The 119,551-nt window shown below is 41.8% G+C and overlaps 1 protein-coding gene and 1 pseudogene across 4 annotated transcripts; one reads left to right on the top strand and one right to left on the bottom strand.

The window, feature by feature from the left end:
• Positions 1-36,621: 36,621 nt before the first annotated feature.
• Positions 36,622-37,231, bottom strand: LOC105477010 (large ribosomal subunit protein uL5-like; annotated as a pseudogene).
• A 14,262-nt stretch (positions 37,232-51,493) lies between these two features.
• LOC105477009 (zinc finger CCHC-type containing 2) lies at positions 51,494-117,912 on the top strand. Of its 4 annotated transcripts, XR_011616837.1 has the most exons (15): positions 51,494-52,829; positions 69,566-69,677; positions 72,371-72,447; positions 74,596-74,667; positions 79,879-79,991; positions 87,870-87,964; positions 90,674-90,757; positions 92,824-92,881; positions 95,226-95,361; positions 96,778-96,842; positions 97,207-97,301; positions 102,628-102,756; positions 106,528-108,021; positions 109,001-109,141; positions 115,621-117,912. XR_011616837.1 is itself a non-coding variant. In XM_011733307.2 (14 exons), exons 1-14 carry the CDS (start codon positions 51,894-51,896, stop codon positions 109,066-109,068), a joined length of 3,534 nt encoding a protein of 1,177 aa, XP_011731609.2. In that variant the 5' UTR covers positions 51,494-51,893; the 3' UTR covers positions 109,069-113,746. The 4 variants fall into 4 exon arrangements, 3 of the variants coding, with proteins under 3 accessions (XP_011731609.2, XP_070941326.1, XP_070941325.1); XM_011733307.2 differs by lacking the exon at positions 115,621-117,912 and having other exon boundaries at positions 109,001-113,746; XM_071085224.1 differs by lacking the exon at positions 109,001-109,141 and having other exon boundaries at positions 51,784-52,829; positions 115,621-115,799.
• Positions 117,913-119,551: the final 1,639 nt, after the last annotated feature.

Raw genomic sequence — 119,551 nt, 5'->3', positions numbered from 1 at the left:
TTGATTGAAGAGTTTATCCCATTGCATTCACTATATCCTTGACATTGAAAAACAATTAATACAAGTTAGCATATCAAAAGAATAAAGAAGAAAAATCATTTGCAATAGATCTCTGGGTCTTGCTTGTTAATCCATACATATCCTTTATGTTTGAAGGACATTTTGGTTAGATACACTATTCTAGGGTAAAGTTTTGTTTTTGTTTTTTTCCTTCAGCACTTTAAATAATGTCATGCCACTCTCTCCTGGCCTGTAAAGTTTCCACTGAAAAGTCTGCTGACAGATGTATTGAAGCTCCATTGTATGTTATTTGTTTCTTTTCTCTTGGTGCTTTTAGGATCCTTTCTTTACTCTTGACCTTTGGGAGTTTGATTATTAAATGCCTTAATGTAGTCATCTTTGGGTTAAATCCGTTTGGTGTTCTATAACCTTCTTGTACTTGAATGTTGATATCTTTCTTTAGGTTTGGGAATTTCTCTATTATCCCTTTGAATAAAGTTTTTACCATTATCTTTTTCTCTACCTCCCCTATAAGGCCAATAACTCTGTGATTTGACCTTTTGAGGATATTTTCTAGGTCTTGTGGGCATGTGCCATTCTTTTTTATTCTCTTCTTTTGTCTCCTCCGACTGTGTATTTTCAAATAGCCTATCTTCAAGTTCACTAATTCTTTCTTCTACTTGATCAATTCTGTTAAGAGACTCATGCATTCTTTATGATGTCAGTTGCATTTTTCAGCTCTGGAAATTCTGCTTGATTCTTTTTAATTATTTCAATCTATTTGTTAAATTTATCTGATAGAACTCTGAATTTCTTCTCTGTGTTATCTTTAATTTCTTTGAGTTTCCTCAGAACACCTATTTTGAATTCTCTGTCTGAAGGGTCACATATCTCTATTTCTCCACAATTGGTCCCTGGTGCCCAATTTAGTTCATTTGGTAAGGTCATGTTTTTCTGGATGGTCTTGATGCTTGTGAATGTTCTTCAGTGTCTGGGTTAGGTGTTTTTTTGTAGTCTTTGAAGTCTGGGCTTGTTTGTGCCCCTCTTTCTTGGGAAGACTTTAAGCATTCAAAGGGATTGGGCCCCAAGTGCAATAATTGTGGTTCTTGCTAACTTGTAGAGGTACCACTTTGGTGGTCTTGAATAAGATCAGGAAAAAGATCCCTTGATTATGAGGCAGAGATGCTTGTTCTCTTTCCTTACTTTCTCCCACACAAATGGAGTCTCTTTCTCTCTGTGATGAGCTGCCTGAAGCTGGGAGTGGGATGGTGCAAGCACTCCTGTGGCCACCACCACTAGGACTGTGCTACATTAGACTTGAAGCCAGCACAGCACTAGGTCTTGCCCAGGGCCCACCGTAACCACTACCTGGCTATCACCTATATTCACTCAAGGTCCTAGGGTTCTGCAACCAGCAGGTGGAGAAGCCAGCCAGGTTTGTGTCCTTCCCTTCAGGGTGGCGAGATCCACCAGGCTCTAGGCAGGTTCAAAGATGTTATCTGGGAGCCAGGAATTATAGTCAAAAAATATTAAAAGTCTACCTGGTATTCTATTGTACTGCAGCTAAGCTGGTCCTCAGATCACAAGACAAAGTCCTTCCAGCTCTTCCCTCCTCTTTACACAGGCAGATGAGCCTCTCCCAGTGGCCACCACCACCACTAGCCCACAGGGAGTTCTGCCAGGTCACCACCAATGTTCACTTAAAGCCCAAGGTCTCTTCAGTCAGCTTGTGGTGAATGCTGCCCAGCTTGACACTCACCTTTCAGGATAATGGGCTCCCCTCTGGCCCAGGGCAGGTCCAGAAGTGCTGTCCAAGAGCCTATACCTGGATTCAGTAACCTCAAGAGTCTACTTGGTGCTCTGCCCCACTGTGGCCAAGCTGGTTGGTACCTAGGGTGCAAGACAAAATCCCCTTTACTTTTCCCTCTGCTTTTCTCAAGCAGAAGGAGTCTTTCACCATAGCATCACAGCTTGTAATGTCCTGGGTCTCACCTGAAGTCAGCACAGCTCAGAGCCCAAGGCCCACAGTGTACAATCTGGGTATTGCTACTGGTTATTCAGGGCCCAAGGGCTCTTTAGTTAGCAGGTAATCCTTCCATTCCTGGGTTCTTTCCTTCAAGGCAACAGGTTCCCTTCTGGCCCAGGGCATGTCTAGAAATGTCATTTGGGAGCTAAGGCCTGGGAAGGGGGCTTCACAACTCTGCCCACTGCCCTATTTTTTTTGAGACAGTCTCACTCTGTCACCCAGGCTGGAGTGCAGTGGCATGATCTCAGCTCACTGCAACCTATGCTTCCCAGGTTCAAGCGATTCTCCTGCTTCAGTTTCCTGAGTAGCTGGGACTACAGGCACAGCCACCACACCCAGCTAATTTTTTTTTTAATTTTTAGTAGAGATGGGGTTTCACTGTGTTGGCCAGGCTGGTCTCAAACTCCTGAATTCAACTGATTCATGTGCCTTGGCCTCCCAAAGTGCTGGGATTACAGGTATGAGCCACCACGCCCAGCCCCAGTGCCCTATTCTATTGTGGCTAAGCTGGTATCCAAGATGCAAGACAAAGTCCTTTTTACTCTTTGCTTTCTCTCCTCAAGCAGAAGGAAAGAGTCACTTTCTTTGCTGCAAGCTGTGCTGCCTGGGGTTGGGGAAGGGGTGGCACGAGAAATCCTTTAGCCATTCCAGCTGGTGTCTCACTAGGTCACATGCCACCCTAGTTCACTGGCTTTAACCCCCACCCAGCACTAGGACTCTCCTAGAAATTGCAGTCCTTGTGTCCTAGACTGCCTTTCAAGTTTACCTCAGAGCACGTTAGTCTGCAGTGGTGAGTCTGGCCAAGAAACTCAAGTTCCAACTGCTGGGATGGGCAATTCCCCTCTGGCTAAGGTGTCAATGCTCTGTCCATGGGTAGGTGCTGGCTGAACCAGCATGGCTTTGCTGTCTGCTGTGACAGGAAAGCATGGAGTTCAATGCCAAGTCTTCTAGTCACGGTGCTCTCCCTCCCTCAGATGCACAGATTCTCTCTTAGAGATCTAGGCAAGAGATGCTAGGACAAGAGGGAGGGTGATGTAGATGATTCAAGCCTGTTTTTCCTACCCTCTTCAGTGCCTCTTTCAGCAATAAAAATGGCAAAACCAGGTACTGTGATTTCTCACCTGATTTTTAGTTCTTATAATGGTGTTTTCTTGTGTGTGTAGTTGTTAAAATTTGGTGTTCTTGCAAGGCGGATGATCGGTGGAGGCTTTTATTCAGCCATGTTGCTCCATCAACTCTTTTTTTTTCTAAATGCCATCACATTCACAGCTCTGGGAGTTATGATTTGGACATATCCTTTGGGGAGCCACAATTCAATCCACTATATTATCTTTAAGAAAACTGCCTTCCATTCCTAGTTTGCTAAGAAGTTTTAAATAAATGGGAGCTGCATCTTATCAATTTTTTTCTCTCCATTTATCAGTCATCCATCATATGATTTTCTCTTCTTTATTCTGTTGATGTGCTGAATTATATTAATTGGTTTTCAAATGTCAAGTCAATATTGCATTCCTAGAATAAGCCCAACTTGGTTATGATGTATTATACTTTATATGTGGGATTTAATTCCCTATTTTTAAAGGATTTTTGCATTTATGTTTTTGAAAAAGATTAATCTGTAATATTCCTTTCTTATGCTCCCTTTGTTGGTATCAAGATTATGCTGTCTTCATAAAATAAGTTGGGAAATGCTTCTTCTTTTTTCCATTTTTGGGAATAATTTGTGTAAGATTGGTATTATTTTTTCTTAGAGATATGGAAGACTTCATCAGTAGGGCCGTCCCCACTAGGATTTCTAGTAGTGGAATCCTAGAGTTTTTTTTTGAATGAAAGTCATAAATTCAGTTTCCTTAATAGATATTCAATTTAGATGAAATTCATTTCTCACAGTTCTGGAGACTGGGAAGTCCAAGCTCAAGTTGTCAATAGGTTGCGTGTCTGGAGAGGGCTGCTCTCTGCTTCCAAGGTAGTGCCTTGTTGCTGCAGCCTCTGGAGGGGAGGAATGCTGTGTCCTCACATGGCTGGAGAGCAGAAGGTAACGAACCACCCTCTCAAGGACCCTTTTATAAGGGTCCTATTTCATCTTGCATCAGTTTTCATAAGTTGTGTTTATATAGAAATTTGTTCATTTAATCTAAATGTTCAAATTTATTGGTGCAGAGGTACTGATGACATCCTTGTTATTACCTTTTTCAAGTCTTAGATCTTTAGCAATGTCCCTTTATAGTCCTGATATTAGCAGCTTGTGCCTCTTTTTTTCTTTTTCAGTCTTGCTAAGGATTTATTTGATTATTAGTCTTATCAAAGAACAAACTTTTGGCTTTATTGTCTCTCTCTGTTTTACATTTTTGTGCTTTATTAATTAATTCATAAATGATCTTTTCTTTTTTCCTTCTGTCTTAGGATTTAATTTGCTCTTCTTTTTGAACTTCTGAAGATGGTTAGTTAGGTTAGCAAATTTTCATTGTTTCTTCCTCTCCAATATATTTACGGCTACAATTATTTTCTAAGCACATCTTTAACTACATCTCATAAGTTTTGAGTTGCCATGTTTTTGTTTTCTCTCAATTCAATGTTTTTGTTTGTTGGTTTGTTTGTTTTGCTTCTGCTGTGGTCTGAATATGTCCCCCCAATCATATGTTGAAACAATCACCAAAGTGATAGTATTAAGAGGTGAGGCCTTGAAGATGTGATTAAATCATGAGGAGGAGCCATAAGGAATGGGGTCGGACCCTTACAGAAGGGCTTGGAAAGGTGAGTTCATTCCCTTCTGCTCTTCAGTCATGTGAGGACAGAGCATTCCTTCCTTCCAGAGGCTGCAGCAACAAGGCACTATCTTGGAAGCAGAGGGCAGCCTCTCCAGATATGCAACCTATTGGCACCTTCATCTTGGACTTTCCAGCCTCCAGAACTGTGAGAAATGAATTTCAATTGTTTATAAATAACCCAGTCCATGGTATTTTGTTATAGCGGCACAAACAAACTAAGACATCTTCCATTAAGATTCCTTTTTCCTTCTATAATTCTCAAAAATTTTATCTGTACTGGAGAATAAATTGCTAGCGGTGTAGGTAAAGTAGGCTTGACCATAAGTTGATAATTTTTTAAGCTGCAATAGTGGGAATATGGAAATCTGGAGTAAACATATTTCATGGCAAATGCTCTGGTCTCATTCTCTATCAAAATCCATTTATGCCTAGTGTTCTATTATTGGAACACAAATATGTGGGAGTTATTTATATCCTACTGCTCAGTTATCACCAAGGTCTGATTGCAAAAATTCAAAAAATTGTATCCTCAGGCATAAATGGGTTAACTTGAACCAAAGTAAGTTTTTCTGCTAAATATTCTCTTTGAGGATACTATTAGCTGATTAAACTTATTAGCCCAGCTTATAATTTGTTCTCTATGTAAATCTTAGCTTTGAATTTTTCCTGACTAAAAACAGAGTAAACATTTTAGTTAAAATAAATCAAACTAAAATTAATTGCTTTGATAATAAATTATTTAATCTCAGAAAGCTTTGCTTAAGAAGTAGAAAAAGGATATTTTCCCAGAGATAATACAAAGATAAGTAAGGTTGTCTTTATATCTTAAAACACATTGCTCTATACAAGATGATTATTTTTCAAATGCTAAATAGACAGACAAAAGTAATATAGGTAATTTGGACATACTAAATTCAGCATTTAATTTTAGAAAAAGTTTATTGTTACAAAAAGTTTTTGCCTTTTAAAGTTTTTCAAGCCTTTGCTTTTTTGGAAGAATTTATTAAGTTTGATGCTTAGTGAAATAACTTTAGTACCCAAGTTATTGAAGTTAATCAACACAGCATATCAAGGATTTTAGTTAATCAATATAGCACATTAATACTTGAAGTTCATCAATATAGTATATCAAAGATCTACTAGGTGCTGTAGAAATAAGTCTCTCAGTTACTATTTTTCAAAAGTATTTTTATGGAAAATATCAAACATATTAAACAACATAATATAAAATCCCTCCACATTCATCACTCAGCTCCAACAATTTTGAGCACATGTCCAGTCTTGTTTAATCTCTACTGTCCTACTGTCTCCAATGGAGTATTTGGTATCAAATCCCAGATACCATATTATTTCATCCATAAACACTTTGCTATGTAACTCTAAAATATAAGGACTTATTTTTTAAAGTTAACCAAAATACCATTATCACAGCTAAAAAGTTAATTTTTAAGATAATCAAATATCCAGTCATTGTTAAAATGTCCTCACCTGCCCCATAATGATTTAAATTGAGATAAAAACTAAGGTGTCTATATTGCATTTGGTTGTTGTATCTCTTAAATTGCTTTTAGTCTATGAGTTCCCCTATTCCTCCCCATGCCCACCCATTTTCCTTTCCTTGCCATTTATTTGCTGGAGGAACTGAACTGTTTGTCCCGTAGCATTTCTCATACTCCAGAATTTGCTGATTGTATCCTTGTGGTATCACTTAATATGCTCCTGTGTTCCTTTATATAATGCAATAGGAAATGCACAATGCACAATCCCACTTGTGAAGCATTCTAGTCAAAAATTTAAATAGGCGCTTAAATAGATTTGATTTAAACACTTGATAAGAATGCTTCACAAGTAGGATTGTGCACTGTGTATTTCTTATTGCATCATATGAAGAAGAAAATGTCTGAGATCTATAAGTCTGTGACATTTAGTCACTGAGGTTCTCTAGAGGCACACCTAATGAAACTCCAGTCTCAGGTTTGTAAGTTGCATCTTTATGACACTTTCTTTTTAGTATCTATGGGCTCCTTGGCCACCCCTCACACATTCTTACATTAGATGCCTTCACCTTGGTGTCTGGCTAGAAATATTGCAGAAGACATAATGCAAAGCTAGATAACACTTCTCATTTCCTCTTTTAGATTATAAAATGTTTCAAATATAAAAGAATGTATGACAGAGTGATGTCAGCAAAAATGGGAGGGTAAGGAATTCCAAGGGCCCATCCCTCCAAAGAAACATCAAATAAACAAGCAAAAACTGTCACAATCAACTTTGTCAGAAGTCTGGAAAATAGTCAACAGCATTAGTCTACAGTGCTGGTCTCCAAAAACCAAGTGAACGTTGAATGAAGAAAAAGATGACATAAACATGGTAGAATAGCTTTGTGGTGTTTTAACTTAGCTTTGTCCTACTCCTCTCCCTGTCCTAGCACGCTAGCAGTTTTAAGATGCCACCCGTATTCCTGATGCGGGTGCCTAGTGTCAGAGGGAGCAGAGCAGACCTAATTCCTAAGGAATTGTGTTTGTCTGGGGATTCCTTGAAGGACTGACACAGGGTGCTTGCTTTGGTTTTATCTAACTTAAAACTCAGTGCAGAAAAGTTGCTAAGCAGAGGGGTTCCTTGAAAACACTGATAGGCAAATGAAAGAGCTGTTGCTGCCTCGGGTAAAAGATTACAGTTGGGTCAAACAATAAACATGCTACAACCTTGGAGAAAAAGCCAGAGAAAAAGTTACTCTGGGGAATAGGGATTTGGTAATCTCCTGCACATAACAGGAAATCTAGAAGTCAAGTGCATGCCCAGGGCAGGGTGCATACCCAGAAAAGACCTGAAAAGACCCTTAGCTCTCACTTCTGGCTGACTTTTAGGCTCAGTGTGAGCAGGAAGTGAAGGCTAAGGCAGAGCTGTAAATGGCCTGGCTAAGTGTGGAAGGAGTATCTCTAACACAGAGCCAATCTGCAAAGACCAGGAGACTATTATTTTTTTTTCTTTTAAGAAAATATCTGTGAAACCACTAGCTGACCAAAAGCTAAAGAAACAACAAAATTCAGAGACCACCCACAGCAAACAACAACAACAAACCTTGAGGAAGGTGAAGAATCTTATATCCAGAGTTACCACATTTAAAAATATAACATGCCCAGTTTTTAACGAAAAAATCATGTGGTACACAAAGATACAAGAAAGTATGGTCCATTTGCAGGAAAAAAAAAAGCCAAATGAACACAAATTATCCCTGAGGAAGCACAGACATTGTCTTACTAGGCAAAGCTTTAAATCAACTGCCTTAAATATGCTCAAATAGATAAAGGCAATCATGGACAAAGAATTAAAAGAAACCAGACAAATAATGCCACAAAAATATCAATAAGGAGATTGAATTATATGAAGGAAGCAAATAGGAATTCTGGAGCTGAAAAATACAATAACTGAAATGAAAATTTTACTAGAGCTTCAACAGCAGATTTATGCAGGCAGAAGAAAGAATCAGTCAACTTGATGAGCTCATTGAAATTATCCAGTTTGAGGAACAGAAAGAAAAAAAAATGAAGACATGTGAACAGAGCATAAAGAACTGTGGGATAATTTGGGGTATACTAACATATGCATTATGAAAGTCCCAGAGAAAGAAAGGGATGGAAATAATATTTGAAGAAAGAGTAGCCTCAAACTCCCCAAATTTGATTTTAAAGAAGCTCTAAGAACTCCAGACACATAATCAAACTGTCAAAAGACAAAGATGAAGAAAATCTTGAAAGCAGGAAGAAAAAAAATCTTAAAAGCAGGAACAGAGAAGAGACATTCCTAGATAAACAAAAAAGTTGAGGGAGTTTTCTGCCTATAGACCTGCCCTACAAGAAAAGCTCAAGAGTCCTTCAAACTATAACGAAAGTCATTTCAGTACCTAGACAGTACCTCAAAGCTATATGAAAAAATAAAGAGCAATAATAATAAAAAGAAAGAACAATGGTAAAGATAACTATGTAGGTATTATTTTAGTGTATGAATGTATTTTTGATTTGTTATACTTCATTATTTTTGTTTAAGGGTAGACACACAGACTAATAAAACAGAATGAATAGTACAAACCCATACATCTGTGGTCAACTGATTTTTTACTAGGATGCCAAGACCACTTGGTAGGAAAAGAATAGTCTTCAACAAATGGTGCGGGGACAACTAGATAGTCACACACAAAATAATATTAATAAAATTGGATTCTACCTCACATCATAGACAAAAATTACTTAACATTGATCAGAAATCTAAATGTAAGAGCTAAAACTATAACACACTTAGAAGAAAACATATAGGTAAATCTTCATGACCTTACATTTGTCCATGAATTCTTAGAAATGGCACCCAAGCCACAAACAACAATTAGGCTTCATCAAAATTTAAAACTTCTGTGCTCTAAAGAATACTATCAAGAAAGTGAAAATATAATCCATAGAATAAGAGACAGTATTTGTAAATTATATGTTTGAAAGGGTCTAGCATTCAGAATATATAAAGAACTCTCACAACTTAGCAACTAAAAGACAACTCAATTTTAAAATGGGCAAAAGACTTGAATAGACATTTCTCCAAAGAAAATACACAAATTGTCAACAAGCACATGAAAAGATGTTCAACATCATTAGTCATTATGGAAATGCAAATCAAAACCATAATGAGATAACACTTCATGCCCACTAGAATGGCTATTTTTAAAAATGGAAAATAACAAGTATTGGTGAGGATGTGGAGAAATTGGAACCCTTGTACAATGCTGGTGGAAAGGAACAAAAACTAGTGCAGCCCTGTGGAAAACAGTTTGGCAGTTCATCAAAAAGATAAACTTAGAATTACCATATGATCCAGCCAGTCCACTCCTAGGTATATACATAAAACAATTGAAAACAGGTATTCAAACAAATATTTATACACAAATATTCATTGCAGTACTATTTATAGTAGTTGGAAACAATTGGAGGTTCCTCAAGAGCTAAACATAGAATTACAATCTGACTTCTGGTTATAGACTTAAAATAATTGAAAACAAGGACTCAAACAGAAATGTGTGTGCCATTGTTCATTATAGCACTATTCACTGTAGCCAAAAGGTAGAAAAAACACAAGTGTCCATGAACACATGAAATAATCAACAAAATGTGACATCCATACAATGGAATATTATTCAGCCATTAAAAGAGTTATGGTTGCACAACTCTATGAATGTAATAGAAACATTTGTATGCCTAAAAACCTTATACTCAGGACCAAAATTGAAGCTCATTCATTAACCCCTGAATGACCAATATACAGCTTTCTTTGACTATTATCTCTGGGGGAGTGCTAATGAAAAAAAATGGTATATAGGGAAGGTGCCTTCTCACAAGAAGTAGACTTAAGGTACTGAAGTTCTGGGTAAATTTCTAGCATCAGCCCATGGATCTGATGTGAGACTGGGGTCTCCTGGAATAGCTCTGGTTGCTCCTGAAGGGAAGGTTCGTGGGCTTTGTTTAAAGCCATTCTAATTTGCTTTCAAACCTGTTTGAATTCAGCTAGGAAAGTGTTGCAGTTAACAATCCTGATTGTGACATTTATAAGCCCGAATATGGCATTTACTCATGGTGGTAGTGTTGGGACTAGCTCAGGGCAACACTGCAACATAAGGATGGTGAGAAATGTAATACCTATAAGGCTGTTCTCTTCTCACTCTCAACTGTTCCTTCCATGTTTTAAATTAAATATTTTCCCCTTTTCTATTCTTCCCTTCCTTCCATTCCACAGCTTCTCTCCTTGGCGCTGTTTCCCATCTACCAGCTCAAGATCATTCCAGTGTATCTGATGAGATCTCAGACTTTCAGAAAAGCGATTCTTGGAATGCCATCTGGCTAACCATTAGATATGTCCAGACAGACACTTTGTGGATTATCTTCAGGAAGGAAGAAAAATAGAAGGGAGTCTCAGAACTATTTATACAATTATCCTGCAGGCTTTGGCCTGGAAAACAAGAAACTAGGACTTTCAGGTTTTTGATTGCGTTTCTTCTTTCCTGTATTTCATAAAGTTTAAATTATAACCATCTGTTTCAGAAGATATAAAAATCCTGATTCCATCTTATTCCACGTTAACAGAATACTAACCCTGTATAAGGTTCTGATATAACAGAACCTTGTATCAGTGGAGGCACTCAATGATGACTATAGTAAAATCACAGGGAAAAACAAGCACCAAGCTGCAGTTCATTGCCTGCCCTGCCTACCTCATTGACCTCCTGCACCTGCTGATAAAAGGGGCATCTCTCTCTAGAAGGCATCTCATCAAGCGAATGTTTCCCTGTGTAGATGTGTTGACACTGACACTATGATTTCTGCTTATTTGATGATGGTGTTGAGGGGGAAGAGGATGGCAATGATGGTAAAAGCTCTTTTCTTCCAACTCTCATTAGACCATTATTCTTTTGCTCATCTTTAATTCTCACAATATCCCCAAATCATTCCTGGTGAATTCATAGGCATTTCACACTTGGTGATTAATTTAATTTGCTTGCAGTCTTACAGCCTATAGGACAGCGTGGGTGTGAAAAACACCACTCTAGAATTCACCATCTGCAATGAGTCTTACCCTATTCCCCACTCCGTCACTTCTCCCCTCTCAATTCTGTATGTAATCCTCGGTATCTTTCCAATAAGCTCGAGGCAAGACATGACATTAGGGCCACATAAAATCGCCTTTTCTTGTGGTCCAGGGAAGCTTTGTGCTGTTTTTGGTTAACGTGTTAGACTCCAATCTTCTCTCTCAATAGGCTTTCTCTCTTCTCTAGGAAACAGTTTATTTTTCTTTTCTTACCATTAAAAACCTTTATTGAGCACCAACACAGCAACACAGTTGAGCCCCAAACCAGCAACACGGTTTTCAAAGCACTGTGCTGGATACTGGAGATTTGGAGGCAAAAAAACTCGGTTTTTATCCTACAGCAACCAAAACCCAAAGGAGAACAAATCACGTAAAGAAATACCTAAAATACAATGAAACAAGAGTTCACAAGTGAAGAGTTCGGTGGTGTGGAGGAGGAATGATTCACAAACTATAGCATCTTTATTTTTTCTTCTCTCACATATGATTTTCTAGTATTTGATGGTGAATTTTTTCTTATTTTACTATTTCATATTCCTTTAAATTCTCTATGTTTTTAAGGTGTGTGTTTTTCATTTTTTGTAACACTCTATCTATATTTGGGGGTCTCACAGGTAAATATAACCTTTATTCTGTCTGTTGGATCTGTGTGGGATATAGAAATCAGGTAAAAAGAAAGATTTGCAGCGAGTAGAAACGCAGCCTCTTGCTGGCTTACAAAACCTTGCAGGTGCCGCCAAGTGCTGGGATAAAATATGCAGTTGAGTCACACACCATGGTCCAGGCAGATATGCTGCAGGCTCTTAGCAGGAAGAGACAACAAAATGAGTCAGAATGAATGAGAGGAAAACCTCCCCCTCCAGCCAGAAAGAGAAAGCCTGGAAGACTAGACAAGTTTTATTAACACATCTTTCAAGAGAATAGCAGAGGCACGCTCTGACGTTGTTCAAAGTCAGCCTCACTGTCAAGGTGAAGCGTGTTTAAGAAAACATGCTTTTGGAAACAAGTCGGATCCACTCCAAACATCGTCCCCTCCTATTAGGACCCTAAGACCATCAGGGGGCTAACACAAATGTCTTAGAACAAAAAGCAAACATTTTGAAGAGGTTTGCTGAGGGCTGGGGGATGGAGAGGAGCGAGGAAATAGAGAAGTATATTACCTGAGAAAGATCAGAGAACATAAAATCTCTTTTTATCTTGAAAAAGGAAGCATGTGTTTTATAAGAGGCGTAATTAACTGCTTATTAATGAACTGAATGAAAACAATATTAGAAAGAATGTTCTGGAAAACATTTAAGGCCTTGGCTGAACTAACAAAATGACCCACCCCTGGGGGTCACCCCTTGACTGAACTAACAAGATGAACCACCCACCACACCTGAGGGGGGTGCGTCTTGAGAAGGATTCCTTGCACTGACTGGGTATTTCAGGCGGACTAGCAACTCACCTCTGGGAAAAGAGCCAAGAAGCTTAACTGCTTTTTTAAAGGTAGTGTCAGAGGCAAAGGTGAGTCAACACAGCAAGCGCTCTGTCCCTTGGGGCCAACGTACATAATGCTATTGTAGTAACTGAAGTGAAACCCCAGCCTATAATTCCACCACTTTGGGAGGCCAAGGCAAGAGGATTGCTTGAGGTCAGGAGTTTGAGATCAGCCTGGGCAACATAGCAAGAACTTGTCTCTAAAATAAGTAAAAATTCAAAAATTAGCTGGACACGGTAGTGCATGCCTGTAGTCCCACCTACTAGGAAGGCTGAGATGGGAGGATCCCTTAAGCTCAGGAGGCTGCAGTGAGCCATAATGGCACCACTGCATTCCATCCTGGATGACAGAGCGAAACCCTATCTTAAAAAAACAAAACAAAAAAAGATTCTGCTGTGTTCCTCCCACTTTTCCTCCCAAAGATACTCTTTGTTCCCCAGGGAAATTTGTGATTTTGTGAATCAACGGTAATATTTTCACTTTTTGTCTTTTATAAATTCATTTATTAATGTTATAGATATTCTCTGTGTTAAAAACAATTTTAGTTCCTAGGGATATAGCAATGAACTAACCAAAATGGTGTCATCATGGAACTTACTGTCTAGTGAATGAATTGTGACTTCTCAAACTACTTTGGTATAAAATTCAAGGGTATATCTTTTGTCTCTTGATTATGTGTTCTGAAATTCTCTTCTTGAATCTTTAGCAGTAAGCTTGTTATTGGCAAAGATAACATTTTGGTACCATGTTAAGTAGATGCCAAGGACTTACCTTTATGCCCAGGTAATTTTTAATTTTTTTTTGAGACAGGGTCTTGCTTTGCTGCCCAGGCTGGAATGCAGTGGCACTGTCATGGTTCCTGACCTCTTGGGCTCAAGTAATCCTCCTGCTTCAGCTTCCTGAGTGGCTGGGACTGCAAGCATGCAGCACCACACCTGGCTAATTTTTGTAATTTTTATAGAGACTAAGGCTCACTATGTTGCCCAGGCTGGTCTTGAATTCCTGGCCTCAAGCAATCCTCCCACCTCAGGCTCCCAAAGTACTGGGATTACAGGTGTGAGCCACCACACCTGCCCATAATTTTTTTTAAGAAAGAATAAAACTGAAGTCTTAATGGGAAATGAAGTTTTTAGTTTTCTTTCAAACAACACCCAAGGCAAGTGTAACTGTGACTCAATATTTGATATATACTTTAGGAGGGTTAATGTACTTTTATAATGTGATAATGTTTTAAGTTGTTAAAACAGCATCCAAACTAATATTACATAGCAAGCTGTGGCCACGGGCCAGGAGGTCCTGGACACAAATCTATCAGAGCAGAGTGTGCTTTGCCTCAGAGCTGCCGAACACAAGGAAAGGATAGATGGCAACCGCTATGCCACACAAATTTATCCACACATTTAACATCCACGCATTTATCCATGCACTGAGCCTTGCATTGGGCACTGAGGACATGAAGAGGCAAATGAATTGGTCCTCAAATTCAAAAATTTCACAGCTAAGCAAAGAAGCAGGTTGGTGTGTAGATAAATGCCTGGGCTAGAGCCATAATGAAAAGGTGGAACAAAGGCAAAATCAGCACCACACAGGGCTGGCTGGCTCTGTCTGAGGGAGGGTGGGACGCAGGTACACCAGTGTTGGAGCTGATCTGCCAGGTAGAGGAGAGGAAATGTCTATTCAAGACAATAGGTGCAGAGGCCATCTGGCATGGGGGGTAGGTATGAGAAAGACTATATTCATTTACCAGGGCTGCCATAACAAAATAGCACAGGTCAGCTTAAACAGCACGCTTGTTTTCTCACAATGCTGGAGGCTGGAAGTCCACGATCACGGTGCTGGCAGGGTAGTTTCCCTTAAGCCTCTCTCCTTGGGTCCCAGCTGGCCTCCCTCTTGCAGCCTCTGCCCATGGTCCTTCCTCTGTGCACAGGCATCCCTAGTGCCTCTCTTGGTGTCCTAATCTCTTTTCCTTATAAGGACACCAGTCAAATTGGACTGGTGCCTGCCCTAATGGCCTCATTTTAATTTAATCAGCTCTTTAAAGGACCTACCTCCAACCACAGTCATGTTCTGGGTATTATTGAAGGCTAGAGCTTCAAGATATAAATTTAGGGGGGACATAATTCAGCCCCTAACAGATTCTAAAGCAGTAGTTCTCAAAGTGTGATGCTGTGGACCCCTGGGGGTCTCCAAGGCCCTTTCAGAGGGTCTGCAAAGTCAAGATTATGATCACAAAAATACTAAGATGTTATTTGCCTTTTTCGCTGTTGCCATTTGTACTGATGTTTCCATAGCAATGGGGGATACAACTGCAGCTGCCTTAGCTTGAATCGGGACAGCAGTGTCCGATGGTTACCAGTAGTCATGGTATTCTTCGCTGCCATCCATGATGGGTTTTGTCCTAAGCAAGTTTTACATTAAAATGTCCTTGGTAAAGAAATATAAGCTTTTTTTTTGGAGAGGGAGTCTTGCTCTGTTGCCCAGGCTGGAGTGCAGTGGCACGATCTGGGCTCACTGAAAGCTCTGCCTCCCGGGTTCACGCCATTCTTCTGCCTCAGCCTCCCGAGTAGCTGGGACTACAGGCGCCCACCACCACACCAGGCTAATTTTTTGTATTTTTAGTAGAGATGGGGTTTCACTGTGTTAGCCAGGATGGTCTTGATCTCCTGACCTTGTGATCCACCGGCCTCAGCATCCCAAAGTGCTGGGATTACAAGCATGAGCCACTGCGCCCAGCCTTTTTTTTTTTTTTTTTTTTTTTTTTTTGAGATGGAGTCTTGCTCTGCTGCCCAGACTGCAGTGCAGTGGAGCGATCTCAACTCACTACAGCCTCTGCCTCCTGGGTTCAAGCAATTTTCCTGTCTCAGTTTCCCAGGTACCTAGGATTACAGGCATACACCACCACAACCAGCTAATTTTTGTATTTTTAATAGAGACAGGGTTTTGCCATGTTCGTCAGGCTGGTCTCAAACTCCTGACCTCAGGTGATCCACCCTCCTCAGCCTCCCAAAGTGCTGGGATTACAGGTATGAGCCACTGCGCCTGGCCAAGCTATTAATTTTATTAAGTCTTGACCTTTCAGCACATGTCCTTGAGTGTTCTGTGTGATTAAACAGGAAGCACACATACAGTACTTCATCTGGGTATCCAACTACCATGGTTAATCTCAAGGAAAAGCACTCGTAGTTTGACTTGCAAGGTGAACTACTGCTTTCTATAGGGAACACTCTTTTTACTTGAAAAATGACTGGCAACTAGGGTTATTCAGACTTGGCTGTTTGGTAGACATTTTCTGGAAATGAGCCAAGTAAGTTTGTCACTCTAAGGAAAAACAACTGATAGGATTTGCTTCTTTTAAGATTTTAAGCAAAAATTAGATTTTTGAAAGTTTTGTATCAGGTATCACGAGTTTCAGAGCTTCCCAATACTTGAAGATTTTGCAGATGAGATCAGTGGTGATATGAATGAATGTGGTTTGATATTGTATAATAAAATGAATTGATATTTAGAAGATCTCCACAACTCAGTGAATGAATATTTTCCAAACAGTCCATGCATGATGTTATAAAATAATGCATGAACATGGATAAAAGAACCTTTCAAATTGCAAAATACATGGATTAACGTAACTAATTGGGGAAATTTCACTCATACAGTTTTAGATTCCACATTGCAACTAAACTTAAGAAACTACTACTAGTCTACTTTTGGTGAGGTTTCAAAGAATATCTACAACTATAAGAAAGGCTATGACAATTCTCCCCTCGTTTCCAAACTCATGTCTTTACAAGGTCAGATTTGTTTTTCACATACTTGAAAAACATAATTCAATTTTATTATGAATTATGTTTTTCATAATACAAAACATAATTAAAACCCAGCTACTCGGGAGGCTGAGGTAGGAGAATTGCTTGAACCTGGGAGGCAGAGGTTACGACTGAGCCAAGATCACACCACTGCACTCCAGCCTGAGTGATAGAGTGAGACTCTGTCTCCATTAAAAAAAAAAAAAAAAATTAAAACAACATATGATAACAAATCCAACACAGAATATGTGAGAATCCAGCTGTCAAATAGATGCTAAGCCTCATATTAAAGAGACCTATAAAAATGTAAAATAATGCCAGTTTTCTCACCAAATGTGTTTTGTTTTGGAAAGCAGAACAAGAAATGAAAAAGCCATTTTTCATAAAAATATGTAATTTACGTTAACATATATAAATGGATGGGTCTTTTACTCATGTTCACGCATGATTTAGCATTGCTTTGAAATGATTTAATCAACACTTTCAAAAGTTTTGGATAGGGTAACTCTACAGCTATAATTCATACAAACCAAACCTCTTTGGATTTCCAATAATAATTTTTAAGAGTATTACAGAGAGGTCCTGAGGCCAAAAAGTATGAGAACTACTGTTGTAAAGATACAATTTCCACTGATAAGGCACACTATAGCATGTGGAGAAATAACAGCAAATGATTAACTGAAATTACAAAAAAATTTTAATTCACTAAAGGCATCTGCCAGGCTGCCAGCAGGACACGGCTGCCCACTGCAGTGGACCTCCATCACTGGGGACCTTGTGCATGGGCCTGTTCAGAGGCATCCACACAGCTTTACAATAGCAGCACGGCATATAGATTCTAAAGACATTGCATAACCTGGGAACAATATAAACAATATACATTTACATTATACATTACATTTCTGGCCTCAAAAGGACAGGAAAAAGTGACCCTGAATGTGGGCTTCAGATGGGCAGGAGAGGTGGTGTGTCTTGTTCACAAATGTCCCCTTATGCCTATGACAATGCCTGGCTCATAATTGGTTTTCAATAGACTTTTATTGTGTAAAAAAATGAATGTCATGCTAGCTTTTATACATAATGTGATGGTTAATATTAGGTGTCAATTTGAGTGGATTGAGGGATGCCTAGATGGCTAGTATTGTTTCTGGCTATGTCTGTGAGAGTGTTGCCAGAGGAGATTGACATTACGGTGGATGGACTAGGAGAGGAGGGCCCACCCTCAAAGAGGGTGGATGCCATCCAATTAGCTGCCAGCACAGCTAGAACAAAGCAGGGGGAGGAAGCGGGGGATACATTTGCTTGCTGCATCTTCTGGCTCTCTCTTTCTTTCTGTACCAGACCCTTGCTTCCACTCCTCCTGCCCTTGGACATTAGACTCAAGGTTCTTCCGCCTTTGGATTCTGGTACTTGCACTAGTGGCATCCCAGGGGCTCTCGGGCCTTCAGCCACAGACTGAAGGCTGCACTGTTGACTTCCCTGGTTCTTAAACTTTCAAACTTGGATTGAGCCACTACCAGCTTCTCTCTTTCCCCAGCTTGCAGATGGCCTGTTGTGGGACTTTGCCTTGTAATCATGTGAGCCAATTCTCCCTAATAAACTCCCTCTGGAGAACCCTGACTAGTACACACTGTAATTAACAATCAGCCATCAAGTATTCATTGGGCAGCTCTTCCCAGTAATAAAAATTGGGCTAGAAACTGTAAAACCATATGGCCAAATCGTAAAATATGGTATCTGTTATCAAGGTGTTTACTGTAAGTTGGGAACAAAGACAATTACACAGGGAGAATCACCATGAGCAGGAGTGGCCAAGGAGCTGTGATCTCAGCTAGGATGAGAAAAGGAAGCAAAGACAGGTCTGAAAATCTATATACTGAGGAGAAATGGGAGATACTTCTGATTAGAGAGAACAGGATGAAACAATTAAAGACCTTAAAAATTAGGTCATTGCCCTGAAAATAATTTTAAAATCAAAGCTGGAAGAGAACTTAAAAAACAATTCAGTCTCATCTCATATTTTAGAGATGAGGAAACTGAGGCCTGGGAAGCAGGTGACTTGCCTCAGTGAACAGGTCAGTTTGCAGTACACCCTTGATTCACAAGAAAGACAACCTTCCATTTGTTCTGACCTCACAGTGTGCAGATCAAACTGGGGCATGTTGCAATGAGCAATGGAAGCCATGATGGTCCCTGGGCCAGAAGGGTGACTTGCACTCCACATCTGCTTATTGTGGAGCGAATGAGCAAAGCGTTGTTTCAGGAACATTCCCCTGTAGCAGAAATGCTGGCAGATCTTTGAGCTTCCAACACAATATCTATAATCCAAAATCAAAGTCCTCGACTCTGGAGGTAGCAGTGAGATTGGAGATGAAGAATTAAACCCGAAATACAGGAATTAGTGACAGTTTGCAAACTGAAATAAAACATCCAAAATGCTCAGAGGTGACCTCCGAGGCATTCAGATTCCCAGAAGGGAGATCTGACAACACACATTTGAAGGTAGTGATGGGAAAATAGCCAAACCGTTTCCTGATCTCACTTTTCTTTTTTTCTTTTCTTTCTTTCTTTCTTTCTTTTCTTTCTTTCTTTCTTTCTTTCTTTCTTTCTTTCTTTCTTTCTTTCTTTCTTTCTTTCTTTCTTTCTCTTTTTCTTTCTCTCTCTTTTTCTTTCTTTCTTCTTTCTTTTTCTCTTTCTTTTCCTTTCTTTCTTCTTTTCTTTTCTTTCTCTTTCTCTTTCTTTGAGACAGGGTCTCACTCTCTCACCCAAGCTGGAGTTCAGTGGCCTGATCATGGCTCACTGCAGCCTTGACCTCCCCAGGTCCCGCCTCAGCCTCCCAAGTAGATAGGACTGCAGGCCCGTGCCACCACCCCCGGCTATGATTGCACCTTTCTAACAACAGGTTATAGTTCTTTATTTATTTATTTATTTATTTATTTATTTATTTATTTATTTATTGAGCTGATGATCTGTTTAATCTCAAGTTGGCAACATTACCCCCACCCCATGCCCCAGCACCTGGATCACACTCTTCCAACAGAATACAGGGAAAACATGTGAGAAACAAGAAGGTAAACGGATGAAGGCGAATAGCGTCAGAGATCACACAAGGGGATGGAGAAGCAGGTGGTGGTGATATTTGATGGACAGTGTTTTGTGTCATCTGTGCCCCAGCTTCCTGTTCGTTTGTGTGAAAAGTCAAGCACCATTCACACACTCTCCGTGTTAACTGGGCACTTGTCCGTGTGTATCACTGTGTTCCCGGCGTCCAGAGCAGGGAGTAGGGCATTGTGACCTTAGGGCACATCCCCGTCACCCAAGGTGGGGCGTTTGAGACATTTATGAACTGTGGTGACAGTGGGCCAGAGACTCAGAGATCCTGGCCCTTCCGGGAACAGCAGAAGAGCCTCCTCCTACATCAGCCCCCATGGGTGCCTCCATGCAGCACGCCCTGGAGACAGCACGTCTGTAGGTGCCCACCCACTGGGTGCACGGCTGTGCTCTGTCCCCACCAGCACTGGGAGTTCCTTCTTTGGCCGGCCTGCTGTTCTTGGAAGTGATTTTGGTCTCCCCGCCCCCACCTCATCGTTATAATGCTTAATACATTTAAAAACAAAAATATATTCATTTTAACTGCATTTGCCTCCATTTTTGCCTTTCTCCTTAATTGCAGTGTGTTCTTTCACCTGTGGCAGTATCTAAGTCACTACAAATGGCATAGGACAGTTATACGGTATTCCACGCTTACCTGTGGTTTCACTTTCTGAGGTCGTCCTTATCCCCAGTCAGCCGCAATCTGAAAATATTCCATTTTCAGACAAACACTTCATGAGTTTTAAATTGTACACCGTTCTGAGTAGCAGGATGAAATCTCATCCTACTCCGTCCCGCCCAGGACATGAATTGCTCCTGCCGGTGTATCTGCACTATCTTTGCTACCTGCCGGTTCGCTGGCTAGTCATCAGCACTACTGTCTGCTCCTGCCTGGATGTCGTGACTGAACACCACCCATATTGTCATGGCTGCATGATCCAGGATCACCCAATGCAGATGATCCTGCTGAAGTGTCGTCCGCAGGTCAATGGTAGTCTAACCCTAGGTCACAATGCCTGTGCCATTCACCTCAGTTCATCTCATTACATAGGCATTTTCTCATCTCCCATCATTCCAAAAAGAAGCATGAGGACTGGTACAGTAAAATACTTAGAGAGAGAAACCACATTCACGTAACCTTTATTACAGTGTGTTGTTATACTCGTTCTATTATTGGTTATTGTTAATCTCTCACTGTGCCTAATTTGTAAATTAAATTTTATCATAAGTATGTAGGCATAGGAAAAAACATATCTAGGATTTGATACTAGCTATGGTTTCAGGCATCCACTGGGGGTTTTGGAACGTATCACCCAAGGGTAAGGGGGGGATTACTGTACATCAATAAGATGAAGAATTAAGATAAATCCTCAGTTAATTTCAAGGAGAACACATTACATGTTTATACAGTTATTTATATTTTATTTTATTTTTACTTATTTATTTTTGAGACAGGGTCTCATTCTGTTGTCCAGACTGGAGTGCAGTGGCATAAATGCAGCTCACTGCAGCCTTGACCCCCACGGTCAAGAAATCCTCCTACCTCAGTCCCCCATGTGGTTGGGATCACAGGTGCGTGCCACCATGCTCAGTTAAGTTTTGGAGTTTTTGTAGAGATGGGGTCTCACTTTGTTGCCCGTGCTGGTCTCAAACTCCTGGCTCAAGTGATCCTCCTGCCTTGGCCTCTTAAATTGCTGATAGGCATGAGCCACCATGCCCAGCCTCTGAAGGTTTTTGAAGAAGGTAGCAGGGTGGCTCTTCTGAATGGTTGGCTTAGTTTTGCATTCACTTAATTCCTCAATGCTGTTATCTGCTTTAGAGATAACAACATCAAGGTGATGTTTAAGCAAAAACAAACAAAAACTTTTATTTACAACTAACATTATAAGGGCAGTATTGTACAATAGTCAACTAATAAAAAGGGCACCCTAGAATAACAATAATACTTTTCATGCAAATTGCACTTTTCATTCTGATGCTGACAGCATGCACTACAGATAATTACTTTGGATTTGCAACTTTTATAAACCTTATTTTTGGATACAAATAAGTCTGTGGAATGTCGAGAGTTTAGCAGGACTACTGGAGATTAGGAAGGCTGTGTGGTAAAGAAATTGTTTTAATCTATGACATCACTCTGCTGCCATGCATCCGAAGCATATAAAAGTCTTGGACTTATTTCCATCTCTTTCTCTCAGTACAAGATTCAGTCTAGATTGTACCCATGGTTTCATGCTTACATACAGTATCTTGGTAAGCATATGCTATCTACCTTTTCATATAAACCAAGAGAAGTTTGATCTAAAACTGCACGGATACAGTAGCCACTAGCTGCATATTCAAGTTTAAATTTAAATTAATTAAAATTAAATAAAATATAGAAACCAGCTCCTCATTCTCACCAGCCACATTTCAGCTGCTCAGTAGCCTCATGTGGCTAATGGCTATCATATCAGACAGTGCAGATATAGAATATTTCTATTGTTAGAGAAAGCGCTGTTGACCGGTGGTTATCTAGAACACAATGCGGAGTTCTCATTTTTAAACTGTATGGCCATACAAACATCATACTTGACTTTTAAAGAATGTTAATAATTTGAAAAAATTAATTACATGACAAAATGAGTTTTAGTTTTGGAATTCTGTTTCCAAACTCATGTTTTTGAAGTAATTAGCATGAACACAGCAAAAGCATTTATTTGCATAGCAGCTGTCTTCCAAGTTGCTTATTTTACTCTGCCAACATTAATTTATTCATTCAAAAAATATTTATTGAGTGCCTGCTGTGTGCCAACCACTCTTCTGGGATCTAGAACAAAAGAAGCAAAAATGCCTGGCTGTGGGGAGCTCACGTTGTGCCCAGTGGGGTGAGAGGCAAATATTTCAGTTTGTAAGGCCAGGGAACAGCATGAGGACATTCCAATTCCTACGTTATTCCTCACTAAGAAGTCATAGAAAGAAGCCAATATTAAGAACCTAGTTTCCAATTTTTAAAGACATTCTCAGGCCAGGCACACGTGTGATCCCAGCACTTTGAGAGGTCGAGGTGGGAGGATTGTATAAGACCAGGAGTTCAAGACCAGCCTGGGCAACACAGCAAGACCCTCATCTCTATAAAAAATAAAAAAGTTAGCCAGGCATGGTGGCAGCTGTTGTTCCATCTACTCGGAAGGCTGAGATGGAAGGATCACTTGAGCCCAGGAGGAGGCTCAAGGCTACAGTGAACTAAGAACATGTTGCTGCACTCCAGCCTGGGATTCAGAGCGAGACCCTGTCTCAGAAAATTATAATATAAAAGACATCTTTATCAACAACAAAAAAGCCTTGCAAATAATTACCCTATCTGCCAGACAAACTGTGTGAGGATCTGCGGCACATTTTCCAGTGTCACCTTCTTCCTTCATGGATCATAGCATCTATAGTTGGAAGTGGCTTTAAATTCCTCTCTTCAAACTTTCCTCTACAACATCCAACCAAGTAACCATCTGGCCCCTGGCTGAGCACTTTGGGTAGAAGAAAGCTCACCATTTCAGTGGGGCACATATTCATCAGTCCTAATTCTTTATGAGGATGATGATGATTATTACATAATGTATTATTATTATATCACATATCTATAGTTGAAAATTTAGAAATAATGGATACAAATTAAAAATGTGAAATCTGTTGTATTCCCAACACCCAGAAAGATAATCACCAATAACAATAGCATTTTGATATATAAGCTTCAAGACTTTCTCTATGTCTGTCTCTCCGTCTCTCTCCCTCTATCTCCGTGTGTGTGTATAAAATGGAACCATTTATATCCTACTTGTTTCTATTTCCCCAGAGTACAAATATATTGTCATTCAAATAAACATAGTTCCAAATCACCATTTTAACAGTGTATGGCATTCCATTCAATGAATATATCATGATTTATTTAAGCCATTCTTGTCAGTTTACATGGCTCTGCTGGTTATACTGTCATAACCAGTACTGTGTTGAACATCCTTGTACATATATCTTCGTGCAGCTGATCAAACTTCTTTTTTTTTTTTTTTTTTTTTTTGAGACGGAGTCTTGCTCTGTCCCCCAGGCTGGAGCGCAGTGGCCGGATCTCAGCTCACTGCAAGCTCCGCCTCCCGGGTTCACGCCATTCTCCTGCCTCAGCCTCCGGAGTAGCTGGGACTACAGGCGCCCGCCACCGCGCCCGGCTAGTTTTTTGTATTTTTTAGTAGAGACGGGGTTTCACGGTGTTAGCCAGGGTGGTCTCGATCTCCTGACCTCGTGATCCGCCCATCTCGGCCTCCCAAAGTGCTGGGATTACAGGCTTGAGCCACCGCGCCCGGCCTGATCAAACTTCTATAACCAAAATCTAGAAGTGGAATTCCTGGGTCAAAATTTCTGCATATATTTAAGGGTTTTTGTACATATTGCCAAATTCCATTCCAGAAAAATAGAACAGAATTTTTATTTTTGTGGAACCAAATTTGGCAATATATTGCATTTTCGATCATGAGAATGCCCCTTACCCCAAGCCCTCACCCATGATATTGTTCTTGGGAGAACTGTATCTTTTCTGTATTTTTCACCCATTGGTTCTTAGCTTGCCCCTGGGACAAGCTTTCAAGTGTTTGAAAAAACTGTCATGTCCCTCCAAAGACTTCTTCCTTTTTAGACTTAACATACCTCCAATATGGATTAATAAATTATTGTCAGCCTGGCACCTGGAGGATCAATAGTTCCGTCCTTGATCTTTTATTGCTCAACATTCTAACAGATGACTTGGAGGAAGCTATAAAAAGCATGCTTGTAAATTATGCTCAACGTTTATTCAGCACCTACCAGATGTGAGGCATGATGAGTTGGTCTAAGGACATAAATACAAATGGGCTGTCTGTCCTGCCCTCAAGGAGCTCATGGGAAGGTCCAGAGTGAGAACTGGAGATGGGGCTGGAGATGCACGTGGTGATTTCCAACACAGCTTGCACAGCAAATAATATTTGTCTCAGAAGCCAGCACCCTGCCAGAGGACAGCAGCCACTCCTAGCCTGTCACAGGCCTGAGGCACACTGCTCAGGAGATTCGGCTCTACTTCTCAAGAATCTCTGTGTGGCAGGCCCCGTTCTCCAAAACGATCCCTTATAAATGACTTTTTAAATGTTTCGAAAATTAGCCGGCGTAGTGGTGCACACCTCTTGTAGTCCCAGCTACTTGGGAGGTGGAGGTAGGATTGCTTGAGCCTGGGAGGTCAAGGCTGAAGTGAGCTGAGATCACACCACTGTACTCCAGCCTGGGTGACAGAGTGACACCCTGTCTCAAATTAAAAAAAAAATATATATATATATATATAAAATATAATACTATATTATGCAATATATAATATATATAATTATATATAATAATATATAATAAAATATAAATATATATATTTAAAGTGTTTGCCCTTTCCCCCAGCACAGCTACCAGCAGAAATATGTTTTCAGGGCACACAAACACAAGAGCCCTAGTGTGGCTATGCCTCGCTCTGCTCAGTTATTTATTTCTCCGACAATTTCCCAAGAGAAATTTTGGCTAACTAGTATAAAACCAAATGCATTTGGAAGAGTTTTAGGGACCAAAGACATTAACCTTAGAGAGAGAAGCTGCTTCAAATCCTTCTGGGAGCGTAACTAGGCAGCGCCTAAAGAAATACCTAAGATGGTAATTCCAAAAGTTTGCTGTGACATAGAAATTAGACTGGAATAGAAAAAGAAATGCTCAAAACTTGAAAATATTCAACACTTGGTGATTGATAAGTGATTCCATTACTAATATTAAACATCCAGAAATGTCTTCTAAATGGCACCCTAAGGCCAGCTACCTGCTATATCCTATTTCCTCCTGTCCCATAACAGCTCAGGTCTCGATTCACTTTATCCTCAGAGAATGGGGTTGTTGCTCACACCAGGACACCCCCATACCTGACGGCACTTGAAACAAGAAGCAGTTTCTCTCCCCTGTGGCCTCCTGGTCAGATATCCTGTACTTTGAACTGTTGGGTGGTGGCTGCCAAAATCAATGGCCTTTCTTTGCAGAGAGGGACAAAGAGCTCATGGTTTAAAGAGTGAAATAATGAAGCATATCTTGCTTTGTTTCAGATTCATACAATTTAATCTTTGGAATGGCATCTGACGTTTTGTTTGATGTCACAATTGCATGCAGTTAATTGGAGCAGAGCGATTGATCTTTGCCTCTAATGTATTTCATGAGCCATGCCCCAATCGCTAGAGTTCAGGGACTGTACCGGGGGTGGCTCTGCCTTCCTCTGGCTCTCTTTTCCAGAACCCTATGGCTAAAAGAAATAGAAGCAGTGTTCCTCTCCTCCTTCCCCAATGGGATCACTGCCATGCAGGGTTACCGACATTCTAGGTAACCAGATCAAGTTCTGTTCATGATCCCGACAAACAGCTACCTGCTGGCCTTCTTGGTTCCAGAGGTGCACCCACCGGCACTGCAGCAAGACCCACTCGGGAGTTGGACACAAGAAGAAGGTCTTCGCAGGCCCTAGAAGTGTGCTGGAGGCCATTTCGGCAAGACTGTGGACTAAGCGAGTGCTTGGCAAAAGCCGCTGGCCTGTGGGCTCCTTGCTGTGTGAGGAGGGGCTGGGCTGAGGGGGACCCGGCCAGGCTCTCAAACGAAGAGCCCATCGGGCACAGTGACTTTGGGTCTATAGGTCACACTGCACAGCTACTCTCTCTCTCTCTTTCTCACTCTCTCTGTCTCGCCCTCCCCCTTCCCCCTTCTACCCTCCTCTTAATTTAAACTTTCACTGGGATAATTGTAGATTCACATGCAGTTGCAAGAAATAATATAAAACCCAGCCCTGGTGGCTGGAGGGTCTGCACACAAAGGCAGAAAGGCAAGAAAGGTGGGGGGCAGGGGGCAGGCTGCAGGTGGGACAGGGAACTCTCAGTTGGAACCTGCTCTCTGTGTCAGGATGAAGTTGTATTTAGCAAGGACATGCTATTTAATGGTTTGTTAGCTTGATGTATAACTTTTAAATATTTAGACAGATGGTATCTGGGCATCCCTTTGTACTTTTGCCCCAAGTCCCTGCAAAGGTTAGGGTAAGCCTGGGGCTGGCAGTGCTTGTTTTCATCAGTGATTACCCCTAGAGAAAGTCTGAAGGTTCTGGAACCTAACTACAATAGCCCATTAGGTCCCTGCAAAGGTGTTATCCCTCCCTTGCAGAGCCTCCTAAGAGTCAGCAGCCAAAGAAAGGAGTGTTCCAGGAGCGTTGACAGCAGTGTGTGGAAGACTGAGGCTTAGGGAATGGTTTTCGTGGTAGTACTGAAATGAGGAACTCTTGTTCCTTTGGCATAAATCATCTGTACTCGGTAAACTTACCTATTTCTCGGCTCTGGTGTTTTCTTCTTTTGTGATTTCCTTTAGCATCCTAGTAAAATTTCATATGAAAAGCTCCTGAATGTCTTGGCTGAACTGGGAGGCTAAGGGGAATGTAGGTTTGTGGGCTTGGCCAGCTGGGGAGTCCAGAGCCCAGGGACTCAGGACAGAGCCAACAGAACCATGGCAGGTGGAGCCACAGGGATATTTTGTAACCTCTGCTACCTAGCCCTTATACAAGGTCGATGAAGGACCCAGCAGCTTCAGGAAGGCAGAAACTGTATCTGTCATTACCCTAGTGCCCAGGACATGTGTGTGGCAGACAGAGGACATGTGTTATAATTACCTAAATAATAAATGCATACATAAATATATAATTATGGATAATTAATAATTAATGGTTAATTTAAAATATTACATTATTAAACAATTTTATTGAATTTACTTGCACTAAATTTACTCCAAGAAAGTTTGGCCACATTGTCTAAAGAGAGATCAAAGCAAATTGTTTGCTGGGTGCACTGGCTCATGCCTGTAATCTCAGCACTTTGGGAAGCTGAGGTGGGTGGATCACTTGAGCTTAGGAGTTTGAGACCAGCCTGGCCAACATGATGAAACCACATCTCTACTAAAAATAAAAAAATTAGCCAGGCGTGGTGGCATGCATCTGTAATCCCAGCTACTTGAGAAGCTGAGGCGGGAGAATCACTTGAACCTGGGAGGTGGAGGTTGCAGTAAGCTGAGATCGTGCCACCACACTTCAGCCTGGGTGACAGAGAGAGACTCCATCTTAAAAAAAAAAAAAAAAGCAAATTGTTATATTGCAAAAATTGAAAACAGAAAGATGATTTGAAATGGCTTCAAGCAAGTGCATTCTAATTTCTTCCTGGTTTTAGCATATGGAGCACCATGTTCTGAACTGTTTACAGTGTACTTGGCGGATCTGCCCTTCCTCAAAATGTTTAACTTGTATTTGTAGAAGGAATTCATCCACCAAGATAATACAAATCATTGCTGCTAGGACAGGTCTGGCAAGTAAGGTTGCATAGGCTGTCTCTCTTTATGTATTTATTTTGAGTTCCTAAAAATGTCTCTGGACTGTTGTCTCAGTATATATAATATGTTTGCAGTTTTTGTGCTTAACGTTCACAGCTCCACTCTTCTTATCAAATTTATCAAACCCTATGTATCTGACCTTTGGCCAGAATATACTGACATGCTACTTACCATGCCTCTGTGCAAGGTAGACTACAGCCCATCGTGACACATTCCTATCCACACTGATTCAAAAATCATAAGATATATAGATTAATGGAATAGAATTTGGAGCCCAGAAATAAACCCATACACCTATAGCTAGTTGACAAGGGTACCCAGACAATAAAATAAGGAAAAATAGTCATTCAACAATTGTGCTGGGAAAACTGGATATTCGCATGCAAAAGAATGAAGGTGGACCCCTATTTTACAGCTTACACAAAAATTAACTCAGAATGGATCAAAGACCTATATTTAGAAGCTAAAACTATACAACTCTTGTAAGAAAACATAGGGGTAAATCTTCATGACCTTGGATTTGGCAATGAATTATTAGAAATAACACAAAGGTACAAGTGACAAAAGAAAAAATAAATGGGACTCATAAAAATTTAAAACAGCATCAAAGGATATTGTCAACAAAAGATGACCTAAAACAATGGGAGAAAATACTTGCAAATCATATATCTGATAAGGGACTTGTAACCAGAATATATAAAGAACTCTTAGAACTCAATGATAAAGGCCGGGTGTGGTGGCTCACACCTGTATGTAATCCCAGCACTTTGGGAGGTCGAGGCAGGCAGATCACCTGAGGTCAGGAGTTTGATGACCAGCCTGACCAACATAGAGAACCCCGTCTCTACTAAAAATACAAAATTAGCTGGGCGTGGTGGTGCATGCCTGTAATTCCAACTACTCAGGAGGCTGAGGCAGGAGAATCACTTGAAACTGGGAGGCGGAGGTTGCAGTGAGCCAAGATCGTGCCATTGCACTACTCCAGCCTGGGCAACAAGAGTGAAACTCCATCTAAGAAAAAAAAAAACAACTCAATGATAAAAAAACACAAACAATCAAATTCAAAACTAAGCAAAGGACTTGAATGGACATTTCTCCAAAGGAGATATATAAATGACCAACAAGCACATGAAAAGATACAACACCATTATCCATTAGGGAAACGCAAACAAAACCACAATAAAATACACTTCATACACAGGAGGAGGATGGATGGCTACAGTTGGGGGAGGGGGGAGGGGAAAGCCGGGCGCGGTGGCTCACGCCTGTAATCCCAGAACTTTGGGAGGCCAAGGCAGGTGGATCACGAGGTCAGGAGATTGAAACCATCCTGGCTAAAATGGTGAAACCCCGTCTCTACTAAAAATACAAAAAATTAGCCGGGTGTGGTGGCGGCGTCTGTTGTCCCAGCTATTCCGGAGGCTGAGGCAGGAGAATGGCGTGAACCCGGGAGGTGGAGCTTGCAGTGAGCCAAGATCGCGCCATTGCACTCCAGTCTGGGCGACAGAGCGAGACTCTGTTTCAAGCCAAAAAAAAAAAAAAAAAAAAAAAAAAGAAGGAAGAAGGAAGAAGAGGAAAGAAGAACGAAGAAGAAGTACAAGCCACAAAAGACTTTGTGCTCCCGGGGAAGGAGTTTGATCTTCAACATCCAGTGAACACATTTGTCCTACTTGAGAGAGGGTCAGAAACTCACTCAGGGTCACAAAACTACTCAGTGTCAGGGACGCGATTCTTTTTTTCGAGACGGAGTTTCGCTTTTTCGCCCAGGCTGGAGTGCAGTCAGTGGCGGCATCTCGGCTCACTGCAAGCTCCGCCTCCCGGGTTCACTCCATTTTCCTGCCTCAGCCTCCGGAGTAGCTGGGATTACAGGCGCCGCCACCTCGCCCGGCTAATTTTTGTATTTTTAGAGAGACGGGGTTTCACCATGTTGGCCAGGATGGTCTCGATCTCCTGACCTTGTGATTCGCCCGCCTCGGCCTCCCAAAGTGCTCGGATTACAGGAGTGAGCCACCACATATGGCCCTTAAAAAAAAGAAAAATTATAAAGAAAAGAGATTTATTTGGCTCACAGTTCTGTAGTGTATACAAGAAGCCCGGTGCCCTGCTTCTGATGAGGACCTCAGGAAGCTTATGATCATGGCGCAAGGGGAAGGAGATAAGGCATCACTTGGCTAGAGTGGGAGGAGGAGGGAGGGAAAGAGGTGTCAGGCTCTTTTTAACAGTCAAATGTTGCAAGAGGCCAGGCGTGGTGGCTCACGCCTATAATCCCAGCACTTTGGGAGGCTGAGGCAGGCGGATCACGAGGTCAGGAGTTCAAGACCAGCTTGGCAAACATGGTGAAACCCCGTCTCTACTAAAAATACAAAAATTAGCCGGGCGTGGTGGCGGGGGCCTGTAATCCCAGCTACTCGGGAGGCTGAGGCAGGAGAATCGCCTGAAACCGGAAGTCGGAGGTTGCAGTGAGCTGAGATTGCCCCCGGCATTCCAGCCTGGGCCACAAGAGTGGAACTCTGTCTCCTTGCAGAAACCTGTAGAAAAGGAACTCAGTCATTACTGTGAGGACAAGGACAGCACCAAGCCATTCATGAGGGACCCACCTCCCCGACCCAAATACTTCTCACCAGGCCCCACCTCCACCCAAACGCCTCTCACCAGGCCCTGCCTCCAACACAGGATCAAATTTCTTTCTTTTTTTTTTTTATTATAATTATTTTTTTGAGACGAGTCTCACTCTGTTCCCAGGCTGGAGTGCTGCAACCTCCGCCTCCCAGGTTCAAGCAATTCTCCTGCCTCAGCCTCCTGAGTAGCTGGGATTACAGGAGCATGCCACCATGCCCAGCTAATTTTTGTATTTTTAGTAGAGACGAGGTTTCACCATGTTGGTCAGGCTGGTCTCGAACTCCTGACCTCGTGATCCGCCCGCCTCGGCTTCCCAAAGTGCTAGGATTACAGGCATGAGTGACTGTGCCCGGCCAATTTCAACATGAGGTTTGGAAAGGACAAATATCCAAACTACATCAACTGTGTTACAGAAGATTCTGTCCATCTGTAGACTAATGTAGATGTCCTTAGGATGGTTTAAGGCTAAGCTCTGGTACTTGGTAGGTTAGGTGTATTAAATGCATTTTCGACTCATGATCAAAATCTGAAACTTTTGGAATGCTGACATGATGCCACAAGTGGTAAATTCCACACAAAAATACTTAGCAAAAACTGTGTCATGCACAAAACTATTAAAAATATTGTACAAAGCTACCTTCGGGTTTTAGTTAATTTTATGTTGAGTAAACTTTACATCAATAAAATAGAATAAATTTTAAAATGACAACAATAACCACTTTTGACCCTCTCCCAGGTACCACGCTTGAGCCCAGGAACTCTGTGGAGCTGCCTCCATGGGAATCAACCACAGTCCCCAAAAACATCCAAGTTAGTCCTTCAGGGCTAAGCCAGTCCTGAGGGGCCAGGAAGCAGTCTATTCCCATTCTACCATTTATTGAGGCTTGTGAAGTGTCACACATCCCAGGGCAGTTCCTGATCACCCTGTGTCACGACCCCTCTCTTCCCCTCCCTCCAGCCCTGTGTTTAGCAGATCTTGGATGTTGTACCCTGCACTGGCTACATAATTTGCAGAGCCTGTATGAAATGAAATTGTGGGGATCTCCCTTAACAAAATTAAGAATTTCAACATGAGGCCCGGACAGTGGCTCACATCTGTAATCCCAGCATATTGGGAGGCCAGGGTGGGAGGTTCCCTTGAGCTCAAGAGTTTGAGACCAGCCTGGGCAACATAGTGAGACCCTATCTCTACACAGAAGAGAAAAAACAACTTAGCCAGGTGTGGTGGGGCACACCTGTGGTCCTAGCTACTAAAGAAGCTGAGGTGGGAGGACTACTTGAGGTTGAGGTGGCAATGAGCTGTGTTTGCACCATTGTACTCCAGCCTGGGCATCAGAGTGAAACCTTTTCTCAAAAAAAAAAAAAAAAAAAAATCAAGGTGTTGGCAGAACATTTAGGGCCCTTCTGAACCTGTCTGCATGAGTCCCCTGCCCTGATGGTACCCTGTCCCTGTCTCCTGTCCCTGCTCTATGGCTGCCTTATCACGCTATGGAGTCCCATTCTGAGGATGACGATTGCTTGTACTCTTCTGAGCCACCCTGGGCCACTCAGCTGTCCTCAAGGAGCCTCCTTCTGAAGCCAGAACGGTTGAGAATCCTCCTGTCTTCTCTCATGGCCTCTTGCACATGACCTGGGAGTCAGTTTGCCTGCACCCACGGTGGGCTCTGCAGTACATCTGGCTGCTGCAAGAGCTTACTTACACCAACAAGGTGAGCATGGTAGCCCCAAGGCCCTGGTCCAGTGGAGGAGCCAAGATCTGATGGCCTCCAAGACCCCTCAAGCCCTGAAGTTCTATATTTAATTGAGGCTGGCATGTACTGTTACACCTATTTTCACAGATGAGTAAACTGAGACTCAGAGAATGTCAGTGGCTGCAGCAAGGTCATGCAGCTCACACTGCTGGTTAAGAGTTTCTTTCAAGTGCAACGTAGGAAAATGTACGACATTTATTGGTTTTACTTTTGATAATACTGGCTCATATACAGTTACCTGCTAGGGCTGCGTTAAGATCAGGACTTTTTTTTTTTAATAGCTTTGCTGGCTAAGTTTCAGTTTCGTTTCATTTTCCTCCTAAGTTTCAGTTCTGTTTCTCAGGATATTGTCTTTCCCTTTTTACTAGTATTATCTGATTCTGTTTGTTAGAATTGTTCCTTGGTGCCCTTTAACTTGATTAAAATGAACAGTGATTCTAAGGGAATTTTAAAGAGGTAAACTTAGTACCTTGCCAATTTATTCCAGCATTGGCAAAATGTATCTGCTTCAGTAGAGCATAAATTTGTCCAATAGCTGCCTGAGTACCTATGTGTTCATGGCTTGATTTACCTTCTCTGTAATTCCTGGATGTTAAAAGGACACCAAGAATCTCTGACACACTGATTAGCCTACCTTGAAGGACCCAAGCCCAGTATTTCTGCCTTTGCCTGGAAAAAGGACTGATTCAGAACTTCCTCAGCTAACTAGTATTCTGGCCATAAAGTGGAGGAAAGGAATCTATAATCCCATTTTCTTCTTTTTCATTCATAGCTTATTCTCAGTTCTGCAAAAATCCAAACTGCCCCAGGGCTCATGGGACAACATATACTAGAAAATTTGTGGGAAAGATTTAAACTAGCCACCAAGTGGTTAGACACTTACCAGACCTCACAGCACTTGGTGGGTGGGGGGCAGGGGCGGGGGTGGGGAAGATCCAACAATTTGGACAATCACATACTTCAGACACGAAATCACTAAAATGTTTAAACTCTAAAAAATGTCTACTTGAAACTTAAATCCTTGATGCCTCCTCCATATTTGAAATTATATTCTTTTTTCTTCAGAAATTATGACCAATTTTGATGATTTAGAAAACAGAAAAAAAGTAGAAAGAAAAATATATAAATGGCAATCCAGTCACTAAAACTCATCTTAGCATTTTGATATATTCCCTGTCATTTCTTCTTTCTACTCATATTTTTGTGTATCATTTTGACCATGTCCTTTATACAATTTTATATGCTGATTGTTTCCACTTACCGTATTTCCCTGTGTTGATACAAATTTTACCAACTACATTTTTACTAGATACATAATATTCTCTCATACATATATAAAAATATATATTATATAATTATATATAATAAATTATAAATTTATATATATTTAAATTTAAATTCTGTTATATATAAAATATATGTAATTTTATATATGTATGAGAATATTATATATCTAGTGAAAATGTAGTTGGTAAAATTTGTATCAACACAGGGAACGATAAGTGAAAACAATCAGCATGTAAAATATTGTATGTGTGTATATATACATAATGTATTTGCTTATTCTATTTTTTGGGAACAACAAAATTACTGATATCCTATTATTAACATGTTGGCATACAAAGCTTTTTACATTTTTTTTTCTGCTTTAGGATTGTTTCCTTAAGTTAAACTCCCCAAAATAGGTGCACTAAAAGGTACGAAAAGTTTTAAGATTCTTGATGCATATTGTCAGCTTAGTTTACAAAATAGTTACAACAGTTTACTTTCTAAAGAAGCCTGTTTAATGTAAACATTTCTGGTAAAACCACTACTTAAAGTTGTGTGAAGCCAATAAGCTGTTAAAAGCAGCCTGTCACACATATAATTCGTACCAAAAAAGTCCTTTATTTTACCAATGCCTCTGCAAGGTTTATAGCAGTTCACTAATACGACCACATTTGGACTTTAAAACCAAGCTTTAATCAGTAATTTATTAGACACAAAGGCATAAAGAGAAGTATATATATAATGTGGTCCATATCCCGTAGAATAGACAAGAATTCCAAATAGAAATAGTTGTTGGGGAAATCTGGTTGCTGAACTAGGCGGTAAGTGCTACAATAGCTCAGAGGGAGATGGCACCTGTGTGGACTGAAATGGTTGGGAAGACAGGTTATTGTCTTCTGGAAGTGGTGGAACCTGACAATGAAGAATGGTGGGACTTAGATACATCGAATAACTGAGAAGAGCCTTCTAGACCTGGAGAACAGCATTCATAAGGATGTTTATCATAGCGCTGGAAAATGATGAGACTGGGCCAAAATTTCCAAGTATTATAGACTATATTTGTAAGCTAAATTCTGATGTGATGAGCATCACTTGAAGGCAGGAGTTGAGGCCAGCCTGGGCAACATAGAGAGACCCCCATCTCTTGAAAATCATAAAATAAAATAAAATAAATAATAAATTCCGATGTGCCACGTCCTGATTTGCATTCAAATAAGTCAGTCCTAGGCAGGGAGTGATGGCTTACGCCTGCAATCCCAGCACTTTGGGAGGCCAAGGTGGCCAGGAGTTTGAGACCAGCCTGGCCAACATGGTGAAACCCCGTATCTACTAAAAATACAAAAGTTAGTTGGGAATGGTGGTGCATGCCTGTAATCCCAACTACTTGGGAGGCTGGGGCAGGAGAATTGCTTGAACCAGTGAGCCAAGAGTGTGCCACTGTACTCCAGCCTGGGCAACAGAGCGAGACCCTGTCTCAAAAGAAAAAAAAAAAGAATTGTTTGTGTCTTGCATATCTAAGTATATTTAAAGAAAATTTATAAATATAATAATCATATAAATTCTTTTCTTGAACCCTTACTATGTAGAAGTCACCCTGCTAAATTTTATAAGGAATACAAGAAACAATAAGGAGAAGGATGTACCCCCAAGTAAATTACAATTTAACTGAGAAAATATGATATATTTGTGCATCTCTGCACAATGGGAATATGTTCTGAGAAATACATCATTACATGACTTCACTGTTGTGCAAACATCATAGAGTATACTTATACAAACCTAGGTAATATAGCCTGTACACATAACAGTACATGTTACTGTACTGAATACTGTAGGCTACTGTAACGCAATGGTAAGTATGTGTCTATATAAATATATCTAAACAGAGACAAAGTAATATAATCTTATGGGACCACCATCATATAAGCAGTGGTCATTAACCGAAACATTGTTATACAGTGCATGACTGCATAGAAACAGGTATCTACCAGTGCAAAATTATTTGGCACAACTTTTACATAGCTTCTATTATCTAATCAGTGTCTTACAAAGAGTGGGCGCTCAATATTTATTTGGGAAATGAATGAAGGAAGGAGGAAAAGACCATTTCCAGGTGGAAGAGCCAGGGGAGAGTCCCAGAACCAGTGGTGATTCAAGCTGGGTTCTCAAGCGTGGTTAAGATTTAGAAGAATTGGGAAGAGATGAGAAACACTGCAGACAAGAAATGCAACAGAAACGTAAAGTATCTATTCTTGGCAAGTGAGATAAACATGTTCTCTGATTGCTAAAAATTAACTTTCCAAAATAGATAAATGTGTTATAACCAGGCACATAGCATAAAATAGCATACACATAGCATAACATGAGCCTACACACACACATAGCAAAAAGTTAACAGTGCCCTCCACCAAGAGATAATTTTAGGACAAGACAAAAAATATATTCTAAAAGATAGCATTGAAAAGTAAATAAATTATATTCCAAAGGAAAAAAAAACAAAGAAAGATGTAAAAGATTTTCCCCAATCTTAATGCTTTAAACTAGAATAGTAAGGGATGGAAAATATACCATTTCCTGAAATTTCTAAGAGATTTTAGTGATTGGGATAAATAGTAGCAAAACATTGGTGGATGCCAATTCTCTCCTGTGTAAAAGGTATGTGAGTTCAGTTCTGTGTGATTGCACAACGGTAAAGGTATTGCAAGCGTTCACAGCTCACTCACTCTGCACATAATACCTTTGCCCCAAATAACCCTCTGCACCATTTTTTTTTTTTTTCACTGAAAACTTTTTATTGGTCTTTTGGATAGAAACGGGAATTTATTTGCCAGGAAGGATGATCCCATCATACTTCTGCTGGAACCAGCGCATGGCCTCCTCTTTGCTGATTCTGTGTTTGGCGTCAATGCAGCCTGTCCTGCGCTTCTTGTCTGCGATGCTGAAACCTGGCCTACCCAGCACCACATAGAAGTCCAGGCCGTAGATACCAATGCTTGGGTCATACTTGATGCCCAGATCGATGTGTTCCTGGATCCCAAAACCAAAGTTTCCAGTATCTGAGAAGTTGTTTTTTCTTAACTCATACTCCCGCACCTTTAGACCCTTCTCCAAGATTTCTTCTGCCTTGGCCCCTCGAACTGTGCAGTGGACAGCAATCTTTTCATTTCTCCGGATGCCAAAGGATCTGACAGTGTATTTAGCTTTGGAAAACACAGGGGTCTGCCCTGTGAGCTGCTCCAAAACCTTGGCTGCTCGGGTCAATCTGTCTCCACTCTCCCCAACACAGATGTTGAGACAGAGCTTGCAAGGATGCGAAGTTCCCGCATGGGGTTCTCCTTTTCACTTTGATCCTGTGCCATGATGGAGTACAGGAAGAGAGCCTCTGCACCATTTATACAGTAAAAGAATTACAGCCATTATTTTAGTAACTAGTCCCTAAAACATAAAGGCTTTCTTTCCTCTTTCAAGAATTCTAAACCATGAGATATGTACTATACATGTTGAACACATATAAAGAGATGAGAACACATGTGAAGATGCAGAACACATGTAGAGTTTTGTTATAATTTTTTCTCTCTTCAAAGCATTTGTATTTTTTGAATGAAAGAGGGCCCAATCATTACTTAATCCAAATCCTGAAACCTGTAGGTAGATATACAATAACTAAGGCATAAAGAATAGCAGATCTATTCACTGGTTGGGAGTTGAAAACAAAAAAAGAAAAGAACAGGAGACAGGGAAAGTGTTTACCATGAGTTGTGGTAAATGAATCTATATATTATATTACAAGGTTTCTACATTTTGCATAAAGTGGAAACAACATTAACTAAAGTTGTTGCGAAAAGTTAAGAATGTCTATTGCATCCCTATAGAAACCACTCACAAAAAAAAAAAATAATAATACAGGGGAAAGATTGCCAGAATGACTGAGGAAGAAGCATGGCAAATCCTTTCCCCAAAAAGCAATGATAAAATTCGACAAAATTATCAAAAACAACCATTTCAGTACACTGTAAATTGACCAAAGTCATACAACAACTTGAAAGGAAATTATTTTTTTAAAAATTACTAAACTTTAGTGGGCTCAGTGGAGGTCTGTGGTGTTTTACCCTGGGGCTGTTCCTATCCACCCTTTTCCCATAGCTCCATAGGGTGGTAGTTCTACCAGGGCAGAGCAAACCCTGAGAGGTAGCTGACAGAAGGGGCTGAGTTCCTTTGGACCAGAGCTTGAAATAAACCTATGCCCAGGAGCATTGTCAAAAACAATAGGGATCTCAGTGGTAAACAATCAGGGAAGTCCAGTATTGCAGCTAGCCTGAGGTTGCAACACTGTTTGGGGTAAACAACATACCAGCAGACCAACCAGAACTTTAACAGTGTGATCTGGAGACTGAGACAGCCACAGTAGGCACTGAAAAGCTCTCACATATCCCTGGGGGTCTGGAAGACTGCCTGCATATGCATAATTGTGCATATGCTCAAGAGAGGCCAGAGATGGCTTTAGCTAGCTATGTAGCTGACTGAATATGAGGCTTTATGACACAGATACTAAAATCAGCGCAGACTTGGCCCGGCATGGTGGCTCATGCCTATAATTCCAGCATTTAGGGAGGCCAAGGCAGGAGGATCATTTGAAGTCAGGAGTTTGAGACCAGCCTGGCCAACACGGTGACACCCTGTTTCTACTAAAAATACAAAATAATAATAATAATAATAATAATAGCTCAGGCGTGGTGGCATGCACCTGTAATCCCAGCTACTCAGGAGACAGGCAGGAGGATCACTTGAATCCAGGAGGTGAAGGTTGCAGTGAGCTAAGACCATGCCACTGCACTTCAGCCTGGGCGACAGAGTGAGACTCTGTCTCAAAAAAATAACAAAATAAAAAAAAAATAAAAGCAGGGTAGACTTGTAAACTGCCTGTACACGGCATGTGATCTTCACCTAAACACAAAATATGTCAGTTAAAAAGTAGAAGCTTTATTACATCAAGGTGTTTAAGCACAACTTCTGACCACTCACTGGGTGACCAGTAAGCTATGATGGCCCAGAGTAACCCCTAGGAAATTAGGCATAAAGTGACAACAACGGTAACAACAATAATAATAATAATAACCAAGCAGAAACATAAGCTGCTGCATGTTGTGAGGGAGCCAGATTCCACAGAATTAGTTCATGCAAATCGCTAAACAAACAAGCAAAACAGAAACCAGAACAACCTGCAGTTGAGGGGGACCAGAATTCAAACTTGGTATAGTACATTATCTAAAATGTTCAGTTTTCAACAACAATTATGACATATGCAACGAAACAGTAAGTAAAACTCATACACAGTGGAAGGGGATGGAAGCAGTCAGTAGAGACCATCTCTGAGTGGGGCCAGATGTTAGATTTAGTAGACAAAGACTAAATACATTCAAAGAACTAAAGAAAATCATGTTGAAATAATTAAATGAAAGGATGACAGCAATATTTCATCAAATAGAGAATACTGACGAAAAGAGAGAAATTATTAAAAAGAACCAAATTGAAATTCTGAAGTTGAAAAGTACAATATAATTGGAATGAAAAATTTATTAGAAGGGTTCAATAGGTTTGAGATAGCAGAAGAAGAATCTATGAACTTGGAAGTAGATTCAATCTAAAGAAAAGAAGACAAAGAACAACAAAATCAACAGAGCTTCACAGACCTGAAGGACACCATGTATATAATGAGAGTACCAGGATGAGAAGAAAGGTGCAGAGAAAATATTTGAAGAAATAATGCCCCAAACTTATCAATTTGTGAAGACCCTAATCTACATATTCAAGCAGTTTAACTAATTACAAACAGAATAACCACTGACATATCATGGATAAGTCATAGTGAAATTGTTGAAAGCCAAAGATCAGGACTGCCTTTGCCATCACTACTTTGAAACTCTAAATTTCTGAACAACGGACCTCACATTTTCATCTTCACTGGGTTCTGCCAAAGACAAAGAGAACATCATGAAAGCATCAAGACAAAAATAACTCATTATATACAAGGAACCCACAATTATGTTAACAGCTGAATTTTCATCAGAGTAAAGGCCAGAAGACAGTGGGATGACATATCGTAAGAACTAAAGGAAAAAAGAAAAAACCTGTCAACCTAGAATTCTATATTGAGCAAAACTCTTCTTTGGCAATAAAGGCCAAATAAAGATATTCCAAAAAACTAAACAAACAAACAAACAAACAAAAGGACCGAGATAATGTGTTCCTAGCTGACTTGCCTTATGAGAAATACTAAAGGAGTCCCTGAGGATGAAGGGAAATGACAGCAGATGATAACTCAAGTTCACATAAAGAAACAGGGCAGTCTCAAAGTTAGTTTATGTAAGTATTAAATATATGTAACAATAAAAGACAGTATAAATATCTCTCTTTCTTTTTTCTTTTTCTTTTAGATATAGATCTCATTCTGTCACCCAGGCTGTAGTGCAGAGGTGTGATCATAGCTCACTTGCAACCTCAAACTCCTGGCCTCAAACCATCCTCCCACTTCAATCTCCCGAGTAGGTAGGCATGCACCACCCCACCTAGCTAACTTTTTAAAAAATTTCTGTAGAGACAATGTCTCATCATGTTGCCCAGGATGGTCTCAAATTCCCGGCCTCAAGTGATCCTCCTCCTTTGGCTTCCCAAAGTGGTAAGATTAAGCGTGTGAGTCCTTGGGCCCAGACTGGTTTTTTTCTTAATTGAAAATGCAACCATATGAAGTAATTATAAAGCTGTATTATTGAGCTTATAAAATATAAAGATGTGATACAGATAACTATAATAACACAAAAAAGGAAGGAGAGAATTAAGCTATAGAACAAGGAAATGTTCCAAAGAGTAACTCTAATCTACAAGAAGAAATGAAGAACAACAAAAATGGTAAATAGTTACAGATTTCAATATTTCAGTCTCAATATTTGATAAAAACAACTAGACAGAAAAACAGCAGGGATATAGAAGACTAGAGCAACACTAGCAACCAACTTGATCTAACTGATACCTATAGAACACTCCACCCAACAACAGCAGAATTCTTTTTAAGCACATATGGAACATTCTACAGGACACACCATAAGCTAGGCCATAAAACAAGTCCAAATGCATTTTTAAAAACAGATGACTGAAATATTACAAAGTTTATTTTCTGACCACAGTGGAATTAAATGAGAAATCAACAACATAAGAAAATTTAGGGAATTTACAAATATTTAAAAATTAAACAGCACAGTTCTAACTAAGCCAAGGAAAAAAGCACAAGGAAAATTGGAAAATATTTTTAATGGAATAGAGAAAAAAACTATCAAAATATATGGGATGCAGCTAAAGCAGGATATATAGGAAAAATGTATATCTCTAATCACACCTTCAATAGAAAAGAATAATCTCAAATCAATAACCTAAACTTCCACCTTAATAAACTAGAAAAAAGTAAACAAACTCAAAGCAATCAGAAAGAAGAAAATCATAAAGATCAGAGAGGAAATCAATGAAATAGGAAACAGAAAAGCAATAAGAAAAATCAATTTAATTAAAAGTTGATTCTTTGAAATGATCAAAATATTGGCAAAACTTTAGGCTGATGAAGAAAAAACTAAGAAGACACAAATTACCAAAAATAATGAAAGAGGAGACATCACTATTGACCTTACAGAAACAAAAAGAGTTGTAAGAGAATGCTATGAAGAACTTTATGCTTACCAATTAGACAACTTAGATGAAATAGACAAATTCCTAGAAACGTAAGAGTTGCCAATACTGACTCAACAAGATATATAAATTCTGAATAGACCTGTACCAAGTAAAGAAATTGAATTTGTAATTTTAAGTCTTCCCACATGAAAAGAATCCCAGGTCCAGTTGTTTTCACTGGAGGATCCTATAAATCATTAAAATAATACTTAATACTATCCTTCATAAACTCATAAAACAGGGATGGAAGGAATATTTCCCAACTCATACTATGAGACCAGTAATAACCTGATACCAAAATCAAAGACATCAAAAGAAAATTGCAGACCAATGTTCCTCATGAGGTTAGATGCAAAAATTCTCAGTAAAATATTAGCAAACTGAATCTAGCAAATATACAAAAAAAAAAATGCTATATTATTACCATGTGGAACTTATCCCAGGAATGCAAGGTTGGTTTAACATCTGAATTATCAGTTAACATAATACACCATATATTAAAGCTCAGAGCCAGAAAAAGCATCATCTCAACATCTCAACAGACCCAGAAAAAGCATTGCACAAAATTCAATACCCATTCATGATTTTAAAAAAACAAATTCTCAGCAAACTAGGAATACTTCGCTGTTTTAAAACAGCAAGATGTTTGAGACTTATGATGAAAACTTTAAAAGTTGTAAATGTTGATGGCACATTTGAAATACAAATATTGCATTCAAGAAAAATAAACTTTGACCTGAGGATTAATAGCAAAATAAATGTTTGTGAATATTTCAAGTACAGTCAGACTATAAAACTAGTGTTCTGATATGTGGATAAGCTCTGAGGTTAATGTGGTAAGAGTGTGGTTTAATTTGCTTAGAATGGATCCACATAACTCCATTATAACCAGTTTAAAAAAATGAAATAGAATATAAATATATTTCTACATTATAAACAAATTGGTTTCTAGTTGAATAGTTTTAAATGAACTAAAAAAATTCACCATTTATTTGATCATAATTTAAACATAATTTTTGTATTAAAAGTACATTTTTTAAAAAGCAATCAGCTGTTCATAGGATTTAAGTAAGAGTCTCTAATTGTATTTACTTTTTTACATAAGGTTTGTAGCCAGCCCTCTAAGGTTCCTAAGTAATATTTAAAATTGTAAAGTCTTGCTTTGTCACCCAGGCTGGAGTGCAGTGGCGTGATCTCAGATCACTGCAACCTCTGCCTCCCTGGGTTAAAGTGATTCTCATGCCTTAGCCTCCCAAGTGGCTGGGACTCCAGGCATGTGCCACCATGCCCAGCTAATTTTTGTATTTTTAGTAGAGACGGGGTTTCACTATGTTGGCCAGGCTGGTCTCGGACTTACGGCCTCAAGTGATCCACCTGCCTTGGCCTCCCAAACTGCTGGGATTATAGGTGTGAGTCATCGCACCCAGCCTAGAATTTTTTTTCTATAATTCCTCCAAGCTTTTTTTTTTTTAAGTAAGGAAGAAGAGTATCCTTGAAATGGTAGTTTGGGATCTAAGTAGTTATTTAAGTTTAAACAATGCACAAATTAAAATGATGTCAAAATATAAGAACAACAGGCTGTTTAAGTCATCATACATAGGCAATTTTGTTTATTCCAAATTGATAAAATTCGGGTGTTGGGGGGGTGACCCCTCTGACTAAATTTGCAAGGGACTGATACGACAGAATGTCAATGGTTTTATTTACCAAGTGGAACATCTTCCTGCAAGTGGGTTACATATCTCTATTCCCCTAGAGTATTCTGTTTCCCAGCATTAAGACACTGGGAAAGTGAGTTGCTAATCAAAAGGTTATTTGGCTCTGAATCAGAATCACAGAGAGAAAGTTTGATGATCTTAGAGATTTTTCCCGAGCGTAAGGGAAAAGCCCAAAGAACTAACTCTTCTCCAGGACAGAGTAGGTCTTTCTGGTGATGAAAGGCCATGATCACCAGATACAGTAGCTGTTAACATTGAAAAGTGCTGCATCAACCTTAACAAATGTGTATACTGTCAACTGTCCCTACTTAAGATTCCAAGCATTCATTTAAATAAGAGAATTCACTTAGAAGGAACTCCACTGTGATTTCACATCATTCAGTTTTGTGACCGCTTTGCAGCCTTTTTTAGGAGCATTCCTCTCTGAGGATGACCTTGCTTGGACTTGACTGTCTCAGGTTTCCTTCAGAACACACTGTTGCACTAACTCTTGGAACACTGACTCTCCAAGCCATTACAAGTTGATTGTAACCAGTTTCACTCTCTAATTTTTTGAAATATCAATATATGGAGGTAACACATTCAGAAAACCAGTTCTCCATTAAGCTTTTAAGTTCTCTTCATAAATCTTTTTTTTTTTTTTTTTTTTTTTTTGAGATGGAGTCTCGCTCTGTCGCCCAGGCTGGAGTGCAGTGGCGCGATCTCGGCTCACTGCAAGCTCCGCCTCCCGGGTTCACGCCATTCTCCTGCCTCAGCCTCCCGAGTAGCTGGGACTACAGGCGCCCACAACCGCGCCCAGCTAATTTTTTGTATTTTTTTTTAGTAGAGACGGGGTTTCACCGTGGTCTCGATCTCCTGACCTTGTGATCCGCCCGCCTCGGCCTCCCAAAGTGCTGGGATTACAGGCGTGAGCCACCGCGCCCGGCCTCTCTTCATAAATCTTATTCTATTTTAGGAATAGTTCTCAAGGGACTTTGATTAATATTTTATCCCATTTACAAAACCAGTTAAACAACTTTAAATGTTAAACAGCGTTCATATAATTAATAGTTTTATTTTTTATTCATGCTGTTTTATCATTTCTTTTTTACTTTTTCTACTTTTATAAAAATCACACCTACAGAAACGTAAAATAGTAGAATGTTCACACATACACCCTTCACGTAGATTTGCCCATTATCAACATTTTGCCACATTTGCTTTATTTCTCTATAAATTTTTTTTTCTGAGCCATTTGAAAATAAGATGTAGATACCATGACATTTCATCCTTCAGTGTTTCAGCATGCATTTATGGGAAACAAAGACATTTTCCTAGATAACCACCAAGTTATTTTTTTTTTTTATTTTTTTATTTTTATTTATTTTTTTTTTGAGACGGAGTCTCGCTGTGTCTCCCAGGCTGGAGTGCAGTGGCGTGATCTCAGCTCACTGCAAGCTCCGCCTCCCGGGTTCACGCCATTCTCCGGCCTCAGCCTCCCAAGTAGCTGAGACTACAGGCGCCTGCCACCACGCCCAGCTAGTTTTTTGTATTTTTAGTAGAGACGGGGTTTCACCATGTTAGCCAGGATAGTCTCGATCTCCTGACCTCGTGATCCACCTGCCTCGGCCTCCCAAAGTGCTGGGATTACAGGCTTGAGCCACCGCGCCCGGCCAACCACCAAGTTATTATCTCATCTAAGAAAGTTAACATTGATACAATAACAGTGTGTAATAAGAAATCCATATTAAACTTTACTTAATTTACCTAATTATTCCTGAAATGTCTTTTAGAGTTTTTTTTTTTTTAATACTTTAAGTTCTAGGGTATGTGTGCATAACGTGCAGGTTTGTTACATATGTATACTTATTCCATGTTGGTGTGCTGCACCCATCAACTCGTCAGCACCCATCAACTCGTCATTTACATCAGGTATAACTCCCAATGCAATCCCTCCCCCCTCCCCCCTCCCCGTGATAGGCCCCGGTGTGTGATGTTCCCCTTCCTGAGTCCAAGTGATCTCATTGTTCAGTTCCCACCTATGAGTGAGAACATGCGGTGTTTGGTTTTCTGTTCTTGCGATAGTTTGCTGAGAATGATGGTTTCCAGCTGTATCCATGTCCCTACAAAGGACACAAACTCATCCTTTTTTAATGGCTGCATAGTATTCCATGGTGTATATGTGCCACATTTTCTTAATCCAGTCTGTCACTGATGGACATTTGGGTTGATTCCAAGTCTTTGCTATTATGAATAGTGTCGCAATAAACATGCGTGTCTTTATAGCAGCATGATTTATAATCCTTTGGGTATATACCCAGTAATGGGATGGCTGGGTCATATGGTACTTCTAGATTTTTTTAAAAATCTGGTATCTAATCACAGATTATGAATTGCATTTGGTAGTCCTGTCTGAACAATCAGTCTTCTGCTTGCGCTTGCTTTCATGACTTTTTTTTTTTTCCAAATGAGACAGGGTCTCGCTCAGTTGCCTACACTAAAGTGCAAGTGGTACAACCCCAGGCTTAATCAATCATCCCAGCTCAGCCTCCTGAGTAGCTGGGACCACATGCATGTGCCACCCCATCCAGCTAATTATTTTTTGTAGAGATAGGGCCTTGCTGCTCAGGCTGGTCTCAAATTCCTGGGCTCAAGCCATCCTCAAGCCTTGGCCTCCCAAGGTGCTGGGATTACAGGTGTGAATCATTACACCTGGCCATGCCTTTTTTTTTTGAGACAGTTTCACTCTTGTTGCACAGGCTGGAGTGCAATGGTGCAATCTTGGCTCACTGCAACGCAGGAGAATCACTCCTGCGTTCAAGTAATTCTCCTGCTTCAGCCTCCTGAGTAGCTGGGATTACAGGCGCCCACCACCATGCCTGGCTAATTTTATGTATTTTTAGTGGAGATGGGCTTTCACCATGTTGGCCAGGCTAGTCTCGAACTCCTGACCTCAGGTGATCCACCCACCTCAGCCTCCCAAAGTGCTGGGATTACAGGTGTGAGCCACCATGCCTGGCCGACATTAGTATTTTTGAAGATTCAGACCAGTTGTCTAATAAAATGTTCCACAGTCCGATTTGTCTTACTTCCCCATGATTAGATTCAGCATAAACATTTTGGCAAGACTATTACAAGCAGTGTGCACTTCCAGTGGCATCCAGGACATGGGGAAGAATATATTAGATTTTCCCATTATTGCTGACACTAATTATGACCACATGGTTGGGGTCGTATTCATCAGATTTATCCACGTAAAAGTACCTCTTCTCCTTTTTAAATGAGGTGGTACTTTGAGAATACATGTTTCATTTCTTAACTTCCCACTCAATGGTGAAAATGCCTTAATCAATAATTACATTTGGTGGTTGCAAAATGATACTTTCCTCATTCTCTCTTTCTGCATTTTTTTTAGCTGGCATTCTTCTATAAAGATTTTTTGTTTTGTTTTGGTTTTCTCTGCACCCTCCTCAACCTCTTTTTCTTTGCTAATCCTTATGGAGTTCGATTCTCTTTCTATTCAATGGTACCATCTTACCTATTTGATACTCAAATTTTGCCAGATGTGGCCAACGAGAGCCCTTCCAAATTGCCTGGCATGTCCTTTGTCATGTACAAATCATTCCAAACCAATTGCAAAAGTACAGGATTTCCTAATCGTTTTACTGATCAAGATTTGTCCTATCTATGGCTCCACCAAAGGTATCCTTCAAGTCACACAGGGTGTTTGGGAGAAGGCTAGATACCTGAACAAAATCAGGCTTCTCTTTTATGAAAGCTGAAGGGTAAGAGCCGGTGGGCTTAGGCTTGGTTGATAATCAACAGCTCAGCAGATTTGATGTGATCATGTATTTTAAGAAACATGAATCAGCAAATTCCAATCCAGAGAACACTGATGGAGCCCTGGTTATTTTCCTACCTAGCAAGCCAGTCTTCGGGAACTTCCATCTCTCCATGGGTCTCTAGAAGTCAGTGTTGTTTTTTGAGGGTGGGACAGCCCTTGCCTTTTCAAACAGTTGAGCAGAAGATCTATTTGCAGAGGTCCCACAGAACCCCAGGGGAGTACCTAACATCAGCCAGTTCATTTCTAAGAGATGAGGTTTCATTATGTTGTCCAGACTGAAGTGCGGTGGTACTCCACAGGTGCAATCATAGAACACTGCAGCCTCGAACTCCTGGGTTCAGGTGATCCTCCTGCCGCAGCCTCCTGAATAGCTGGAACTACAGGCACACACCGCCATGCCCGGCTAGTTCTTTAATTTTTAACACAAGTAGCCTGAGGATTTTCCAAACCAAAACACGTTAGAATCATGTTTATTTCTAGACAGTCTCCAAAGACTGGTGGGTTTTATGGTTTTTCCAAAAATTTCAAATGTATGAGTGTGAAAACATGACAGCCCGGTCAGTCTAAATCCCTAAGAATCTTTCTGACAAATGCAACCACAACTCCAGGGAGACTGTGAATTCAATCCAAGGCTAGTCTTCCAGAAACTATGCCATATACCACAGTGCTGGGCATGGATTCCCAGGTTACCAGTAGAAATACTTGTCACAGTGACAACACCAAGAATTTCTATTTCAAATCTGTCAGGGTATTTTTGTAGACCTTACAAAAACTTGCATTTTTAATTTTAATATGCAATTAATTTTTTCCTTAAGTTGTATATCAGCAGATAACTTACTGGTGCTTTAGATCAGCTTTGTAAGTGTAATCTTTAAAGATAGTTTAATATTTAACACCTCTTTTAAAATAAATGCTGTATGTGATCTAACTCAACAAAAATTTATTTTTGAGGCACCTTATACCCATGGCAATTTAAATAATCCAACTACAAATTCAAGTACGATGATATCGGACATATGTTGGTGCCTCCCTGCATCCATATTTTTCTTTCCCCTCTCCAACAGCCCTGGGTTTCCTTGCAGGGGACCCATATGGTTCTGAAGAAGCTGATTCACTGCCTTGGCCCCAGTGACTGATCAAGAATGGGCATAGAACCTCAGCCATTTCAGCTGGAGTGAATCTCAGGGCTAGTCTGACAATGCTGAGACATGTTTTCTTTTCCCTGCTAGGTAGGAACAAAGTTTCAGGTGACCCAGGAGGTTCTGGCCTTTACTTTTGGTTACGGGAACATTGTTCACTCACTCATTCATTCATTTATTCAACCAATATGGATGAACATCCACTGTGTGCCAGATGAGAAAACATAACATGGAATAAAACATGGTCAGTGACTTTAAGATATTTATATTTTAATGCAGAAAACAGGGAGGTGTAATGGGAGAGGGGTCTCATAGGGAACAAATTCTTGATATGAATCAGACTGCCTGTTTCAGGATATCTGAAGTAGAAGTGGATGTATCTGAGCACCCTTTTTATAGTCAATATATTTTAGTATATCAGGCTGCCCTGAATCACCCAATTATCTGTGGTTTTGGTGAAATGTCTTGCAGCAACCCAGCTGCAAAAAGGAGGGTTGCAAAGCCTCCTCTGTCACTAGTGCCTTCATCCAAACCTTCACTTGGAATCAGCTTTCTGGTTACATATAAATACTTGGACAATAATACCAACTATATTACGGTATGGCGTGGTATATGAATAATACCACCTTTCATTATTAAAGAGGCAAATAAAACAATATACTGAATGTGCATTAAACATCATCTAGGTACATCAGTGTAATGTGGGAAGTTAAAAATATATATATCATCTGGGGACAAGAGACAATAATCCTTTGCGTCCTGGTTTTTTTACAGGATATATTTCTTTATAAAAGATTTGGATACAAACCACATACTCACCATTATCACAATAATGTTATCTGGCACATGATTTGATTACGCAGGGAATATACAAAATATCAGAGAATCTAGAGTAGGTATTCTCAACAGGTAGGCTGGGTAAGGAATCCCTTTCTAGGGAGTCTTATTAGAATCATCAGGGTAGTTTTCCCAACTCATATGTCACAGTGGGACTTCCATCTGGGCCCCTCCCTCAAAAGCACTAGCGTTTTTTTCACTCTTACTGAATGTGTTCTCTCACATTATGAGAGGCATAGAAAAAACATTGAGGCCTCCTTGTGAGCTGCAGTGTGCAGAGAGGGAGATAAACAACAAATTGTCCAGCTGATGGATAACCAGAATCATTAAATCATGGTATATGTCACTTATGTGTACGAGCTTTGATCGCTATATTGTTTAATGTTGGCCAAAGCTATAAACACACAAATAATCATTATTGATTACAAATTTGAATTCTGGTGTAAAATTTATGCATCAACTCTTGTGGAGAGTTCATATCAAATGGCTTCTTATTGCCAAGGAAAATGCCCCTTTGACTGGGTCACATATAAAACTCAATTTGTCAGCCTGGGCAACACGGTGAGACTGTCTCTACAAAAGAAATACAAACAATTAGCCAGGTGTGGTGTTGCGTGCCTGTGGTCCCAGCTACTTGGGAGGCTGAGGCAGGAGGATCTGCTTGAGCCTGGGAGGCAGAGGTTGCAGTGAGCCACTGCGCTCCAGCCTGCGTGACACAGCAAGACTGTGTCAATCGATCAATAAAACAAAAATCAACTCGGAGGTAAACCATTTATTTGCTCACTAGACATCCATATCTAGACAGGTGGCTCACTATGAACCTGTGAATATCTAGCAAGATTAATATTACTAGTTGCCTAAGTATTTCACCCTAAGCTTTAGAAAAGTGGGAGCAGATATGAGTAGAAGATTCCAGGGTAGTTGAGGGTGACAGCAAAAGGGGGAATGACTGTGAATAAAAGTCCTCATAATAAAGTTTTCTTGGTTGTAAATTACATCTAAAGACTATAAAGAACTAGCAAATTACAGTTAAGAGTGACTTTTACATATTCTGCCAACCTCAAATGTCTGGAAAACAGTTCTCCCTCTCTCCCTTTCATCCCTGAAACTGATTCAGGCTTCAGTTCACCCTTTTACTGAACTGTGAATGAGCCTCTTAGGACATCAACTCGTGAGGTGAAGAGAGTTCAGCATACGCTCTCCCAACAGATGTTCTAGCACCATGGCAAAGAGTTACAATGCGATTCTTATCTTTCTGCATACTCTACTACATAGCTGTGGTAGGACTTCTAAATTTAAAGCCTTAAGATTTTTTTAACCCACCTTTTAATTAACCCTCAAAAGATCCAGCTGGGTTTTAAAAATTTAGACTATGTTGCTAAAAAAAAAAAAAAAAAAAAAAAAAAAGAAAAAAGCAACAGTGCGAGGTATAAACATCTTGGAAGCCTACATCTGAAAAACGTAACAAAACTTTAAAGCCTGTCAAGTTGGTAGCTTATTAAATTCCTCCATTCACATGAAATTCACAGCAGCACAAGGATTCAAAATGGGTTAGGCACCAAAATGTGATTTAGCAAATCAACGATTCCCCAAAAGTTAGAGGTTGAGGGGCGGGGAAGGGAGAGGCTTTTCCTAAACTGTCCAGGAAATAATTTTCACAGAGCCTTATAGACCAGGAGCGTGCCCAGCAGCGCTCACCCTCGGCCGGGTCCTGCTGCGCACCTCCGGGCCGCGCGTCCCCACCTGCGCACGGTGCCTCCAGTCTGGGCGTGGGCGCGGCCCGGGATCGCGGCGCCCTGGTCTCAAACCAGCGCCGCCACCCGCGTCCGGACCCAGTCCCCTGTGCGCCACACAGTCACTCCCGCCGCTCCGGGCAAAGTTTCCCAAGGTGGGAGACAGCCCACTGCCGGCTTTCAGGAAGTGCACTGGGCGGTGAGGATTCGAACGAGCTCGTCCCGGGGCTGGCGTGCTCACTTCGGAGAAACTCCTGCTCCCGGGACACGTTCACTCCGGCCGCGCAGGCAGCCCGGGCACCGCAGGCGGAGGCGGGGCGGCAGCTGACAAGCAGAGGGGAGTCCAAAGCCGGGCCAGGGCCCTCGGGAAAGGTGAGAGCGGCCGCGTCCCTCCGCTCACGTGGGCCTCGCACGCTCCTCACCGCGCCCGGGCTCCCCTCGCGCCGCCCCACGGCCCCAGCCCACGTCCTCCTCCCGCCGAGCACCAGCCTTTAGGATCGCGCGGAAGCCGCCGAGAGGGAGGCGGCCGGCCAGCAGTTGGGCGTGGCTTCTCGGAGAGAGGCAGCCCCCCAGGGGGCGGGGAGAGCGACGTCACCGTCGGTTCGCGGTGCTGATTGGCGGAGGTGCGGTGCGCGGAGCCCGCAAGCTTCTCCGCCCGGCCCGGCCGCTCCACCTCCTCACCCAGCCGCTCCGTCCTCACCGGCTCGCGAGGTAACCGCTCAGACACCGCCGCCCCGGCTCAGCGCGGACGGCGGAAAGAGGGAGGCGGAAGGACGACAGGTCGCTCGTTTGCTCCCATCCGCACCCGGGCTCCCAGAACCGGCGCGGAGCCCAGGGGGAGGAGCCGCCGCGGGCACGCCCCGCCCCCGGCCCGGGAAGACGACGCCAGCGACCCCGCCGGCCGGCCGCCGCCCCCCTCGCCGGCCGAGACCCACCCCCGGCCCCGGCCCTCCCCCGGCGGCATGGAGGGGCCCCGCTCCTGACGGCCGCGCCGCCGTCTCGGCCCGTGCCCCACCTCGCGGCCCCTCCCGCCCGCCCCCGCTCGCATGTCTGCGCCGCCCTAGCCGAGGATGCTGAGGATGAAGCTGCCGCTGAAGCCAACGCACCCCGCGGAGCCGCCGCCCGAGGCGGAGGAGCCCGAGGCGGACGCGCGGCCGGGCGCGAAGGCGCCTCCGCGCCGCCGCCGCGACTGCCGCCCCCCGCCGCCGCCGCCCGCGGGCCCGCCGCGGGGCCCTCTGCCGCCGCCGCCGCCGCCGCCCCGGGGGCTCGGGCCGCCTGTTGCTGGTGGAGCGGCGGCGGGGGCGGGTATGCCGGGCGGCGGCGGGGGGCCCTCAGCGGCGTTGCGTGAGCAGGAGCGGGTATATGAGTGGTTCGGGCTGGTGCTGGGCTCGGCGCAGCGCCTGGAGTTCATGTGCGGACTGCTGGACCTATGCAACCCGCTGGAGCTGCGCTTCCTCGGCTCGTGCCTGGAAGACTTGGCGCGCAAGGACTACCACTACCTGCGCGACTCGGAGGCCAAGGCCAACGGCCTCTCGGACCCGGGGCCGCTGGCCGACTTCCGAGAGCCCGCGGTGCGCTCGCGCCTCATCGTCTACCTGGCGCTGCTGGGCTCGGAGAACCGGGAGGCCGCTGGCCGCTTGCACCGCCTGCTACCCCAGGTGGACTCGGTGCTCAAAAGCCTGCGCGCGGCCCGGGGCGAGGGCTCGCGGGGCGGCGCGGAGGACGAGCGCGGCGAGGACGGCGACGGCGAGCAGGACGCCGAGAAGGACGGCTCGGGCCCGGAAGGCGGCATTGCGGAGCCGCGGGCCGGCGGCGGGCTCGGCTCCAGGGCCCAGGAGGAACTGCTGCTGCTTTTCACCATGGCCTCGTTGCACCCGGCTTTCTCCTTTCACCAGCGGGTCACCCTGAGGGAACATTTGGAGAGGCTCCGCGCCGCACTCCGCGGGGGCCCCGAGGACGCGGAGGTGGAGGTGGAGCCGTGCAAGTTTGCCGGCCCCAGGGCCCAGGTAAGGCGTACGGAGCTTCCCTGGACTCGCGGTGCGACCGCTGCCCCGCCGGCCTCGCTCTCGGACGCCCCTTGCCCGAGCCCCAGCCCGGCGCAGGTGGCTCGGAATCCCCACCCGGCAGCTCCCAGCGCCAGAGGGCTGGGCTTCGTCTCGCTGGGCCGCTCCGTTCCACTCCCCCACCCCACCCCACACCCCGGCAGACACAGCCACCCGCCATCACAGAATGCTCTAGAAGTCTCTTCCGTGCCACGGTGTTGCCACGGAAGACGTGGAGCTCCCCGCCCGGGGCCCCAATCGGAGGAAGAGTGTCGGGACGGTTTTGGCTCTGAGCATCTCAGCGCTCGGTGCGGGAGCTGCGGGGCGCTGGAGGAACCTGTGCGAGAGCCAGCCGCAGTGAGCTCCGGGCAGCGCCGTCCTTCCCCGCCTGCCTGGCTGGGGCTCCGCCTCCCGTTTCGGGGCTCTGCCGGGCCCTCGGCGGGGTGTCCTGAAGGTGCGCTCCCGGCGAGCTGCCCTTGTCTTTGGCACAGAGGGACTTTTTTTGCTCAGTGTGTGTCTGAGTTAAAAGGGGTCGTACGGGTCCTTGTGGCTCCTGCTCTGAGGGCTTGTGTTCCCAGCAGACATCTGACGTAGAGACCTGCGAATGGATCTGAGATGAGTAGTAAGGCAGGTTGTCCGGGTGGAGAAACCTCTCCTGGCGCGGCCTGGGATGCTCTTTCCCTCCGGCAGAAGCGCTTTCTCACGGGCTCTTGATTCCTGCCTGCAGATTGGGGTTCCGGGATATTTGTTGGGCGTTTACGATAGGCGTTAATGCCCAAAAGAACTACTTAAACACCGAAATGTAGTAGACCAGAATCCAAATGAGCCACTTGTCGGAAACATTAAAGATGAAATTTTATTATAGCCATGAAAGCAATTTAATGATAATTAGGGTCCAGTGAAGTCTTTGAGGAGGACCTTTCCATGGGAAGCGGGGGGAGGAGTAGGTTTCAGTAAGTGGGAGACTGTAAAGTGAGATTGTGGGGTCACAGGCTTTTGAGAGGTGTTGATTTGGATGCCATGTTTTTCAGCTTAGGTGATCTCTAGGAGATAATGGAAAAGGGAATTTTCTCCTCTCCTTGCTTGAACGTTAATTGAGTATATATATCTGCTGTCATTTAGTACCTAGAACTAAAATCGAGCATGGTATTTTACTAGTGGCTTTGTGGACTCAGTACCCGTGGAATCAATGGATTTGGGGCTGGGAGGAATTAGAGATAATCTAGCCTGAACCCCTCTTTTTAAAAACGAGACTTGTGTGAGGTAACTGACTCATGTTTTGGGACGTATTTTATCAAACTCAGATGTAATGCTAGTGCCCAGCGTTATCTCGGTGAGTTTGAAATTTTGTCATCTTCCAGTGCCTGTTTACTACTAGCATGCAGTGCGTGTTCTGATGGTAAAAGCGTCTTCCATCCTTCAGCCTACTCGTTAATTTCCCAAAAGTCCTATAGGCCGCACAGCCATTAAACTTAGAGACCAAAGCATGAATTCAGGAACAATGCTCATTTCAAATGTTACTGTAATAACATACAATATTGTAAAGATGGCCTTAAATTGCAGGCCTAAAGAAAATGTCCCACAGTGGAACCTCTTCTATCATGCCGTTCATACTATTCCAACAAGGGTACCTGATTTCTGATGTAACTGCTGGAAGTCTTTTTTTCTTTCCCTTTTCTTTCTTTAAATTTTGCTTTTAATGAGCGTGCTGGAGGGCAAGTAGAGGAAGGGGAGGGATGCGTGCAGACCAGGGTAATGTGATTTTATGTTGACCGCAGTGCGTGACCTTTTTTCTGTAACCAGTGAGTGCTGGGAGGGATGGACAAAGTGAGGTTAGGCATTCTGCCATTAACCTCAGCACATCACTGCTTCTTAGGACGTGTCCTGTGCTGTGGTCATCAACTGAAGTGGGGGAATAAATCTTAGGGGCCGCGTACTACAGGTGACACTGGGCTATTTCTAGATGCTTGGTGGTGTGGTGAACTTCTCCAGCAGTTGTTTAGGGTTACCGTAACACATCATTCGCATCTCATTAAGTTGTTACGACCCCGCATTTTCTGCTGCTTAGAGTGACCTCCGAGTCCCAACTGTTGTGGCCTTGAGGACCATTTATCTGATGATGTTGCTCCCAGGCTGTCACTCCAGAGGCCGCTGATGCGCGGGTGGGCTGAGTTAAGCCCTCATTCGCGGCAATCCTGCCCAGCTGTTCTCGGCCTCCCGCCGCCGGGAGGGCGGGCGCACCTCTCCGTCGGCAGGGAGGAGCCCGAAGCTCGCGCGCCCCTCGCGTGGAGGCGCCGCGGCCCGCCGGGGGGGCCGGGAGGTCACGCGACGCCCGGGGCCAGCGCACGGCGGTGTGGGGCCGGGGCCGCGGGACTCCTCCCCGCCCCCGCCCTGCAAGATGGCGGCCGCGCGCCGCCCACGTGACCGGCGCACCGGCCCCGCCCCCGGCGCCCTCTTGGCCTCTTCCCGCGGAGGCCAAGTGTTGGGCTAGCGCCGGAGACTTCCAGCGGGACTCGAGAACCACGTGGATGCTGCGCTCGGCAGTGCTGGGCCGTGGCGATAACCCTGGTAAAGAGAAATTTGTGTGGCAGCGTTTTTTCCCCCCCAGAAGTAACCTTTTAGACACAAGTATGCTACTTTAATTGGGAGTCATTCTTTTTCTTAACTACTAAGTGAAGATCTTTGGTGTGCCAAACGACGTATTTTCAGCCTTACTATTGGTTAACATACAGTTAGTGTCCTTTTAATTCTCTTTTTTACTAAAGTAATAGTATACTGGCCCAGAATAGTGCCCCTGGCTCACAAGACTTGTATCCAGTACTGAATCAGCTTGGCTATTAAAAAATTTAAAAACTAGTGACATTTACAGATAGAACATGTCTTTAATGCCAATTTTATATTACATGCTTTGAAGTTGACGACCCAGCAACTGTTAGTGACATGGCACGGTTACAGTGTTAATAGTTGAGGTCAGGTCCACAGGTTGCCGGTAGAATATACTTTTTAGGTTACATTGGAAATACAGGAAAACTCAACAAGGATGTTTTTACTTTTAAGAGTAACATTTCCAGAGTTTTTCTTTGTTATTTGGATTACTTTATAGTAAATATTACATTGGATTACAACTTAAATGTCAGCATTGTTTTTAGGAGGCTTGTACATAAATCTCACGTTCTTAACACAACTGTGGTGGACTGCCAGTAACTTGTACAAAATTCAGCAAATAGTCCAGGGAGCAGTAGTGAAGTCACACTCATTAATAGTGTCTTAGGAACTCTCTGTGATTGCTACAATCCTGTGTTACGGAGTTACAGACACATAGTTAGAGTATAGCTGAAAACGCTTGGTTTTTAAAATGGGTGTTTTCCTGTTATTAGGAAGCCAAACTGTAAATTGTGTGTTAGCAACCAAAAAATGCATACGTATTTTAAAAGGTACTAGTTTTGTTGCTGTTTCATTGAAAAGACAGGAAGCAAGACAGGCAAGCAATGTTTGCATACTTAAAGACATTCTTTAACTGTTCAGGAAAATGGGTATTCTTATTTTGGAGGTTTAGTCCCCAACTAGCGACACAAAGGTATAAGAAGCATAAAACGTGTAGACGATCATAGTAGTGGTTATTGATTAATACAGTATGGCGATTCTCTGGAGATTGTGTCATCAAGATCTTCAGAGCTTAATTACTTGGCTAATAGTACTAATGTTTGAATGAAAGATAAAAATGTAAACTTTTGATACTAAGGCACAAAATCATCCTGTGTTTTCGTGTTATTTGAACTCACAAAACATATTTGAGTTCATCATTTGAATCCACAAAAATTAAGTAGCCATGGGTCCTTCACTTACTAAAAAGTAGTGCATTTAGTTAAAAAGAAAACCTTGCGGCCGGGCGCGGTGGCTGACTCCTGTAATTCCAGCACTTTGGGAGGCCGAGTCGGGCGGATCACAAGTTCAAGAGTTTGAGACCAGCCTGGACAATATGGTGAAACCCTGTCTCTACTAAGAAAAATACAAAAAATATTAGCCGGGCATGGTGGCACGTGCCTGTAGTCTCAGCTACTTGGGAGGCTGAGGCAGGAGAATCCCTTGAACCCAGGAGGGGGAGGTTGCAGTGAGCCGAGATGGCGCCATTGCCCTCCAGCCTGGGCGACAGAGTGAGACTTTGTCTCAAAAAAAGAAAGAAAGAAAGAAAGAAAACCTTGCAAAATTGTTACTTTTTCATTGCTTAGTTTAGTTAGCTAAATTGTACTTGATAGAGCAAGTGCTTTGATTAACTTTGCAATATAGGAAACATTTTGGAAGAAGACTCTTTTTTTTTTTTTTTTTTTTTTTTTTTGAGACGGAGTCTCACTCTGTCGCCCAGGCTGGAGTACAGTGGCCGGATCTCAGCTCACTGCAAGCTCTGCCTCCCGGGTTTACGCCATTCTCCTGCCTCAGCATCCCGAGTAGGTGGGACTACAGGCGCCTGCCACCTCACCCCGCTAGTTTTTTGTATTTTTTAGTAGAGACGGGGTTTCACCATGTTAGCCAGGATGGTCTCGATCTCCTGACCTCGTGATCCGCCCGTCTCGGCCTCCTCAAAGTGCTGGGATTACGGGCTTGAGCAACCGCGCCCGGCCTGGAAGAAAACTCTTAAAAGAATTTTAACGTAATCGATGCTACTTCAAGATAACTTGAATGTGGATGTGGCCGCCAGAATCCTAGTGAGAGAGTAACTGAAAATGAGAGGGAAAAGGTTCATTGTCAGAATTTCAGTTATTGTAGGAGGCACTAAAAGAGATGATTTTTTGGCCAGGCACAGTGGCTCACACCTGTAATTTAGCACTTTGGAAGGCCGAGGCAGGTGGATCGCCTGAGGTCAGGAGTTCGAGACCATCCTGACCAACAAGGTGAAACCCTATCTCTACTAAAAATATAAAAATTAGCTGGGCGTGGTGGCATGCACCTGTAGTGCCAGCTACATGGGAGGCTGAGACAGGAGAACTGCTTGAACCTGGGAAGCGGAGGTTGTAGTGAGCCGAGATCACGCCACTGCACTCCAGCCTGGGTGACAGAGTGAGACTCAGGCTCAAAAAAAAAAAAAAAAAGATGCTCTTTTAAAATGACCAGTTCTAATGCTCATTGGTAATATTAATAAATACCTTTATTTAACTTACTGGCCCCTGCTGCTGGGTTATTTGATATTTTAAAGTGAATAGTGTTGTTGGGGCCGTGGGTGCTGCCTGAGGCTTCCCTCCCGCCACTCTGGGAGTGTTAGGATTCAGTGAAGACGTTCTTACTTGTAGAGTAGTGTCTGGTTCATGGTCTTCTATAAATGTTAGCAGCTGCAGGTGAAAGCTCAGCCTTGTGTAGATGGTGGTGGTAGAGAAGTGGGCACAGCATCTCACATACTGAGAGGGGGGGCCAGAAACAGCTGTGTCTTTCATGGGAAATTTTAGGTTGGTTTGGCTACAGCAAAGAATAAAAGCAGTTCAGTTATAAAAGTCATTTGGAAGAGGCTTTTTAGAATATTATTAGAGTTAAATAGTGATTCTTTGAGTAGGAAATAATTATTAAAATCCTGAGTTACTTTACCAGTTACATTTTTCTATGCAGTCATTTTCCAGGTAAGGAGAACCCAGAAAAAGTCTCATGTATATCATGGTGGGAGGCGGGAGCGGGTGCTGGATTTGGAGAGGAAGTACATTCTTTTTCTCAAGTTGACTAAAATATGTTTGTGTGATTTATTTATACATACCCATGGTGTCTACATCCGGGGATTCAACCAACTATGGATCAAAAATATTAGGGAAAAAATTGCATGTGTACTGAACACGTACAGACTTTTTTTCGTGTAATCCAAAACAATATCAGTATAACAGCTATTTACACAGCATTTATGTTGTATTAGATATAAGTAATCTGGAGCTATTTAGAGTTACAGGAGGATGTACATAGGTTATATGCAAATACTAGGCCATTTTATATCCAGACTGGAGCACTTTTGGATTTTAGTATTGGGAGGTTCTGGTACCAATTCCTCATGGGTATTGGGGGATAACTGTACATGTACTGTACATACGTGTTGCCTTAATTTTTTTTGTGTGGTGAGGGGGTCAGGAAGAGTGTCGTAGAAGCTATTAGAAGACCTTGAAGAATGATAGCCATGTTTAGTAGAGCCCTAGGCTTGGAGGCTTATGTGTCAACCCTGCCACTAGCTCTGTAATAGTTGTCAGCCAGGCCACTTAAATCCTGAGTCTTCCCTATAAAATGGGGATAATTTACAGTGTTATCTGTAAAATGGGGATCATAACTTTTGAGGTTGTGGTGATTGTATTAATTGGTAAAATAATTCACATACTGTCTTGAACATGCATCCTTTCTTGAGATTAGTGCTCACTGCATATTTTCCACTAACACAACCTGCAGTGTTTTCAGGAATAGGGTTTTTTTTTTTTTTTTTTTTTTTTTTTTTTTTTTTTTTTACCTAATAAAAATCCTTATAGTGGAGTATTTTGTATATTTTGTTACCATCCCTGTGAATAGATTGATGTTAGTGAAGGACGGGCAATTGAAAAGGTGGTATTTGAGACACATTTATTTGGAGCAGTTATTTTATTTTTGTTAGTACTTGTAAAGATGTAGTGTTCTACAGATAAACCCGAAGGAAGGAATTCCATGAATCATGGAACATTAAAATAGATATTTTCCTCGTATTGGATTTGGGGATGGGGATGCAGAAAATGCATGTTTTAGATTTAGATGATTATTCTCATGCAGCTGTAATCTACTTAAATCCTTATCCTGTTTTCATATTTAGCTAGAAAACTATTCTATAACTTAAAACTGTTTTGCAGTTTTGTTAAGTTACATGATTCTTTGTTCAGAGCACAGACTAGAATCCATGGAATAATTAAGAACTTTTTTTTTTTTTTTTACCTTTTTTATAAAAGCTGTTAAACTGGCTAATTTTTAACTTATTTAATATTTTTCTCTTGAGAAATGTTAAGCTAATTTTATTTTTTTTTTAAAGGGAAGCAAAAAGGCCTGTACTACTCTCAAGGCAGACTGAACTTATTTTATTGACTGTTTCTCGTTATGGAGGATTGTGTGTAACAGTACTTCTTTTACTTACAAAGAATTCTTCGTCACAAAAGCCTCATTCATCCACTGACATTTTGGGGTTCCTTTCTCTGTAAACAGTCGATCTAGAAGGGAAGGGCCTAATCAGGTGTTTATGTTACAGGTGTAGCCTGGCTGGGCCAGGGGCAGTTGGCTTCCTTCTGTTCTTCCTATGCTCTTGGGAACATTTGACCTTTAGTTCCTTTCTAAATGCCTTAGCTCATTAGAAGTGTTTTGTGCTCATTCAAGAAGTCATTTAGTTGAGGTCAGATTTATATTTTGAAAAGTTCATTTTGCAAATTATTTAGTCTTCCCAGATTCCAGATTGTCCAGTACAAAGTAGGGATATCATTCTTAATCTGTTTCATATAATTGTTGTGAGGGTGAATGTGTTAATGTAAATGAAAATGCTTGGTAAACAGGAGTGAGATATATGTATTATTCGTAGAGTGATTAGCACAATTTGGTTGCAGTGGATGAGTAGAAAAATAGACATTAGGCGAGGTGTGGTGGCTCACGCCTGTAATCTCAACACTTTGGGAGGCCGAGGCAGAGGGATCGCTTGAGCCCAAGAGTTTGAAGCCAACCTTGTCAACTTAGACCCCCATCTCTACAAAAAGTAAAAAAAAAAAAAAAAAAAAAAAAAAATTAGCTGGGTGTGGTGTCATGTACCTGTAGTCCCAACTCCTCAGGAGGCTGAGGTGGGAGGATCACTTGAGCCTGGGAGGTCAAGGCTGCAGTGAGCTGTGGTGGTTCCACTGCAGTCTAGCCTGAGCAACAGAGTGAGACGCTGTCTCAAAAAGAAGGAGAGAAGGAAGTGGAAAAGAAAGACATTTGAAGAGATAGTAGGGTTGGGTTATAGAGGGCCTTGAAGGTCATGTTAAAAGAATAGGTTGTCAGTAGGTTGCAGTGGGAGCCAGTTGAAGGGGGGTGTGTGTGTGTGCGCGCGCACACATGCGTGCCTTTCTGGTGTATATCTCATTGAATGTCAACTGTCACTCTAACGTGAATCTGTATGAAAAGAACACGATTGATTTTTTAAAAATCTTCCAGACTCACTCAGTTCTCTCAATGGTACCATTATGTTTCTAGTCATTCTGAATTGTTTGATGACCTTAATCGTCTTCTCCTATCACATCCTGAATGGACACTTTCCTCATCCTTGCCTGACACCATTCTCTGTTGGGACTTTATGCCGAGACTTTTTTTTTTTTTAACACTTTAAGTTCTAGGATACATGTGCATGACGTGCAGGTTTGTTACATATGTATACATGTGCCATGTTGGTGTGTTGCACCCATTAACTTGTCATTTACATTAGGTGTATCTCCTAATGCTATCCCTCCCCTGTCTCCCCACCCCATGACAGGCCCCAGTGTGTGATGTTCCCTTTCCTGTGTCCAAGTGTTCTCATTGTTCAGTTCCCACCTATGAGTGAGAACATATGCCGAAACTTTTTTTTTTTTTTTTTGAGACGGAGTCTCGCTCTGTCGCCCAGGCTGGAGTGCAGTGGCGCGATCTCGGCTCACTGCAAGCTCCGCCTCCCGGGTTCATGCCATTCTCCTGCCTCAGCCTCCCGAGTAGCTGGGACTACAGGTGCCCACAACCGCGCCCGGCTAATTTTTTTGTATTTTTAGTAGAGACGGGGTTTCACCGTGGTCTCGATCTCCTGACCTTTTGATCCGCCCGCCTCGGCCTCCCAAAGTGCTGGGATTACAGGCGTGAGCCACCGTGCCCGGCCGAAACTTTCATAGTAGCCTCCTGATTCCCCTGCTTTTTAGCCTTCCCACCTCAATATTTTGGATACTACTGCCAGATACACTTTTCTAAGGCAACACTTAATCATACTACGTTTTCTTTCAGTGACTGATGGACCCTGACCTCTAATAAGTCTTTAGACTCAAAGTCTCGTCTTCCCACTCTTTTTTCATATATCCTCCCTTTCATTCCAAGCTGGGCTCATGCCATTGTCTCTTGTATGGTGTTTTCTGGAATTGTCCCTATGGCAGTCTTAAAAGATTATTTGCTGCCACTGAATTTTAGATGCACACATATCATTGTAATTTTGGTACTTCTGTGATTCTTTGTCTTTTTAACATTTAAGATTGACCTCTCAGGCCAGGTGTGGTGGCTCATACTTGTCATCCCAGCACTGTGGGAGGCTGAGGCGGGTGGATCGCTTGAGCCCAGGAGTGCAAGACCAGCCTGGGCAACGTGGCAAAACCCAGTCTCTATAGAAAAATACAAAAATTAGCCAGGTGTGGTTGTGCATGTCTGTAGTCCAGCTACTCACGAAGCTGAGACAGGAGGATCACTTGAGCCCAGGAGGATTGCTTGAGCCCTGGAGGCAGAGGCTGCAGTGAGCTGAGATCATGCCACCGCACTCCAGCCTGGGTACTAGAGTGAGACCCTGTCTTAAAAATCAGTAAATCAATAAAATAAAGTTGACCTTTCACACTAGAATTTTAAGTTCCCCAAAGGCTCAGGCATTGTGTCTCATTTTTTCTTTTTGTCAGCGTTGTGTATGTCATAGTTGCTCAGTCATAATTTCCTGTGTTTGGACTTGGAAAATACATAGCTTTGCAAAATACTAGGCTGGGTGCGGTGGCTCATGCCTGTAATCCCAGCACTTTGGGAGGCCGAGGCGGGTAGATCACTTGAGGTCAGGAGTTTGAGACCAGCCTGGCAAATATAGTGAAACCCATCTCTACTAAAAATACAAAAATTAGCCGGGCATGTAGTGGGCACCTGTAATCCCAGTTACTCCTGAGGCTGAGGCAGCAGAATCGCTTGAATCTGGGAGGCAGACATTGCAGTGAGCCGAGATTGCGCCACTGCACTCCAGCCAGGGTGACAGAGCGAGACGAAGAAAAATACCGATATGATACACTGCTTTAAGGTTAAGTATATCGAGGCTGGGCACAGTGGCTGAAGCCTATAAACCCCGCACTTTGGGAGGGCGAGGCGGGTGGATCACCTGAGGTCAGGAGTTCGAGACCAGCCTGACCAACGTGGTGAAACCCTGTCTCTGATTTTAAAAAATACAAAAATTAGCCGGGCATGGTGGCGCATGCCTATATTTCCAGTTACTCCAGAGGCTGAGGCAGGAGTATCGCTTGAACCCGGGAGGCAGAGGTTGCAGTGAGCCGAGATGGTGCCATTGCACTCCAGCCTGGGCAACAAGAGCAAAACTCTGCCTCAAAAAAAAGATTAAGTACATCAGGTAGTGATTTTGTCTTATTTTGAATTGTACTTACCAGTATTTACTTTATAAAAAATATTTGCAGTTATACAGGATAGGCACAATTATTTTGGAAATAAGAGGAATTGTTTCTCTCTATAAAAAGCATGGAACAAGTGTAGATTTGAATTGAATCTTCAATGGGTGGTTGCTGACTGGCTGTGCTTCTTTAATATGCCTTCCAAATCAGTCTATTTGCAGCCTGGGCAACATAGCAAGACCCCATCTCTAAAAAAAAAAAAAAAAAAAAAAAGCCTGGTATGGTGGTACATGCCTATAGTCCCAGGTACTCAAGAGACTGAGGTGGGAAGATTGCTTGAGCAGAGAAGTCAAGGCTGAAGTGAGTCGTGATTGCATTACTGTACAATCCAGCCTGGGAGACAGAGGGAAATCCTGTCTTAAAAAAAAAAAAATCAGATTATTTCTACTCCCTGTGTTAATTGAGCTTTTGTGTGTGGGGTGCATAAACTGGGGCAGATCTAGCAGTGACATTTTGGTAGGATGGAAGAGTCATGTATTAACCTATTTTCTTATTGCCTACATAGTTGATGGTAGGTAGCCTGCAGTGTTTGATCTCCAGTTTATGATCTACTTGAGGGGTGGTGTGAGTCAGATGTACAATTGGGGTAGTGCCTTGCTTATGATTGGAAAGAGAATAACTAAACTTTGGTCACTGAAGTGAACACTCTGGAACATAAATGTTGGGGAATTTTTATGTTTCTTGTTAGAAGTGTCTCAATTGGGAAGTTTCCCGTAGTACCGTTGATTTTTGTCTTGGGTATCAAATGATTGAAATTCACTGGTGGTCCTAAATGAGAGATGGCGTGGTCACGTGTGAACCAAATGCTGTAATGTTTGAGAGTATTTGCTTGAGAAAGAGGTCATCCCTCATACAAAGAGGTTGTGGCATTGAGTGTTGAGTAGTTTTATTAGTTTGGGGAAATTGCCCTTTCCGTAATAACTAGTGGCATGAAACACAAGTTCTAATGCAGTGTTTGGCAACACTATAGTAAATCACTTACGGCCGTAGATTCTTCTTATGCTCCATAAGCTTATGTTTCTACACGGTTCTAAGAATGTTTTTGCATTGGGGGTGAAGCAGTGGCTCTGCTGCAGGTACTAGAAGGCATGGAAGTTACTTCCAGCTTCTGAGCCCAGGCTCACATCCTTCCTGAGGACCCCTTGGCCTCCCTCCCTCATCTCTCGTGGGGCAAGGCTGTGACAGCGAAGGCAGAGTCAGATGTGGGCTGGGGAGGAGATGTGCACTTCTCTAGATTCTTGTGCACTCATGCATGCATTCTTTTCACCTCACCCCAAAACACCCTGGTGTGGGGATTTAAAGATGTGGCGGCTGCTGGCCCAGGGATATAGCAATTTCTGGATCATCTTCCTAGTTCTAGGGTTAAAAGATGTTTTCCTTCTGTAGTGAGAGCATGTCGGCAAAGGAAGTACAGATGCTGGTGCTGAAGGAGGAGACCTATGAATCTGGCTATTTAAAGAACAGAATTACCCCCAAACTTAGTGACTGAAAACAATGACCATCTTATTACCGTCTCTCACAGTTTTGTGGGTGAGGGATTTAGACAGATAACTATAGTGAAGAGTTGGTCTCTGTTCTAGGGTGTCTGGAATGCAGCTGGGGCCCAGATGGCATCTCTAGACCCCTCTCCTCTCTCCATGTTGTCCATCAAGTGCAACTGCCAGAAGTGCATGTCTCGTGGTGACTCAGTACTCCAAGCCCAAGTGTCCAGGAGGCCCAGGCTGAGGCTTCCCAAGACCTAACTTTAGAAGAGCGTCACCACCAGCACATTCTAAAGCCAGCCTAGATCCACTGAGTGCGGAGTTTGTTCCACTTTTCAGCAGGAGGAGTATTCAATAATTTTTAACTACCTTTAATCTGCCATGGAAGCTTAATAGAATGTTATTAGATACTACTGTTAATTTTCTAAGTCTCATTTGTCAATTGGGAAAACTTCAGAAGAAGTTAGTGAATTTGGTTTTAAAAAATAAACTCTTACTGCTCTGTTATTATATTCGGAATATCTTGGATTTTTAAATTTATAGTCTATGTCAAGGGACTAGAAGAACCATGTAGAATACTGTTAGGTGAACTAAAACTCCATCTGTGGTTTGACCTTGGTTAACAGCAACAAAAGGCAAATATGACCTTTGTTCTAATGGTATGTTTTCAGAGAAGAGTTTTTAGGATGTCCAGCTACTTGGCTGTTTCACAAGGTCCCCACAGTTAAGAAATCTGAAGTATGTAATTGTGATGGGTCTACGTGGGATCTGTGGCAAAACCATCTAGACCGCCTGAACTACATGCCATGTAGGTTTGTGCTATCAGTAGCTCTTCAGGCAAGCAATAGGACAGAAGCAGCTTTGCCTCAGGCAAGTGAAGAAAGGAGAATGCACTGGTACTGAAGTTCTTTGTATGCTTGTGTGTATTTTCGCAGGCTTAGAATCTTTAAACCCTGCTTTCTTGATTCAAGCAGAGAAAAAGTCTCCACTTTTCTCTTGGCCCTGACGCTTTCTTCCAACTAGTCTTCGTAAAATGCTGATTCTGGCATTTCATCTGTTCTGCATTTTCATGAGAATCTGAACTTAACAGATAAAGTGGGTTCTATTCCTCTTTATATGATTCCATTAAAGCAGGAGTTCTCAGATTTTATGCTGCCCTTCCCCCTAAGGAAAGTAAAGAGGGAGTGCAGGGCAGACAGCGTCGCCGAGCAGCCACCCACCACTGGGGCTGCCGAACGGCCTAATTCTCATCTCCAGCTCTTGCAGCGTTACATGAGTGAGTTTAGTAATAGCTTCTAAACTTAGTCTATGTGATTTTATAGCATTGATACGTGCTGAGACTTGGAGGAGAAAAGAAACATTTAATTAGTAGATATTTCGTGGGATGATGAACTTAGGACTTTGGATAGAAACTCAAACTTCCTTTTTCTCCCTAGGTTATTAAACAGGAGGCTACTTCTTGGTTGTTACATTGGGTTCATAAAGTTAACTTCAGACTTCAAAAATGAGATTTTGATTGTGAAGCAAACTACTTTCATACAGTTGCTTCAATTTAATGTTTGTGGAGGCAGTGTGATCATTTCTGTTTTTAGTTTTTATTGTGATGTAAAATACATAGCATAAAATTCTCATTTTATCTCCTTTTGAGTGTACAGTTCAGCAGCATTAAGTACATTCCCATTGTCGTGAGTCATCACCGTCTCCAAACATTCTATCATCCCAAACAGAAATTCTGTACTCATTCAAAAAAATAACACCCTATTCCCTCCACTACCTGGTAACTACTATTCTACTTGGTTTGCTTTAGAGACAGGGTCTTGCCCTATTGCCCAGGCTGAAGTGCAGTGTCACGATCATGGGTCACTGTAGCCTCGAACTCCTGGGCCCAAGCAGTCCTCCCATCTCAGCCTCCCAAGTAACTGAGAGTACAGAAGACTACAGGCACATAACCACCACTTCTGGCTAATTAAAAAATATATATATTTTGTAAAGATAGGATCTTGCAATGTTGCCCAGTCTGGTCTTCAACTACTTGCCTTATGTGATCCTCCCACCTTAGCCTCCCAAAGTGCTGGGATTACAGGTGTGAGCTACCACACCTAGCCACTATTCTACTTTCTTTAAACTATTCTAGGTATCTCATATAAGTAGACTCATGCTGTATTTGTTCTTTTGGGTCTGACTTATTTCACCTAGCATACTCTCTTCAGGATTCATCCAAATTCTGTTATGTATCAAAACTGCATTCCTTTTTAAGGCTGAATCATAGGTAATTGTATGTGTACACCATATTTTGTTTATCTGTTCATCCATTGATGGATTTGGAGTTATTTCCACCTTGTGGCTGTTGTGAATAACTGCTGTGAACACTGGTGTACAGATTATGTTTGCATTTCTGCTTTTGGTTCCTTTGGGTATATCTTAGAAGTGGAATTGCTGGATCATAAAATAATTCTGTGTTTAATATTTTGAGGAACTGACTGACTGTCTTCAGCAGTAGTTATATTATTTTCGTTTCCACCATCAATGTGTAAGGGTTCCATTTTTTTCACATTCTTGCCAACACTGTCTTTTTAAATAACAGTCATCCTAATGGGTATAAAGTGGTATCTTATTGTGCATCTCACTAATGAAAACATTTTTTTGCATATTTTGCATTAGCTTACATTTGAAAGTATTGCTTTAAATTTGTGAACTACATATGAACAATATAGAGAAATATTTCGCTTTAAGAAATGGTTGACCAGCCAGGTACAATGACTCACACTGGTAATCCCAGCACTTTGGGATGCTGAGTTGAGAGGATCACTTGAAGCCGGGAATTTGAGGCTGCAGTGAGCTATGATCATGCCACTGTACTTCAGCCTGAGCAATGGAGAGAGACCGTGTCTCAAAAAAAAAAAAAAGGTTAACCTATTCACCCAAGCTTCTTCCAGTTAACACAACTGTTTGAGAAGATTATATAGCTCTTTATTTTCTTTGTTTTTTAAAGTATTTACAGCAATATTAAAATTTTTGAGAAGCAGAATCTCTCGTAGGTAAATGTGTTTTTACACTTTGTAATAAAATATATGGGGTGGGTTAGGATATGTGTGGTTTTGTTATTAAAAGAATTCATATCTGCATTTTTAAAAATGAGTCACAGTGAAAATTGGTAAAGGCCATGAGGCTAAGTGTTTCAGAAGTTGGATGTTGACTTAAGAGGTCTATACTCTCCTTATTAAATGGTTCTAGGTAGACAGTCTTTGTTTCCTTGGGTTTCTAAATAGAGACAAGAAGGCAGAAGTTTAGCTCCCAAAAGTATATAATGTGCTCTATTCTCATAAATACAGCAATTCATACTTACTGTTGGGTCAGGATGCATAATTACACAGCAGAACAAAATATTTTTAAATTGAGATTTATGGGGAGCCTAGGGTCTTCTATTTGCCTAATTTTTTTACAGAAAAACATATTAATGTATATTAACTACAGATTTGTAAAATCATAATTGATTCTTAAAACTGAGGTGATTTTGATATGAGTAGTGTTTTGAGATTCTGCACATACATAACGGGAGGGAATAAGGTGCCAGTGGTAATAAAAAACTGTCATAAGGCTATTTATTTATTTTTACTTAATCAATATGATGTTGTAACAGTTTGTACCTGACAGTCCTTGATTTCTGGCGAGCTGTGTGTAAGTTTGACATCCGCTTTATTACTCCAAGCAGCAGATCTAAGAGTCAAGGTTATTCCAGTTCACTAGTGACTGGCTGAGCAAACTCAGTTAGGTTTAGAGCACCCAGTTGCTGTTAGATGACTGAACCTTAATGGTAAACTCCCTGTCCATACATATTCTTGTTTAGAAATCCTTGGCATATATTGATGATACCTTTCTTAAGACTTTTTCCTAACAAAGCATCATTTTAGACTGTTATTAAACCCAAACAATGAATAAAAATGGTGTGGTGAGCCGGGCGCGGTGGCTCAAGCCTGTAATCCCAGCACTTTGGGAGGCCAAGACGGGCGGATCACGAGGTCAGAAGATCGAGACCATCCTGGCTAACCCGGTGAAACCCCATCTCTACTAAAAAATACAAAAAACAACTGGGCAAGGTGGCGGGCGCCTGTAGTCCCAGCTACTCGGGAGGCTGAGGCAGGAGAATGGCGTGAACCCGGGAGGCGGAGCTTGCAGTGAGCTGAGATCCGGCCACTGCACTCCATCCTGGGCAACAGAGCAAGATTCCGTCTCAAAAAAAAAAAAAAAAAAAATGCCCCCAGGTCATGACCAAATCATCATCTTCCAATTTTTACATGAATGTGGTGTACATACAACACCAAACTTAAAAAACGTACCTCCCTTCAGAAGATAAACAGCACTTCCTATCAACCTCATAAATGCACAGAAAAATAAAACCTCATAGGCCTTAACAAAAAGAAATAAGAGAATGTCCCTCAGAGCGAGACTCTTGTCTCAAAAAAAAAAAAAATGGTGTGGTGATTCTTGTAAAAAGTACACATGCCATTCCCTATGGGGGATTAGTGTAAAGGACACCATTTGTTGTTATGTGTTCCTTTGATTCTGGTTCAGAACTGACATCATTGGCAACTCTGTGTAGTGTTAAGCAATTTTCTGTGTCCCAAGAAAGCTAGGACAGTCAATACTTTATAATAGAGTGTTCGTCTTCTGCTTGCGGCTCCGACACTGTGCCTTTGTGCCCGTAGTGTGCAGTCGCCTATTGGATCTCTAAAAATTGCCACTGAAATGGTTGTTAGTAAAACGGGAATACCTAAATCTGTGATTATTACTCTTAGTCCATGGTGTAAGTTAACATATCTCCCTCTTTCTCATCTAGAACAACTCTGCTCATGGTGATTACATGCAAAATAACGAGAGCAGTTTAATAGAGCAAGCCCCAATACCTCAGGACGGACTTACCGTGGCACCTCACAGAGCTCAGCGAGAAGGTATGCTCTATTTTTTGTAAACTTAAAGCATTAGTACATCAAAAAATTACAGGGTGCTCTTTACGCTGATTAACTCTAAACTTTTTACTCTCCTTTTTGAGGTGGAGAAGTCCTACTGGTCCTAGGCTTCGCTCAAGAGCCAGTCCTCCTAGTTCTGCCATCTGCACGCTGGGTGTCTCCTGCGCCACAGCCCTGCTTGTCCTAGCATGCACGCAGTCATTCTGCTCTGTAGTCCGTTGTCTTGGCTGGATCTTAAACCTGGTTGCATGCTTCTGGGGGGCAGAGACCCCCCGAGTATTTAGTATAGTGCTTTATTTGTATAATTGAGCTCAGTGTCTACTGAAAAAGTGAATTTTATACAAGTTTTCTATAAGAGTGAACAAGTTACTTATAAATCCATTCTTCCTGCAATAATGCAGTTTTTAAGAGGGCTGGAATGAATGGATGGAAGAACATTGCCATCTGAACAGGAATGAATTCAAATATTCTTTTGTCTTTGCATTTGGGGAGCCATTAACCTGTTCTGGGAAAGAAACTGAAATGGAAAATGCAGACTGCCATCTGGGCTTTAAAAGAGCCAAGGATATATGATAAGCTTCACACTCAGTTATAACAATTTTGAATTTATGTCATTATGTCTCCTTTTTTTCCCGGTAATAATCCATTTTGTGTAATACATTTTTCCTCACAGGAAAAATAGGTCTGAATGTTTAATGTTGAACATAAGTGTTTACATAATGACCACTTCTATTCAAGACTATCACGGTACTCCTATTTTTCCAGCTATACTACTTTAATCAGACTACTTCAGCTAAGCTCATTGAATATACAAATAACCTAAAGTGGAGTTGGTTTTACAATGAAGGTCCTTTTTTTTAATAAAAATATTTTAGAAGAACATAGCGATTATATCAAAATGCCGACAATTAACTGTAAAGGTGGCACCGTAGATGATTTTTCTTGTATTCCTGCTTTTAAAAAGTGTAATACATGATTTTTAGTTTTAATATATGAGGGCTGGGGGTACTTTCACTGTGGCCATTCCTCACCACATACTCTTGTCTTCTCTTACCTTGATTCTGGTACGCAACAGCAGACAGAACTTGAAATCATTGCTGAAGCTGTGTTCCCATATCCTGTAGTGTCCTAGTGGCTTTTTCTGCCAAGTGAAATTGGGTTCTGACCAGATAAAACCCAAGATCCCCTACCCTTGAGCCCAATGATTTGAAGAAGTAGAGCAGCTGCTTTATTTCTGAATATAAGTTCAGAAGATTTTTATTTAATGGTGTCATCCTTTAACTTAATATAATAGCTTTTGGAAACAGCATACCCTCCCATCACCACTTTGGCTCTTATACTATTGTACAGTTCTGAGGAGTTACAGGCTCTTGCCTGGCTTTTTGAGATTTTCTGTTGTTTTTGTCCTCAACATTTCTGGCCCACAAAGGGGAAATTGGCCCACAGGCAGGCCACCAAATACTATATATTTGGGAAGCTGACACAAAATACTGGCAATGTTATATCTTTTGTTTATTATAAATGTCTTTTCCCCTGTGTATTTCTGTATCTTACGCTTCATGCCTTCTCATTGCCCACCTTCCATGGTCTTTTAACAGCCTTACTCCTCCTCTATGCTTTTGTCACTTTGTGTATTCCACTTTGTCTATTTTAACTTCTTCCTCTAAGGCAAAATGAATGAATGCCCCCCTTTTCCTCCATCTGCTGCTCTCCTGAATCCAACAGTGTACCCCCCGATTCTGTTGAGTTACTTTTCTAACCTCTTCTTTGCAATCTTTAGCATATTCATTATCAGCCTGATATTATCTCCCTCATGATCCTGAAAGTTTGGTTTCTTCTGTTTATACCCTGAACAGCAGTGTCTTCAAGTCCTTAGAGTAGAGTACACTTAGTAGATTGGCTCTTTTGAAATTGATTTGTTTCCTAAGGTGGTATTTTTATTAAAGGGGTTGTAAAATGGATAGCTGGGGGATTTATACGTTTGCTTACTTCATAAATAAACTGATTATCTAGTTCAATTCAGAGTGTTTTAAAGTTTAATATAATTTATGCTTACTGTTTCATCTCTGTAATGTGAAAAAATTTTGCCACAATGAACCTTTATTATAATGTTCAGTTCATATTTACCATTATATGATATTGAAGGTTACATTTGAGAAAAATAATTTTTAAATTCCCAATTAGAAATTTTTATCAGCTTGGTATATTACTTTTGAGTAGTTTTTTTAAAAATTAAATATAAAACTAGATATTTTCTAATTTATACCTACTATGTATTAAGAATTGAAAGAACCACATTTAGTTGATATTAAAATGCCGTATTTGTGGTCATCTGTGTAACAATTTGGAAGATTATCATTTGGAAAAATATCTTAATTACAGGTACCTTTTATTGTTATCCTTAATATCTTTGGTGTTAGCTGAGTGTTTGAAATTAAACACTCAGCATGTTGTATAGGTATAGAAAAAAATCTTTTTCATGGGTGGATGGCACATCGCTGTGCTTCCAGTTTTTTTGTCTTTTTTTTTTAAGTTCATGATTTTAAGACCAGTCATAAACATGAAAGTGAGTAGCTTAATTGTTAAGCACTTGTCAACTTTTAGGGTTACTTTAGGTAAGTGACATGTGTCTGTAGTCTTTGTAGCACAAGTCAGCGCGTGTGTTTTTCTTTCAGCTGTACACATTGAGAAGATAGTGTTGAAAGGAGTCCAGAGAAAAAGAGCTGACAAATACTGGGAGTACACTTTCAAAGTAAGCCATTTCCCCACAAAAGATGCCCCACATGCTGTGCTCCGTGATCTTTGGGAGAACTTGGGGTGGGTTTGCTAATTTAAGGGAAAAGGTATACGTGTTTGTTTTTAATTAAGAGAATGTACTATTTTTTGTCATATACTACTGAATGGTTTGCCACGTTTTTTTGAAGTTACATCACATTAAAATAACCCTGGCTATTTTATTAAAAAGAAGTAAGAACCTTAGATATAAGGACACAATTAAGATGTAGGATATATCTTTAAAAATGCCATTGTTTTTTAAGTCAAGATCACAGGCATTGTTTTCCCTGGCATTTTTCTCCTCTTCTTTGTTCTCTGTGACGCTTTTATTCCCACTTCATTGCCCTGTCTTCTTACTCATGATTGGTTTTGTTGCCTGTCCTTTCCACAGCTGGGATTAGCTCTAGAGCCCAGCTCTGATTCTGTGCTCCCAGGTGAAGACTTTCCATGTCTTTCTGCCCGTCAGCTGTATTGGGAATTCCTTGTTCACATCTTCCTTACTTCTCCCTGCTTGAGCTACAGCCCTTTCTCCTCAGGTTGGACGGCACACATCCTGAAGCCAGGTGGAACCATGCCACATTTTTGTGCATCCTCACTTCAGTTCTTCTCCAAAGGCATTGCTTGCCAAATTTTGGCTGTCCCTCTCTCATGGAGTTTTCTCCTTCATCCGTGGTACTCTGCCCTTGTATCTTTCACAGATCTTTCCAGTAGATATTCTCATGGAGAGCAGGAATCTTCGTCCTCAGCCAACCCACCATGTCTGACTTGCTCATTGAATGAATTTCAGAACTCCAGCTTTGCTTTGAGGGAGAAAGATCCTCAGTTTGCAAGATTTCAGCCCTAATCTCCTGGTGTCTTACTGTGGCATGCATCTTGCTCTTTGCTCTCCACGCTCAGGTTGGCCACTTTTGCTGCTGGAGCTCACAGCTTGCCTTCCTGAAGGCTTCACTGTCCTCTTGCCTGAAATGCTCTTCCCCCATTCCCTCAGACCGAGGACAGGCCACCTTCTGGCTCTAAAGCTCCCTCCTCAGAGATCCTTCTTGACACCCCAGCTCATGTGCATCTCCCCGTTCTTGTACCATGCCCTGTGCGTTTTCTTCAAAGCACTGATGGAAATTCTTATATATTCACTTGGCTTTGATCTGTCTCCTGCACTAGCCTGTGAACTCAGTCAGTGGAGACTTAACTGTCTTGTCCATTTCTGCATCCCCTGACACAAGAGTCAGAACAATGCCCAACACAAGTAGCTGCTCTGCAAACATTTGAATACTTAAAAATCACTTAAGAAATGTGCCAGTTAATAAAGATATTAATTTTAGACTCGTAGATAGAAATTTTTGTCTATTTTAAAGTATCTGATTACTTACAAGTTGGTAAGGTCTAGACAGTAGCATAGGGCAAATATTTATTTAGCTCAAATAATTATAGGGTAGAAATTATTAGGGGGCCACAGTTGAGTCCACTGGATGAAAAGCATCGAGGAGGTGGTGGGTGGGGTAGCACAAGAGATGTCAATTCTGACTCTTGCACCTACTTAGGGTCATACCTCAGTAACCTAACTTGTTTGAACTTGTTTCTCCATCTCAAAATGGAAGTAATCATACCTGTCCCTAGCATCTTAATAGGATTTTAAAGATTGAGATAAAGATGAAGTCTCTTCTAACCATAAATTCCATAAAAATATGAAATGGTACTACCAAAGAGGGCAGTAAACTCTAGGGTGTATACTTAATAAGGATGTATATATAATAAGTTTCAGGATATAGAATTTTTACCTTTTGAGTGGCAAAGATTTGTACTGTCGAAAGTGTCATTTTAGAGTTCTTTAAGTTCATAGAAAATAAATATATCCCTTTCTGAAAAATTCCTAAACGTCATATTTTCAGATAGGTTTTAAAAAGTGTCATTTTGAAAAGAGTTATTAGAACGTTTTTGAGTAGCATATGTCAACGTGCAGTTAATTTTACTAATTTTGAAATTATGAAAATGGCAGATTAACTTTATATTTCTAATTGTTAATCTTAGTAAAATTTAAGTAAGGCCCTTTGTTTTTGCACATGGCTTTTTTCTAGCCAGTTCCTGCCTAAGGAATAACCATATAATATGTGTGTTTTTTTTAAATCAGGTAAATTGGTCTGATCTTTCAGTCACAACAGTAACAAAAACCCACCAAGAACTACAGGAATTTCTACTGAAGGTAAAAGTATAGATTTTGTTGTTAAAATGATTTTTATATAATATACAGAATCCAGAAACCTCAACGTCAAAAAAAAAACAGGAAAATTAAAACATATAAATAAAGGTTGGCTCAGAACTCTAAATGAACATTAGCTGTGGAAAACGTCATCTTATTCTAAACATGTTTTCTTATCTGACATTACCAACATAAGGAAATGATGAAGGGATTTCTACATTTAAAAAAAAAAAAATGGAGGCCGGGTACAATGGCATGCACCAGTGATCCCAGCACTTTGGGAGGCCGAAGCTGGAGGATCGTTTGAGGCCAGGAGTTCCAAGACCAGACTGGGCAACTTAGTGAGACCCTGCCTCTACTTGAAAAAAAAAAAAAAAATGGAGGCCTGTTCCTAGTTTCCTGCAGAGATGTGCATCATTGGTGGCTGCTTGCAAAGGGACTTCTTAGTAGAGAATGTGTTTGCAGAACCAGATGAGGCTTGCTTCCGCTTGGTGGGAGTTCTCAGATTTCACGACTATTCAGCTATGCACTTCCCTGAAATATTTCTCCATTTCTTCCTTCTTTGAGTTCCAGCTCCTCCCCACCTCACCCCCATATGATAGAATCTCCAAACTACTGGGAATAAGAAGATAATAGAAACGTTTTATTACAGACTTTCCAGAGGTGAAAGGTATCTTAGATCATTTTGTTCAAACCATCACCTGTTTCTTTTATACTAATATGATTTGATTGAAAAGTGGATAGAAATAAATATCAAAAAGAGAGAATAGGTATGAATGGTTGATAAATTATTCCTTTTCAGTAAGCAAATATTTTAAAATTTATTGTTAGTAGAGAGAGAAAGCAAAGTCCAGAAACATTCCCAACTCAGTTACTAAGTTTTGGGTACAAGTGTAGTTATTAAACATATATTTTGAGGCTAGTGCTAGTTTTAGGTTGTCTGTCACCATAAGTATATCCTTTTCAGATCATTCTTAAATCTATGAGAGACCATTTTATTCATCAACTTGTAGAGCTTTGAATAGCACATTAGATGCTGGTTCCTTGAGGAAGACTGTCGAAGTGTGAATTCTGCTGAATTTCTTATTAGTCCCTGTGAATGAAGTAGCACCCAGGGATGACTTAAATAGTTCCAATTTCCTCTGGTTTATTATAAACTAGGCTCTGTCAGTTAAGGGTTGAGGACTCCTTCTCCCACTCATTAGTGACCTGCCTTGGGTAAGGTTGGGGGATAAGTTTTACTCATTTCCAGATGCCAGAGGCCACTGCCTGTGACATGTCAGCTCTGGACACCTTGGCGAGGGAGATGGCATGGGTCTGTGAGCTTCTGGCTGCTGTGCTCAGTCATGGTAACAGTCGTGAGGATGCCAGGGAAGAGTTGCTCGGGCCGGGGCAGGCTCCATCTGCCAGGCAGTGCACCCCGCTGGAGAAAATGAGTGCCTGGATGAGGTTCTAATTACAGAGGCGGCTAAGCAGGGCTGCCTCACCCCACCTCCACATACTTTTGCAATCTCTTCTAGTTATTTCTGACTTTCCTCTGAACAGAAGAAATTTATCAAAATTTAGACAGGTGATCACGAACAGGCTTCATTTGGGTTAAGGAGCAGCCTGTTTTCATTTCCCTTCTTCTATCCTTCCCACAACAGAATTGTGGGCAAGTTGCAGGAGTACAGAGCTGAGGCTGAAGAGCCTTGAAAAGGGGGGGGGGTCCAGACCGAGTGACTTGGTGCCAGTGTGTGTGTGAGGTCCTGCTTCCCTGTCCCTCATGCTGAGAGAGCATGCAGCTGACCGCCAGCTGGGGCCTAGCACAGGGAGTCTGCCTTCTACTGGCTTTCCCTCTGGAAGCTTCAGCTGTTTGTGCTTTGACAGATTTCATTGCTTCAGTCGCCCATTTTTTCTAAAAGCTTAGGTGCTTTAAAACAAATACAACTCCAAATAAGTAATTCACTCTTCAGAATCATAGCAATTAATGAACACCCTGCTTAGCCAGTATTTGGATATAATGTTTTTCTCAAATAGTATAAGTGCCTCTCAATTACATGAAATAATCTGCAACATTGTGTACTTGTGTAAACATACTGCCTATTGTATGATACTTATCATTTTTTCTCTTTTACCTTCCTTTTAACATCATCTACACAAGTTCAGGAGCGGCGGGGTTCAGTGGCTCTTGCCTGTAATCCCAGTGCTTTGGGAGGCTGAGGCAGGTGGATCATCTGAGGTCAGCAGTTCAAGACCAGCCTGACCAACATGATGAAACCATCTCTATTAAAAATACAAAAAATTAGCCAGGTGTGGTGGTGGGCACCTGTAATCCCAGCTACTCTGGAGGCTGAGGCAGGAGAATCACTTGAACCCAGAAGGTGGAGGTTGCAGTGAGCTGAGATTGTGCCATTGCACTCCAGCCTGAGCGACAAGAGCAAAACTCCGTCTTTAAAAAAAAAAAAAAAAAAAGTTCAGGAGCAAAATCTGTCCTTTTGACATGTGCAAATGAACACCCTTTTTATTCTGTAGACCCTATTGACCTGTACTTCTAGCTTGCCGTAGTGTGGAAATGTGATTTGGAGGTCAATATTTCAAGTCTTTTTTTCCCATACAAATAGCAGCCTCTGTCCTTTGCATCCTGGCCCCCTTCACCTGTTTTTGTGGGTTGTTTTTTATTTATTTATTTATTTTCTTTTGAGACAGAGTCTTGCTCCATCACCCAGGCTGGGGTGTAAGTGTAGTGACACCATCTCGAGAGGCTCACTGCAACCTCTGCTTCCCCAGTTCAAGCTGTTCTCATGCCTCAGCCTTCCAATTAGCTGGGATTGCAGGCATGCACCACCACACCCGGATAATTTTTGTATTTTTAGTAGAGATTGAGTTTTGCCATGTTGCCCAGGCTGATCTTGAACTCCTGAGCTCAAGCAGTCCACCCACCTTGGCCAAATGTGCTGGGATTACAGGCGTGAGCCACCATGTCTAGTCCCCTGTTTTGTTTTTCTTCTTAGCAGTTAAGCTGTCGTTTCTCATGATCAGAATGTCTACTCTTATGCAGCCAGGGTTTTTGTTTCTTCCTTCACTGCAGTATCAGGGTTGCTAAAACAGTGCCTGGGGCACGGTGGGAGTTTGAAAATTTGCTGAATGATTGAATGAACAAGGACTACTACAAACATTAGATTATCCATTGGTCTCAGCGTATTTAGAGAGCAACATTTGTAATAGCTCAGTGCAAAAACCTTTCATTCCTCTGAACTTGTTCTGAGGCTGAGCTGGAGCTCTGGAGGTGGGAGGCTGGGTTTGCTAGAACTAGGATTGAAAGGTGAGAAAATTCAAAACACGTGACTAGAATATAAAAGACATGATTTTAAACTGTATGTGTGTGTGTGTGTGTGTGTATATATATATACATATTTTTTTTTTAAGCAAATGAGCCTTTAAGACTGCAAGTAGGCCCTGGAAGTTGAACATAAAAATCACTTGAAAATAAATCAGTTTGCACATGCTGATGACCGCATACCTGCAGTCTGCCCAGCAACGTGAACAGTGTCACTGAACTGTGAATATTTATACGCTGTTGCCTTCAGCGTTCAGTACAACCATCAGTGATTTGGTGGTTGAAATAGACTTTTCACTGACACTGGTTTTCTTTGGCTGTGTACAGATATTCAGTATAAATTGTGTTTAAAATGGGTAGTAGGATATATGCCTGGTGCTGTTAAGTCTGTATTAAAATGCTAATATCAAAATATAAATATTGAAATGAGCGATTTCTTTGTTTGGAAAATGGAGGGCCGGGTATGGCGGCTCACGCCTGTAATCTCAGCACTTTGGGAGGCCACAGCTGGTGGATCATCTGAGGTCAGCAGTTCGAGACCAGCCTAACCAACATGGAAATCCCATTCTCTACTAAAAATACAAAAAAAAAAATTAGCCAGGCGTGGTGGTGCACCTCTGTAATCCCAGGTACTCAGGAGGCTGAGGCAGGAGAATCACTTGAACCCAGAAGGCGGAGGTTGCAGTGAGCTGAGATCATGCCACTATACTGCAGTCTTGGTGACAGAGCAAAACTCTTATCTCAAAAAAAAAAAAAAAAAAAAAAAAAAGATGGATAGATTCAGACCTTGTTTCTCCTGTTGGTGGTCAGAGGGCATGATTTCCACAGTGGGTGTGTGGAATGCCGACAGAGCCTTCCATCTGACCAGAGGGACTTCATTCTGACAGGGCATCTTGATCTTGCAGTCTCCGGTGCCACAGTGAGGGGTGCTTTATGCTACCTTTGCTAAATTTCTCGTTTCTGAATTGACTAAAAATACTTACTTTTCATAAGAAAATTTGCTTTGGACTTCTCAGAGCTCAATATGTAAATCAACAATCAGTATATATTTTTGTATTCCTGTGGCTTCTCAGATACTGTTAATGGTTCTACTCTGTATTTTAGTGAAAATGCCAGTAATAGCACAGATTAGTTATGAAAAGTCAGATTTAAAACTTTGAATTTTTCAAAGACTTGAAAAGTTGGCTTATGAATAATCAATTTACTAGGATTTTTAAAAAGTAAACTGATTACATTTTGTTTAAAATCTAAAATTTTTCTTGGCCAAGTGTTGATTTTTTTGTGGTTTTCATTGATCTGATTGCCTCAATCATGTGAGGCACCTCCAGTGCGTGGTTTTTATATAAATAAGTAATATTGAGGGTTTCTCACCTGTCTCTCATATTCAGTTCTTTATTTGCTGCATAGCACTGGTGGTCTGACATTGCCTGAGAGTAAAACATAAAACAGGAGGCACAAAAGTGCTAAGGGCAAAGGCGCAGATAACACTCCTTGGAATACTATTCCAGGGTAAAAATAGTACTAGCTATGCTGAACAGAAGAATCTTCACCTTAACTCGAGAACCTTAGCATGGGTGTCATTTCAGTGTGGCATGTGGAGCCAGAGTGTAAGGTCCATGCAGGCGTCCTCCTGTCCCAGGAACATGTTGAATGCTGTGGGTTGCCCTGCACTTGGGGGAGCCCTGAGGTACGATGAGAAGATGGTGCATTTCCCAGTAGGAAAGGTCTGTGCTGCTTCATTATGGGGTCAGGTGTTATGAAGATTTGGGAAACAAACTGCTTTTGGGAAAATAATGAGCAGGAGGTATTAGTCTTCATTTTATGCATCTGACTTGTAACATATTTACCAGTAAGTGAGAAACTTAACATTGGATATTGTGGTTTTTCTTTTCTAGCTTCCAAAGGAACTGTCTTCAGAGACTTTTGACAAGACCATCTTAAGAGCCCTGAATCAGGGTTCCTTGAAAAGGGAAGAACGGCGACATCCTGACCTAGAGCCCATCCTAAGGTAATGATTTACCTAACGCCTATTTCAGCAGCATACAGACAGGACAAAGCGCCACTCCAAATGGGGTCTTGAGGTGGGGGAATCATAGAGATCTTTCTCTGGTGTACTTCTTAAAATGGACATGTTATCCTTGTGCTATATAGGTCTAGGCTCATAGTAAAAGATACCAAACTAGTTTTATCATTGTACTCTTTAGTTCTCTCATATCATAAAAGTTAGTTGCTTCTGAAATATGCAGATACTGAATAAAGCCTCTTATATTCTTTATAAAATACTTATTGAAAGAGGCCTTTGTCCAGGAGCTCCACTTTGAAGAGATGTTTTATTTAAGTTGTCAAGTGCGTGGGCTGGTGGGTGGGAAGAGTGAAAGGCAGCCCTGCTTTCCAGCACCTGCTCTTCCTGGCCGTTGCTCTGTTGGAGCTTTGGTGCTGCCAGAGGTCAAGGTTTTGCCCACATGAGGTTGTTGGGCTTGTTGGGAAAGACCCGCTTAGATGAGATGATCTTGGATTAATTCCGGGAGCCTCCCATGTGCTCACAAAGGAAGAAATTGAAGACACAGGCGAAGCGTGTCGTTGGCGGCACAAGGGCCCTGTGGAGGCGGGATGAGTGTGGATGTAGGGAAATGTACTTGTTTCATGATGGGAAGTTGAGGGATCTTTTGCCCAATTAATGGCTTCTTTAAAGTAAGAGGTTTGCTTAAGAATGGGTAGATTGAGGGTGTGGGATCACATGCTTGAGAGTAGAGGGGATGTACATCATTGTGTGGCGATCTGGAGGACAACCTGCTGAAGGAAGTCAAGTGAGCTGGGCAAGGTGTGGAGTCCATTTGAGATTGAAGATCAATACGTTATCGTGGTATTGGTCTGTCCTGTTGTGTGAGCTATTTTTTAAATGTTTCCCGGCAGCTCAGGTCCAAGTGTCAGGAAAGCAAGTGGTTGTATGTATCCTGGATAAGGCTTTCTTGGATGTGACAGCAAGACAATGAGGCAAGGAAATTTGGGGAAAAATGTTCAGTTTTTAACAAATGATGGGCAGTTACAAGATCTAAGCTGGACTAGGAAGTGAAAATAGGTGAGTCTGCTAGAGTGGAATGAACTGTGCTTGGAAAACAGGTGCCATGGGAGTAATCGGGTAATTAAGCAGTGAGGGTCTCATTGGGATGAGAGCGAGGCAGCTGGGTGAGTGGATCTAGAGGTGACGGTGGAGGTCAGCGGATGGTTTTGGCAGTCGTGGCGCTCACCTCTCTGAGGGCTTCCCTGTAGGAGGGACATAAATTCAGGAATAATGGCCAAGGAAACATGCTGTTTTACTGGAAACTTGCAGTTATTAATAAATACATGACATAAAAAGCAGTGCTGGAGCCTATATGGCTTAGGTTCAGGGCATAAGTAAGACAGCCTATCATCTGCCTTCTAAACTTGAGGTGGCCCAGTTTGGGAAGCCGACTTCCCAAGGGAGAGCAGAGGTGTGTGTCATTGACTCTTGCGGCCCCCTCCTGAGCAGGGAATTGGGACCAGTGAGTATTCTCAGGATGTGCGAGGCTGAAAAGAAGGGGATGTTTGCTCCCCAGTAGAGACGAGCAGAAATCTGGGAGTGGGAGAGTATTTTCATTGTATGGCAAGATCTGGGGTGTGACAGTAGAAGTAAGATACTAGAAGGAGATAGGAATGTGAGGAAATTACTGGGGAAAAGGCGGCCAAAGAGCCTAGTGTCAGGTGGGTCACCCATGCAGACACCCATGTGGTCGTGTAGGCTCCCAGCATGACAGAAGATTTGGAATGGAGGAGACAGGCCAGGGCCAAAATTGAATATAAGCATGGAAGAGTGACCTAAAGGTTGGTGCGTGACATAGACTAGGTCCAGTTGACGCAGAGCGGCTGAGTGGTAGGTTGAGTCAAGGTAGTGCAGGCGCATGAATGCTAGGAGGTTGTGGGGAAAGGATCAGCTTCCACGTGAGTGGCAGTGAGCACAGTTGGAGTCCAGGGGCTGGGCAGATTGTATCAGAAATAAGGAGATACAGGCTGCCTGCACAGAATCTGCATATTTGGGGAATCTCAAAGGGCACAGGGGAAAGATTGAGAGAAAGAGAGGGAGAGGGCCGGGTACAGTAGCTCACACCTGTAATCCCAGCACTTTGGGAGGCTGAGGCAGGAGGATCATTTGAGGCCAGGAGTTTGAGACCCGCCTGGGCATTATAATGAGACTCCGTTTCTACAAAAAATTTTACAAATTAGCCAGGTGTAGTGGCATGTGTAGGTCCAACTACTCAGGAGACTGAGATGAGAGGATCACTTGAGCCCAGGAGTTTGAGGCTGCAGTGAACTGTTAGTGCCACTGCACTCCATACTGGATGACAGAGCCAGAGCCTGTCTCGGAAAAACCCTTGATGCCTGTGTGTTCTAGGAGATATGCTGAACTATGTGGTTCAGGTCTTAGTAATACCATTGACTGCATTCTTTGTACGACTATCATGTTTCAAAAGTCATTTCTGGCTCCCGTTCTCTTTTTCCTGTCCCTTCTGACCAGTTAAGTCCTAAAGCCATTCCGTGGGGCAGAGCAAGGTAGACAGCAGCATCAGGATAGGAGGATGTGCCCTGATGGACTGGAGAAGGGGACCTGTGTGGGGTGAGGAAGCCATTCTGTCATGGGCGATGGTGGTGGGAGGCCTGGCCCATGTCAGAGAGCTCAAAGAGAGTGAGGAGGGCAGATGCGTGGAGCAATGGCCTAGCAGGCCATTGAAGCCTAGGCAGGGCCAGGAGGGCACCCGTCCAGGGGTTGGAAGGGAGCAGCAGCGACAGAGGAGAGAGCCTGTTGTAGGGGATTGGAGCAACTGTGTAAATATATTCAGGACAGTGAGAACCAGGTTTCTTTCTTTTGGAAAAGGGCGTTATCCTATGAAAAGCAACAAAACCACGTTGAACCCTGATCCCTAGAGTGTCTGATTGGAATTGAAGTCATTGGTGTGAACTCATGGTATCTAGTATATGCAGATACAGAAATAGATATGGGTGCATATGTGTGATTCATTGAAAGGGTCTGGAAGTAGCAACATCCCAGTAACAGTGGGCATACCTGTGCCCAGACCTTGACTTCTCTATGTGATTCTCCATTAAAAGGAACTAGAGCTCCTCTAAAAGGAACTAGAGTTCCTTGAAGTTTTGAAAAGCTGATTTCAGGGCTGGGGCAGGAAAAGTACAAGATGAGTCTGTGGTGCCAGAAAACACGGGTGTGCTCAAAGAATGATCCAGTTTTGTCAAAAGGACAGAGCCAGCTTGACGGGGCTTCTAGTGTCACATCTAGGGTAAATAGAACATCAGGACAAATAATAATAGTACATTGCATAAAATAGGAAACCGTGAGTCCATGTTGAAATGAATAATAAGTGAATAGGTTGAGTGTTTGAGGAATAGGATATTTACAGTATCAAAGTCCTTTCCCAGAATTTTTTTCACAGAATAATACTTCTTAATCGTAAAGGGAGAAGGAGTAACTTTAGAGTGGAGAAGCCTTGTCGTGCACCATTGTAATCAGCTGAAGTGAACTTATCAAAGGTGGGCAGTCAGCATCTCCTCCACGAGACAGGCTGCAGCAGAAGCACACAGCCCCACTGCTCTGTTCTTGCCAGGAATCTAATTGCGGGGAACCCTCAGACAAACCACCATGGACAGCATTCCAGAGTATACCTAGCCTGTCCTCTTAGGTGCGACAGCTGAGTGTGGTGCCAGATGCTGAACTGGATCTTTGATATGAAACGGGTCAATTGGCAAAACTTAAATGGGATCTGAGGAATAGAAAGTAAAAATTGGTCAGTGTTAATTTCCTGATTTTGATTGTAGGAGAACACAGGAAATACTGATGTCTTTCCAGGAGTTAGCCATTGTATCAGGTATTTATGGTTTAGGAAAAAAGCCTTTGTACTGTGTTCGTAAGTTTGGGATTTTCAGAAGGAAAAAATTAACTATTTCTGGAAGGAGCCATTTTCAAAAAATGGCTCTCAGCTAGGACCCCAATTAAAAAGTAAGCGGCTGGGCACAGTGGTTCATGCCTGTAGTCACAGCCCTTTGGGAGGCCAAGACAGGAGGATTGTTTGAGGCCAACAGCCTAGGCAACATAGTGAAACCCCATCTCTACAAAAAAAAAAGGTAAAAATTAGCCAGGTGTGGTGGTGCACACCTGTAGTCCCAGCTACTCCAGAGGCTGAGGTGGGGTGATCACCTGAGCCCAGGAGCTTGAGGCCGCAGTGAGCTGTGATTGCACCACTGGATTCCAGCCTGGGCAACAGAGTGAGACCCTGTCTCTTAAAAAAAACAAAGTATGTGTGTGACTTCTTGTTAAAGCTTTTAGGATTCTCCTCAGCTTTGATCTTACTTGGCCTCTTGTGCATGTCTGTGTCTGTGTGTTTTAAGCGTTTTTAGTGTAAAGATGCTATTAAAGCTAATTTTGAAGAATGCAGAGGTGTGGACTGAGAAAATTTCCCAGTTTCCCATTCTCCAACTCTAACAGCTAAAGTAGTCTAACTTTTCCAAAATTTTCTGTGCACATAAATGCCCTTAGATTTATGTGTGTATATATATATTTCGTTTACTATCCAAACGGAAGTATTTTATACATATTAGTACTTTTCTGCCACCTTTTTCTTTAAATATATTGGGACATGGTAACATCAATACATGTAAAAAGATGGCTGTTTTATTTGCTACGTAATATTCCTTTTTAGCTGAACTGTAATTAGCATATTTTATGTCCATTTTAGTTGTTTCTAAATATTTTTAAACTACTACAGTGTACAGGTGTATGATTATTTAATTTTTTACTTTTTATTAATTTTTTTTTTTTGAGACAGGACCTCGCTCTGTTGCCCAGGCTTATCTCAAACTCCTAGGCTCAAGCAGTCCTCTCCAGGTATATATTGTTAACACATATGGATACATTTATCTGTAAGATCAATTTATAGAAATATTTTAATTGGTCAAAAGTGACATGTATTTTTAACATGTAATATTTTCAAACTATTTCTAAAAAGGTAGCAGCAATTTATATCCTCTGAGGCCTCATACTTGTATCTCCCACCTGAGCAGACTCAAAACATTCTCAATTGCTCTTCTTCGCCCATCTCAGAAAGAAAGACAGTCTGATTTCAATTTGTGTTTGAGTAGCCTTTGCCGCCCCCTGTGAATGGCCTTTTCAGCCCTTTTCGTGCTTTATTGGTGTCACTGATTGGAAGAGTTACTTGTTAGATAAAGGAAAGAGCCCTGCTTGCGATTACTTCGTGACCATACAGGTGTTTTAAATTTTTATGTAGTCAGATTTATTGATCTTTTCTCTTGTGGTTTCAGGGTTTTGTGTCATGCCTAGAAAGACCTTTTCAAAGATATGTTTGAAAACATATCTGAAATATGTTTCAAAAAATATTTTTAAAATGTTTTCTTCTGATACTTCCTTTAAAAAAAAAAATCTTGGATTCATTTGTAATTTTTTTGATGTAAGGAGTATGGTGGGGATTCGTATCTTTTCCCAAATGGCTCGCCTGTGGCCTCAACACCATTAATAGGATGTCAGGACACTTCCTTCTCAGTTTGTGGGTTTTAAATTAGTAGGTCATCCTTTGTGTCTCAGAAGTGTAGCAATTATAAAGGAGGGAGAAGAAAGGAAACTGAGAAATAAGAAGTGTTTGTAAGTGATGCAGATCTTGGTTGGTACAGGACACACTGCATTTAGTCTCAAATATGTTATAGGTTAGGAAAATGAAAATACGGCCTGAAATGTGCATTAGGGGTTGGATGATTTCTGTCATGTCAAAATGTAACCTTGTTTTTCTTATTGATTTGATTTATCAAGTAGTTTATGGCCACTTTGATTTTTTAATATCAGTATAATTGCCATCTTGTGGTTATTCATTAATGAGCCTTGACTTTAGTTTGTGTGCTGATTTCAGTCCCCTGCCTTTATCTCATTTGTGGTTTAAATGTAATACTCAGTGTTCCTGTAGTGGATGTGTACATAGGATTTGGAGTTATATCTGGGCTGTTCCTTGGGACTCAGGCCTTGAATTGAAGGTGTGCCTGTGCTTTTGACCGGTTGGTTTCTAACATGACTGGGTGTGGGTTCCACCACTGCCTTTGGATTTTAAAGTCAGCCTTAGGTAATATGTTCAGACCTGGAAATCTAGATTTGCTCCTGAATTCAGATCTCAGTTCTTTCATCTCTTAATTTCACCCATGTCTTCCTATTGAATGTTTACTTTCACATTAGAATACAAAGAAGCAATCTTGCATGATATACAAGGCAACTTTGGCCCATAAAGGTCATCTGTTGGTATCTGATTTTGTAATTAATCTGAATAATAGGTCAAAAACCTTGGGGGATAAATTAATTAAAATTTAAAATGAGCATTAAAAGTGTTCAAAACTAATAGAATGGGATTTGTACGTTAAGCACCTAAGTAGTAGGTAGGGTGACTGTTTATCTATGTGTACTATTTGATTCTCGTAACCATAAGAAATTGGAAGTTGAAAGGCTAACTGTTTAGGGTGCTTCAGCTTATAAGTGATTGAACTGGTATTCAAATCCACAGTAAACTTTCTAGTAGATTCTGCTCTAATTGTATGTCCAAGAACCCTTTTACAGGTACCACTGTCGGGAAGACCTCCAGCTGGAGTCTCTTAATTACATAAAATATGAGGAAAGCTGGGTTTCAGAGATAACTTTGACTCATGGCATGATACACATTCAACATGAATCATCAGTCAGTCATGCCTTAGGTTGTAGAATGTATGTATAATATATGATAACTACATAATTGACTGTTCCATATTTTCCAGGACTCTTAGCATCCCAAACTTCCGAACTTCCTACTTTGAGAGTGTGGGAATGTCCCTTAATAGTGCAGCCAAGGCCGGGCGCGGTGGCTCAAGCCTGTAATCCCAGCACTTTGGGAGGCCGAGACGGGTGGATCACGAGGTCAGGAGATCAAGACGGGGTGAAACCCCGTCTCTACTAAAAAATACAAAAAAACTAGCCGGGCGAGGTGGCGGGCGCCTGTAGTCCCAGCTACTCGGGAGGCTGAGGCAGGAGAATGATGTGAACCCGGGAGGCGGAGCTTGCAGTGAGCTGAGATCTGGCCACTGTATTCCAGCCTGGGTGACAGACCGAGACTCCGTCTCAAAAAACAAACAAACAAAAAAAAACAGTGCAGCCAGAGGCCAGGCTCGGTGGCTCATGCCTGTAACCCCAGCACTTTGGGAGGCTGAGGTGGGCAGATCACCAGAAGTCAGGAGTTTGAGACTAACCTGACAGACATGGTGAAACCCCATCTCTACTGAAAATACAAAATTAGCCAGGCATGGTGGCACATACCTGTAATCCCAGCTACTCGGGATGCTGAGACAGGAGAATCGCTTGAACCCGGGGAGGCGGAGGTGGCAGTGAGCTGAGATCGTGCCAATGCACTCCATCCTGCGCAAAAAGAGCAAAACTCAGTCTCAAAAAAAAAAAATAGTACAGCCAAATGAGGAGAACACCACCTGTGAAGAAGAGTAAAGAAATTGCAGTTGTTTTTCTGAACAGAAGGGTGGCTGTTGGACCACTTGGGCAAAGGCTGGAATAATACATTTTTGGGCCAGAATTGAAACCTTACCATTAGATTATACAAAATTATAAATGCACCTATTTTGTCAATTCTTGCAAATGAGTTTTGTTAAATGTTACTGATTTCTTGTCATAGGAAATACATTAGAAAATAATACTCTTTTCTACAGGAAAAATATTTTTCCATACCTGAATTAAACTGCCACTTAAGTCTGCTTTATAATTGAAACTGAGCTTCTTGTGGATTAACATTACCTGAAATTAACAAATCTCTCTTCTTTTTATATGCAGGCAGCTATTTTCAAGTTCATCACAAGCTTTTCTACAGAGTCAGAAAGTACACAGCTTCTTTCAGTCCATATCATCAGACTCCCTACACAGTCTCAGTAAGCATCCTCTGTCCCTCTGTGGAAGTCTTTTTTCTTTGTTGGATTTTATTGCTTTACCATGTCATTTTTTGTAGGTTTGTCACTTTAGTTAAAGTTAAGGAATAGTGACATACAATTATTTGTCATTTTTAATGAGTTTTACACTGCAGTTTTAAAGAAAGTCATGTATAAAAGCTAATATAACAGAGCAGACTGATTCCAAGGTAAGGTCTGAGTCTCTCTAGACTTTGGGGTGTGGCCAGTCCTTCATTTCCTGGGCAGGAACTGTCCCGTCACCGGCTGGAGACCTTACAGTGCCACGTGCTGGTGTATGATCTAGTCTGTCTGCCTCCTGTCACCTGTTTCCAGTTGACCTTTCCAGCCGATCAGACAGAAAACATTAGCCCTATTCTTCTCATTCTGCCTCTTTGTTTTCATCACGGAAAGGACAACCCATGCCAGACAAAGGATGTCTTCCTTTATGTCCCTTCCTTACCATCCCCTTGTTTACAGTTAGGCCTTTCTTTCATGCAAGGACTATTAAAGGTAAACCCTCACTCTTCTCAGATTCTAGTTTCCCACTCTAATGTATCCCTGGATTATCACAAGGATAAATGTGTTAAATTCCTGGTTGGTCTGAAATTCAGGCCCCACTGTGACCTTCCAGGAGCTTCCTTCTGCTCCCTGTGCTCTGTCTCCCAGCACGCCCAGCCATTGCCTGTCCTGTGTCTTTGCTCATTTGTACCTTTACTTAAACATCCATCCTTTTGTCATAGTCTGTTAAAATCACACCTGTTTTAAGGCCCAGCTGAAACATCACCTCTTCCATGAAGCTTTGCTAGTTTTTCTTATGTTCCGTATGTTGAGTTTTGCCCTCTTGTTTCAGCTTTCACCACTGTCTGCCTTGTGTTTAATTTTCTACACATCTACTTCAGCCTGCCTTTTACAAATATTTTGTCAGTAACATTGGCGTGTCCTTTAGCAGAATTTCTGCTGAACTTCAGGCATAGCTACTATGGCAGGGAACATTTTTCTTTTTTAAAACTGTCCCTCTGCTTTCAACAGAGTCATATTTTCCTGTATTTAAAGGGGAAAGAAAAACACATATTTCCTCAATTTGAGGTGGGAGAAAAAGAGGTTAAAGAATAGTATGATTGAGTGTTATATAGGCTAACCTTTAAAGTTTCTCTGAGTGTGTTAAATGCTAACGTAATTATCAGTCAGAATTAAAAATGTGACTCTTTATGACTAGTTGACCAAGACACAATGCACAACTCCAGGGTTAAATTTATGTCTGAATGATAGCAACAGCATTTATTAAGAGAATCCTGATCATTCTGGAGCTATGTAGATTTAACCATCAGTGAGTGCTTTTCCCTGAGCCAAATGTGAGTGCTTTGTTTTGAACATGTATCAGTAGCATCAGTTTAATTTCAAAAAGGCATTGAATTGAGCACAAAGTTAAACTTTCAGTTCAGATGAACAGGCTGCTCAGGAAAACTCACCCAAGTGAGGAGTTCATATATAAGTAATAAACTCAGCTTGAGGGCGTGGTAGTGTTTAAATTACATAAGCAGTGCTAAAGAGGTTGGTGGATTTTGTTTCAAGTTTGTAAAATTAAAACACTGTATGAAAGTACAGAACTTGAGATTGTGGGAAATCTTGTCAGCCTAACGTTCATGCATATCTGAGTTGTTTCACTAGTGAATACACTGTTTTCAAGGCTCATTTGCATACACTGTTGGGTTTTTTTTTTTTTTAATTGACAGCTTTACCTTTTTATTCTCTGGGTCAGAGAGCATCACTCCATATCCTGAAAACTAGCGCTGAAAACAAAACAATGCTAAAGTCCTGAATGAGTTAAGATGTTGAACTGTGGAGTCCTTCTGGCCTGTGTTTTAATGGGGAAGTAATCCAAAATGTGTTGCATGGGCCAGTGCTGGTCCATAAATTGCTGGTTACTGTTCTGTAACACGAGAACAGAAATTGAGAGCAGACACTGAGAGATTAACAATTTGACAGTGCCACAGTATTTTATTGTATTTTACAAAAGTAACGATCCACAGCAAACTGAAGATTTAAAAAAAATAAAAACTGAATCTTTACCACACCACAGATGTTTAAGAGGCACATTTCTACTTTATTTGCTCATTTTCTCATGAGCACACTGGGGCTGACAGATATGAAATGACTTGCCCCGGTCAGTCGCTCTTCAGGGAACAGCTGGCTCCTTGATCACGGTTCCCACTCATAGTCTAGTGCTTTGGGCAGTGTCAGCTTGCCTTCTCACTAGTAGCCGTGTTTTCTTTTTTTTTTTTTTTTTTGGAGACGGAGTCTCGCTCTGTCGCCCAGGCTAGAGTGCAGTGGCCGGATCTCAGCTCACTGCAAGCTCCGCCTCCCGGGTCTACGCCATTCTCCTGCCTCAGCCTCCCGAGTAGCTGGGACTACAGGCGCCCGCCACCTCGCCCGGCTAGTTTTTTTGTATTTTTTAGTAGAGACGGGGTTTCACTGTGTTAGCCAGGATGGTCTCGATCTGACCTCGTGATCCGCCCGTCTCGGCCTCCCAAAGTGCTGGGATTACAGGCTTGAGCCACCGCGCCCGGCGTAGCCGTGTTTTCTTCACCACTCGCCCCCCATTCATTTTCCTTAGGTAAAAAAAAATTATTATATTTGTTTTCTTTATTTTAATTTTCCTGAAAAGTTAATAGTATTGAATACTTCCTGCAGATAACTTACAATCCTCTCTGAAGACTTCTAAGATATTAGAACACTTAAAAGAAGACAGCTCTGAAGCTTCAAGTCAAGAAGAAGGTAAATGTAGCTTCACTAGAGTAAATCATTCTGCCTGCTGATAGCACATGGATAGAACAGTTAAGGAGTGGAGAAATTGACATATGGGAATTGCAATGTGACAGAGGTTGCATTACAAATAAGTGGAGAAAGAATAGACCGTTCAATAAATGGTGTTGGCACAGTTGATTTTCCATATGAAAAAACAGGTATAATTAGATTCCCAATTACATCATGCAGAAGACATTCAAGTGAGTAACAACTTATATGTAAAATGTAAAATTTAAATTTTTAAATGTTAATTTGGGAGGAGAAGCCTTTCTTGAACAAAGTAGAGCATGACCACAGTAGAGATCTTACTAAATTAGAGCTTCCATGTGGCAAAAGGAACCATACAGCCAGGAGACAATCCATAGATTGGGAGATGTTTGCAAGATACTTATAGATAAGACTATATCCGGACTATGGAAGGATCTTCCTAAAAAGTCAATAAGACAATCAGCCCAACAGAAATATAGGTGAAAGACATAAACAGGTGATTCTGAGATGAGGAAACCTAAACAGCTATTACATAGTGTGCAGCCTCACTGGTATCAGGAAAATGCAGATGGAAACAGGTGTCATCTCACGCTCAGCAGATTGACAAAACATTTTGGAGTCTGACATCAAGCATATGAAGCAGTGGGAACTCTCAGGCACTGCTGATGGGGTTATAAATTGACACAACTATTTTGGACAGAAATTTGGTGCTGTGTAGTGAAGTTGGAGATAATTATATGCTGCTGTCCAGCAATTCTGCATCTATGAAAATTGTTACACACCTGCAAAAGGGGACATGGGCACAGGTCCTTGAGGCAGCATTGTTTGCAAGGGCAAATACCAGCAAATTGCATGAACAATTTCAAATGTTAATAAAGTTATAAATAAATATAATGTCTTTGTACTAGGTAGCAATTAAAATAAAGGATATTTATAGTACAGTTGGCTCTCCATCTCTGCGTTGGTGGGTTTAACCAACTGTGAGCTGAAAGTATTTGGGGGAAAAAATTCTTTTTCTTGTCATTATTCTCTAAACCATATAGGGTAACAACGATTTGGATAGCGTTTACATTGTATTAGGTATTATAAGTAATCTAGAGATGATTTAAAGTATACAGGAGGATGTGCATACATTACATGCAAATACTGAAGGACAGTTGTGTATTGAAACATGTAACAGCTAATGTGTTTATGATCACACATATATGGATAGTTAGAACTTGAACTAGAATGTTTCAACAAGTAAGGTACTAGTTAGTCTCTAGAGAGATGAGGGGGGAATGGAATGGAGGAAGACTTCAGTCATTCCTGTGATACTCTGTTTCTTTTTTTTTTTTTTTTTTTTTGAGACGGAGTCTCGCTCTGTCGCCCAGGCTAGAGTGCAGTGGCCGGATCTCAGCTCACTGCAAGCTCCGCCTCCCGGGTTCACGCCATTCTCCTGCCTCAGCCTCCCGAGTAGCTGGGACTACAGGCACCCGCCACCTCGCCCGGCTAGTTTTTTGTATTTTTTTAGTAGAGACGGGGTTTCACCGTGTTAGCCAGGATGGTCTCGATCTCCCAACCTCGTGATCCTCCCGTCTCGGCCTCCCAAAGTGCTGGGATTACAGGCTTGAGCCACCGCGCCCGGCCGATACTCTGTTTCTTAAAAGAGGCAAATATGGAGCAGTCTGGAGGGTGGTGTACCTGGGCATTTGTTATATTAACAAATACAGGTTTGAATGTTTGAAACTCTTCATTTTTTAATGGTTAAAAAGTTCTATCTGAAATTGGATGTTTTAGTTTTGTAGGGACATGCTCATAATAGACTTTCATAGTTTTGAACAAGATTGATTTGCTCTTTGGAAGACATTTGAGAGGATATAAAAGGTAATTCAGAGTTTACTGTGTTTTTGAAAAATTTGCTTAAGATATCTTCTTTGTTGAGAAATGCTTAGAAGTGCTTCATACAGTCTGTCACCAGTGGTTATGATCATACAGACTAGTAGCATCCTACTGTTGGTTTTTGCTGCAGCATTTAATTTAATAAGTTACTTTTTCCTCTCTCCTAGATGTATTGCAGCACACCATAATCCACAAGAAGCATACTGGGAAAAATCCCATTGTGAAGTAAGTATCCTTTTTCTAAAACAAAAAGTGCTTTGGTACATTTTAATTAAATTTCTGATGTATTTGGCTATAATTCTGTCATTTTGCTATTTGCTTTTTATTTCTCCACTTTTTCTGTTTCCTTTTCTCACTTTTTTTTTTTTGCCTCCTTTTGAGTTGTTTTTCGTCTCTACTTTTTTTTTTTTTTCCCTGTTAGCCTTGATAGTTTTACAATGTTTTTAAATTCTTCTAGTGGTTACCCTAGAGATTATATTACGTATCTTTGACTTATTAAAGTGGGATATTTGTGCTTGTACTGGTCCCAAACAATTTGAGGACCTTAGATTACTGTAACATCATTTATTTCCCCCTAACTTGTAAGCCATGGCTGTCATACATTTTAATTCTCTGTATAATTTTAAACCCCATGAAACCTTTTTGTAGTGTTTGTGTACTCATTCCTTCCTGTGTCTCTGAGCATCCACCTATGATCATTTTCCTTCCAACTGAAGAACACTTGAGTATTTCCTGTAGTCACATCAGCCAGTGATGAATGTACTTACATTTTTATCTGGAAAAAAATGTTTATTTTGCCTTCATTTTTAAAAGATACTCTTGCCACATGTGGGATTCTAATTGGGCAGTTATTTTCCATGAGCTTTTTGAAAGTATAGCTTCCTCATCTTCTGGTTCTCCCTTTATTTCCTTGCATCTTATTCTCTCTGCTCACCTCCAGTTTCTCCTGCAGATCACATAAAGCCATCTGTGTGATTTCTGACTCATACCATGTTAGCACTCTGCTCCTCAAGTAGGAGCCGTGACTTTCCATGTTCCGCCTCAGGGCCTTGGCTGCTCACAGAGGAGGCTGCCTCAATCCTTTTTGGGTCTGTCATTCTGGGAGGGACCAGAGGCTCAGAGCTGCTGATGCTTCCAGCCTCCACTGTGGACTCTTCATTGCAGTCCTTTGCCATTTCATTCTCTCCACTCCCTTGCTCCTGCTTTTTGGGATCTTTTCACAAATAAACTCTGTTATTCTGGAGTCTTCATTTGAGAGGAACTCACACTTAAGTCATCTGACATCCAGAGTTTCAATCGGTCTTACTGCTGCTCTTTTGAAGATAATATGCATTTCCCTCTGGTTGCTTTTAAGGTTTTGTTGTTGTCTGGTTTTCAGCAGTTTTCCTAGCTTCCTTTGCATGAATTCTTGAATCTGTAGCTTGATGTCTTTTGATTTTAGAAAACTAGCTTTTACTTCTTCAAATATTTCTTCTCCGCTTTTCTCTTGTTCCCTCTTCCAAGACTTCAAATCCTTGTATGTTAGATTTTTCACCATGTCCCATTTTTTGTTTGTTTGTTTGTTTTTTGAGATGGACTCTTGCTCTGTCATCCAGGCTGGAGTGAAGTGGCACGGTCTCAGCTCAGTGCAACCCTCCGCCTCCCGGGTTCAAGTGATTCTCCTGCTTCAGCCTCCCAAGTACCTGGGACTACAGGTGCCTGTCATCACACCTGGCTAAATTTTTTTGTATTTTTAGTAGAGACCGAGTTTCACTATGTTGGCCAGGATGGTCTTGAACTGCTGACTGCAGGTGATTCACCCGCCTCAGCCTCCCAAAGTGCTGGGATTATAGATGTGAGCCACCGTGCCTTGCCATCTCATGTCTTTTAAGCCTTTTTTGTTTTTCACATTTTTTTCACTCTCAGTGCTTTAATCTGTTTTCTTCTGACCAATGTTTTCTTCATTGGTTTTCTTCATCTGTTTCCTGTTGACTAATTTTCTCCATCTATTTCCCATTTGTTGAGTTTGTAATATTAGTTTATTTTGTAGTTCTATAATTTACATTTTTTTTTCTTCTCCAAATTTCTCTTCCAAAATCCTCAGTATTATATTTGTTGACCGTGTTAAGCACTGTTATCTGAAAGTCCATGTCCAATAAGTTTATCATCTGAATTCTGCTGGGGCCTATTTCTCTTGTCTGTTTCTTTGGTTTTTTGTTCTCATTATCCTGTCCCTTCATGTACTCAGTTACTTAAGTACTCATGACAGCAGTGCTCTCAAGATGCGGATTGTGTAAGCCTCTCTGTCCCAACTGTAATAAGCAGTGTATGATGATCACCATCACGCAGTGTCTAAAAGCAGAGTGTGCAGCTGTTACTACTCTTTTTAGAGACAGGTATTAATGATAAATAGATGTGTAGTGGTTTATTTCTCATAGTATACTTTTTTTTTTCTTAGACCTATCATTAGGCATTCTGTGAAGAAACTAATGTATTGAAAAAAGGGTTACTGTAACTTCTTCATTGAAATGAAATAGCAGGTTACTATTGAGGGCAGATTTTCACACTTTCAGAAACTTTTCTTTGGCAGCAATATTGGTACAAGTTGTTCTCCACTGGATGGGCTTACCATGCAATATTCTGAACAGAATGGAATTGTGGATTGGAGGAAGCAAAGCTGTACCACCATTCAGCACCCAGAGCACTGTGTGACCTCAGCTGACCAGGTGTGTGGGGAGTTTGTTTTGGACCTATATAGTTAAAGCATTGCTACTCTACAAGAAAATAATTAAGTTCTGTAAGCTTTCAGTCAGATAGTAATCTGGTAAGAAGAAATGAAGGAATGTTTAAGTTTTAGACTTTATATTTATATATGATCTAAGCTCTTCTGAGACTTGAAAATGTGTATTTAGATAACTTTTATTGCTTGTGTAAGATTAGTACACTTTAATATGACACCTTGCCAGGCACCATGGGTCCCGCTTCTAATCCCAGCACTTTGGGAGGCTAAGGCAGGAGGATTGCTTGAAGCCACACATTTGACCAGCCTCGGCAACATGGTGAAACCCTATCTGTATAAAAAATTTAAAAATTAGCTGAGTGTGGCAGTGCACACCTGTAATCTCAGCTACTCGGGAGGCTGAGGCAGGAGGATCACCTGAGCCCAGGAGTTCAAGGCTGCTGTGAGCCATGATCACACCACTGTACTTCTGCCTGGGCAACAGAGTAAGACCCTGTCTCTAAAAAATAAATTTAAAACAAAATAAAAATTTTAAAAATAATACCTTCACTGTTTAACAAGGTGTACGTTAGATTGTTATGCCAAAATTTTTTGGTCTTGAAAGAATTGAAAGAAGGATTCACATTTCAATCACTGCCTTGCTATTTGGATGTAAATTTTCCAACTGACCTTTCTTCATGAATATCTGGGTCAGTTTACTGACACTTCAGAATGCATTAGGAGATGTTTGCTTTCTTAAGATTTGGGTGTGATCAGAGAGCAGAATGCTCTTAAGTATGTTTAGTGTCATGGCCTCACAGGTCCCTATGTATATGTTACAAGTATGGAATGAAACTTCTGTCTAGAAAATTGGTTCATTAACCTGATGTTGTTTCTGGCCAACGCTCAGATCCAAATGTTAACTCTTCTTGGAATGTGTTTTTATGCATTAACGCATATTCTGAGAAATTGTAAATAGTTTCAGTCATAATTAAGGACCTATTTTCAAAGCTCCTCTGAGTTTACTTTCTCTCTCGCACTCCAGTACCTGCTCCCTCTCTTCTTAGAGTTGACATAATTAAGTGTTGGCAGTTTTATCGAATTGTACTTTAATAGAAGTAAACCTACAGCAAGTGCCAGTCACTTCGTTGTGTTTCATTTTATAGTCAGAAAAAAGAATGTAGGTCCATTTTAAAAGAAAAATAGAAAACAATATTGTATTAATCATGAGGAAAATATATAAGTAATTGTCACAGAATATGTAAATTTTAGTGGTTCAGGTGGGAAACTTCAAAAATAGGTTGGAAATCAACACTTGTTAGAATATACAACTGAGAATTTATCATTTTAATGTTTATTATCAGAGTAAAAATGTCAGTATGGTTTAGCTTTTGTCTGATTTGTCTTTTTTTCTTTCTGCTAGCATTCTGCTGAAAAACGGAGTTTATCTTCAATAAATAAGAAGAAAGGAAAGCCACAAACAGAAAAGTAGGTTCAATTTAAGGAAAGACAGCATATAGCCTTTGATAATAGGCCTGTTTAGTTTATGATAGTATACAACATAGTATTTTTTTAGTTAGTTTTCTTTATATTTTTAATTCTGGGTTTTACTCTTTTGATTCAAAATATTAATATATGCAGGTGATAAAGCTCCTGTCAAATATTGCATTCAGTTTGGAGGGGTAAAACTCTCAGAACTTTACTGAAGGGCGAATCTTAATTGTATGTAGATTATTCCTTACTAAAAAAAATTAACTCTAAAGAATCTTGAAGGGAATTTGGTCAATACTGTACTGAATGTGTTTGGTAGATAACCTTATAAAAATGTTGGCAATGTGTTCATTTGGTTTAGGGAGAAAATTAAGAAAACTGACAACAGATTGAATAGTAGAATAAATGGTATTAGACTCTCCACTCCTCAGCATGCCCATGGTGGTGCTGTGAAAGGTAAGAAGATTATTTTTGTTTCAAATACCCCTCACCTAAATATATTCAGCATGATACTTACTGTATTAATAGATACTGAGCTGTCATGTCAAATCCTATTACTATTAATTTTACCTTGTGTTGATACGTACAGCAATTTCCAAATTAAACAGTTGCGAAATCAGTAGAGTTAATTTAGGGAATACATACCAGCCAGGGGGTGAAGATTGCCTTTGCCTCTGTTATTCTCACCTGCCTCTCCCTTCTGGCAGCAGGAGTCTCCCAGGTTGTCCTTTTCCAGCCAGTTCCGACTCAGGAGACATTTCCCAAGGCCATGGGGGATCTCTCCTGTGGCTTTGCCAGTCATTCATGAGAGTGTTTTTATGTAAAGTCATTTTTTAGAATACTGTTGACTTCTTCATGATTTAATAACCATCCTTTACGAAGGTTTATGAGGCTTTAAGGGAATGTCAACCCTCAAATTTTTGTTACGCTAGATTTATATGGCTTCCATTTACCCACCATTATATTAAGGTTCCTTTATTTTTAGGTTCAAGGTTCATTTGACTTGAGAAGTGCCCTTCTATAGCTTCATTGATTTTGTTTATCTTTACTATTAATTATAACGATTAAAAAAGAATAAGAGCACGCAGACCTCTAGAAAAATGTTTTATCCCTGGATGCCCCTGACACATTTATGTAGTGATCCCACAAATGTGATATTTTAATTTAAATGTTATTCTAATATTAGTACATTCAGTTGTGATGTAATACGAATAACCAGAATCAATTTCTTAAAAGTTTTGAGTATGTTTTTAAACTGTATATTTGTATAGAAAGACTGAATAGTGATGAAAGAAAAATGGTTACCTTTCGAATCTAAAATCATCTGGGCCAGACACGGTGGCTCACACCTATAATCCCAGCACTTCTGAGAGGCCAAGGTGAGCGAATCACCTGAGGTCAGGAGCTCAAGACCAGCCTGGCCAACATGATGAAATCCTGTCTCTACTAAATATACAAAAATTAACTGGGCGTGGTGGTGGGCGCCTGTAATCCCAGCTACTGGGGAGGCTAAGGCAGGAGAGTTGCCTGAACCCGGGAAGTGGAGGTTGCAGTGAGCCGAGACTGCGCCATTGCACTCCAGCCTGGGCAACAAGAGTGAAACTCCATCTCAAAAAATAATAATAAATTAAAAAATAACATCATCTGGCCAACTCATTGAATCACTGGAAGTGGGGGTAAAATAACATGGACAAAACCCATCTTGTCTGTAGAAGGATCGTGTAACACTTTACTGTCGCTGAGGTTCCCTCTGGTGGTGATGGCAGCATAACGGAGGAGGAAAACACTAAATGCGGAAGACAGAAGTCTGTCGGTGGACATTTGGAGATTGATTCTGACGGCCCTCCCTGTCTCTGTTCCTTCTCTTTCTAGTTCATTTTCCATATTGCTGCCATGTTTGTTTTCTAAAATACCATTTTCTGAATGAAATTCCTGCCCTCCATAAGATCACTCTGTCTCTTGTCTCACAGTGTTTGGGAACTACTGCTCACTAAAGAAGTTTGCAGCTGTTTTTTCCGTGTTAGCCCATTTCCAGAGGAGAAGCACGTGGACTTTGGTCAGAGACAGCTATGGGTTTGAGTGTTGTGCTCCCCCAGTTTTTTAAGCATGCAACCTCTCTGACGCGTTTGTTTGCTCATTTGTAAAACAGGAGTAATGCTTGCTTGAGCAGATTGTAGGAATTACATGTAAAAACATGAAGAGCATTTTCCTAGTTCCAAGTACCTAGGTGTTCAGTGCAGCAATTTAGTTCCTTTTCCCTGTTGTAATAAATTAGAGGGAAACATACGTTGTATAGGTTAAGAACTTTGTAACAGCATCACAAACTCTCATTCATTTTTTTCCTTAATTTTCAAGTATTATGAAAATAACCTCAGCATATTTAAGTTCAGTTTTATCTATTTTCTCCTCTGTATCTGTCACCGATTTGTATGTATTTTCATTTATAGAATGACTGTGAATGAAATATTTTTTGTACAGCTTGTCTCATTGATGTCGAATGCAGCACAGATATATGCCAATTCCAACTTTTAAAAAAACCCTTGGTGTATTAATTTTTCTTTGAAATATTAAGGCACCAAGGAAGAATTGTCTTTAAGCTTTCAGTAAACTCAGTACATGCGCAAGGATTTGTTTATGGAACAGTAGCTCGTGTCATAAATTGGAGAGACATTGTCTTGAAGCTGAAAATACTGAGTCTTTCAGGTTGTTTGGATCTTTAAATAATAATACGTTTTAGCTTAAGATTTGTATTTTACTTCTTAAAAATTTATTATTTTATTTTATTTATTTATTTATTTTTGAGATGGAGTCTCGCTGTGTCCCCGAGGCTGGAGTGCAGTGGTGCGATCTCGGCTCACTGCAAGCTCCACCTCCCGGGTTCACGCCATTCTCCTGCCTCAGCCTCCCAAGCAGCTGGGACTACAGGCTCCCACCACCATGCCCGGCTAATTTTTTTGTGTGTTTTTACATAACATAAATAGAGACAGGGTTTCACTGTGTTAGCCAAGTTGATCTCTATCTCCTGATCTCGTGATCCGCCCACCTCAGCCTCCCAAAGTGCTGGGATTACAGGTGTGAGCCACTGCGCCCAGCCTAAAAGTTTATTATTAAATGTAAATTTTAACTTCTGTTTTGAGTTATGTTATGTTATACAGTTATGTAGCTTAGAATTTCAAAAGGAAACAAAGATGGCGCTCAGCCCTCCTCCGTGCTGGCTCCTGCCACGACGCAGTCAGTGCCATCAGTTGTCTGTGTTGTTGGAGTGTCTTTTCTGTTAAAACCCAAGCTTTCTGTCTGTCTTCTGAAGAGGTGCGTATAGAGCGTTAAGAATGCTCACCTTGGCCAGGCATGGTGGCTCACGCCTGTAATCCCAGCACTTCGGAGGCCAGGGCCGCTGGATCACTTGAGGTCAGGAGTTTGAGACCAGCCCGGCCACCATGGTGAAACCCTGTCTCTACTAAAAATATAAAAATTAGCGAGGTGTGGTGGCGCACACTTGTAGTCCCAGCTACTCGGGAGACTGAGGCAGGAGAATCACTTGAACTCGGGACGTGGAGGTTGCAGAGAGCCGAGATTGCGCCACTGCACTCCAGCCGGGGCAACAGAATGAGACTCCGTCTCAAAAAAAAAAAAAAAAAAAAAATGCCCATCGTTGTAGTTTATTGCCCAGTGTTTCCTCCACCCCACTCTTCTATTGCCAATTGTGGCACCAAAAAGTCTAGAGGGAAATGAGATGGTTGATCTCTCAGTTTCTTGTAAAAGATTTAGGTCTCTAGCTTCCTTTAATATCGTAGGTGAAATATGTGGTTCTATTGCCTATGATTTATCTAAATGGGTCTTAACTCTGTAACAGACTTCTGTTGTTTATAATTACCAGTAACCGGTATTTTTAGTGTTAGAATAGTGGTTTCTGTTTTAAAATTTTGTTTTTGTCGTCTTTATTATGTACAAGACCCTTTATCATTGAGACATGACAAATTCAAAGTTTGTGTGTCTTTTTAAAAGGGCAATTTGTGGAGTATCCTTTTTCATAATTGGTCTGGCTTCACTTTCCACATCCCCTGAATCTCTAGAGGATCACATAATTTCTGATTATTAAAGTTCTTGAGGTATTACACAATTCTGAAGTACCTTCTGAATTATCAAAAAAAGATTGTTTAGTATAGATTTAGATTTATGTATTCAGTTCTTTAGAAGCTGCGGTTTTGTATGTGGCAGTTGATTAGAATATTCACCAGCTTGCACAGTGTAAATAAAAATAGTTTTGTAAATTACACCCTTTGGAGAGGTAGCTGCTTTTTTTAAAAACATACTCTGAAATTTGCTCTTTGAACTGTAGTCTACTGTAGTTTCACTGTCTGTGTTTTGATGAACGCTACCCCGAGGTTCCTTTCCAGTCCATTTCTAGTTTGAGAATATCCCCAAATCTTTGATTCTCTTGATCTTGGATTGTTCATTTTGTTATATGCTGGTTGAGATATTTATATGCAAGACTTCCATGCAAGTTCTATAGGTTTCATCATTAGTCCAATTTAATGACAACTTGTTTGGCCACTATGGTCCATTAGTTTGTCTTCAAGCAGCCATTGGTGTTGACTTGCATCCCTTTAGTCGCCTTACTGATGGGTCATTCAGGGCCTATTACTGTGTAGGTTTCCTCCATGTTACTTTTCTGTGAAATTATTACTTGCCTATGAACTCCTCTGCCACTTTCCTTGTAGACTCATATGATTTTGTGCAGTTTTCCCTTGGAAGTTTGACATTTATTACTCAGAAGGAATTTAGCAACATCAGCATTCCTAATGACTTTATTTTTCTTCAATATTCATCTCACATTTGCGTGACTGAGCTAATCTAGCTCATGTTTAACAGTTTTAGCGCTGTTACAAGTTTATCCCAGCCAAAAGCCACAGGTTAGCCGCCTGAATTGCTCATTATGCAAATTGTGCCTTTTCTCTGACACATATTTTGCCCAGGCAATTAATATGCATTATCTTTTACTGGTTCTACCGGTTGCCACAGAAATGATTCAGTAATCTACAGTTCTTAAGAGCCCTCTGGAATCCCTGATTTGGGGATTTATATACCAAAGATATGTTGAATGCTTGCTGTAAGGCAGAATTATGCTAGCTACTGGGTTTACAGAGATAAGATAATATTTCCCTAAGTCAGGGGCACTATAGGAAAAAAAAAATCCACAGTGTGTATCTCTTGTCCAATACTAGATACAACAATAGTCCCTCCTTATGTGCTCAAAACAGATACAGCTAGTTGGTCATGGCAGGTCCTGTCACCACCTCATACTACCTTAGTATAAGCTTGAACTTGGCAGAACTCAAGATATTACTCAGTCTACTAGATGGGAAGCATTTTATTATTTTAAATACTCCAAGTAATTTTTATTGAATAGGCATTTTGGCAGCCCTTTTCTTGAATTCTTTTAAAGAATGAATATTCCAGCAAGCTCTGAGGAGTTAAAATATCTAGACTTAGAAAGTAGCTCAAAGTGATTTTGGACAGACCCTGCAACCAACCTTAACTCTTTTTTTCTTTGAAGTCAGTAAGAATGACTTATTCTGTGCATTGTTTTAAAAATATATTTATCAAGCATTATCTATTAAAATTATAATTTAATCAGTTTATATCAAGGACAAGCTTTTTTAGATGATTGTGGGGAAACTGAAGAAAATATTTAGAGCTAAAATTAATTTCTAATGATTCAACTTAGAAATTAATTTAAAATGACTTAATATGATTTTTTTAACAGTGTTGTTATTTTTAGATGTGAATTTGGACATTGGCTCTGGACATGACACATGTGGAGAAACATCTTCAGAGAGTTACAGTTCTCCATCTAGTCCCCGACACGATGGAAGAGAAAGTTTTGAAAGTGAAGAAGAGAAAGACAGAGGTTTGCTCTTTGAAATGGGAGTATTGTTGGCATGGTGAGGGTGGGGGAGTGGAGGGAAATGTGTGTTGTTTCTTCATGTCAAAGTCAAACAAGGAATTTTATGATCCTATAAATGCCATTAACTGATTTTAAATGTAAAATTGATATAAAGGGCATCTTATAGATAATTGCCTTAGAAATTCCTAGCAATGTTGATTTGGTAAACATATTTCACTGCATATGAAGTTAAATAGGATGAAGACAGGATCATAATGAGGTAGAGTTAGTGCGGAAAGAAGGAAAATGCGTGTGTTGTTAGATGCATATGTATGTTTATGCTCTTGACATCCTCTCGATTGACCCTTTTACCATTTTAGGATATCCTTTGTCTCTACTAACAATTTTTGTCTTAAAGTCTATTTTGTCTGATAATAGTATAGTCAATCCAGCATTTTTCTAGGTACTGCTTGCACAGTGTTTCGTTTTCTATCCTTTTACTTTAAACCTATTTGTTGTGTCTTTAAATACAAAATTTGTCTGTTGTAGACAACATATAGTTAGATTATGGTTTTTTATTCATTCTGCCGATCTCTGCTATTTGTCCATTTACATTTAATGTAATTACTAATAAGGTAGGTTTTACATCTGCCATTTTGTTGTTTTCTCTGTGTATTATGTCTTCAGTTCCTCCGTGCACAGAGGCTTAAAATCAGCCAGCAGTGATTGCTTAGGGCCTTCTCAGGTCTGCCTTGGGAGGGCATATAACTATAGGCGTGAGCAAAACCTTTTAGGTTCCCAGGAATATATTAAAGCTTTTTGAAGCCTCCTGTAACCATCTTATTCCCCAGTTTTTCATTTTAAGTTTTCTGGTTAGCTCTTCTTAGCCCCAGCTAGTATACATCGTTAAACAGTTGCTTCTGACTAATTATGACAAATGTCCTGTGGGTAAGAGGCTATAACGCAGAGTGAGCACTCGCTGCCGGACAGTCAAATGGTGACAGTTTGGTGGTGGGGCTTTTGGGGAACTCCAGACCCATACTCCTAATGGCTGCTGGGTTTTGTAGCTACTACTGAAGAGAGAGAGTGTTTGCACTGATTTCAGAAATTGAGGGACAAGTCATTTACAGGTCTGTTTTAGAGCTGGAGAAAGGGGGAGTGGAAGTAGGACAAGGAGAAAATGCCTTGAGGTTTTCTGTTCTTACAGATTGAGCTATTTTTCTTGAATAAACACTTCTCAGAGTGTTGTAAGCCTTTAATTTCCAGAATTTTGAAAAAGTTGGTTATTTGACAGTTTTTGCTAGGGTTTTCCTTGCTTTTATGAAAGAGTGGCTTATTAGAGGTCTTATTCTACCATTCTGGTCTGGAGGTGAGGTCTCCTTTAAAATGTGTATGTTGAATGCATGACAACATCTGATTGGTAACACCTTGGTTACAAGGTGGACTCATGCTGGTGGGCAGTATCAGGTTACTTCTCGTGGTCCACCTACAGATTAAGATTCTTACCACATATTGTTTCAGCCAAGTGTGATTTCTTCCTGGACAGTCTGCAGCTCTCTGGGACCTTAGCTTCTTTTTGTGTTGTGGTATCAGGCTGTGTCTTAGGGAGACACAGTTGTTGCTACATCACATACAATTAAAGTCAGTCTTTACTTTGCAGTGACTTTGTAGTCATACCAAATGTAGCATAGTTACTGTACCACCAGTTCTTCTAACCTGAGGCAACACTGTACTTCTGATCTGCAGTTTCCTTGTGAAAGAAAAAAAAAATGAAAACCACCTTTCACCGAGCTATTGTGAAGCTTAAATGAGAGGATTTTTTTGTTCTTCTTTTTTTTTTTTTTTTAAATTTATGAGACAGAGTCTTGCTGTGTTGCCCAGGCTGGTCTTGGACTCCTGGCTCAAGTGATCCTCCTACCTTGGCCTCCCAAAACGTTGAGATTATAAGCATGAGCCACTGTGCCCAGCATTAAATGAGAGGATTTTTATGCCTTACCTAGAATAGACAAACTTTTTCAGTATGTTTCATTGTACATTTATGCTTGATTCTCTAGGATGTGCAGGTGAGTCAGTGGCTCACACTGCAGATTTGGCCTTGTTGTCTGAAGTGTTAGTTTACATCTGTACACTTGGGTAATGGCAGCATCCCTCTTCTGCCATCAAATAGCATAAGTTGGAGGCCTGTGTTGAGGAACTTGGCTTTTTTCAAATAGGCTGTTACTGAATATGAAAGAACGGCTTAGGGCTGTCTTCACCCAAGGAAAATATCCATTATGGTAGAGAGCTTTGATCATTTTTAGAATTCTCAGTGGATGAAAAGGCTACTTTGAAAAGAGTGTGGGTGGCTTTGCTGTTGCTCTCCTGGGTAGTGATGGTATTCTGTTTGAGGCTTTACACTTTCCCAAATCAGTGCACAAAAGGGCGAGACATGTCCCAACATGTCTAGAGGAGTCTCAGGATGCTTAGAAAACCGATTGGGAACATTAAAAATCATGAGGCCATTTGCTATTAAACACACAGAAATTTAACTGACTTCTTTAAAAATGTTTCTGCTTCTTTTAGACTTAACATTTTTATCTTTGATTCTGCACTGGTGTGATGATACAGATACAATGCCTTCAATAAGTTAGGATTTGGGGATAGTTTTTATTTTGCAAAGTTTAGCAAGAAATACCCCAATTATTAATCTATTAAGGGAAGTTTATGCTAGAACCATTCACTCTTTGAGTTTCTTCTAATATAAATTAAAACAATTGAATTAGTAACACTTGATATGCTTGTGTCAGTAAGTAGCTTTCATTTAATCTTTCTTCAGGAAGATGAATTTGTTTTTAGTGTTCTGTTTGAAAACTTTTTAACATCTTAAGCTGAATATAGCCAGTTCGTACCTTAATGAATACAAATATTTTAAGTACCTAGTGCAATTCAGCTTATCCATACAAGCAGAAAGATTTTTAAATAGGCACTACATTCTAATGGAATGGTCTGTGTATACATCAACACAGTGTCTGGGTCTATGATGTTTAAACATTGTGAATCAGATTTTATCCTTGTCCCCTTTATACCAAAAGTCAGGACATCCCCTGAAGGCTAGGTCAACACTATTTCTGTACACAGGCGTAAGCTGATGCAGGAGTAGTAGCCGATGCAGTGTTGTTTGTATTTGCTGTTTTGATTTTGGAGAAATTGCCACACTCTCCTATTCCTCTGTTTCTTGTGTTCTAGCATATTTGTTTTATGATTAATAGTAGCTTTAAATTTTCCTCCCCCATTGAAATATTTAGTATTAAGAATATTGACTCCATTCTAAAAAAACAAAACCTTTTCTGTTCCCTACCTCTAGATATTTGAGTTAAATATTGTCTTGACTGAGCTCCTTGAAATTATATCATTTATCTGAGACAAATTGAAGAACTTGGGTTGGCAGTGCAGAATAAAAACCAAGTGGATTGCCTGAAGTTTATTAAGGTTAAGAGTGTCTGATGCTGTTCTCAGAACAAAGGTGGTGGTACATAAATCTCTGTGCTTTATACTGCGTTTCATTCAGTCTCCAACTCACCTTTTACGTTTTGTTTTTCTGTTTATATCCCCATATTTTTAAAATAAAGCATTGATCTAATGATGACCCATAGGAAGCCAAAAGTTAAAGGGAGGTCAGCTCGGACAGTCAGGAGACATCACAGAGGGACACTTTCCAAACTTGACTGACTTTTGAGATATACTTAATGTTTATTTCTAGCAAGAAAGATGGGAGTTATGCTCGTGTTAATATCTCTTTATGTTTGCTTTCTTTAGACACAGACAGCAATTCTGAGGATTCTGGGAATCCATCAACAACTAGGTTTACAGGTTATGGTTCCGTCAACCAGACTGTCACTGTCAAGCCACCTGTTCAGATTGCTCCACTAGGAAATGAGAATGGAAACCTTTTAGAAGATCCCTTAAACTCACCCAAGTATCAGCATATTTCTTTTATGCCAACTTTACACTGTGTCATGCACAATGGTGCCCAGAAGTCTGACGTCGTCGTTCCTGCACCCAAACCCACTGATGGCAAAACCATAGGGATGCTTGTTCCTAGTCCTGTTGCTATTTCTGCAATAAGAGAGTCCGCAAATTCAACCCCCGTTGGAATACTAGGGCCAGCAGCTTCCACTGCAGAATCAGAAAAGCACCTCGAGTTACTGGCTTCCCCTTTACCTATTCCATCAACCTTCCTTCCACATAGTAGTACTCCCGCTTTGCATCTAACAGTTCAGAGGCTAAAGTTGCCACCACCACAGGGATCTTCTGAGAGCTGCACAGTTAACATCCCACAACAGCCACCCGGAAGTCTGAGCATCGGATCACCAAACACTGCCTTTATTCCTATCCATAACCCAGGTAGTTTCCCAGGCTCTCCTGTTGCTACCACGGACCCCATCACAAAATCTGCATCCCAAGTGGTAGGACTCAATCAAATGGTGCCTCAAATTGAGGGAAACACAGGGACAGTCCCTCAGCCTACCAATGTGAAGGTAGTTCTTCCAGCAGCTGGCCTCTCAGCTGCTCAGCCACCAGCTTCCTACCCCTTACCGGGCTCTCCCCTTGCTGCCGGCGTGTTACCCAGCCAGAACTCCAGTGTGCTCAGCACAGCAGCAACTTCTCCCCAGCCAGCGAGCGCAGGCATCAGCCAGGCCCAGGCAACTGTACCTCCCGCGGTTCCTACCCACACCCCAGGCCCTGCCCCGAGCCCGAGCCCTGCCTTGACACACAGTACCGCGCAGAGTGACAGCACGTCTTACATCAGTGCTGTGGGGAACACGAACGCTAATGGGACAGTAGGGCCACCACAGCAGATGGGCTCGGGTCCTTGTGGTTCTTGTGGGCGAAGGTGCAGCTGTGGGACCAATGGAAACCTTCAGCTAAATAGTTACTATTATCCTAATCCAATGCCTGGACCAATGTACCGAGTCCCTTCATTCTTTACTCTGCCATCCATTTGCAATGGCAGCTACCTCAACCAAGCACATCAGAGCAATGGAAACCAACTTCCTTTTTTTCTGCCTCAGACTCCATATGCAAATGGACTGGTACATGACCCAGTCATGGGGAGCCAAGCCAACTATGGCATGCAGCAGATGGCAGGATTTGGGAGATTCTATCCTGTATATCCAGCACCTAATGTAGTTGCCAACACCAGTGGTTCGGGGCCCAAGAAGAACGGGAATGTCTCATGTTACAATTGCGGTGTAAGCGGACACTATGCACAGGACTGTAAGCAGTCATCCATGGAGGCCAATCAACAAGGTAATCACAGTAACTCCCAGAGGACTTGCTTTTGAGTTGACCCGTTTCTCCTTCCTTTCCTTATTGATCATGGGATTCTGTCGTAGCAGAAAGATCTGTTTGTGTTTTCATTTATGGATATTGTGTTTTCAGTGACAGATCATAAAATGCAACTGGAAAAACCTAGTGTAGACCCAGGTCACACAGAGCACAAGGAAGTTCAGAGGAATTCAGTTTCTAATTAAGGAATAAACTCTAAAGGCCCTTTTGAAGGAGTGTGATGGGAATTTGCATTCTGTAATGTTAAATCTCTTGCTTGCAGCACCTTTTTTTTTTTTTTTAAGCTACAATCCTGTTACATAGAGTAAGCGAAATTTTTAAATATTGAAAACCTAGGAAGTAATCTAGTTATCTGACATTAGGTTTTGAGTAACTATTTAGTATATCTGCATAACCAGATGCCTCAGGCCTATCTGCCCATGCTGCCCTTTTCCTTCCCAGCAAAAGTTTAAAAAAAAAAAACCAAAAACAAGGTCCAAGATTCTGTTGCATTTTACAGGAACAAAATAGTTCAGCACTATTTTGATTTGAGAGTAAAGGAATTTGAACGAAGTTTAATATTACTGCCACCAGAAAGAAGAAAATGGTCATACCTGTGTTTGAATAAGATACCAAATTTTGTGTCGACTTCAAACTGTTATTTTCACATGCATTTGGCCTTTGTCGTTTTGCCAAATCTTACCCAGAAACAAAAAAAGTCTTAAATTGGGAATGTATTTACTTGGCATTCTTAAAGAAAGAGAAGTTTGATAGCTTTTAGATTGAATTCAAAGCACAAACTTTACATTGCTTCTTAAAGTGAGCGGATTGGCCATTTGGAGTGGCACTAGAGCTGACGAAGGTGCCTTGTGGAGAGCATGTCCGTGTGGTAGCTTGTAATAGTGGTTTGTGATGACGTTTCCTTGTAAGCGGTGACTTAGTTCTGTCTTTCCCATTTTAGGCACTTACAGACTGAGATACGCACCTCCCCTCCCCCCTTCTAATGATACGTTGGATTCTGCAGACTGAAACGAGTAAAGCTTGCCTACTTAATACACTCAAGTGTGGGGAGTCATGGGGTGTGGAGGGGAGGAAAGGAAAGGTATTTTGTTTCTTTGTCTATACATTTCCTAGATTTCTATGCAGTTGGGATTTTTCATTTCTCTTGTACCAATGTCCAAAACAAGAAAGAATGCAATGCTTTTGAGCCTCTGGTCTCCTGGTTCAACAACAGGCTTCTATGTATGATACATGTAATTTAAACCCTCAGACAGACTATTGAAAGGAAAATGTTGGTGCGTGCTTTTTTTTTTACACTGAATACTTGCTGTGTGCAATGTTTACTGAATCTTTAAAACTGTGTATTTGACCTTTTTTTTTTACAACACTGGTGACAGTCATATGGTTTTGAAAAAAGAATTTTGCTTCTTCCCAGCTTTTCTCACTTTCACCCTAAACGACACTTTCCTCCCCAGCCAGCCTCACTCTGCCCCTGGCCCGCAGCAGGAACAGCCAGCAGTGCATTCACCCCACTTTTGTAAACTGCTCTGCGTATCAACCAAGAGCAGAATGTTTCACCCTAATCTTATGGGAGGAATCAAACTCCCAAAATAGTGTGTATATATGTAATAAACAGTGTCACGTAAATACATATATGCAGTGCTTGTTGTCCAAATAAAAATGAAAATAAGTGGAAGAGAGAGGAAGAAGTTAAACCATATGAAACTGAAAAAATATGACGTACGAAATGGACAAAAAGCTTTTTCTGAAACCAACTTTTTACTTCCATCATCCTTTTTTAGCCTGTTGCTTCAGAGAGACACAAAGTGAACACACTGGTGTGAATGTCGCTCTCTGTGTGCTTGTGTTTGTAATGGAAGTCTACAGCCAGTTTTACTTGTCTGCCGCCGTGTTGTGCTCAGAGAGACACTACTTGAGTAAAGATGTCCTCTTTCCCTATACCAGCTGTTACAGTGTTACGTTGTGTTTAAAATGTGTATGGTTTATTGCAATCTGAACAGAGCTATGGGTTTCTACCATGTCAGGTTATTTGTTCCCTGTCTCTCGTAGCAAAGTCACTTTTATAACAGTTTACCACTATGCTTGATTATAATGTGAAAGACTGAATTCTGAGTGTGTTAAGATGGTATTAATCATGTCGGTGTCATGTCACTAAGTTTAATGCTGCTGTTTTTAAAAAAGAAAAGTTTTTTTAAAAAGCCAATCTATGTACTAAATTGCTTCCAGGTAATTTTTGATTTCCTAAAGTGCACTGAGGTTATCTGGAAGATGGGGTGTATTTTTTGGTGACTGCTGCATTCATCAGCAATGAACAGCTTCCACTGTATAGTCCTAGGGGTAAGGGGTTGGGGGTTTCATTTTCCATTCCTCAGCACAGAGCAGAAATGATGGATTTTTGTTGTGTAGAGTCACGTTGGTATGCAGCAGAGGAACGTCAACATTTGGTCTTGTTTCAGAAGCCTAACAGATTGCTAGACAAGAGAAAAAACTTGAAGAAAAAAGAAGCTTAATTTCATGCTTCATAAGTAGCATTTATATTTATAGCACCAATGTACATTTTGAAACTTTCTTTCAGGGGTGGGAGTTATGGGGAAGGGGTGGGTGTGAAGGGGTAGATGAAAGCTTTAATTTAGAAAGAAAGTTGGAGTAAAGGAAATTATTTTGATTAAATATATTTTATTTGATCTGGGTATTTTTGGACCACATTATTAAATTAATTGTTAAGCTGCAGTTGAGTTGTTCAAGTGAGAGTTTTGATAAGCCACGTATGGGCCGCATTGTGAATCACTTGCCAGTTGTACTTTATGGAGCTTATTTTATGATTTAAAATACTGTACTGTACATAGGAGGTATGTTACCTTCTCCTTATTTGTATGTTTACCATATACTTTGATATTTGAAATGTTATGTACTGGAAAGGCCACTTATATTTCTAGAACAGATTGGATTTTATGCAACCTTTTTTCCTTGAATTAACAGCAATAAAAAAATGAAAAACAGCTTAAGAATTGTGCCTCATTGTAAATTTTGTAAAAGTGGAGATAGGACATCATACATGGTGATTTTTTTTTTTAATTGTATTTATGTATGTAATTATCTTGGGGTCAGAATCAACCCATTTCCCTGCAGGGTGGGCAGTGAATCCCAAAGTTATTTACCATCTGGGTGTTCCTCAGTTCTTCCCCCAGATAACTTCTTTGTTTCTGAGACGGGGTCTTGCTCTGTCGCCCAGGTTGGAGTGCAGTGGTGCGATCTCAGCTCACTGCAAACTCCACCTCCCCGGGTTCAAGCGATTCTCCTGCCTCAGCCTCCTGAGGAGCTGAGATTACAGGTGTGCACCACCATGCCCAGCTAACTTTTGTATTTTTAGTAGAAACAGGGTTTCACCATGTTGGCCAGGCTGGTCTTGAACTCCTGACCTCAAGTGATCTGCCTGCCTCTGCCTCCCAAAGTGGTGGGATTACAGGCGTGAGCCACCGTTCCCAGCCTCCCAAATAACTTTATATAGAGGTCATCTGCATGACCACTAGAGAAAGGGGGACTGTACTCCGTGAGTTGAGTGCTCGGCTGCGTGCCAAAGGCTATGGTAGCAATGAGGCAGAGTCCTTGTCAACCTTGAGCTTGTGTTTCCAGTTTAGGCCTTTACCCACCAAAAGTGTAAAGGACTCATTACTTTATCAACTTTGTTAGTGTGATTTTTTTTAGCCAGGCCCCTCTCTCAGTATAATATGTATTATTTTTTATTTCATTGCTTATCTCGGCTATAATCCAGGCTCAAAGTTTTTAAGCGGTCGGTAGTTTGTAAGAGACGGTTGGGGGCCTGTGTGTGTTGCTCCACACCGCCCTTGCAGCAGTCCCGGTGGCCAGCACCGTCCTGGGCCTCGGCCGTTCGTCAGGAGCCCACTAATGACTCTGCACTCTGGATCCAATTGGATGGGCAGTGAGTTTGAAATGATTATAAATTCCCTGATTGTTTGCAGGGCACCAACTTTCCTTTTCAGCCAACAAATAATGCACCTATAGGTAACGTGTAAATCATGAACCCAGATTCACATTCACTAGCATGTCCCGTATCCTTAGCTATGCCTCCCTCTCCTTCCCCCACTACACTAAGGTAACCACTGCTCTAGAATGTGTTAGTCGTGTGTGTGTGTGTGTGTGTGTGTGTGTGTGAGAGAGAGAGAGTGAGTTTCGCTCTTGTCACCCAGGCTGGAGTGCAAATGGCGTGATCTTGATTCACTGCAACCTCCACCTCCTGGGTTCAAGCGATTCTCCTGCCTCAGCCTCCCGAATAGCTGAGATTACAGGCATCCACCACCGCGCCCAGCCATTTTTTTTTGTATTTTTAGTAGAGAAGGGGTTTCACTATGTTGGCGAGGCTGGTCTTGAACTCCTAACCTCAGGTGATCCACCCACCTCGGCCTCCCAAAGTGCTGGGATTACAGGTGTGAGCCACTGCACCCGGCCTTGTGTTAGTCTTTTCCTTTTTTGTTTCCCCGCACACTGCTCCTAAATACAGTTTCTTTTTGCTTTTCTTGAGCTTTATAAGGATATCCTTTTGTGCCTAGTCTTCTGTGCCTGGCTCTGTTTATCTGATTTTGTGATTGTGATGTTATGTTCTTATATTTATTCATTTTTCCTACATTATAATAGTCTCATTTTGAGGAAGAATGTAATTTCTCCATTCTGTCGTGGACATTTGGGTGGTTTTAAATTTTTTCTGTTACAAACAAGGCTGCTGGGAACATTGTTGTCCCTGGTTCGTGTGTACACGAGTCCTCTAGGGCATCAAGCTGGGAGTGCAGCGGCTGGGGTTTAGGACATGCAGGTATTCAGTTTGCCAAGATTTGCAGTATTGTTTTCCAAGTGATTTACACTCGCACCAGCAATGTAGTAGGGACCCCTGAATGGGTATCCAGACCCCCTCCCCAGATGGTGTCAGCGCTGTGGAAGGTGGGGTAGACCCTCCCGAGATGGTGTCACAGCACTGTGGAAGGCGGGGTGGGGGATGCATTTGCAACCTAGGTCTTTGCATCTAGAAAGAGCCCCAGGGTGGGGTCAGCGTGGAGAGTCGCCTTGGGGAAGGGGACGCAGGCTGGGCAGGAACAAAAATGACAGCAGTGTGTGGCTGGGGATGTGGGGGAAGGAGATACAGCCATAGCAGAGGGAAAATCATAAAGGAGTTTCAAGCTTTGTGGGTACAGTAGGTAAAATGGGATCAGACTGGAGAATCTGGAGTTGGTTGAATGAAAAATGGGAAGTTTCGAAGTTTTGAATAGAGGGAAAACACACTGACAATGGTATTTGAGGAAATCCTCAGGTGGTTAAGGAAAGAGAGCCTGGAGGCTGAAAGACGGGTTAGGCATGGCCAGGAGGACCCGAGACTAAGGTGTTGGCCGTAGGAAGGCCCTTTTAGAAAGGGATGGAAGAGACAGGTAGAAGGAACCTTGATGCTCTGAACTTTATTTTCCCTAGATGTAAAATGAGAATGTCTCTTTCAAATTACGTTTCAGTGGCCGGGCACAGTGGCTCACTCCTGTAATCCCAACACTTTGGGAGGCCAAGGTGGGTGGATCACTTAAGGTCAGGAGTTTGAGACCAGCGCGACCAATATGTTGAAACCCCGTCTCTACTAAAAACACAAAAACTTAGCTGGGCATGGTGGCGAGTGCCTGTAGTCCCAGCTACTCAGGAGGCTGAGGTGGGAGAATCGCTTGAACCCGGGAGGCGGAGGTTGCAGTGAGCCGAGATCACACCGCTGCACTCCAGCCTGGGTGACAGACTTCATCTCAAATAAATAAATAATGGCTCTGAAGGTTATAAATAATCTATGGGAAAGGTCTGACATAATAAATAATCTATAAACTATGGGAAAGGTCTGGCACTGAGAAGCCACTCAAATTCTAGTTGAATTCAATTTTGATGAACAGGGAGATCCCAATACTATTTTAAGAGACGGGGCCAGCCAGGCACAGTGGCTCAACCTGTAATCCCAATACTTCAGGAGGCCAAGGCCTCGGGCAGATCGCTTGAGCCCAAGAATTCAAGACCAGCCTGAGCAGCATGACGAAACCCCATCTCTACAAAAAAATACAAAAACTAGCTGGTTGTGGTGGTCTATGCCTGTAGTCCCAGCTACTCGGGAGGCAGGGGCAGGAGGTTCGCTTGAGCCCAGCAGGCAGAGTCTGCAGTGAACCAAGATCATGCCACTGCACTCCAACCTGGGTGATGGAGTGAGACCGTGTCTTTTTTTTCCTTAATAATAGGGAAAATGTGGAGGAGAACAGGTTTGGGTAGGAGTTATGGCAGTGATTCTTTGGATGGTGAGGAACCTAGCAAACATAGCTCTTCATTAGACTAAGATTAGTTAATTTTGCTCTATGCACTGATAAAGGATATAGAAGCTATTCCTTGCCCTCACAGATTAAACCTAGTTGGAGAGCTTGCCAGTTAATGGTACGTATGGACTGTACAGACATGCCGAGTCGTACAGCCATGATTATTCAGTACCAAAGTAAAAGTTCATGGCAAGGCAAATCTACATTTCATTTTTTATGTAAGCACTAAGAATCAAATGTTTCTGAGAAGGCTCCAGAGATGACAAAGCACGGTGTGAAATACCTGTTTTCTGAACAGGCAGCACCTAGTACTCAGCAGCACCATCCATTGGGGCTTGGAAGACACCTTTTTCAGTTCTCCATACTGATTACAAAAGCATTCTAAGGTGAAGGCAGTGAGACCCTATGGAGGCAAGCTGTGACAATGGTTCCACCCCATGACACTCCCATAATCTTACAAGAAGAAAGAAAAAATACCCCCCTCCACCCAACCCCACCCCACCAAGAGGGCTCGCTGATTTCCAGAGCAGTGAGTTTTGAGGTGTGAGACATGAAGTAAAGAAAGGGGATCCCTGTCTGGAAATGTGGTCACGACATCTCTACGCCTTCCTCTCCTTAGGGGGCAAGACCAGCTGTTAAAGGATGAGGGGCTCTGGGGTCCCAGGGCTGAGAGGCAGGTGTCAGCTCGGGGCGGAGGGAGCTGGAGTGCCCTCACCCCTTCAGATGACCCTGTGCAGAGAGAGGACAGGCCAGGGCGGGCAACCTTGTCTTTCCCTGGATGCTCGTTGACATACTGGCTTTGCACAGGGTGGATTCCTAAGGTCAGTCTATTACTGCTGCTTACAGCTGTTGTGCCTGTCCATGCAAAATTTACCTAATTCCTCAATGCTGTCCTCTGTTGTAAACCCCCTGAATTGGAACATGGGTGCACATCACCTGAGCTCTGTGTGTGTATGCAAATGTTTATCAATTGTGGGAGCTTTGGAATTTGGGGGGTTTGGGGCTTCCTCTTGTCTGTTCTGTAATGGGGGGCACATCACACGTGTGGGGACCAGAGACCTTTCCTTCACGCAGTCACCTCCACCTGCAGAGAATGCGGGCCATGGTCACCAGAAGCCCTCAATCCCATGATCTTGTTTTGCTCTTTGAAATGTGGCGGTGGGAGTTGTGGCGAGGTGGGGGGTTGGGTGGTTCTTCATTGTTTTTCTTTTTCCTCTTGCAGTTCCAATTTGAGCCGCTGTGAAAAAGGCCTCCAGCAGCCTCTCAGCAGAAGAGATTGCTCATTGGAACGCAATGCCACCTGGTGGGGGACGAGGACAGTGCGAGCAAGCAGGTGTTACTTCCTACTGACCTCATTTAGAGACCATTAAACGTAAGAGAGAGAACATTTGGGGTTGTAAGCCTGTGCCCAAAACCTTAAAGAATGCAGGCAGCTGGCCATAAAAGCGACTTGAGCAATGCCCTCATTCAGCCGTCGAAATCTCAGTTCGTGTGTAAGCACTTTAAAGTTTCCTCTGCACTTTTCCTGTGTTCATTTGGTCATCACAGCTGTGAAGTGGGCTGGGAATTTTTCCCCTCGTTTTATGGGAGAGGAATTTTGGGTTCAGCGAGACGAAGTGCTGCAGACTGGCCCATGATGACGCTCAGGCCTCTGCTTGAAGTTGGTGCTCACTTCCCGGCACCACGTCCTGCCCCCACAGGTGCTTCTGGCAAGGAACTGTGTAAGATGATAGGAAGCCACAGGCGGGATGGCCGTGTGCTTTCTGGTCTAAGGAGGGCTGGACCAGGTCGTGGGCACACGTGGAACACACACCACGTCCTATCCCATAGCGAGGCCTCTTTCATGTGGCTCTCAAAGGATTTGAGGACACGGGAGGGTGAAAAGTTTCCAGAGAGAAATATTCAGGACTTTTAGAACTAGGCTTTCAAAAGCATTTGCCTGTCAGATAAATTCAGGTGGCATCAGTGCAGATTTTAAATGTGTACAGATACCCCCACTCGCACACTGAGTTGTGCTTCACTCAAGTTTTGTGCACGGAGTATTCCATTAGATCTAATGAAGCAGTGGGGCAAGCAGAAAGGAGAGGTGACTACTGATGTTTTTAAAGCTCTGACAGTCACGTATAGATTGTCCCAAGTACCCCTTCGGCCTGCTGCCCCCAAGACACTCCAAAGGCAAAGATGGATGGTGACAAAGTAACCTGCACACAGAAACAAGAACAGTCACCCCCCACCCCAACAAGCCCTGCTGAAAGTGAAGAATGCCACCAGGCTGCCTGGCAGTTACTGAGTGCTTATTCCTGCTAGCCTACTGGACTCACATCGTATTTGTTACATGGTAACTTAACTGTACCTTCCATGCCTTCACAAAATCAATTGTACAAGAGAAGGCACCCACCACAGTCCATGTGACCTTTCTCAGTCTGATTTACATAGTGGGGATGGTGACACTCGCTTTGTAGAGTGGTTGCACAGATTGAACCTGGCAAGCAGACATAAAGCACTCGATGTCTGACACATAGTGAGCTCTCAAGAAGTTTGTCATGCAGGTGACACTTGAATGCCCAGTATGGGCCATACATCATCAGCTCATTTCAACCCCCACAGCCCTGTGAGGGAGGAACTCCGCCCCATTTTACAGTTAGGGAAATTGAGGCACAAAGGCTAAGAGTTGGTATTTAAGGACACAGAACAATCGGGTGATGGTGAGCCCAGGCAGTGTGGCGACAAGGTTGCTGCCCCACGCCGCCTATGTCTGTTTCGTGGGTATGTCGGTGTGAGGTGCAGGCAGCCCTGCACTGGCATTCAGCAGGCAGGACTCCCAGGCAGGCTCTTCTGCGAACACTCATGGGCCACCAGCCCTTTCTAGAGCTTTCCTTTTTTTTTTTTACTTGAAAGCTACGTGAATGGTTGGTAAATTGGTGTAAAAATGGAACTAAGTCTTAATCTCGAAAGTTCCGTTCAGTTCTAAAATTCTGTGAATTGAAGCCTACTTTCTCACTTTAAATGATTATTGGGTTTCCAGTTCTTTATCTTTACGCTTTCTGATTGAAGTGATTTGAAGTTCTTATTCTGTGTGTTGGGGAGCACAACCCGTCACAGCGTGGCGGTGGGATGGGAGACCGACGTTCGGCCGGCCGGTCACTAGGGGGCAGCATCGCACGGGGCTGGCTGTCTCTGGCCTTAGGGAGCAGTTTCTGCCCCTCCTGCTCGTCAGAAAATCTCTGCCTCCTCTCTGCTTGCATGTGTAAAGTTTTCATTTTCTGGGGCTTTTTAGTCAAAAAAATAAAGCTGTATGACTTAGTGCCGAAGGATATGAGTTAGGCGTAGCTCTCAGGTTGCCAGCATAAACCAAGGGGCATCAACCTACCACCCACAAGCTAAGAATGGTGTTTGCATCTTGACATGGTTGAAAAAGGAAAAAGAATGTTTAATGACACGTGAAAATCACATGAAATTCAAATTTCAATGTCTGCAAATAAAGTGCATTAGCACATGGTCCTCTTGCTTCTCTACATGTTGTCTGTGGGTGCTTTGTCTTATCTCAGCAAAGTGGAATAACTGGGACGGAGGCGCTATGGCCCTCGAAGCCTAAAATATTTGCCGTCTGTCCCTTACAGAAAAAGCTTGCCATAATGAAGAAAGATGCACTTCTTATTATCTTGAAGGTCCTGATTTTCTGGGAGGAGGCGCTCGTGCCCTCCTTTTCGGGCTCTGCTTTCTTGGCGCAGTCAGTAGTGTCTGGCGCTTAAGAAAGCACAGAGGCTAAGAGTGGGTGAAGTGAGCCCAGGCAGTGTGCGGCACTGAGCGCTTAGGAAGTTGCTGGCTCTTGTGCACAGTCATTCAGCAAGTCTTGGCTGGGAGCTCAGCCTAGCGAGAGGTGTCCTAGCACCAAGGATCAGAAAGAATGGAGAGGGGAATGGGGGAAGGATTTTTCCAAGGGCGTATTTTAGTTGAGACAAGAAGGAAGAAGTGAGATTTTCCTTAGTGAAGAGGTGAGAGATGGCAAAGGAAACAGCATCGCCCAAGGTGCTTCTGGGAAGAGTGACTAATGGAGAGCGCGCTGGGTGGGGGAATGAAAGACTCCAGGTCCTGCTGCGGGAGCTGGGAGGCGGGGTGGCCCGGAGACAGGCGGGACAGGCAGAGGCTGAAGGCCCCCGCTTAACCGCAGGAGGGAGCCAGGAGAAGTGGATCTGAGGGAAACCTCCCCTGCACAGGCTGCATTGGTGGTGCCTGAGGGCATCTGGAAGACCGCGGTTGAGAGTGGTGGTAGGGTCACTTGCAGCAGTCCCCATGGGCTTCAGTGAAAAGACAGACTCCTTGACTCTCCCTCTTCCCAAACACATTCCTACAGAGTGGAAGTTCCAGAGAAAACACAGCCATCAAAGAAGGTTGAAAGTGAGAATTAGAGACACTGGAGAAGATCAAGAGAATGTGCAAAAAAAAAAAAAAAAAATCAATAAAAGATTTCAAGAATGAAATGGCTGTTGTGGTGACATGCATTAGAGATAAAGAATTATTCCACGGGGTCACTCAAGCTAAGAAGACAGGTGTTGGGGGATGGGGACAGCAGGGCGGGGGGATGAGGACAGGGTTGGAGGAAGATGCCTAGGCAGATGGAGCTGTGAAGGCGGAGTTGTCCGTTGTACTTGGGGCGGCGGGGGATGGCCTGATGGTGTCCTTTATCCTGGTGACATGGGGGGAGGCAGGCACTGAGCAGAGGGACCAAGGTCTGGAACTGCCGCTTGGATCAGGGAGCCGAGGGGCCCTGAGTAAAACTCCCAGCATCCCTGAGGGTCCACTGAGGTTGAAACCATGGATTTGAGGTGTGGCCAATGACAAAACACAGCTTAGAAATCATTTTTTTCTAATGATGTAGAAAGCTGAGGCAAGAGAAGGGTTAGGTTGATTTGGGATGGAGATGTGCAGGTTCCCTGCAAAGATTTTGTGTTGAGTTCACTGCCCTTGCTAATTCAACTACCCTTTTTGGGCTTTCACTTCTCCTATCACTCTCCCCGCAAACCCATTTCTATCTCTGCTACAAGTCGAATGCCTTGTTAGGGGTGCTGCTTCCAGCTCCCAGGGTTGCAAGTCTGCACCCTGCATGCCTGTTCCTTGCAGCCACATTGGGTCCATCCCAAGGGTCCTGCTGC

Source organism: Macaca nemestrina, chromosome 19 (assembly GCF_043159975.1).
Source record: "Macaca nemestrina isolate mMacNem1 chromosome 19, mMacNem.hap1, whole genome shotgun sequence".
In the NCBI taxonomy this organism is placed as follows: domain Eukaryota; kingdom Metazoa; phylum Chordata; class Mammalia; order Primates; family Cercopithecidae; genus Macaca; species Macaca nemestrina.
This window is presented reverse-complemented; position numbering and strand designations above follow the sequence as displayed.

What these genes read in the sequence shown, in the direction of transcription:
- LOC105477009 (XM_011733307.2), top strand. Translation starts at nt 51,894, where the DNA reads ATGCTGAGGATGAAGCTGCCGCTGAAGCCAACGCACCCCGCGGAGCCG. An exon ending in AGCTTCAAGTCAAGAAGAAG is followed by an intron (nt 90,758 to 92,823) that starts GTAAATGTAGCT and finishes CCTCTCTCCTAG; the next exon opens with ATGTATTGCAGCACACCATA. An exon ending in GTGTGACCTCAGCTGACCAG is followed by an intron (nt 95,362 to 96,777) that starts GTGTGTGGGGAG and finishes TCTTTCTGCTAG; the next exon opens with CATTCTGCTGAAAAACGGAG.